The sequence below is a fragment of the Heterodontus francisci genome, chromosome 30 (genome assembly GCF_036365525.1).
Source record: "Heterodontus francisci isolate sHetFra1 chromosome 30, sHetFra1.hap1, whole genome shotgun sequence".
In the NCBI taxonomy this organism is placed as follows: Eukaryota; Metazoa; Chordata; class Chondrichthyes; order Heterodontiformes; family Heterodontidae; genus Heterodontus; species Heterodontus francisci.
In genome coordinates, this window is record NC_090400.1 from 5,599,346 (window position 1) to 5,743,524 (window position 144,179).

The 144,179-nt window shown below is 44.2% G+C and overlaps 1 protein-coding gene across 1 annotated transcript; it reads right to left on the reverse strand.

Moving 5' to 3' along the window:
* Positions 1-21,237: 21,237 nt before the first annotated feature.
* Positions 21,238-98,821, reverse strand: LOC137346461 (multidrug and toxin extrusion protein 1-like). The gene is made up of 17 exons (XM_068009912.1): positions 98,672-98,821; positions 97,949-98,050; positions 78,636-78,704; positions 74,483-74,631; positions 64,697-64,739; positions 61,104-61,148; positions 58,956-59,053; positions 57,169-57,266; positions 56,919-57,032; positions 52,955-53,022; positions 49,738-49,846; positions 45,848-45,923; positions 45,671-45,740; positions 41,540-41,672; positions 28,411-28,505; positions 25,967-26,048; positions 21,238-21,476 (listed from the first exon to the last, which is right to left on the reverse strand). Exons 1-17 carry the CDS (start codon positions 98,816-98,818, stop codon positions 21,238-21,240), a joined length of 1,737 nt encoding a protein of 578 aa, XP_067866013.1. The 5' UTR covers positions 98,819-98,821.
* Between the last annotated feature and the right edge of the window lie 45,358 nt (positions 98,822-144,179).

Here is a 144,179-nt window from a genome sequence, read left to right on the forward strand (position 1 = left end):
AGGTGACTTCTACAAATGTCATTCCATTTCTTTCACAAAGGTTGGACTTGCTGCGGTTTGAGTATTTTTGCTTTGGTTCTATGCAACAAGTTGCAAGAAGCAGCAAGGCTCCTGTGAGCAGGTGAAGAGTGGAGACTGGGACAGGCTGCAAGTGAGGACTGAAGGGGAGTGACAGTTGAAAAGTGGAGACTGGAGGAGGGCTCGGGAAAGAGGGGAGACTTGGAAACCCAGTCTCTCAGCTCTCCAGTCCCTCCTGACTGCACTCCACAAGGTTGTAGCTCCTATTGGTGATTGTTGGGTGACCTCAACAAGCAGGGATTGGGGATGCAACGTGGTGGGAAATTTAAATCACTGATTTCATGGGCTGCTGGAGGGGAAAGAGAATGAAAAAGAGCAAAAAGACTCGCAAATAAAGGTAGTGACAATGTATAGAATAGTGAGCAGCCTCTGCTGAGGAGAAAAGCCTGTTGCACCTGGTATTCTCAGGCAGTCTCCCATCCCAGTACTAAACAGGCCTGACTCTGTTTAGTTCCAGAGATCAGACAGGACGGGGCACTTTCAGAATAGTGTGTCAGTAGGTGATAGCCTGTTTGGATTCTCTTTACTTAAAAAACTTGCGACTTTCGAATTGTGGAATCTTACAACACAGAAAGGACCATTCTGCCCATGTGCCTGTACTGGGTCTTTGAAAGCACTGTCCAATTTAGTCCCACCCCAGCTTTTTTCCGATGAATCCAACAAGTTATTTCTCTTCAAATACATGTCCAATTGCCGAGTGAAAGTTTGTGGCAGATGGAATTTAACACTGATAATTGTGAGGTGATGCATTTTGGCAGAAGGAATAGGGAGAGGCAATATGTACTTAATGGCACAGCTATGAAGTGTGTGCAGAAACAGAGGGACCTGAGGGTGCATGTGCATTGATCTTTGAAAGTGGCAAAACATATTGAGAGAGTGGTTAGTAAAGCATACGAGATCTTGGTCTTCATAAACAGAGGCACTGAGTACAAAAGCAGGGAAATTATGTTGAACCTTAATAAAGATCTGGTTCGGCCACAACTGGAATATTGCATTTAGTTCTGGTCACCACACTTTAGGAAGGTTGTGAGGGTCCTTGAGAGGGTGCAGAGGAGATTTACCAGAATGGTTCCAGGGATGGAGGATTTTAGTTACAATGTTAGGGTGAAAAAGCTGGGGTTGTTTTCCTTCGAACAAAGGAGACTGAGGGGAGAATTAATAGAAGTGTACAAGATTATGACAGGCACAGATAAGTTTGACAAGGAAAAACTGTTCCCATTAGCTAATGGTTCAATGATGAAGGGACACAGATTTAAGGTTTTGGGCAAGAGATGCAGGAGAAATATGAAGAAGCACTTTTTTCCACAGTGAGTGGTAATGACCTGGAACTCGTTGTCCACAAGGGTGGGGGAAACGGAAACAATCAATGACCTGAAAAAGAAATTGAATGGCCACTCAAAGGAAATAAACTGGCAGGGCTATGGGGATTGAGCAGGGGTGTAGAACTGACTGGATCGATCTGTGGAGAGCAGGAATGGAGTCAATGGGCTGAATGGCCTCCTTCTGTGCCATAAATGACTCTATGAGAACAACCCAGCTTCTCCGATCTCTTCATGTAACTGAAGCCCTTTATCTCTGTTGCCATCCTGTTGAACGACCACTGTACCATCTCCAAGGCATTGACATCCTTCTGAAATGTGGTGTCCAGAATTGTGCACAATGCTCCAGCTGAGGTTTAACCAGTGAATTGTAAATGTTCAGCATGACTTCCTTATTTTTTGTATTCAATGTCCCAATTTATAAAACTAAGTATCCCATACACTTTCGAAACTGCCTTATCAACTTGTCCTACCACCTTCAAGGATTTGTGAATATGGACTCCCAGGTTCCTCTGCTCTTCCAACCCCTCCAAACCGTACCATTGTGATTATACAGCCTCTCCATGCTGTTTCTCCCAAAGTGTATCACTGCACACTCATCCAGATTAGTTTCCACATGTGCACTGACAACACCCAGCTCTACCTCATCTCCATCTCTCTCTTCACTCCTCCACCACTGTTAAATTATCAGACTGCTTGTCTGACATCCGGCACTGGATAGGCAGAAATTTGCTCCAATAAAATGTTGGGAAGACCGAAGACATTCTCCCAGATCTTCCTGTCAGCGGCGAAGCTGTGGATTACACCACTAACTGCCAAAACAAAATACAAGGAGCTGCGGGGGGGCGGGAGGGTGGGGGAGGGTGGGTGCATGTGGGGGAGGGGGTGAGGAGGTGCAGAGAAGGGCCGGGGGAGGGGCTATGGAGAAGACCCGGGGAGCCAGAGTGTTTTGACACTCTCATTGGTTTCAAGGGATGTGCTCCTGAGCAGGCTCTGCACCTGCTCGTATCAGCCCTGCTATACGTCTGGGCAATCAGCACAAGTTCCTGAATGTCAAGTACCTGCCCCTTTAGAAACCGGCCCGGTTGAACCATCAGTGTGCGCTCTGCTGGAGCCCATTGAGGTGAAGCACAACGTCCGGTTTTCGGCACAAGTGTGATCACTGGAAGTTGTGGTGCCGTTGTGACCCTCAGTAGTGTCGAACATCTTAGTGTTCACTGCTATTGGGTCCGCAAGATCCAGGTCATTTTGTTCTTTGGTCCTGCCACAAACTCTGTTCCCTCGCTATCAATTCCATTCCTCTCCCTGGCAACTGTCTGAGGATGAATCAGACTGTTTGTGATTTTGGTGCATTATTTGAGCTTCTGACCAGATATCTGCCCATCTCCCTAACGTTGCCTGACTCCACCCCTGCCTCGGCTCATCTGCTGAAACTCTCATCCTGGCTTTTGTTACCTCTAGAGTTGACTGTTGCTATGCACTCCTGGCCTGCCTCCCACTCTCTACCCTCTGTAAACTTGAGGCCATTCAAAACTCTGCCTGTGTCCTGACTCACAGCAAGTCCCATTCACTATTAACCCTGTGCTCACTGACCTACATTGACTCCCGTTCCAGCAATGCCTAACTTTTAAAATTCTCATCATTGTTTTCAAATCCCTCCATGGCCTCACCGCTCCCTATGTCCAATTTCTGTCAGCCCCACAACCCTCCGAGAGATCTGTTTTCATTGGATTCTGTCCTCCTGGGCATCCCTGATTTAATTTTTCCACCACTAATAGCTGTGCTTTCAGTTGCCTGGGCCCTAAGCTCTGGAATTCCCTCCCTAAACCTCTCCACCTCTCCACCTCTTTTTAGAAGTTTCTTCAAACCTATGTCTTTGACCAAGCTTTCGGCCATCTGCCCTCATATCTCCTTGTGTGGCTGGGTGTGAAATTTCACTTTATAATGCTCCTGTGAAGCTGCTTGGGATGTTTAATAATGTTAAAGGTGCTCTCTCAATACAAGATGCTGTGTTGTTGCCATATCCCTGCCCATTTTACCTAATCTCTGTCCTCCTGAAGTCTGCTATTATCCTGCTCACTATTGACAACATCGATAAGTTTTCCATCCTCAGCAAACTTTGATATGACTTTCTGGCCTGGAGTTTCCACTCGGTTGAGCTGCTTCTTCACCACATTCCACCTGAAATTAGCCAAAGCAACATAAAAGATCAAGGAATCTGATGTGCAAATACAGTTCCCTGGTTTAAAAAGGATCTCACTCGGAGCCGAACCCTGCCACAAAACAGGTCACAGCCACAGTTGAATTAATCACCATGGCGATTTTCCGCTAATTGTGCCCATTTGCGGTTGTTGGAGGAGGCTCTTAAACTAAGCATTTTTAAGGTAACATGGACATGAATAGACACATGTGAAATGCTTTTAAATATGACAGTACATTTAAATTACTAAAACTGTCTACTGTTAATCAATGAATAGGTGTAGGTTTTTAAAAAAAATTATTTTCAGCTATTTTAAGTGAGGTTCCTCACAGGTGGGCAAGACATTATTAAAAATGTTTGTTTTTTGTGATTAACACACCTTCAGCTGTATTAATAAGCTGCACCAATAATCAAGGAATATTTTGTAATTGTTCCTCCTTATGGGAATACATGTGATTCGTACCTGAAATATCTGCCATTTCTCATTGACATTTTCCTGGCCAATCTTGGTTTTCACTCCACCTGTGCTAGATTTCTTCTCAAGTCACTGAAATTTTCTCTCTTCCAGTTGGCTATTTTTACCTTTCCAAAACTACTTTAAAGCTAATTATCTTATGATCACTATTCCCCAGATGTTTCCCCTCTGCAACACACTCCACTTGCCCTGTTTCATTCCCCAGAACTAGATCCAGCACTGCTTCCTTCCCCACTGGGCCAGAAACATATTGATTGAAGAAGTTCTCCTTTATGCATTTAAGCAAATCTTCACAGTCTATATTAGGGTAATTGAAGCCTCCTACTATTACTGCTCTTTTTTTTTTTCATTTCTTTGAAATTTGCCTGCAGATTCCCTCCTCTATCTTCTCATTATTTCTGCACCTAAAGTAAACATCCAGCAATATAATAGATCTTTCTGTTTCTTAACTCTAATCAAAAAGATTCAGTCCGAACCTCTGCAACAACATCCCTCTGTAGAACAATATTATCCTTGATCAATACTGCCACTGGCCCCTCACAAACACCCCCCACCCCTCACCCCACCTCTCTGTCTTTCATTCTCCCTATGGAGAGTATAGCACAGAGTGTAATCACAGATTGCAACATTAACTGAGTGCATTTTGAACTGAGTGCAAAGTGTAGAATTTGCTAAGCAGTCAGTAAGTGGGTCAGACATTTAGAATTTAACTTTGAACTTTAATAGCAACAAGACAGTTAGCAGTTAAGCAGTTAACAGTCAATCAGCTAACAGTTCCGATGAAGGGTCACTGACCCGAAACGTTAACTCTGCTTCTCTTTCCACAGATGCTGCCAGACCTGCTGAGTGGTTCCAGCATTTCTTGTTTTTATTTCAGATTTCCAGCATCCGCAGTATTTTGTTTTTATTTAAGTCAATCAGCTGTAAGTGTTTGCCTGAACATGGGGAAATTACTGGGTGCTGCAAGCTGGCTGAGCAATTGTAACATGGCTGTGTCTTCAAAGGTAAATAAAAGTAGAAGATTTCTGCTGCAGTGCAGAGTGCAATGTTAATTCAGTGGGAAGCTGAGAATTTGGTGAGAGGTGGAATTTGGTGCAGAGGGGGAAGGAAGGGTTTCATTTTGACTTGGACAATTGTAGTAGTTTGTGTCAGCTTGAGTCAATATTTAAAATTTTAGTCTCGTGTTTTAGTGCTGAGTGCAAGTTTATGTGTAGAAAAAGAAAAAAGACTTGCAACAAACTAAAGTAGATATAAAGAATATAAATAATGTAGACTGGGATATGTCAGAGCAGATTGTGTGTCTGGACTGCAGACTGTGGGAGTTTGTGGACAGTGAGACTGTCCTGAGTGAACACATCTGCAGTAGATGTCTCCATCTCAGATCTCTCAGGCTCAGAATCATCGAGCTGGACTGTGGGTTGGAGACACTCCAATATATAATGGAGGGGGAGAAGTAACTGGACAGTTTGCTTAAAAAAACCTTAAACAGCCTAAAAGTAATTGCATATCCATAAATATAGACTAAGATAAGGTAAGGAACAAAGATAAAGAATTAAAATACAGAAACCATGTTTCAAAATGCGTGAGATGTTCCAGCAGTGCCCACTTGGCCAGGGTAAATAATTTCTGGACCCTGTGATGTCACATGACAGCAGGTTAGTGATTTGTTTATGATTTATTTTCCTCTCATGTGAGTAAACAGTAAGTGATGTGTTTTTGATAACAAAAGCAGTTTAGCTAGACTACTGGATCAGGCTGTCAATCAACAAATAAATAAAAATGGCTGGAGATGGCAGGGCAGGTTATATGTTGGGACTGTAGAATATGAGTGTTTGTGGACAGTGAGACTGTCCTGGATTGCCACACCTGCAGGAAATGTCTCTGCCTTCAGTCATTCCAGCTTAGAGTCATTGAGCTGGAGTGGGAGTTGGAGACATTCCGAGACATAATCAAAGGTGAGGAATTGCTGACTAGTTTATCCAATACACAAGCACAGGTTCAGGATAGGCAGGATGTGGCTGTCAGGGAGCTGGGGAGCAGGGATTTGGGAGAGGTTGAGAAGGAGGCCCTGCAGACACTGGTTCTGTCCAACAGGTACAATGTACTCACTACCTGTGAGGACAAGGATAAAGAGAGCGGGGAGGGCAGCCACAATGCAGACCAGGGCACCGTGACTCAGAAGGCTGTCCAAGGCGGGTGAAGGGCAGAATAGAAATGTGGTAGTGATAGGGGATTCTATAATTAGGGGGATAGACAGCATCCTCTGCAGCCACGAACGAGACTCTGAAAGGTTATGTGCCTGTCCGGTGACAGGGTAAGGGTTATCTCAATGCAGCTGGAGAGGAATTTGGACAGGGAGGGGGACAATCCATGTTGTGTGATCCACTTTGGAGCAAACGATGTAAGTAGAAACAGGGAGTATCAAGAGTTAGGATCTAAATTAAAAAGCAGGATCTCGAGGGTGGTATTCTTGATTATTACCCAAAGCATAATGAGGAAGTGGAAGGCTGGGTTAGTAAGTTTGCCGATGACACGAAGGTTGCTGGAGTTGTGGATAGTGTGGAAGGCTGTTGTAGGTTGCAACGGGACATTGACAGGATGCAGAGCTGGGCTGAGAAGTGACAGATGGAGTTCAACCTGGAAAAGTGTGAAGTGATTAATTTTGGAAGGTCGAATTTGAATGCGGAATACAGGCTCAAAGACAGGATTCTTGGTAGTGTGGAGGAACAGAGGGATCTTGGGGTCCATGTCCATAGATCGCTCAAAGTTGCCACCCAAATTGATCGAGTTGTTAAGAAGGCGTATGGTGTGTTGGCTTTCATTAACAGGGGGATTGAGTTTCAGAGCCGCGAGGTTATGCTGCAGCTCTGTAAGGCCCTGGTTCGACCACACTTGGAATATTGTGTTCAGTTCTGGTCGCCTCATTATAGGAAGGATGTGGAAGCTTTAGAGAGGGTGCAGAGGAGATTTACCAGGATGCTGCCTGGACTGGAGGGCATGTCTTACGAAGAAAGATTGAGGGAGCTCGGGCTTTTCTCATTGGAGCGAAGAAGGATGAGAGGTGACTTGATAGAGGGGTACAAGATGATGAGAGGCATAGATAGAGTGGATAGTCAGAGACTTTTTCCCAGGGTGGAAAGGGCTATCACCAGGGGGCATAATTTTAAGGTGATTGGAGGAAGGTTTCGGGGAGATGTCAGAGGTAGGTTCTTTACACAGAGAGTGGTGGGTGCGTGGAATGCGCTGCCAGCGGTGGTAGTAGAAGCAGATACATTAGGGGCATTTAAGCGACTCTTGGATAGGTACATGGATGATAGTAGAATGAAGGGTAGGTAGTTAGTTTGATCTTAGAGTAGGTTAAAGGTTCGGCACAACACCGTGGGCCGAAGGGACTGTACTGTACGGTACTGTTCTATGTTCTATGTGAAAATTGACATAGAGATGAGCAGATCAGGAGCATTAACATGTGACAATGTAGCAGATGGATTTTAACTGGATTTGCAAAAGGATAAGGTGCCACATAATAGACTAATGAATAAGGTCAGAGAATGCGAAGTCAGGAGAAGCAGTAGAATGGTTGGCTAACTGGCTGCAAGACAGGAAGCAGAGTAGGGGTTAAAGATAGATATTTAGAGTGGCAGTAGGAAGTGGGGGTCTCACAAAGGATCAGTGCAGAGCCAACTGTCGTTCATAATTTATGTTCATGAATTAAACTTGAATCAAACACAATTTCTAAATTTGTGGATGACACTAAATTGGGGGGTATATTCAATACTGAGGAGGACTGTAACAAATTACAAGAAGATATTAGTAAACTTGCAGTGCGGGTGTATAGTTGGAAAATTAATTTCAAGATAGATAAGTGTGCAGTATTACATTTTCGTAAGAAAATAAGGTAAAATATTACTTGTAAATAAGTAAACAAAAGGGGTAGAGGAGCAAAGGGATCTGGGAGTACAAATGTTGTTACGAGCAAGGCGGGAGTAATGCACTGTTAATTCAGTCCCACTACTCCACAGGTCACAGCATGTTAGTAAAATTTCCCACCTACTGGAAAATAGACAAATTAAACATTATATTTGTCCCCAGAATAAAGCACACCAAACTAGGTTTCTTTAAACAACAACTAGATTAACTATTTATTAATAAACTAAGTCTTAAACAATAATGAAATAACGCTATATGTGAAGGATTCTTTTCAAACTTCTTATTCTTCCTAACCTTCATGCATACACACACACATTTTTTTAATGGTTAACGGGGAGAAAAGGATGTTTTAGTTTACAACTGTTTCTTAGGAATAATAAAATAATTCGGTTGTCATGTTCTGGTAGGATATATCCGGGTTGATGAAGTGTCCTAGAGTTGAGTAGTCGAATACCACTCAAGGTCTCTCCAGGTGAGGTTGATGAACTGTCTGTGATGGGTAGGCATTCATGGCACTTCGTCTTCAGCAGGCATCACACAGATCTTTCAGCAAAGGATGTAGCAACATATCTCTGTGTTTTGAAATAGCAGTCGAACAATAGAAGCTTTCTTGAGCTTTCAGGATCTCCCAAAACATAAGAGGAAACAGGAATCACAGCTGAGGCAGAGATGTTTCAGAAACTGGAGGGTTTCAGAAACCCCAGGGTTTATTTCTAGTGGAATAGAACTGAAGATCGAGATGTTATGGTGAACGTATCGATCCTTGGTGAGACCACACTTGGAGTACCGTGTATCGTTCTGGTCACCACATTGTAAAAAGGATGTACAGGTACTGGAGAGGGTGCAAAAATGATTTACAGACTACATGAAATGCAAAAAGTTATATTCATATGGAAAGGATGAACAGGCTGGAACTGTTTTCTCTTGGAAAACAGGAGGTGAAGGGGTGATCTAATAGAGGTATTTAAAATTATGAAAGGTTTTGATAGACACAGAGAGAGTGTTTCCACTTGTGGAGAAGAGTAAAACTAGAGGCCATCAATATCATACAGTCACCAAGAAATCAAATAGAGAATTCAGGAGAAACTTCTTTGAGAGACTGGTGAGAATGTGGAATTCGATACCACAGGGAGTAGTTGAGTTGAATCGTATAGATGCATTTAAAGGGAAGCTAGATAAGCAGAGGAGAGAGAAGGGAATAGAGGGTTATGCAGATAGTCAGATGAGGAAGGAAGGGAGGAGGCCTGAGTGGGGCATAGCTGCTGGCATGGACTGTTTGGACCAAATGGGCTGTTTCTGTGCTATATATTCTATGTAATTCTATTTCCCCTAAATACATTGTAACCAGGAATTTTCAGTTCCCATTCCTGCCCATGTTTAAGCCGGGTCTCTGTTATAAACATTATATCATAACCCCACGTGGCAACATGTACCTGCAGCTTGTCAATCTTATTAGTAACCCTCCTCACAGTAACACACACACACATTCCAACAGCATGCTAGTCAGCTTTGCTTTCCTCCTCCATCGAATTGCTGCTCTTTCTACACTATTCTTTGTTCTGCTGCTGTTTGTCCCGCCTAGTTTTCTATGCACCTTGTCTCTTCGCTTTGTTGCTGAGTCCTAGTGTCTCTCAGCCAGTGTCTGTTTTTTTGCTATTTTATTTTATCCCCCTCTGTCTCAACACCCCCTTGCTTTACGTTGCAGGAGGAGAATATTCTCCTAAGAAATAATCAAAGGAAAGCAGGAGTATGCATGTCTGTGCAGGTGTGCCTGTGTGTGTCTGCGCAGGAGGGAACAGCAGGAAGAAGTATTTAGATGAGCATTTGAAACGCCATAGCATGCAAGGCTACGGGCCAAGTGCTGGAAAATGGGATTAGAATAGGTAGGTGTTTGATGGCCGGCACAGACACGATGGGCCGAAGGCCCTGTTTCTGTTCTGTATAACTCTATGACTGTGGCTGAACAATGACAGTGAGGAAGGTACAGAGCTGAGAGCAGCCTCTGGTGGCAGCAAAGCCGACTGCACCTCTTATTCCCAGGCAGTGTCCCATCCAAGGACTAACCAGGCCTGAGTCTGCTTAGCTTCCGAGATCAGACAAGATCAGGGATTTTTTAATTGATATTAAAAATATTTACAACATTGTGATCAGTCCATCAGCCGAGTGGAATGTACTTCCTGTGGTATGTGGGAACTCGTGGACTCACCATGTGTTCTTGACAAACACATCTGCAGGAAGTGTCACCAGCTGCAGAAGCTCGAGCACCAGGTTCTGGAACTCGAGCGGTGACTGGAGACACTATGGTGCATCCACGAGACAGAGAACTACGTGGATAGCATGTTTAGGGAGGTAGTCACACTGCAGGTTAGGAGCATGCAGGCAGAGATGGAATGGGTGACCACCAAGCAGTGTAAGAGAACCAGGCGGGTAGTGCAGGAGACCCCTGAGACGATCTCGCTTGCTGACTGGTTTTCCATTTTGGACACTGCTGAGGGTGATGGTTCCTCAGAAGAGTGCAATCAGAGCCAAGTCTGTGGCACCACAGGTGGCTCAGCTGCACAGGAGGGGAGAAAGAATAGTGGAAAGGCAACAGCGATAGGAGATTCGTTATTGAGAGGAACTGACCAGCGTTTCTGTGGCTACAGACATGACACCAGGGTGATATGTTGCCTCCCTGGTGTTAGGGTCAAGAATGTCACAGAGTGTCTGCGGGACATCCTTCTGGGCGAGGGTGAATAACGAGAGGTTGTGGTCCACATTGGTACCAATGACATAGGTAAGAAGAGGGATGAAGTACTGAAAGCAGAGTTTAGTGAGTTAGGAAAGAAATTAAAATGCAGGACCTCAAAAGCAGTAATCTCAGGACTACTCCCAGTGTCATGTGCTAGTGAACATAGGAATAGGAGGATTAAGCGATTGAATACGTGCCTGGAGAATTGGTGGAGAGCATCAGATTTCTGAGGCATTGGGATGTCCTTGGGAAGATCGCTTCTGGGTTCCTGACCTGGAATTGAGGCTGACATTGAGATTGTGACCCAACTGGGAAAATTCAGCCCATTGCCATTGGGGATCAACCGATCTGTATATTTCTATGTAGGAAGCATCCCATTGATTCCGCTTGGCTAACAATGAGGAGCAAAGCCATAGAGACCAGGACGATTCCAAGTTCAATCTGCAGCCTGTATTGAGTTTGTTGAACTCTCCCAAGACACTGATAGTGACAGTACAGTTAGCCTGACTGCCTCTGGTATAAGAAGCATAAAATCAGCAAGGACATGTTCCCCTGGTAATTATCCAGAGACCTCCTATTGAACTGCATGTGTGAGAGCACAGCATTGAGCTGCACTGTGATGTACCAAAAGTCCATTTCCTGCTGATATTCAATGTCTAGGCTGATGCTTGCAAAGTGGATGAGGTACTGGAGGGCAGGCCACGAAGAAATCAAGAATAAAGACAGGGAAGAGTGCTATATTTTTCCCAGTGAGACCGTTCACACTAAATCTACCATAAACAAAGCAGAACAACTATGAATACTGCGGGAGGGTTAATTCTTGTCGAAATCTGAATTTAAATTATTTTGTGACAGTAGGATAAGAAGACACAGATTCAAGCTTGTAAACCGTCAGGTAATTCTTCTTCACACAGTAATCAACGATGAAATATCCTTCCAGGAAGAGTTGTGGAAGTAAACACCCATGGAATCGTTTGGAAACATTGCAAATGCTGTAAAAAGGGGACGAGGTGGAGGGTGGTGTGGAATCCTTCTGGACAGATGTTGAATAGGTAAGTAGTCTGCAATGTCAGTTGAACTATTCCTGGCTCTTTTTCTTGTCCTATCATTTTTTGATGGCTGATAATTACAGTTTACTTTGCAGTAATATCTCCAAAGTACATCTTGATCCTGATAAATATTTCACTGCCTTGACAATGAAAATTATGCTTAGATCAAAAACTCTTCAAACCAGATTAGAAGGCAGGAATATTACAAGCTTTTCACCACAGTCTAGTTAATAATGAATTCCATAATTCATTGTAACACCAAGTGACAGAAAACACCTCATAAAGTCATGTTTTCCCAATAATGATTAGACTTCTACATCTTGCTGCTTTCTCAGACAGCCACAAGATATCAGGGAGGGTCTTTGAACGATCCTAACTCATCCAGCAGAAAGGAGTTACAATCTCCGAACTTTTGCTTGAAGAAATTCAAAGACTTTTTGATGCTGTCACTGTACCCATTTAAAGTATGACAAAACCTCCTGACTTCAATCCTCAGTTTGCCTCTTGACTGATTAAGCCACACTTGCCTTGTATTCCTGGCCATGGTCATGATTAAAGTTCAAATAGGTTCCTGATTCACCTTTCCCACGCCATTTCCTATAAGTTTCTTCTCTGAGGTTGACCCCACTTAGCTGCCTTCTCTTGGAGCCCAAGTTCCTCCAGTCTTTCTGAAAAAAATCTAATTCTCCAACATTCAGTCTCATGGTTCCTCTGGGTGTCAGCTGTGACTCAGCGGGTAGTTGAGGTCCTGTCTGTCCACTCTGAAGGCCACAAAAGATCCCGTGGCACTATTTTAAAGAAGAGCAGGGGAGTTCTTTCTGGTGTCCTGATCAATGTTTATCTCTCAACCAACTTCACTAAAACATTTTTGTTTGTGGGATCTTGCTGTGTGCACATTGGCTGCTGTGTTTCCTACACTGCAATAGTGAGCACACTTCAAAAGGACTTCATGGGCTGTAAACTACATTGGGATGTCCTGAGGTTCTGAAAGGTGTTGCATAAATGCAAGACTTTCTCATCTCAAGGGATTGAAGGTCTTCTATGTGTCTTGATGACTAAAACTGAACACAATGTGTTGTCTGACAATGCACTGCGTAATTCTAGCTTGACAGTCTCTGACTCGCACTCTACTGCTTGAACTCTATTGTTCAGCATCCTATCCACTTTGTTTATTGCTGCTCTGCAGTGATTGAATATATTAAGTAGCAAGTCTATTAATATTCCAGATTACTTTCAACTGACAATTTAGCTATTTCAACACCTTTCATGGAATATTTACTTGCAAGACATGAACTGCAGATTGCTGAATTGTCCACCGCCATTTATGATTGGACATGGCAGAGTTGCAAATCTTTAACCAGAACCCTCACCCATGCCTTTGTGAGCTTAAGATTTGACTGTTCCAACACACACCTGGCCAGACCCAGGTTCCACTGTTCGTAAACTTGAGGTCATCCAAAACTCTACTGCCCGTGACCTAACTCGCACCAAGTCCCATTCACTCATCAACCCTGTGCCAGATGACCTACATTGGCTCCTGATTAAATAAAGCCTCAAAATTAAAATTCTCACCTCTGTTTTCAGACCACTCCACGATCTCGCCTTTCCCTCTCCCTGAAATCTCCTCCAGCCCTACAACTCTGAGATATCTGTGCTCCTCCAATTCTGTCCTCTTCAGCAACACCAGTTTTAATCACTCCACCACTGGCGGCCGTGCCTTCAGATGCCAGAGTCCGAAGATCTGGAATTCACTCCCGAAACCTTTGTGGCTCAACACACTTTCCTCCTTGAAGGCACTGCTCAAAAACTGCACCTTTGACCAAACTTTTGGTCATCATAGAATGATTGGGTTTGATATTATTCCAGCGATGGGGATCCAGGCGGCATGCCAGAAGGTTGGGGACAGCCCGCCTTGCCCCTCAGATGGTGCCCCTTGCAATTTAGTGGTGGGCAGCTGCTGTCGGAGACGCCATCCCTTTAAGGGACGAGCTCCCGCATCCTGAACTGCTGGCCAATCGGAGGGCTGGCAGCACTGCAGTACCAGCAGTGCCATTGGAAGCGGTGGCCACTGCTGGTACTGCAGGAGGTCTGCAGCGGAGAAGATGTCGGAGACCCCGAACAGGTAATTGGGGCCAGTGTCACCGGGGTCAGTCAGGCAGGCACTGGTGACGGGGTTCGGGGGGTGGTGTTGTTAAGGGTGGGGGTGGTGTCCTGACGGGCAGCGGCCATGCAGCCATGGGGCCCTCCAAGGGCCTCAAATTGCCCTCCAAGAACTGGCACGCCCAACAACCCTGCTAGAGGCTGCCAGGTCTTACCTTAATGGCCACTTAAGGGAGTCAATTGGCCTGGGGTGGGAGGACGTCCTCACCATTTCATTTCCTGGACTAAAATTCTGGGGTCTAGGACAACGTCAGGAACAGCAGCCCTTTCCATATTGTTTGACTCCCACCTCCCTTACCTAAAGGACAGGATGGAGTCATAACAGCACAGTCGAGCAATCCAGTCAGTCCCATTCCCCCACTCTATCCTTGTAGCCCTGAAAGTATATTTCCCTCAAGTGCCCATCCAATTTCCTTTTCAAACCATTGATTGTCTTCACTTCCACCACCCTTGTAGGCAGCAAGTTCCAGGTCATTACCACTCGCTGCACAAAAAAGTTCTTCCTCACATTCGCCCTGCATCTCTTGTTCAAAATCTTAAATCTGTGTCCCTTGTCCTTGTGCCATCAGCTAATAGGAACAGCTTTTTTTGTCGACCTTATCTAAACCTGTCATATACCTGTACACTTCTATTATATCTCACCTCAATCTACTTTTCTCCAAGGAGAACAACCCCAGCTTCTCCAATCTAACCTTGTAACTAAAAACCCTCATTCTGTTAAGTCTCCTCTGCACCCTGTCAAGGGCCCTCACATTCTTCCTAAAGTGTAGATACCAGAACTGGATGCAATAGTCTAGTTGTGGCCCAACCAGAGTTTTCAGGGTTTAGCATAACTTCCCCACTTTTGTATTCAACATCTCTATTTATGAAACCCAAGATTCCATATGCTTTTCCAAACTACTCTCTCACTATGTCCTATGGCCTTCAAAAACCTATTGACTGCATCCCCAGGTTCCTCTGCTCTTGCAGACTCCTTAGAACTGTGCGATTAAGTCTATATAGCTTCTCCCTATCCCTTCTGTCAAAGTGCAACATCTTACACTTTTCTGCATTGAATTACATCTTCCACTTGTCTGCACATTCGTCGAGTGTATCAAAATCCTGTTGCAGTCATTGGTATCATCTTCTCTGTTTGCCAAACCTCCAAGTTTGGTATCATCAGCAAATTTTGAAATTTTATTCTGTATTTCAATATCCAATTCATTTGTATATATCAATAAAGCAGTAGTCCAAAAGCTGACCCTTTCGGAACAACACAGTCTACCATCCTCCAGTCTGGAAAAGGGCTGTTTTCTGTCCTTAAGTCAATTTTTTAAATCCAAGTTGACAAAGACTCTCCCATTCAATGAGCCTCAATTTAGTTAACCAGCCTTTTATGTGGTACTTTGTCAAACACGTTCTTAAAATCCACATAGACAACATCCACCACATTCCCCTCATCAACCTTCTTTGTTACTTTATCAAAAAATTCCATTCGATTAGTCAAACATGTTTTGCCCTTTAAAAATCCCTGCTGGCTCTCCTTAATTCAGACAAAACTTTTCAAATGCCTGTTAATTCTTGCCTTGAATGTTGTATCTATAACCTTACCCACCACTGATGTTAAACTGACCGGCCTGGAGTTACATGGAATGTCCTTACACCATTTTTTGAACAAAGGTGTCACATTTTCCACTCTCCAATTCTCTGACACCTCCCCGTATCGAGGGAAGATTGGAAGATTATGGCAAGCCCTTGCACTATCTCCACCCTCAAATTCCCATGGCAACATGCAATGCAAGCCATCCAAACCAGGCGACTTATCCACTCTCAGCATCGCCGGCCTTTCCAGTACATCCTGCCTATCAATTTTCATCCCATCCATAATCTCCACCATCTCGGCTTCTGCCTTAGTAAACACTGATACAAAGTACTCATTAAGTAATCTAGCCTTGCCCTGGCCTTCTAGCCATTTATCACCTTTTTTGTTGCTTATAGGCCCCACCCATCCTCTTTACTACCTCTTTACTATTTACATGCAGGTAGAAGCTTTTTGGGTTCCATTATCAGTTAACTGCCATTCTAGTCTCATATTCGCTTTTTGCCAGTGTTATTTTCCTCTTCACTTACCCTCTCAACTTATTATATTTGGCCAGGTTCTTGCTTGAAGAATTCACCTGAAATGCATGGTATACTCTCGTGTTTTGTTTCATCATATTCTCCATCTACCTTTTCATCCAAGGAGGCCTGGTTTTGGTTCCTCTAACTTTCATCCTTGTTGAAATGTACCGAGCCTGTAGCTGAAGCATCTCCTCCTTAAAGCTTACCCATTGTTTCTTTCCAGTTTTTCCTGTCAGTCTTTGGTTGCATTTTACCTTGACTAAATCCCCTCTCATCTCATTGAAGTTAGCTCTCTTCCCATTTAGAAGTTCTACTTTAGATTGTCCCTTGCTCTTTTTCATTAACAATCTAAACCATGTGCTCCAATGATCACTTTTACCCAAACATTCACCCACAAGCACTTGGTCAACTTGGCCCACCTCATTCCCCAGCACCAGCTCCAGCAATGCCTCCTTCCAAGTGGAACCGAGAAAATATTGGTCAAGGAAGTTCTCCTGAACAGATTTCAGAAATTCCTCCACCTCCTTATCTTTTATTCTAAAATTATCCCTATCAATATTTGGGGAATTAAAGTTCCCAATATCGTCATTCTATAGTTCTTACACATCTCTGCCATTTCCCTGCAGATTTGCTCCTCTATCTCTCTCTCTCTCACCATAAGGAATAGCAAGGGAAAGAAATCATGGGTGGGAGTGTTCTATAGCCCCCGCAGAAGTTGCCTCTCTGTAGGACAAACTATTAATCAGGAAATAATGGAGGCGTGTAAGAAGGGCACTGTAATTATCATGGGTGATTTTAATCTGCATATAGACTGGACAAATCAAATTGGCAAGGGACTCATGGAAGACAAATTTGCATCAGGGATTGTTTCTTCGAACAATATGTTGCAGAACCTGCCTGGGACCTGGCTATTTTATATCTGGTAATGTGTAATGAAGTAGGATTAATAAGAGATCTCGGAGGTAAGCATCCTCTGGGGGGAAGCGATCATAACATGGTAGAATTTCAAATTCAGTTTGAGGGTGAGAAACTCGGGTCTCAAAACAATGTATTCAACTTAAACAAGGGCAATTACAGAAGTATGAAGACAGAGTTGTCTAAAGCGGGCTGGGAAAATAGACTATAGGGAAAGTCAGTAGATGAGCAGTGGCAGACTTTTAAGCAGATAGTTCACAACTCAGCAAACATTTATTCCAGTCAGAAGCAAGGACTCGATGAGAACGATGAACCACCCGTGGATAACAAAGGGTGTTACGGAGAGTATCAAATCAAAAACAAAGGCGTACAAAGCGGCAAAAGCTTTGGCCAGAGGATTGGGAATTTTTTAGAAACCAGCAGCAGATGACTAAAAAACTAATAAAGAGGAAGAAAATTGATTATGAGAGTAAATTAGCAAGGAATATAAAAACAAACATTAAGAGCTTCTACGGGTATATAAAAAGGAAGAGAGTTGCTAAAGTAAGTGTGGGGCCCTTAGAAGATGAGACTGGGGAATTAATAACAGGGAACAGAGAAAAGGCAGATAATTTAAACCAATATTTTGCATTGGTCTTTACAGTGGAGGATACTACAAACATCCCAACAATAATCGATGAGCAAGGTGTAAACGGGAGGGAGGAAATTGTAACAATCTCTATCAAGAGGGAAAAGATGCTTGACAAACTGATGGGACTAAAGGCAGACAAGTTGCCAGGACCTGGTGGCCTGCACCCAGGGTTTTTAAAGAGGTGGCTACAGAGATAGTGGAGGCATTGATCGTAATATACCAAAACTCACCGGATTCCGGTCGGGTACCAGCGGATTGGAAAACAATGTGATGCCCCTGTTCAAGAAAGGAGGGAGACAGAAAGTAGGAAACTATAGACCAGTTAGCTTAACATCTGTTATTGGGAAAATGCTAGAGTCCATTATTACGGAAGAAAGAGCAGGACATTTAGAAAAACATAATGCAATCAAACAGAGTCAATGTGGTTTTATGAAAGGGAAATCATGTTTGACAAATTTGTTAGAGTTCTTTGAGGATATAACAAATAGAGTGGATAAAAGGGAACCGGTAGACGTAGTGTATTTGGATTTTCAGAAGGCTTTCGATAAGGTGCCACATAAAAGGTTATTGCACAAAATAAGAGCTCAGGGTATTGAGGGTAATGTGTTGGCATGGACTGAGGATTGGTTAGTAGAGGGTCAGGATCAATGGGTCATTTTCAGGTTGGAAAGCTGTAACTAGTGGGATGCCACAAGGATCGGTCCTAGGGCCTCAACTATTTACTCTCTCTATTAATGACTTGGAGGAAGGGACAGAGTGTAGTGTATCCAAATTTGCTGACGATACAAAAATAGATGGGAAGGCATGTTATGATGAGGACACAAAGAATCTTCAAAGGGATATCGATAGGTTAAGTGAGTGGGCAAAAACTTGGCAGATGGAGTTCGATGTGGGAAAGTGTGAGGTAATCCACTTTGGTAGGAAGAATAAAAAGGCAAATTATTATTTAGATGGAGAAAGTCTCCAAAATACTGCAGTACAGAGGGATCTGGGTGTTCCTGTACATGAAACACAAAACGTTAGCATGCAGGTGCAGCAAGTAATTGGGAAGGCAAATAGAATTTTGGCCCTTATTGCTAGGGGGTTAGAGTTTAAAAATAGGGAAGTCTTGTTACAACTGTACAGGGTGTTGGTGAGGCCTGGAGTACTGCAAACAGTTTTGGTCCCTGTATTTAAAGAAGGATATACTAGCATTGAAGGCAGTTCAGGAAAGGTTCACGAGGTTGATTCCTGGGATGAAGGGGTTGTCTTATCAAGAATGGCTCAACTGGTTAGGCCTTTATTCATTGGAGTTTAGAAGAATGAGAGGTGATCTTATTGAAACATAAGATTTTAAGGGGGCTTGACAGGTTAGATGTTGAGAATATGTTTCCACTGGTGGGGGGAATCTCGAACTAGGGGACATTGTTACAGAATAAGGGGGCACACATTTAAAACTGAGATGCGACAGAATTTCTTCTCTCACAGGGTGGTGCATCTCTGGAATTCTCTACCTCAGAGAGTTCTGAAGGCTAGATAGATTTTTGAAATCTCAAGGAGTCGAGAGTTATGCGGAGCAGGCCCGAAAGAGGAGTTGAGGCCTGGGACAGATCAGCCATGATCTTATTGAATGGCGGGGCAGGCTCGAGGGGCTGAATGGCCTACTCATGCTCCTATTTCTTATGTGCTTATTTGGAGTCCGATAGAATACCTCCAATAGCGTGATCATAACTTTCTTGCTTCTCAACTCTAACTAAATGGGGGCAGCACAGTGGCGCAGTGGTTAGCACTGCAGCCTCACAACTCCAGCGACCCGGGTTCAATTCCGGGTACTGCCTGTGTGGAGTTTGCAAGTTCTCCCTGTGTCTGCGTGGGTTTCCTCCGGGTGCTCCGGTTTCCTCCCACAAGCCAAAAGACTTGCAGGTTGGTAGGTAAATTGCCGTTATAAATTGCCCCTAGTATAGGTAGGTGATAGGGAAATATAGTGACAGGTGGGGATGTGGTCGGAATATGGGATTAGTGTAGGATTAGTATAAATGGGTGGTTGATGGTCGGCACAGACTCGGTGGGCCGAAGGGCCTGTTTCAGTGCTGTATCTCTAAACATAAATGCATTCTGTCCTTGCCCCCTCAAGGACATCCTCTCTTTCCAACACTACAATGTATTTTCTAATCAGTACTGCCACCCCACGTCCCCTTTTTCCTTCCCTATCTTTTCTGAACACTTTGTATCCTTGTATATTAGGTGCCTAGTCATCACCATTTTTAAGCCACTTTTCCATATTACCACTGCATTATATTCGCAAATGGCTGTTTGTGCTTGTAGCTCACCAATCTCATTCACCATACTTTGCTGTCTTCATCTGCCCTAATATTCCCTTATGTGGCTCGGTGTCAAATTTTGTTTGATAACACTTCTGTTTGTGAAATGCCTTGGGACTTTTACTACATTGAATGTGCTAATTAAATACAAGTTGGTGTTGTTGTTGTTGGATCGCGTAGCTCTACATACAGCGTGCTGCTTTCACTGTTTAGCATCTATGTATTCCTGTGCTGTAGCTTCACCAGGTCAGCACTTCATTTTCAGGTGAGCTTGGTGTTGCTTCTATCATGCAAAGAACAGGGTGGGTCACCTGACTTGTTGGTGATGGAGGAATGAGGAATATACTGAGCCATGAGTGTCCGAATTGTGGTGGCACCCAATTCTGTTTCTGCCGATGGACAAAAGCACCTCATTGATGCCCACTTTTGAGCTTCTAGATGTGTTCTTAATGTATCTCAATTAGCACATTGGCAGTGCCAAAACACTTGATGGAGGGTGTCCTCAGTGTGAAAAGGATTGTGTGATTCTTGGATATATGTAATTACTGAGGATGAGGTCAAGTACACTATTCCCTTGTGTTTGTTCTCTCACTACCTGTCTGCAAGCGATATCCTTCAGAACATGGCTAGTTCGATCAGTGGTGCTACTACCAAGCCGGTCTTGGTGATGGACATTGAAGCCTCCCAACCAAAGTACATTCTGTGCCCTTCCTACCCTCAGTGCTTCCTCCTGGTGTTCAACATGGAGCAAAACTGATTCATCATCTGAGAACGGATGGTCGGTGGTAATCAGTGGGAGGATTCCTTGATTATGTTTAACCTAATGCAATAATACTGCGAGGGGTCTGGGGTCAATGTGATGACTCCCAGAGCCAGTACCCCCCATTGACTGTATACTACTGTATCCCCACCTGTGGAGGGTCTGTGCTGCTGGTGTGATGAAACATATCCAGAGAGAGTCATGTCGGAGTCTGGGACATTGGCTGATGGATATGACTAAGTTAGGCTCTTGCTTGCCTAGTCTAATACATCCACAAACTGATCACAAGAAAGGCAGCTTGTTCACTGGGACTCTGGACAACAATTGAATGGGAAAATGGTCTTTCCAAGTGCTAAATCTTAACACCATCCAACTGAAATATCAACAGTTCATGAGACATTTGGAAATCTGTTCGTAACTGATCATTGTTAATAAATTTTTCTTTATTATATATTTAGAAATAGATTGGAGAATCTGAACAGCCACAATCAGATTTTGTGTGAAATTTGCCCTCTATTGTAATTCAGGCACAGTTTTATGTCTCATGCTACAGAAAATAATCTTGCTTTGTCTTTGCAACATTCACTGGGGTCTACATGTTTTTTGTAAGAATAAAGTGTATCACTAGTCCAATTGCCAGTACCAATGGTCCTGAAAGGAAAGCTAGGCCACGACGAATGATCAGTTGTTTTGTGGACAAGATTTCTCCAACTGTGGTAACTCCAGTGTCCAGAATGGAAGACTCATCTGTAACACGGTCTTTGTCTATGTTTTGTTCCATTTGACAAACATTGGGCATTGGAACCACTGCTCTGTTTCCTGTGTCCACTTCTGTGAAGGAAAGTCACATGGAAAAGTTGTAAGTACATGATGTTACTGGTTGATCCAATTGTTTTTAGGAGGGCTGGTGATCAGAACAATGATCTCTTCCATGACTACCAACCATTGGCAATAACACATTAGCTACAAGCAGGAGATCTGTCTTGCCAAAGCACGGTAAATTCGACTGAGTATTGGCTATGTTGCCATCCTGACAAAGTTTGAGAGACCAGCTCAAAACAGCAATTAACAGGAGATGCACTGGCACAAAAATGTACATTGTCCTTTTTCATATTTTGCATTTCCGCTTACTGATCAGAACTCTCCATGATCCAACTTAGAGTTGGGTCACTAAAAAGCTAGTCTAATGATGGCCATGAAACCATTGTCAATTGTCGTAAAAGCCCAGCTGGTTCATTAATGTCCTTTCGGGAAGGAAATCTGCTGCCCTCACCTGGTCTGGCCGACACGTGACTACAGATCCACAACAATGTGGTTGACTCTTGAATGCCCTCTGAAATGGCCCAGCAAGCCATTCAGTTATATCTAACTGCTGCAAAGTCAATAAGGAATGAAATTGGACAGACCACCTGACATCGACCTCGGCACTGGAATTGACAACAGCAAACCCAGCCCTGTTGACCCTACAAAGTCCTCCTTCCATCTGGGGGCTTGCGCCAAAGTTCGGAGAGCTGTCCCATAGACAAGTGAAGTAGCAGCCTGACACACTCACAGAATCATACCTTACAGACAATATCCCAGACACGACCAATACCACCGGCAGGACAGACACAGCAGAAGTGTCGGCTCAGTGGTATACAGTCGGGAGGGAGTTGTCCTGGGAGTCCTCAAAATCGCGCCAGACCCCATGATGTCTCATGGAATCAGGTCAAATATGGGCAAGGAAACCTCCTGTTGATTCCGACCTACCACCCTTCTTCAGCTGATGAATCAGTACTCCTCCATTTTGAACACCACTAGGAGGATACACTGAGAGTGGCAAGGGAGCAGAATGTACTCTGGATGGGGGACTTCAATGTCCACTACCAAGAGTGGCTCGTTGTACCACTACTGACCGAGCTGGTCGGGGCCTAAAGGACATAGCTGCTACACTGGGTATGTGGCAGGTGGTGAGGGAACCAACAAGAGGGAAAAACATACTTGACCTCATCCTCACCAATCTGCCTGTCGCAGATGCATCTGTCCATGACACTATTGGTAGGAGTGTCCACCGCACAGTCCTTGTGGAGAGGAAGTCCTCTCTTCACATTGAGGATACCCTCCACTGTATTGTATGTTACTATCACTGTGCTAAACGTGATAGATTTTGAACTGATCCAGCAATGCAAAACTGTGGCCAATCAGCAGCAGCAGAATTGCACTCAACCACAATCGGTAACCTCACAGCCTGGCATATCCCCCATCATTACCATCAAGCCAGGGGACCAACCCTGGTTCAATGAAGAGTGCAGGAGGGCATGCCAGGAGCAGCACCAGGCATACCTCAAAATGAGGTGTCAACCCAGGACTGCTTGCATGCTAAACTGCATAGGCAACATGCAATAGACAGAGCTAAGCGATCCCATAACCAACAGATCAGATCCATGCTCTGCAGTCCTGCCACATCCAGTCATGACTGGTGGTCATGACAAGTAACAGGAGGAGGTGGCTCCACAGATATCCACATCCTCAATGATGGGGGAGCACAGCACATAAGTGCAAAAGATAAGGCTGATGCATTTGCAATAATCTTCAGCCAGAAGTGCTGAGTTGATGATCCATCTCGGCCCCCTCCTGAAGTCCTCAGCATCACAGATGCCAGTCTTCAGCCAATTCAATTTACTCCTCATGATATCAAGAAATGACTGAAGGCACCGGATACTGCAAAGACTATGGGCACTGACAACATTCTGGCAATAGTACTGAAGACCTGTGCTCCAGAACTTGCCACGCCTCGAGCCAAGCGGTTCCAGTACAGCTACAACACTTGCATCCAACTGGGAATGTGGAAAATTGCCCAGGTATGTCCTGCACACAATAATCAGGACAAATCCAACCCGGCCAATTACCGCCCCATCAGTCTGCTCTCGATCATCGATAAAGTGTTGGAAGGAGTTGTCAACAGTGCTATCAAGCGGCATTTGCTCAGCAATAACCTGCTCAGTGAGGCTCAGTTTGGGTTCTGCCAGGGCCACTCAGTTCCTGACCTCATTACAGCCTTGTCTGAAACATGGACAAAAGAGCTGAATTCAAGAGGTGAAGTGAGAGTGCCTGTCTTTTACATCAAGGCAGCATTTGACCGAATACCAAGCATCAAGGACCCCCAGCAAATCTGAGGTCAATGGGAATCAGGGGGAAAACTCTCCGCTGGTTGGAGTCATACCTAGCGCAAAGGAAGATGGTTGTGGTTGTTGGAGGTCAATCATCTCAGCTCCTGGGCATCAATGCAGGAGTTCATCAGGGTAGTGTCCGAGGTCCAACCATCTTCAAATGCTTCCTCAATGACCTTCCTTCAATCATAAGGTCAGAAGTGGGGATGTTCTCTGATGATTGCACAATGTTCAGCAGCATTCGCGACTCCTCAGATACTGAAGCAGTCCGTGTAGAAATACAACAAGACCTGGACAATATCCTGGCTTGGGCTGATAAGTGCCAAGTAACATTCATACCACACAAGTGCCAGGCAATGACCATCTCCAACAAGAGGGAATATAACCATCTCCCCTTGACATTCAATGGCATACCATTGCTGAATCCCCCACGATCAATATCCTATGGATTACCATTGACCAGAAACTGAACTGGAGTAGCCAGATAAATACCGTGGCTGCAAGAGCAGGTCAGAGGCTAGGAATCCTGCAGCAAGTAACTCACCTCCTGACTCCCCAAAGCTTGTCCACCATCGACAAGGCACAAGTCAGGAGTGTGATGGAATACTTTCCACTTGCCTGGATGGGTGCAGACCAACAACACTCAAGAAGCTCGACACCATCCAGGGCAAAGCAGCCTGCTTGATTGGCATCCCATCCACAAATATTCACTCCCTTCACCACCGACACACTGTGGCAGCAGTGTGTACCATCTACAAAATACACTGCAGCAATGCACCAAGGCTCCTGAGACAGCACCTTCCAAGCACATGACCTCCAGCACCTCGAAGGACAAGGGCAGCAAATGCACAGGAACACCACAAAATTCCCTTCAAGCCACACACCATCCTGACTTGGGATGTTATTGCCATTCCTTCAATGTCACCTGGTCAAAATGCTGGAACTCCCTTCCTAACAGCACTGTGGGTGGACCTACCCCACATGGACTGCAGCGGTTCAAGAAGGCGGCTCACCACCACCTTCTCAAGGGCAATTAGGGATGGACAATAAATGCTGGCCTGGCCAGCGACACCCACATTCCATGAACGAGTTTAAAGAAAGGGCTGCTAGCTGAGAACCATTCTACAAAGCCATGTAGTCACACTGCCAGCAATATGGCCAAAGACTATCAAAAGTTCATTGACCCCATCATTGGTGGATGTGACCATGAATCACCACAGGTCAGTCTGAATTTCACAGCTCAAGTGTTACTGGTCTATTAAAATATGAATGAAGACTTACTGAACAATCTGGTAATATCTTAGTGTTTTAATTAAAGAGGAACCAAAGTCAAAGTGAACAGATAGGAGGAGACATGTATGAAGTGCACTCCTTTTATCTCAGAGATATTAACAGCCAAGCAGAATGTTTTCTTTATATTTGTTCTCAGGGCAATGCTGGCAAGATAGCATTTATTGCCCATTCCTGGTTGAACTGGGAAGGTGGTGTAGTCCTTGTGGTAACGGTGATCCCACAAGGCTGTTCGGCAGGGATTTCCAGGACATTGACTCAGCAACGGTGAAGAAATGGTAATATATGCATCCAAGGTGTGTGAATGGAAGAGAACTATGGGTAATATCTTCCCAATATATTCACCATCAAAAGGTTTTTATGCATCAGATTGAGAAGTGTGAAAAAACCCAAATTAAACCTCTGTGGAAATTTAATCCCATTGTGTGCTGTCTGCACTGCAGGTTCCTTACATTAGTTGCTCTTGTTTTACGTTGATAAGAAGAAATCTAATAATAAATTGTCCCTGCAATGGTTTCGATTCCTGACAATTATTGGTCTGGAATCTACTTCAACAATATAAGTTAGAATGTTTTGTGCCCCAAAACTCAGAAGCAGCCGATAGTCAATTCTGGGACATCAGTGGTAAAACAGAAACAGACTCTCAATCTCTGATATGATCCGACTTCCAGTTTCCTGTGTGGCACATAATGTTATGTATTTGTATGTATGTGTTAACTACAGAGTTTTGATTTCAAAATTATTGTTGCTTTTGCTGATATCAAGCAGGGGTTGGACTTTGAACTCTAGGTGAATTTTTAAGTTATAGCAGATTCACCAGTATCTCTGCTTTCATTCGTTAATTGATGAGTGATTTAAAATCAGCACAACATTCTTTTTTACCTGTTGACCTATACTGGGTTTGACCACCAGAAGCGCTGTTTGAAGTGTCCATGTCTTTCATCACACCTGCATTAACCAGAGCCTTCAAACAAAACACAAAAACCATCATTAAAGGTGAAGGAAGGACACAACAGAAGCTGCACTTTCTGTACAATGCACAGTCTGTATTATTTTCAAAGTGTTTTAAATATAAAATAGCTGCTAATTGTTAGGATTTAATTCAGGACGAATTGCATATGTTCTCATCCACTTGAGAGACCTGGCATTTCATGTCTTGCTTAAAGACATAGCCCAGTGACAGATTATGCAGAGTTCCATTTATGGGGTGAGGGAACTCCATTCTTTTAATGGGAAATAACAATTCAGACCAGTCTGAGAATCAGTTTTCCTGCTGATTGAGTCCAGAGCATGGAAAGAGGAATTTCTCATCCCATCAGTCTGAGCTGTGTTCAAAAGCAAGTAGCAGAGGTGAACAAGGCAGCAAAATCTTGGTTTCATTTCAGCAGAAAATATAAGGGTCAGACCCTGTCTTAGAGCTCTCTTTCTGGAGAGATGACAGTGTCTCTAGAGATCCTGTGCAATGTGTCACAGAGTGATTTGTATCCGTGGTTCCCCACACTGTGAATTCCTGATCCCAGCTGTGCTATTTGGGGGCAAGGATCACTGAAGGGAGGCCATGAACTTTGCTATTACTGCTCCTGGGCCTGATCAAGGTGGCCAACCACAGATCCAGGCAGCATGCAGTCGAGGTGTCATTCAGGCTGGCTACCTGCCTCTCTTCCACAACAATGTTTCTTCCAGGGTGTAGCTGGAGAGGGAGAGCATGGTGTTCCCCGGTAACATTGAAGCCTTCCAGGGCCAGTGGGTACTGGCAGAACTGGAGTGCATCATTGACACCAGGAACCAAATTTTAATTTAATTTATTGAGTAAGCAGTGTTACGACCAGGTGAGAAAGGTGTGTATGGGTCCCTCTCAGACTTCACCTGGACTTACTGTAACAGTGTTTAATTTTAAACACATCGTGTTTTGAGCTCCGCCTTGGTGAATCCTTGTTCACCTCTTTCCAATAATAAGGCAAAGAAATGAGCACCAACAGGTGTCCTTAGGTTTAAAGAAGAAAAGTGAAATTTATTAAAACTTAAAATAAAAAAACTAATTTGGTTAACGCCTATGGATGCACGAGGTGCCCATGCTAGCATGCATATGTGATACACACATGCAGATAGGGACAGAAAGGAGCAGAAGAAAAAAATAAAGTGGAAAGGTTTGAGTCACTATCTGAAGAGTTGTTACAGTTCTTTGAGCTCATTGTAGAGTCTTTGCTTGTGGGTAATTCTTGCTTTTCTTTGGGGCCCAATATTCTTCTTAAACCGTGTTCACTGTCGGAGACTTTTCTCTCCTGGGGACCATATGTCTTCAATTGGATTTCGAAGCTGGTGAGAAAGAGATGGGAGCAGACAGGAGGAGAGAAGGTCTGCTTCAGTCCAGGAGCCAAGAGCTTTCTGAGTTCAAATTCTCTGTGGAAGTTGAAAAAAAACTGGAACGGCCAGTTTGTCATGTGACCAGCTAGCCCAATGAGTCCTTGCCCTTGTGGATTGTCTTGTCCTAGCAGACCTTGGAATGTCTCCTCTACACACAATACCTGGTGATCAAATGCCCATTGTGGGTTAAATTGGAACAGGGAATAGCCTCTTTATCCTTTCAAGTACTGTCTGTTAATATGCAAAAATGTCTTTCCAGCCAAGTTCTGGCAGTCCTTGTAATCGGCATTCTCTTCTTCCCAGCAACAATTTGAAGTTTTAATGCCCATGTGGCAAAATTAATGTGCCTCATTCTTGGCAGATGGGGTCCTGCATGACAGCAGTATTTTTTTTTATGATTTACAGTTTATTGGTTGTGCCCCTTTTAAAGGTCAGCTTTTAAAGTTGATGACACCAACCATCCAGAATGATAATTTATATAAAAGCGTTTGCAGTTTCCTATTGGGTGGCAAAGTAACCTTCTCTTAACTGCCCCCTGGTAGGTAGAGTAAGAATGATGTTGGCAGATGTGTGAGGATGCACAGACTGCTTATTCTGCCAGCTGGGTACAGTACATGGCACAAGGAGACAAGGAGATGGGGGAAATAGAAAAACTTAAACCAAAAATATTGGTTTAGTCTAAGATACAGCACTGAAACAGGCCCTTCGACCCACCGAGTCTGTGCCGACCATCAACCACCCATTTATACTATCCTACACAAATCCCATATTCCTACCACATCACTGTGGGAGGAAACCGGAGCATCCGGCGAAAACCCACACAGTCACAGGAAGAACTTGCAAAATCCACACAGGCAGTGCCCAGAATTGAACCCTGGTCGCTGGAGCTGTGAGGCTGCGGTGCTAACCACTGCGCCACAGTGCTGCTGGTGTAATAAATAATCTCTGTTATCTGCTCTTACCTCATCAGATGCTTCGCTCCAGTTGATTCTGTAAATCACTATCAACAAGAAAACTAATTGTACAACCATGCCAATAAATATTCCAGACCAGAGCCCTGCAAAATAATAATGGTGCAGTGAGTATGGGGTAAATGTTGTTGTGTTTTCATTCCGCATCTTTTCCTTTATCAGATGGTTGGTGTCAGCCTGCACAACACTACTTGTGCCACATTGGAAAAGGCCTATTTTCAGTGGGATGAGAGGGGATCTTGCCAAGGTAAAATGGAACCAAAGACTGACAGGAAAATCTGTAACAGAACAATGTATTATCTTTAAGGAGGAGATGCTTCATGCACAGGCCAGGGACATTGAGACAAGGGGCGAAAGGTAGGGGAACCAAAGCCAGGCTTCATTGGATGACAAGGGATCGAGAATATGATGACACAAAAAAAGGGTGTCTGATGCATGTGAGGTGAATTCCTCAAGTGAGAAGCAGGAGACATACAAGAGAATCAGAGGGTTAGATAGGGTGGATAGTGAGAGTCTTTTTCCTCGGATGGTGATGGCAAACACGAGGGGACACAGCTTTAAGTTGAGGGGTGATAGATATAGGACAGATGTTAGAGGTAGTATCTTTACTCAGAGAGTAGTAGGGGCGTGGAACGCCCTGCCTGCAACAGTAGTAGAGTCGCCAACTTTAAGGGCATTTAAGTGGTATTGGATAGACATATGGATGAAAATGGAATAGTGTAGATCAGATGGTTTCACAGGTCGGCGCAACATCGAGGGCCGAAAGGCCTGTACTGCGCTGTAATGTTCTAATTCTAATTCTAATTCAGGTCAAATACAATGGGCTGGATTTTATAGCAGCTTCGACATCGGGATCTGTGGCAGGGAGAGAATTAAGATTGCCCCAGATGAGGCCCACCACGGACCTCGACGCTGGCAGGGCCCGTCCCAATCATGCCGGTGGCGGCGAGGCCTCGTTACATCCCCCTCGCCGCTCGGCGGCAGGACTGTAATTTACATAATTGCAAATACAAAAATGCAAATCTCTGAAGTAAACATTTACCCGCTCCTGCCATCCATTCCGGTGCCATATTGAAGCTGACGGCAGCCACTCCCGTGCCGTCGGATCTCCAACCATTGATGTAAGGCAGAACACTGGTGGGGAGGTGGGTGCAGGTAAGTTTCTCAGTGCAGGGGTGGTGGGGAGCAGGGAAAATACTTTGGATTGGTCGGTGGATGGTGGGAAGGGGTGGAGGATTAAAGTTATTAAAGGTCGGTTGACAGGTTGCGATCTGAATCAAGGTTTTCTTGGGGGAGAATGGGCTATTAATGACTCGATTATTCCTTGTGGGTGTGGGCGAAGGGAGTGCAGATGTTATGTAATGTGTAACTTAAATTTTAACACTTCATTCCCTTTAAAAATTAAAATTTCTTCCAAGGGCTTGAAGCACATTAAAAATGGCACTGGCGCCTGTGCAGTGGCGCTGACGCCGTTACCAGGGACGGACTGCCCGCCGCCTCCATGTCATCGGGGGGTGGGGGGAGGATGGCGGTGCACCCTGGCCATGTTAATGAGCCAGCACATATAGTATCACAGTGGCTCCACAGAGCAAAACCCACGCGTGCGGGTCACCATCTTGTACGGTCACCGCTGTACTCGGCAGCAGCAACATAAAATCCATCCTAATATGTTGAAAGGGAAAGAGAAGCAGAAAATAACAAAATGAGAAATGATAAAGGCAAGAAGTCACTCGTGGAAGTGGTATACAGGGCCCCTAACAGGAACCATATGTTTCAACAGAGTATAAAGGAAGAAATAAAGGGAGCTTGTCAGAAAGGTACGGCGATAATCATGCAGGATTTTAATCAACACATAGACTAGAAAAATCAGATGGGCAAAGGTAGGAGAGATGAGGAGTTCATAGAATGTATTCCGGATAGTTTCTTAGAACAGCACGTTCTGGAGCCAACCAGAAAGCAGGCTATACTAGACCTGATATTGTGCATCGGGACAGGATTAATTGATGACCTCATAGTGAAGCCTCCCTAGGTAGCAGCAATCATAATATGATTGAACTTTACATCTAGCTTGAGGGAGAGAAGAATGGGTGCAAGACAAGTATTTTAAACATAAATAAGGGCAATTATGAGGGCATGAAAGGTAAGGTAGCTAAAGTGAACTGGCAAATTAGGTTAATGGATAGGTCAAGAGAGATGTAGTGGCAGACATTTAAGAGGATATTTCCGAATACACAGAATAGATTCATTCCACGAGAAAGAAAAAATCCAAGGGGAGGACCCACTATCCGTGCTTAATTTAAAAAGTTAAAGAAAGTATCAAACTTAAAGAAAAAGTATATAATTGCACAAAGATGGGTGGCAGGTCAGAAGGTTGGACAGAATATGTCAGGAAACAACCCCCCCCACCCCACAACCTGGCAAGAATGAGGAAAATTAATTTTGCCACATGAACATTTATTTTATAAAGTTGTTGGTGAAGAAAGAACTTGCTTTAAAAAAAATTTAAAAATTTGGCTAAACAGAGATATTAGCATATCCACAGAACAAAGGGGCTATTCCCTGCTCCAATTTAATCCACAATGACTTTTGATAACCAAACGTTGAAGGTGGAAAGGCTAGCATTCCAGGTTAACCGCTAAGATGGCCAAATACCCAAACAGATGTGGTCGGACCAGTTTGTTCACATGGCGGGCTGACTGTTGGAGTTTTTTGAAATTGAACTCCCAACAAGGAATTTGAAATCAGAAGGCTGTTTGCTCCTGGACTGAGAACACCTCTCTCCTGTCTGCTCCCATCTCTTTCTCACGGAACTGAAGAACCATTGAAGACACGTAAACTCAAAAGAGAGAAAAGTCTCCTATGTGAACAAGATTTAAGAAGAATACTGGGCCCCAAAAAAAAGTAAGAACTGTCTACAATCAAAGACTCTATGGTGAGTTGGAAACACAGAAACAGTTACAAGAAAGCCGCTTCTGATATTGTCTCAAACCTCTCCATTTATTTTTTATTCTACTCTTTTCTGTCCTTATTTGTATGTGCGTATCATGTATGCATGCTAGCATAGGGCGCGGTATGTATCTGTAGGCGTAAACAGAATAAAAGTTTAAGTTTCAGTTTTAATAAAACTTCACTTTTCTTCTGTAAACCGAAAGAAAACCTGGTGTGCTCATTTCTTTGCCTGATAATTGGAAAGCTGTGAACAAGGATTCACAATGAGGGAGCTCAAAACACAATGTGTTTAAATTAAACCCTGTTACAATGAGACCAGGTGAAGACAGTAAAAGACCCCTAGACACCTTTCTCACCAGGTCATAATAGAAATTTGGGTGCTAGCGTCCAGAATTTTACCCACAGACAAATGAGTAAAATTGGAAGTGGGAAGCCAAATTGTTCCCAATCAAAAAGAGCAAGGTTTTAATACAGGTTCTCTTGTGGTTGTGTGTGCTTGAAAACTAACATGTCTAAAACTGAAGCGAGTAGCTCTCCAAGTCAGGGTGAAGTAACTTGGGATATGTTAGAAGCATTGTCTATGGAGGAGTTGAGGAAAATGGCTGAGCAGTGTGGGATCACTGAACGTGGCAAGGCTAGGCAGTCTGAACCAAATTTACAGATGAGACAAAACTGGGTGGGAGGGTGAGTTCTGAGGAGGATGCAGAGAGGCTTCCGGGTGATTTGGACAAGTTAGGCGAGTGGGCAAATGCATGGCAGATGCAGTATAATTTGGATAAATGTGAGGTTATCCACTTTGGTAGCAAAAACAGGAAGGCAGATTATTATCTGAATGGCTATAAACTGAGAGAGGGGAATATGCAGCGAGACCTGGGTGTTCTCATACACCAGTCACTGAAGGTAAGCATGCAGGTGCAACAGGCGGTAAAAGAGGCAAATGGTATGTTGGCCTTCATAGCGAGAGGATTCAAGTACAGGAGCAGGGATGTCTTGCTACAATTATACAGGGCCTTGGTGAGGCCACACCTGGAATATTGTGTGCAGTTTTGGTCTCCTTATCTGAGGAAGGATGTTCTTGCTATAGAGGGAGTGCAGCGAAGGTTTACCAGACTGATTCCTGGGATGGTGGAACTGACGTATGAGGAGAGATTGAGTCGGTTAGGATTATATTCACTGGAGTTCACAAGAGTGAGGGGGGATCTCATAGAAACCTATAAAATTCTCACAGGACTTGACAGGGTAGATGCAGGAAGGATGTTCCTGATGGTGGGGGAGAACCAGGGGTCATAGTCTAAGGATACAGGGAAAACCTTTCAGGACTGAGATGAGGAGAAGTTTCTTCAACCAGACATGTTTTCAAGAAGGAGTTAGATATAGCTCTTGGGTCTACGGGATCAAAGGGTATGGGGCGTAAGTGGGAACAGGTTACTGAGTTGGATGATCAGCCATGATCATAATGAATGGCGGAGTTGACTCGAAGGGCCGAATGGCCTACTCCTGCCCCTATTTTCTATGTTACTATGTTTCTGAGGTTAGTGGCCCACCATTTTTGCCCTGAATCTGAAGAAGTAGAAACAGGGTTAGAAGTAGACTCTGACAGGGTATTGCTAGCAAAGATACAATTGGAACAAAGGAATCTTGAATTATGGGAGAGAAAAAGAGAGAGAGAGGCAGGAGAGGGAGAAAGAGAGAGACTTCCAGAATGAACGGGAAGAAAATGAAAGGCAGGAGAGAGAGAGAGACACAAAGAATATTCCAGGAAGAATGCGAAGAAAGCGAGTTGAAGCTGCTTGAGTTAACTAGGGGGCTACAGAGTAACCATAGTGAAAGCATGACCAATATGGAGGAGCAGAATTCAAGAGTGGGTACAAGATTGCTAAAACTCGCTCAATTAATTCCAAAATTCAATGAGGAAGATGTGGAAGTGTTTTTTGTGTCTTTCAAGAAACTGGCAAGGCAGCGAAAATGGCCAGTTGAGACCTGGCCTCTTTTACTGCAAAGCAACCTAACTGAAAAAGCCCATTAGGTTTATTCCTTGTTGCCAGATGAGAGTTCATCAAATTATGAACTGACCACAAATGCTATCCTTGGGGCATATGAATTAGTACCCGAATCCTACTGCCAAAAATTTAGAACCCTCAAAAAGCAAGCGAATCAAACTTATCTGGAGTTTGAAAGCAAGCAAGCAGCTGGCTTTTGACCAGTGGCTGAGGGCTTTAAAAATACAACTCAGCTATGAGACTCTCAGAGAAGTAATTCTGTTAGAGGAATTTAAAAACTCTCCCATTCTCAATAAAGACCCATGTAGAGGAGCAGCGGGTTCAGGGAGCCCGGCAAGCAGCCGTTCTAGCCGATGAGTTTGCTTTAATTTACAACTCGGTTTCCCAGGGAGAACCTTTCTTAATCACCCCCACAAATACAAAAAGGAGAAAGGAAAGCAGGAGACACAGGGGGCCCTCTTCCAGCCAAAAACAAAGGTGCTTTGAGCAACAGTGAGACCCAGAGACCTGTGTGTTTCTATTGTAATAAAGCAGGGCATTTAAAAGCTAACTGATGGAAACTAAAGAGGAAACCAGTCGGGTTAATCAGGGCACACCCGCTCAGTGACAAGGGCCTGATGCAAAGCACAGCAGAACCATCTATGGCTTTAACTGCAGGAAGAGTGCAACCCAGGAAGCTTGCGAGGGCCAGTGCAGGAAAAGTTAATAGGATTCCTGAAGGCTATCTGGGCTTTGTGTCTGAAGGGAAGTTAACCCCATGCCCCTCGTGTGGGGCAAACAAGCCCATAGTGATTCTCAGGGACACAGGGGCCACTAGATCCCTTTTACTGGGAAAAGATTAGATTAGATTAGAGATACAGCACTGAAACAGGCCCTTCGGCCCACCGAGTCTGTGCCGACCATCAACCACCCATTTTTATACTAATCCTACACTAATCCCATATTCCTACCAAACATCCCCACCTGTCCCTATATTTCCCTACCACCTACCTATACTAGTGACAATTTATAATGGCCAATTTACCTAACAACCTGCAAGTCTTTTGGCTTGTGGGAGGAAACCGGAGCACCCGGAGAAAACCCACGCAGACACAGGGAGAACTTGCAAACTCCCTGTGAAAAGGTCTGACCTTTCCCCTAGAGAGTGCAGTGAACACCAAAATGGTGGTGAATGGTATTGGAGAGCAGTGTATGCTTGTACCTGTACATCACGTGCTCCTGGAGTGTGACCTAGTTTCGGTACCAGTGACCATAGGGATTGTCCCTAGTTTGCCTGTGGATGGGGTTGACCTGCTCCTAGGTAATGATCTGGCGGGGGTGCAGGTGGTAGCCCCCCCAGTAGTGATAGAAAGACTGCAGGAGGTCAGAGAGACAGGGCAGTGGCGGGAGAAGGACCCCTTGCAGTGTCACTGAATGTGTAGTGGATCAGGCCATGACCAAACTCGCTCCCCCAGAGGAGACTGCATTGGCACTGCAGGCAGATGACCATGAGGTCTGCCTGTCCAAGACTTTCTTTGGAAAGATCGGAGGCCCAGGGAATGAATTAATGGATTTTCCCTAGGTGAGGCTCAGTGAGCTGACCCAGTATTGCGAGAGTTAGCTTCGGTTGCCCAGTCTGAAAGTGAAACAGAGGGAGTCCCTGATTAGTACGATTTAAAGAATGAGGTACTGATGAGGAAATGGAGTTCTCCTCACAGACCTAATGGCAAGGAGTGGACAGTAGTTCACCAGTTAGTGGTGCCACAGAGGTACCAGAGAGAAATATTAAGAAGGGCCCATGAGACTACAGAGGCTCGACATGTCGTGATACGAAAGAATAAAGCCCGCATAAGACAGCAGTTTGACTGGCCAAAACTCTACAAAGATGTGGTGGAGTACTGCAGGAGTTGTCACATGTGCCAGGTTGAGGGGAACCCTAACCTACAGTGAAACTTGCACCCCTAAGTCCTGTACCGGTGTTAGGAGGACCCTCCATCCGAGGGATGGTGAATGATAAGGGACCCCTGCCGAGTACAAAAGGGGACAGGCAGGCACATGGCTGGAAATAGTTTCAAAAGAGAAGGGGAAAAAGTGAGCAAGAGGACAGGTTAAAGGAAGTACAGGAAAAATCCTTGATGAAAACCTCGACTGTCCAGTCAACCGACACCGAAAAATGTGCAAAATTAGAGCCCCCCCCCCATCCTCCCATGTAAATGCAGACTCTAGAAGCACCCCACCAGAGTTGCTGACAGCATTTACAGGAACTTACAGAGGCAAAGAGAGACCTTTCGGGGGCACAGAAACAATGGAGGGTGATGCCTCACCTACTCGAAGTGTCACAGGAGGTGCAGTTAAGTCTGCACAAATACCTGCAAGTAGGGATGTCCCAAAGAACAAAAAGGAGAGTAACAAAGACTCCTCTCCCACAGTCAGAGAAAAAGGGAACCACCCATCCCCTGAAATCAAAAGTCTTTGCATGACTCAGAGAGTTCAGTATACACCCGCCCACTACTAACTCTCCTGAGGAAAAAAAGTGTGAAATTAAAACAGCCGTAGCACCCAGAAAAGACCATTTCGAATAGGCTTTAAAATTGGTGAATGAATGGCAATGAATGAGAGAAATGCATGTTTTTTCTTTCTGTATCTTATATTTCTCTCAAACCCTGTAATGAAATAAGCAGTTTTTCTTCAAATCGCATTTCATTCACCTGGATGTGGGGGTGTCAGGCAAGCCCCCCACCTGCCAATGTTCACCACATGAACATTGATTTTAAACAGTTGCTGGCGAAGAAAGAACTTGCTTCAAAAAAAACTATTGGAAACTTTGGCTGGAGAAAGATATTCGCATATCCACAGACAGTACTTCAAAGAATAAAGGGGCTATTCCCTGCTCCAATTTAATCCACAATGGACTTTTGATTACCAGATAATGAAGATGGAAAGGCTAACATACTAGGTTAACTGACATGGTCGGACCCGTTTGGTCACATGGCTGGCTGACTGTTGGAGTTTTTTGAATTTGCATTTCCAACAAAGAATTTGAAATCAGAAGGCTGTTCGCTCCTGGACTGAGAACACCTCTCTCCTGTCTGCTCCCATCTCTTTCTCACAGAACTGAAGAACCATTGAAGACACGTAAACTCAAAGAATGAAAAGTCTACAATGTGAACAAGGTTTAAGAAAAATATTGGGCCCCAACGAAAAGTAAGAGCTCTCTACAGTCAAAGACTCTATGGTGAGCTGGAAACACAGAAACAGTAACAAGAAACCCACTTCTGATATTGCCTCAAACCTCTCCATTTATTTTTTCTTCTGCTCTTTTCTGTCCTTATTTGCATGTGTATCGCGTATGCATGCTAGCATGGGGTGTGGCGTGTATCCGTAGCCGTTAACCGAAATAGAGTTTAAGTTTTAATAAAATTTCACTTTTCTTCTTTAGAGTACGAGAGAAAACTTGCCAGAAAAATAGAAGCAAACAGTAAGAGTTTTTATAGATATTTTTCAAAAAAGAGTTAACAAAGTGAGCGTTTGTCCTATAGAAAGTCAGTCTGGGGAATTAATAAGAGATAATAAAGAGATGGCAGATGAATTGAACAGGTATTTTGCACCGGTCTTCACTATAGAAGAAACAAGTAACATCCCAGAAATAGCTGTAAATCAGGAAATGGAAGGGAGGGAGGAACTCAAGAAAATTACAATCACCAGGGAAGTAGTACTGAGAAAATTGTTGGAGCTGCGGGCTGACAAGTCCCTAGGTCCAGATGGACTTCATCCTAGGATCCGAAAAGAAGTGGCTGGTGAGATAGTTGATGTGTTGGCTTTAATTTTCCAAAATTCCCTAGATTCACGGAAGGTTCCATTTGGTTGGAAAATAGCAAATGTAATTTTTTTATTAAAAAAGGGAGGGCGACAGAAAGCAGGAAACTACAGGCCAGTTCGCTTAACATCTGTCATAGGGAAAATGTTAGAAACTGTTGTTAAATACGTTATTGCAGGGCATTTAGAAAAATACAAGGTAATCAGGCAGAGTCAACATGGTTTTGTGAAAGGGAAATCATGTTTAACAAATTTATTAGAGTTCTTTGAAGAAGTAACATGTGCTATGGATAAACTGAACCGATGGATGTACTGTACTTAGGTTTCCAGATGGCATTTGATAAGGTGCCACATCAAAGGTTATTGTTGAAAATAAAAGCTCATGGTGTAAGAGGTAACATATTGACATGGATAGAAGATTGGTTAGCTAACAAGAAACAGAGAGTAGGCATAAATGGGTCATTTTCTGGTTGGCAAAGTGTAATGAGTGGTGTGCCACAGGGATCAGTGCTGGGGTCTCAACTATTTACAGTTTATATAAATGACTTGGATGAAGGCACAGACGGCATACTTGCTAAATTTGCTGATGACACAAAGATAGATAGGAAAATAAGTTGTAAAGCAGACATAAGGAGGCTACAAAGGGATTAGGTTAAGTCAGTGGGCAAAGATAGATAGAAAAATAAGTTGTAAAGAGGACATAAGGAGGCTACAAAGGGATAGGTTAAGTCAGTGGGCAAAGATCTGGCAAATGGAGTATAATGTGGGAAGAATAAAAAAGAAGCATATTATTTAAATGGTGAGAGATTGCAGAGCTCTGAGAGACAGAGGGATCTGGGTGTCCTAGTGCAGGAATCGCAAAAGGTTCGTCTGCAGGTTCAGCAAGTAATTAGGAAAGCGAATAGAATGGTATCGTTTATCATGAGGGGAATTGAATACAAAAGTGGGGAGGTTATTCTTCAGTTATACATGGCATTGGTGAGACCACATCTGGAAGGATGTCAATGCGTTGGAAGCAGTTCAGAGAAGGTTTACTAGACTAATACCTGGAATGAGTGGGTTGTCTTATGAGGAAAGATTGGACAGGCTCATTGTATCGGCTGGAGTTTAGAAGAGTAAGAGGTGACTTGATTGAAGCACATAAGATCCTGAGGGGTTTTAACAGGGTGGATGTGGAAAGTATGTTTCCCCTTGTTGAAGAATCTAGAACTAGGGGTCATTATTTAAAAAGAAGGGGTCACCCATTTAAGACAGAGATGAGGAGACATTTTTTTCTCTCAGATGATCGTGAGTCTTTAGAATTCTCTTCCTCAAAAGGCAGTGGAAGCAGAGTCCTTGAATATTTTTAAGGCAGAGGTAGATAGATTCTTGACAAGCAAGTGGGTGAAAGGTTATTGGGGGTAGGTGGGAATGTGGAGTCGGGGTTACAATAAGATCAGCCATGATTTTATTGAATGGTGAAGCAGGCTCGAGGGGCTGAGTGGCCTACTCCTGCTCCTAATTCGTATGTTCGTATGTAAGACTGACAAAGAGTGAATGAGAACAGAATGGCAGTTAACAGTAAAGGGAATATAAAAATCTTCTACTGGTTTGGAAATAGTAGTGGGTAGTATGAGGCAGGTTTCGGCCTATGCGGGACAAAGAGGGTGATCTATACTTAGATGCTCAAGGTAAGGCGAGAATACTTAATGAGTACTGCATATCGGTGTTTACTAAGGTAGAGGATGCTGACAAAATATTGATAAAAGCGGAGATGGTAGAAGGAATGGATGGGGTGAAAAATGAGAATCAGGAGATACTGGAAAGTTTGGCAATGCTTAGAATGGCTCAGTCACCTATTCTAGAATTCTTGCATCCAAGGTTGCTAAAGGAAGTGGGTATGGAGATAGTGGAAGGGCTTTCCATAATCTTGCAATCTTCTCTAGATAAGGGGGAGGTGCTAGACGATCGAAGAGAGGCAAATGTGACACCCTTATTCAAGAAAAGGTGTAAGGACAGTACTAGCAACTACAGGCCAGTCAGTTTAACATCAGTGGTGGGTCAGGTATTTATAATCAGGGATAAAATCAACAGGCACTTGGAGAGGTTTCAGTTAATTAAGAAGAGCCAGCACAGATTTGTGAAAGGGAGATCATGCTTGACAAATCTAATTGAATTCTTTGATGAAGTAACAGAGAAGGTTAATGATGGAAATGCAATGATGTTGTGCATTTAGATTTCAAGAAAGGGTTTGACAAAGTACCACCCAAATAGCTAGTTAACATAATTAAGGCTTACGGAATAGCAGGATATCAGCTTTAATAAAAAAAATTGGTTTAAGGACGGAAAACAGATAGTCATCATAAATGGCTGTTTTTCAGACTGGAGGTTGTAGATAGTGGTGTTCCCCAAGGGTCAGTGCTTGGACCACTGCTTTTTTGATATGTATAAATGAATTGGATATTGGAATAGAGAATAAAGTTCTCAAAACTTGCTGATGATGCCAAACTTGGAGGTGTGGCAAACAGTAACAATGAAACAAATCTTCTGCAACGGGACATAGACAGACTAGCAGAATGGGCAGCCAAGTGGCAAATGGAATTTAATACAGCAAAGTGTGAGGTGATGCATTTTGGCAGAAGGGATAGGGAGAGACAAATAGACTGTATGGTACAGTTCTAAAGAGTGTTCAGGGACAGACAGACCAAGGGATTCATGTGCATTGATCTTTGAAGATGGCAGGATATATTGAGAGAGGAATTAGCAAAGCAGATGGGATCTTGGGCTTCATAAGTATTGAGTGTAAAAGAGGGAAAGTTATGCTGAACCTTCATAAAGCTCTGGTTAGGCCTCAGTTCTCTAGTTGTGGCCAGTACTGGTCACCACACTTCAGGGAGGATGTAAATGTCCTTGAGAAGGTGCAGAGGAGATTTACCAGAATGGTTCCAGGGACGAGGAATTTTTGCTGCAAAGTTAGGTTGGAGAAGCTGAGTTGTTTTCTCTGGAGCAAAGAAGATTGAGGGGAGATTTCAAAGAGTTGTACAAGATTATGATAGGTTTAGATAAGGTAGACAAAGAAAAACTGTTCTCATTAGCAGATGGCATAAGGACCAGGGGACACAGATTTAAGGTTTGAGGCAAGAGATGCAGAGGGAATGTGAGGAAGAACGTTTTTTACACAGCGAGTGGTAATGAGGGTGGTGGAAACAGAGACAATCAATGGCCGTGATTTTATATGGGCTATGGGGGTTTCGACCACCGGCAAAAGTGCCAGTGAGAGCTCAACGTCGCCTCCTCTGGAGAAGGCATGCTCTTCCTTGGGATCAAGGACCCCGGTGGCAGAAGTTCCAGCTGCTGAGAGCTGTTGGCCAATCAGAGGCTGGCAGCTGTGTAACTGAGCAGTGTCACTGCAGAGGTGATGGCTGCTGCCGGTATTGGAACTACTGGTAGCCATGGCTGGCCGAGGGACGCAGACCACAGGTAAGTCAGGACGGAAGGGGTTTTGTGGCTTGGGATCATGGGGGAGGGGGGGTTTAGGGGGGTCAGCAGCCAGGGCGGGGTGGGGGGTGGGGGTCGTTCTTGGCCTTCCCCCCTTCACAATGCCAGGTCCCTCATTCAAGAACAAAGTGCCTTTTAACGAGAGCCCCACCCACCCCCGGAGTTAGCAAGCAACCTGCACGGGTTTGCTTGACAGGCTCCCCGTGTGGTGAGAGGCCCACCTGCTGCTGGGATGAGGCCATTCATTGGGCATTAACTGCCCTCTTAAGGGCCTCAATTAGCGGTATGGTGGGAAGGCTGTTCACAAGGCTTCCTACCCCAGACTTAATTTGGGTGGAAGCAGGGAGGTGGCGGGGTCCCCCCACCACCCTGCCACCATCCCGCCCGATTATATGCTCACCCGTCTCCAAACCTGACACAGGGGAGAGCATAAAACTCCCCCCAATAATTTCAAAAGGAAATGGGCCCTTCAAGGGAAATAACTTTGCAGGACTACGGAGTAGAGCAGGGGAATGGGATTGACTGGATTGATTGAAATAAAGCCGGAGTAGATTCGATGGCCAAATTGCTTCCTTCTATGCCATAAATGACTCTATGGAACTAAGACACTATGACTCACCTCCTGCCAATATTCCAGTGACTATGGTTACACATGAAAAATGGCCATGTGAGCAAGGTGCCGGATATAATAGTACAGTGTGAGGACGGAGAGACATTAGCCCCTGAATTCCACAGTGTTGGTTACACTCATGTTGCATCCCAGAGGCAGACCTTTCACCCAACTACACTCTCCAGCACTGATCTCGAAGTGGAACAATATCCTCAGTACTTTAAAGAGAGCGGGTGAAGGGTAACAATTGACGGTAAAGAACAAAAAGAAAAAATATTTAAATTCCTACCAATGACACCAAGTTTTGCATCAAACATCAGTGAGATTCCAATGGGAAGCGCAATTAGACAGAATCCAATGAATTGAATGATAGCTCCCAATTTTTGCTTCCCAATTCCTCTTAACACTCCACCACTTACAGCCTGTAGAACAGATAAACAGAATATATTCGTGATTACATAACATTCTGCTGTAGTTTGTACAGGAATGAAACCAAACCTAATGAATAAACATGTCCTCAAATCATTCATAACCAATGGTTTACATTTCAAACACAGTCATTGATATTATGTAGCAACAGCCTGACATAGTCAAACTCATGGAATCATACCTTACAGACAACGTCCCAGACATTGCCATCACCATCCCTGGCTATATCCTGTCTCACCGGCAGGACAGACCCAGCAGAGGTGGCGGCACAGTGGTATACAGTCGGGAGGGAGGTGCACTGGGAGTCCTCAACAGCGATTCCGGACCCCATGAAGTCTCATGGCATCAGGTCAAACATGGGCAAGGAAACCTCCTTCTGATTACCACCTACTGTCCTCCCTCAGCTGATGAGTCAGTACTACTCCATGTTGAACTCTACTTGGAGGAAGCACTGAGGGTAGCAAGGGCACAGAATGTACTCTGGGTAGGGGACTTCAATGTCCATCAGCAAGAGTGGCTCGGTAGCACCGCTACTGACCGAGCTGGCCAATTCCTAAAGGACATAGTTGCTAGACTGGGTCCGCAGCAGGTGGTGAGAGAACCAACAAGACAGAAAAACTGACTTGACTTTGTCCTCGCTAATCTGCCTGCCGCAGATGCATCTGTCCATGACAGTATTGGTAGGAGTGACCACTGCACAGTCCTTGTGGGGACAAAGTCCCGCCGTCAAATTGAGGATGCCCTCCATCGTGTTATGTGACACTACCACTGTGCTAAATGGGAAAAATTTCGAACAGATCTAGCAATGCAAAACTGGGCATCCATGAGACGCTGTCAACCATCAGCAGCAGCAGAATCGTACTCAAGTAAAATCTGTCACCTCATGAGCCGGCATATCCCCCACTCTATCATTACCATCAAGCCAGGAGACCAACCCTGGTTCAATGAAGAGTACAGGAGGGCATGCCAGGTGCAGCACCAGGCATACCTCAAAATGAGGTGTCAACCTGGTGAAACTACAACACAGGACTACTTGCATGTCAAACTGTGTAAGCAGCACGCAATAGACAGAGCTAAGCGATCACATAACCAACGGATCAGATCTAAGCTCTGCAGTCCTGCCACATCCAGCCGTGAATGGTGGTGGACAATTAAACAATGAACTGGAGAAGGTGGCTGCACAAATATCCCCATCCTCAATGATGGGGGAGCCCAGCACATCAGTGCGAAAGATAAGGCTGAAGCATTTGCAACAATCTTCAGCCAGAAGTGCCAAGTTGATGATCCAAATCAGCCTCCTCCTGAAGTCCCCAGCATCACAGATGCCAGACTTCAGCCAATTCAATTCCTTCTGCGTGATATCAAGAAATGACTGAATGCACTGGATACTGCAAAGGCTGTGGGCCCTGACAATGTTCCGGCAATAGTGCAGAAGATCTGTGCTCCAGAACTTGCCGCACCCCCAGCCAAGCTGTTCCAGTACATCTACAAAACTGGCATCTACCCTGCAATGTGGAAAATTGCCCAAGTATGTCCTGCACACAAAAAGCAGGACAAGTCCAACCCGGCCAATTACCACCCAATCAGTCTCCTCTCAATCATCAGTAAAGTGATGGACGGTGTCATCAACAGGGCCATCAAGTGTCACTTGCTGAGCAATAATGTGCTCAATGACGCTCAGTTTGAGTTCCACCGGGGCTACTCAGCTCCTGACCTCATTGGTTCAAACATGGACAAAACAGCTGAACTCAAGAGGTGAGGTGAGAGTGACTGCCCTCAACATCAAGGCAGCCATTTGACCGAGTATGGCATCAAGGAGCCCCAGCAAAACTGAAGTCAATGGGAATCAGGGTGAAAGCTCTCTGCTGGTTGGAGTCATACCAAGCACAAAGAAAGATGGTTGTGATTGTTAGAGGTCTATCATCTCAGCTCTAGCACATCACTGCAGGAATTCCTCAGGGCAGTGTCCTAGTTCCAACCATCTTCAGCTGCTTCATCAATGACCTTCCTTCAATCATAAGGTCAGAAGTGGGGATGTTCGCTGATGATTGCACAATGTTCAGCACCATTCGCGATGACTCAGATACTGAAGCAGTCCGCAGAGACATGCAGCAAGAACTGGACAATATCCAGGCTTGGACTGATAAGTGGCAAGTAACATTCGCACCACACAAGTGCCAGGCAATGACCATCTCCAACAAGAGAGAATCTAATCATCTCCCCTTGACATTCAATAGCATTACCATCGCTGAATCCCCCACTATCAACATCCTAGGGGTTACCATTGAGCATAAACTGAACTGGAATAGCCATATAAATACTGTGGCTACAAGAGCAGGTCAGAGGTTAGGTATCTTGCGGCAAGTAACTCACCTCCTGACTCCGCAAAGCCTGTCCACCAACTACAAGGCACAAGTCAGGAGTGTGATGGAATACTTTCCACTTTCCTGGATGACTGCAGCACCAACAACACTCAAGAAGCTCAACACCGTCCAGGACAAAGCAGCCTGCTTGATTGGCTGCCCTCCACCACCGAAGCACAGTGGCAGCAGGGTGTACCGTCTACAAGATGCACTGCAGGAGCTCACCAACGCTCCTTCGACAGCACCTTGCAAACCTGCGACTTCTAGTAACCAAAAGGACAAGGGGAGCAAATGCATGGGAACACCACCACCTGCAAATTCCCCTCCAAGTCACACACCATCCTGACTTGGAACAATATTGCCATTCTTTCACTGTTGCTGGGTCAAAATCCCGGAACTCCCTTCCTAACAGCACTGTAGGTGTACCTATCTCACATGGACTGCAGCGGTTCTAGAAGGCAGCTCACCACCACTTTCTCAAGGGCCATTAGGGATGGGCAAGAAATGGTGGCCGAGCCAGCGATGCCCACTTCCCATGAATGAATGAATAAAAAAAACTGCTCTCACCACTTTCAGTCAAACTTCAGCTTAATACAAATAAATTTAAATTAAAAGTGCAGTGATCCCAGAACAGAAACACTTCAAACCATTCAGAGATAGCAGGCATTGGGGATGAATTCCCTTTTGCTTCTCCCCTTTCAGCTTCAGTGGTAGTTCAGGCGGAGACTCCTTTTATGGAGGTAATTACTGTGTGGACGATCCCACATAAACCACATTTAGACGTCTTTCACTATCAACACTGTCGATATCATTTTGAATTACTTCACTCCTCCTGATATTAAGAAGCAGCTGACTGCAATGGATACAGTAAAGACAAGGGGGCTCAGATAGTCCTGAAGGCCTGTGTACCACAGCGAGCTGCTGTCATACCCAGTTGTTTCAGTACAGCTATGAGACTGGCACAGACCAGTTGGGCTGAATATCCTATTTCTCTGCTGTAAAATTCTCTGGAAGATTGGATTGTATCGGTAACTGAGTAGGAAATGCAGTATAACACTATGAAGTGTGACATGCAGAATCTAACAGCAATGTGCTTTGGGGTTATTGTAAAATATTGGTTATGTTACTGGATCAGTAATTCTGACACCTGCACTAATGATCTTAGCATCATGAGTTCAAATCTCTACCATGGCAGCTGGGGAGGTTGAAGTCAATTCATTGAATAAAAATCAGGAATAAAAAGCTAGCGTCAGTAATGGTGACTGTGGAATAACCAGATTGGCAAAGGAACCCATCTGGTTCATTGACATCCTTCGGGGGAGGAAATCTGCCGTCCTTACCAAGTCAAGCCTATATGTGACTTGAGACCCACAGCAATGTGGTTGTCTCTTCACTGCCTCTGAGATGGCCCAGCAAGTCACTCAGTTGTTCTCAAGGGTAATTGGGGATGGACAACAAAAGTTGGTCATGGCAGCAATGCCCACGCCCCATGACCTAATTAAAAAAGTTAAAACTACACTGATATAATACAATAAATTTAAAATAAAGGAGTTAACAATTAAAAGTAACAAACAAAAGAAATGTCACATGATAACCTGTACAAAAATCACAGATACTGAAATACTCACAGCCATGGAAGTAACCCAATGAAGAGCAGCACAGAGTGGAATTACTTCTGCAACTAAATGAACAATTTCTCTGGAAAATGAGAAGAGGAATATCAGAGAGCTTTCAGCTGACTCTGAATCCATTTTGAAAATGCATGTTGATGAGTTTTTATACTTGTAGAATTTGTTTTTACTAACTTGTCATTGGTGAATATATAGCCCACCACATCCTTTATCGCTCCAATTATCACTGCATTAACTAAGGTAATGCACCCTGTGAAAATAAAAGTAAAATATGAAGAATTCTCATCAAATAATCTATTTGAAGATCTAGATAAACTTTTTATAGACATTGCAGTTCACTGTTTATTTTTTCCCTCCCTTTTTCCAACACATGAACCCCCTCCTCCCCCTGTTCTGTTTGACTGGGTGTCGACTCCTTGTCTGGGAGTTTGATGGAACCTCTTCCCCCTCCTGTAACTTGCTCCAGGGACCTTCTTCCTGTATAAGCCTAGACAGTGAATGTGAATCTATTGACTGCGGTGTCATCACCATTGGACCTGATCCTGTCCTCACCCATTGTCCAGACCCACACACTGAATAATGAACAGGAGCTGAAACCAGGGCTGATTTTCCCCTCCCTAATCCAGAATGTTGAGACCAATTGTACAAATCTCGCTGGAACCCAACTGAGATTAGTTAACTCAGCACAGATCAGGAATCAAACATGGCATCTTCCTAAAGATAAAATAAAAACAGAAAATGCTGGAAATACTCAGTTTGGATTAGTACAGCTCCAACACTCAAGAAGCCAAACACCATTCAGGACAGAACAGCCTGCTTGATCGGCACCCCATCCACCATCTCAAACATCGACTTCTTCCACCACCGATGCACAGTGGCTGCAGTGTGTACCACCAACAAGATGCACTGCGGCAACTCACCAAGTCTCCTTCGGCAACACCTTCCAAACCCACAACTTCTACCAGCTGGAAGAACAAGGGTAGCAGGCGCCTGGGAACACCACCACCTGCAAGTTCCCCTTCAAGTCACACACCGTCCTGACTTGGAAATATATCACTGCTCCTTCACTGTCACTGGGACAGAATCCTGGGACTCTGAATAAAAGGGCCCGCCAGCAGTTGGATTGCTGAATCTGCAGCGACCACAGAAATGGAGAGGAGACCTGGGAAGGCTGCTCCCTGGGTCTCACTCTTACCTGGAGGTCCTGCTGTGGGATTTGAGGGGCTGCAGTGAAGTGAACTCACTCAAGGACAGGAGGAAGACGACACCCTCTCCAACCAAGCAGGTGTGGATGGAAGTGGCTGAGGAAGTCAGCAGCAGGAGTGTGGACAGTGTGCCAAGAGGATCCAGTACCTCAGGAGGGCAGGAAAGGTGGGTGGTAAAACACTATCAGGTGCCCAGCCCCACACTCTGACTTGCCCAGTGTTCTCCTGCACAGCACTCCTCAGGACAACACACCTTGCAGCTCCACTCATTCTTCTCCCTGCAGGCACCTCACATCCCCATCCAAACAGCCAACACTCACACTCACCCTCAGCCTATTGCGCTTCCACACCCATGCCTCACTCACAGTCCTCAAATGTTATCCTTCCCTCCTCTCTGCCCAAGCCATTACCGCCACTCACATCTCTCTGCTTTCTTTCCTTGCAGGAAAAGAGAGCACACAACTTGGCGAGAGGAAGAGGCTGGGGGTTGGACAGGTAGGTGTGGCCCTCCAGTCACAGACACCTTGTCAACCACTGGAAATGTGTGCCCACCTGCTCCATTGGGACGGAGATCTTGTTCCAGGAGGCTGCAGATTTCAGCAGTGATCTGCCATGAGAGCCTGAGCCTCCTGAGGCACTGGTGCTCAGACATGTCGAGAGAGCTGATCCTCTGCCTGTAGACTCTGTGTTGGGAGTCTTGCCTCCTCCCAGCTGATCTCGGTGTCCATCCCCTCTACTGAGTGGAGGGGCATGTGGTTGAGGAGAAGGCTGCTGGTGCTGCTGCTGGTGATGCTCCTGCTGCTGCTGGAGCCGTGGGCCATGGAGTGGCTTCTGCTCTTGACCCTCAGAAGAGGTGGAAGGTGGAGCTGCATAAGCTGCTCCCATGCCATGGTGAAGACTGGCAGCAGAGAAGTGCAGCTGAAGATTAGTGAAGTGCTGAACAGGTGAAGCATCTTCAAAGCAGTTGCCATCACCTGTCAAACAGTGAAAGCACTCTCTGAGAGAAGAAGTGCTTTGAACAGCAGACTCTCAATGGCCATGGCTGGAGCTCTTCAGTGTAACTGATCATCGTCTTTGCAGCCTGTCAGTTTTGGTGAAGGAGATATTCCCGCTGTGCACTCACCTTGGTGACCCTGGTGAGTTGCTGACACAGTGTGGAAGACATGTGCTGTTGGCAAAGAAGCAATTCATATATAAAAAGGCTCCTAATTGCCATTTTAATCACCTCCTGCCAGAACCACGGGGTGTCCACACAGAACTCAGAACCTATCCCTGAGAATGTCGGAAGAGGTGGGATAATATCGGGATTGCAATCCTACATCAGTTTCTGGGGCATTCCCACTCTGCATGCTCCGGAACCCGCTTCCACCAAGCTGGGAAAGTTCTCCGCAATGTTTTTGTTCATTGACCTTACATCAGAACTGGCAAAAACTCGAGATGGAACAGGTTTTAAAGCAAGGACAGAGGCAGGGAAAGAGAGGCGGGGGAGGAAAGAAGAGAAAGGAAGGTCTATGAAGGGCTGGAAGACAGGAGTGATTAAATGACAAAAGAGATAACAGTGCAAGGGAAAAGGGGTCATTTTAGGACAGTAAAGAGACAAAAGATTGGTTTCAAGGAGCTGTAAATGGCAACAGTAGCAATATTACCAGAATATTATCTGAAAAAGTGGGCGCAGTAGTTATGATTGGAATTGTTGAACTCAGTGTTGAGTTAGGAAGGCTGTAAAATGCGTAATGGAAAGATGAGGTATTGTTTCTTGAGCTTATGTTTAGCTTCATAAAGGTGTCTGATGCTCAAAGGGATTTCCTAATTAATGTACAGGACACAGCTCGATGTATATTGACAATTCTGACATGAGGAAGCAGGATTTACACAGCTATCCAGCATTAACAATAATTGCCTTCAGCTTCCCTGGTAAAGGCAATGAGTTTGTGTGTTGGACACTTGGGGAATGGCCCAGCTTTAATCCCCAATCTGTTCTGAATTAGCTGAGCTGAGCAGGGTGGAGGGGGTAGATGGTATTGATAGGAATGGTGGTAAAAGTTATACATTGGCCTCAGTCCCCCTGGTTTAGGGAGGTGGAAAATCACCTTTTCTTTTGTCTCCTGATTTCGATACAGTTTTGATCCAGATATCTTTGGCTGCTTCATCAATAACCTTCCCTCTCTCACAAGGTCGGAAGGGGAACTGTTTTCTGATGAATTTTGCAGTACACAACTCCATTTATAACTCCTCCAATAATGAAACAGCCAACAGAAGGATCTGGATAACACCCAGGCTTGAACTGATAAATGACAGGTAACATTTGCACCATCTAAGTACAGGTTAATTACCAACTCAAACAAGAGAAAGCCCAGCCATCTCTGCTTAAACTTCAACTACACCCCCATTGCTGAGCGTCCCATCACCAACCTCCTGGGGGTCAGGGGGTCACCATTGCCCAGAAACGTAACCAGATCAGCCATACTGACACCTTGACTCCAATAGCGAAGCACAGACTGAGAGATCTGGTCACTCAAAGCCTCTTTCCCATCTGAAAGGCTCGAATTGGGGGTGTGATGGAAGACTCACCATTTACCTGGGACAGCCAGAGCAACACTGAACACTCCTCAGTGCTTGATTGGTTCCCCTGTCACTGGACCCAATCTCCAACCCCTTCATCCTGGCACATTCTGACAATATCTATTTCTTCGACAGCACCTTCCAAACCCACAACCTCTCCTGCCAAGAACAACAAGGACAGCAGGTGCATGGGAACATCACCACTTGCAAGTTCCTTCCAGGTCACACACCATTCGGACTTGGATATCACTTGAATAAATAGAATTTTAGTCAATGAGTTTAAACTATTGGACTCACCAATGCAGCACAAAGCAACTTTGACAGAGTTTACAGCCTGCTCTGGATTTCTGGCACCCAGCGCATTACCCACATGAACAGTTACAGCCAGACTGTATCCTAAAGCAATCTGCAGGAGAAAGAACATAAACAGTTACTTGTACATTATTCTCTCTCTATCCCCCATTCAATTAGTTGCTGAAAGTAACTGCTCCATCAATGGATCTGTGGGTGGATGTAACAAGCAATTAGTAAGTTAAATGGCATGTTGTCCAGCACCATTCGTGATGACTGAAGCAGTCCGTGTAGAAATGCAGCAAGACCTGGACAATATTCAGGCTTGGGCTGATAGGGGGCAAGAAACATTTGCGTCACACAAATGCCAGGCAATGAACATCTCCAACAAGAGAGAATCTAATCATCTCCCTTGACTTTCAATGGCATAACCATCACTGAATCCCCCACTATCAACATCCCGGGGAGACCATTGAGCAGAAACTGAACTGGAGTAGCCAAAGAAATACTGTGGCTACAAGAGCAAGTCAAAGGTGAGGAATCCTGCAGCAAGTAACTCACCTCCTGACTCCCCAAAGCTTGTCCACCATCTGCAAGGCACTAATCAGAAGTGTGATGGAATACTCTCCACTTGCCTGGATGAGTGCAGCTCCAACAACACTCATGAAGCTCGACACCATCCAGGACAAAGCAGCCTGCTCAATTTGCACCCCATCCACAAACATTCATTCCCTCCACCACCGATGAACAGTTGCAGCAGTGTGTGTCATCAATAAGATGCACTGCAGCAACGCACCAAGGCTCCGAAGACAGCACCTTCCAAACCCGCAACCTCTACCACTTAGAAAGACAAGGGCAGCAGATGCATGGGAACACTACCACCCACAAGTTCCCCTCCAAACCACACACCATCCTGACTTGGTACGATATCGCCGTTCCTTCTCTGTTGCTGGGTCAGATCCTGGAAATCCCTTCCCAACAGCACTGTGGGTGTACCTACCCCACATGGACTGCAGCAGTTGAAGAAGGCAGTTCCCCACCTTCTCAAGAGCAATTAGGGATGGACAATAAATGCTGGCCAAGCCGGCGATGCCCACATCCCAGGAATGAATAAAAAAAATTGTTGGCCTTTATTGCAAGGGGGTTGTGTAGTATAGAGGTCTGAAAGGGTTAATGTTTGAAAGAGTGATAGTAAGTCCTCCCAGTGTAGTGATGATGTAATAGTCACATGGGTATTAGGCTCGGAAGCTGCTAGAAACATCATGAGAGGTGCTAGCTGGGCATGCTTAATGACAGTGTAAATAGTTATACATATAAATAAACAAGTTACTATTTAGCCACACAAAGACTCTGAGACATCTATAAACAACACTCGAACTACGCTCGCAATAATATACAACAGGTTGGAATATAAGAATAAGGCAGTCTTGCTGCAATTACACAGGGCTTTGATGGGACCACATCACAAGTATCATGGAGGGTTTTTGTCTCTATCTGAGGAAAGGTATAGTTTCTTTGGAAGTAGTGCAACAAGTGTTCACTGGATTGATTCCTGGAATGAGACAGTTGTCCTATGAAGAGAGATTGAATAGAGTGGGCCTATACTGTCTGGAGTTTAGAAGAATGAGAGGTAATCTGACTGTAATCTTTATGATTCTGAGGGGGGTTGACAGAGTATATGCTGAGTGGCTGTTTCCATGGGCTGGAGAGTCGAGATCTAGGGAACTAAGTCTCAGCAAATGATAATAGGTCAATCATTTAAGACTGAGATGAGGAGGAATTTCTTCACTCACAGGGTTACGAATCTTTGGAATTGTCTACCCCAAAGGGCTGTAGATGCTCATTTGGTGAGTATATTCCAGATTGAGATAGATAGACTTTTGGTCTATGGGGGAATCAAGGGATATGGAGTTCAGTTGGGAAAGTGGAATTCAGGTCCAAGATCAGCCATGGCCTTATTGAATGGTGGAACAGACTCCAGAGACTATATGGCCGACTCCTGCTCCTGTTCCTTATTGTCCTTATGTCATAGCAACAAACAACAGCTTGAAAAAATGGAGCCTCCATCAGGGAACAGGAAAGGTTGAAGGAGAATCTGATCAAGGATTCCAAAAATACAAAAGGTTTTGAGAAGTTAAATGGTGAAAATTGCTTTCACTCAGTAACAAGGAGGCATGGCTCAGAATTATCATTAGAAAAACAAAGGGGAGGAGTAACACGAAATGTGTACACAGAGAGAGAGTTATTAGAACATGGCATACTATAGCACAAGGAGCTACTGAGGCAGAGACCATAACATCACTGAGAAGGGAATTAGGTAAATATTTGAAAAGGAAGAATAAAAAATAATGTGATTAAAGGACAGGAAATGGGATGTAGATGCTTTGGAGAGGGTGCAGAGGAGGTTCACCAGGATGTTGCCTGGTATGGTGGGCGCTAGCTATGAAGAGAGGTTGAGCAGATTACGATTATTTTCATTTGAAAGACGGAGGTTGAGGGGGGACCTGATTGAGATGTACAAAATCATGAGAGGTATAGACAGGGTGGATAGCAAGAAGCTTTTTCCCAGAGTGGGGGATTCAATTACTAGGGGTCACGAGTTCAAAGTGAGAGGGAAAAAGTTTAGGGGTGATATGCGTGGAAAGTTCTTTACGCAGAGGGTGGTGGGTGCCTGGAACGCGTTGCCAGAGGAGGTGGTAGACGCGGGCACGATAGCGTCTCTTAAGATGTATCTAGACAGATACATGAATGGGCAGGAAGCAAAGAGATACAGACCCTTAGAAAATAGGCGACATGTTTAGATAGAGGATCTGGATCGGCGCAGGCTTGGAGGGCCGAAGGGCCTGTTCCTGTGCTGTAATTTTCTTTGTTCTTTGTTCTTGGGATTATAGTTGAAGAGCTAGCACCATTGCAGGCAAAACTGGGCTGAATGGCCTCATTCATAACTTTAATTTTTGTGACTCTCTGAGTGGCTGGTTAGCAATTTTACAAATGTACTTGTACTGTTGTTGAAGATGCATTGTGTTTCTCTCTTCAGTTGAGTCAAGATTGAGTTCTACTGGTCCTGGTTACAGAGAGTGGAATAGTCCCATATTGCAAATGTCGTAAAAAGAGAAGATGGTTTAACCTTCATTTAATGCATTCTCCAAGCAGTAAGAAGGATTTTGTTTCCCTGTTGTGTTGAACATACATTATGCCTGTAAGTACAGAATCTTCAACTTACGGTGTGCACTGCGCTCATAACCTGAAAGATAATGGTCTGGGCTCCAAGTTGAACTCCATTAATTAACCCTGTGAACAGGAAGAGAACAAAGAGTAAGTTAAACTTTATTCAAGTAAACCAATATTAGGTGAGATAAATAAATGATGTAATAATAGCCTTTCAACAGAACGGAAACAAATCTCTTGTGCTTCTATTTTGGGGGTAGGGAGTCAGTGCCCCTTCTAATTACCCTGCCCTCATCTTCCTCCCTCCCTGGGAGCTCCATCAGAGAGGGTGGGGGGTGGTGGGGCGGGGGGGTGGGGGGTGACAGGATTCCAGGATTCTGCCGATGCTGCTCAGAAGCCGCTGCCAGGATGTAATAAGAATGATCTGATAATGGCTTCCCCTCTGATTGTCTCCTCCTCTGAAGAGCAGTGCCTGGCCTTCAAGTTGCTACTCCCCATGACAGCCCATGTGAGATCAGTAACTCAGCAGAGTACTGAATTGACCCTCAATCTCTGGTGCCATGTGCTAAAACATTCATTTATTTAAGATTTGTTTGATTTAATATGATAAGCACAGTCTGTACAGAGCAGTAATATGTTGAGGAATTGAGACAATGTAGAATTATAGAATCTTCCAGCACAGAAGGAGACCATTCAGTCTGTTGTGCCTGTGCTGGCCATTTGAAAGAGCTGTCCAATTTAATCCCATCATAAACTGCAAGAGTGAAATGGATACAAGACAACGATGTCACCTTCGAAATAATACAATTAATATTCACACTGATAGACCAATGCCAATATAGACAGGATACTCTCCTGAATTACCTGTAAAAGAAAAACTTGGATTGTTTTCACTGGAACGACGGAGGTGGAGGGGCGACCTGATAGAGGTTGGAAGAGTCAGTTACTAGGGGACATAGGTTTAAGGTGCGAGGGGCAAAGTTTCGAGGGGATGTGCGAGGCAAGTTCTTTACACAGAGGGTGGTGAGTGCCTGGAACTTGCTGCCGGGGGAGGTGGTGGAAGCAGGTTCGTTAGCGACGTTTAAGAGGCATCTTGACAACTACATGAATAGAATGGGAATAGAGGGATACGGTCCCCGGAAGTGCAGAAGGTTTTAGTTTAGACAGGCATCAAGATCGGCGCAGGCTTGGAGGGCCGAATGGCCTGTTCCTGTGCTGTACTGTTCTTTGTTCTTTTTGTCTGACTGTCCCTTTGGCTTGGTTTGCAAAACATTCCCTGCTGTCTTCCAACTCCCCAACTCTACCCTTCACTCTCTTTTCATTTTATTTAATGTAAAAATTAGTAAAGTGGTCAACAATAAAACAATAGAATTGGAAATGTAAAACCACACAAAAACAATTCTTCACAACAGATGTTAAAGCTCAACTCCTTCCCCTCTTCAACACATTCTGTAGATGAATAGAACTGATCAAGACACTGGGCTGAATTTGAAGAGTGTGCTGCAGTTCACGATGGCGTATTCTAAGAACGGCCTGCATCCTGTGCAGATACGCCGTCCCTGAGCCCCCGTGATATTACATGTGGGGACTCATTTAAATAGAAGGAGCGGACCGCCGCCCCCAATGATGTAGAGGGGGTGGTCTCCACGTCCCTGGCAACAGCCTTTACAAATAAGTTTAATTTTTAAAAGGTACAGATGTATGATTTTTAATACATCTAAAAATAAGTGATGGAGGCCCTTCCCCAAACCCCCAATGGTCATTTCAGGCAATGAAATGATCATCAGTTGATTATTCAAATACCCGAACTTTGCCCCTCAACCTTCAATCTCGCCCTTCAACCCCACCATTGCCACATCCAATAAAAATTGATTCTCCCGCTCCCCCACCCCACCTGCACTGAAAATTTTATTCCTCCCCCCTCCCCACCAGGTTCTCGCCCGGAACTCCGTACAGAGATCCGAAGGGGCGCGGAGCACGAATGGTGGCCCTAATATCGGAGTGGGACAGCCGCCACCTGTAGGGATGTTTATTTAAATATTTTAAATGTTCATCTACACATGCTGATGAAGGTCCCGCCACCAGGCGATGGGGGGCGGGGGCCGCACCGACTTCCCGCCACCGCCGGTATTATGGGGCGGGCCCTTCTCAATGTCGCAGGTCGAGGCGGGACTCTCCCTGCAGCATTTTAACAGCCCCCACGCCACGACCTGCGGCTTCGAGGGGCCAGTAAAATTCAGCCCTCTCAGTACCAAATATCCACTGTATATAATCTGTCCCTTCACTGGCTGACTCCAGGGACCCTCGTTTTTCACTCAAAGTCCTTCGATTTCTCAAATAGGTTTTTCAAAATAGGCCAACTTTCGGCCAATGATTCATGAAACTCCTTTCCCGTGTTTCCAACATTACAACAGTGACTTCACTTCAAAAAGTATTTCATTGGAAGTAAAATGTTTTCCGACATCATGAGGTTGTGAAAGGAGCTATATAAATGAAAGTCTTTCTTTGTGTCTGACATACACTCAGGGCACAGAGTGGAACTAAGTGTATCCTCTAATCAGCTACAGAAACTAAATAGAGAAGGTTATGAAGCAGTAAATGCTGTGAATCTCTGGTTAAGTTTTTGGATGATTTTGAGGAACGGCTTCACCTGGAATGTTGTTCGGTCTCAGACAAACATTCCAAGTGCTATTGCTTCTGAAAAGTTTCTTAATTCTGATTCTTAGGACAACCTAGAGGTTAGTATTTGATGGAAAATGATTGCTCCTCTTCAGGAAAACATTAACATGAACTGAATTTGGGTGATTAAACTTGGCATCGCTCTTTGCCTTTAGACAGCTAAGCTTGATGTTCTTATCTGTCAAGATTTCATCTCCTCAATACTCTGTTGGGGGCGGGGGGAGAAATAAAGGATGAGTCATTTTTGGCAAAACAAGTTAACCAGGCACCAAACATTGGTAAAGGAAACCAGTCAGGTCTCCGAACAGCAAGAATACATGAATTATTGGATCATATTGTCAACTTACATCAAACATAGATTTTAATGTCTGATGCAGGTCCAGAATTTAGAACATGATGGTACAAAATGAATCTTGATTTGACAAATAGACTCTTGGTGTTTTGGCTTTCCTAATGTGTTTCGTGGGATAAAAACTGCTTCCAGATTTTATGGTAACATGGGCCACTTCCTGTCTCCATCACTTATTTGTTCATGGGATGCAAGCATCTCTGGCAAGGCCGGTATTTGATTGCTATCGCAAATTGACCTTAAGATGGTGGTGGTGAGACACCCTCTTGAACTGCCGCAGTCCATGTGATGTCAGTACATCCACAGTGCTGTTAGTGAGAGAGTTCCAGGATTTTGACTCAGCAACAGGGATGTGAAATAGTTCCAAGTCAGGATGTTATGTTGCTTGGAGGGGAACTTGGAGAAGGTGAGAATGTCACTTGCCACTTATCAGCCTGAATGTGTTCCTGGTCATGCTACATGCAGGCACAGACTGCTTCAGTACTCTTGCTTTAATGATACATTTGTGTGATTTCATAGTTGCTTTTCAATCTTCCGTTTCCTTGCCTTCTACTGATTTTGCTATCTTATAATATTACTCTTAAACTATCCCTCAGTGTTTGCTTTGTCTATTGTATGGGGAATTGTGTATTGTGATTTGACTGGAGGGAAGACAATGGGGTAGAAATTAATCTTGTGATTATTGGGGTGAAGGGAGTGATAGTGAATTGGAGCTCATTTCACACTGCACGGAAAAAGACAAACACGTGGATTGACTCTCACACATTTACACAAGCAGCCAAGATGAATTTCTCCCTCAATATTTTCATATTGTGTAAGTTTGTGAACCTTTGTAAACCTCATGACCATAGGGCAAAGAGTGGCCTTGCTTATTTGCTTTGAGGGTATCTATTTGGACTACATTTCATTGACTGATCTCTGTCTCCTTCAGCCCCAGTTAACAACAGTGAAAAGGTGTGTGTATATTTTAGTAGTGGGGTAGCTTATTTACCTACTAGGAAAGTTCCAATATAATATGTCCACCATCCAATACAGAGCATAAACATGCTAGGAATTGCCAGGCGTATAAAGAGGCCCCACTCCTGCAGACTGTCAGTAGACCATCCTACACAAAAGAAAAGAGTTACTGGCACAGTATAGAAAGTGTCTGAAAAGCACAGAAGGGGAAAGGAAAGTAGGGCTATTTGGATATTGGCCATTTTATACCAATCTGAAAAGTTGAAATTGCCCCTGGACTCTACCTGCCCAGGTCCCAACGTATAGTTTTTTCCATCGAATGTATGCAAGCAGGAGTAAAGCTTGACAGTACCAGGAAATGACACTGGCAACAGCTGAGCCTCTGAAAAACACCAAGTTCACATTTTAAAGGCAACTTCAAACAATTGATTTTTTTTACAGCATAGAAGGTGGCCATTCAAGTCCATGCCAGCTCTCCGTGGAGCAGTCCAGTCATTCCCACACCTGCTTGATCCCCGTAGCTCTGCAATTTTATTTCCTTCAAGGGCCCATCCAATTTCCTTTTGAAATCATTGATTGTCTCTGCTTCCACCACCCTCGTGGGCCATGTGTTCCAGGTCAACGGGAGGATATTGAAAGGTGTGAAAGAAATGAGAGACCTTGGAGTGCACATCCGCAGGTCCCTGAAGGTTGCAGGACAGGTTGACAGAGTGATGAAGAAGGTATATGGAATGTTTTCCTTTATTGGCCGAGGTATAGAATACAAAAGCAGGGATGTAAAGCTGGAACTGCATAAAACACTGGTGAGGCAACATCTGGATTATTGCATACAGTTCTGGTCACCACATTACAGGAAGGACATAATTGCTCTGGAGAGAGCACAGAGGAGATTTACAAGAATGTTGCCGGGGCTTGAAAGTTGCATCAATGAGGAAAGATTGGATCGGCAAGGGTTGTTTTCCTTAGAACAGAGGAGGCTGAGGGATGACTTAATAAAGATGGACAAAATTATGAGGAGCCTAGATAGAGTCGACAGGAAGGACCTGTTTCCCCTAACGGAGAGGTTAATTACCAGGGGGCACAGATTTAAGGTGATTGGTAGAAGGATTAGAGGGGACATGAGGAAAACCTTTTACAACCAGAGGGTGGTGGGTGTCTGGAATTCACTGCCAGGAATGGTGGTGGAGGCAGAAACCCTCAATTCTTTTAAAAGGCACCTGAAGTGCAGTAACCAGCAAGGCTATGGACCAGGTACTGGAAGGTGGGACTAGATTGGGCAGCTAGTTTTTTTCGGCTGACATGGACATGATGGGCTGAATGGTCTCCTTCTGTGCCATAATTTTTCTATGGTTCTGTGGTTCATTTCTTCTGCACATTCCTCCTGCATTTCCTGCCCAAAACCTGCAATCTGTGTCCCCTTGTCCTTGTACCATCAGTTAATGGCAACAGTTTTTCCTTGTCTAACTTATCTATGCCTGTCATAATCTTGTACACCTCTATCAAATCTCCCCTCAATCTCCTTTGCTCCAGGGAGAACAACCCCAGCTTTCCCAACCTAACCTTGTAAGTAAAATCCCCCAGCTCTGGAGCCATTCTGGTAAATCTCTTCTGCACCCTCTCAAGGTGCCTCATATCCTTCCTAAAATGTGGTGAACCGAACTAGACGCAATATTCTAGTTGAGGCCTAACCAGAGCTTTATAAAGGTTCAGCATAACTTCCCTGCTTTTGTATTCAGTGTCTCTATTTATGAAGCCCAATATCCCATATGCTTTGCTAATCACTCTCTCAGTATGTCCTGCCACCTTCAAAGATCTATGCACTTGCACCCACGGTCACTGTTCCTGCATACTCTTTGGAACTGCACCATTAAGTCTATATTACCTCTCCCTAACCCTTCTGCCAAAATGCATCACCTCACAATTCTCTGCATTAAAATCCATTTGCAACTTATCTGCCCATTCTGCTAGCCTATCTATGTCCTGTTGCAGGTTGTTGTTTGGGTTGTTGGTTTTCTGTGAACGTTTCATTAATAGATATTTTATCATTTTTTGAAATTTGTTTGCTACTTACGGCACTCCCAGCATCAGCACAAAGAGGAAGAGATAATTGATGACTGCATTCAAGATGTTGGCTATGAAACCAGTGAAAAGCTGAGGCAAGATGATCCCCTGAAGTGGGAACAAAACAATAAAGTAGGGATTGCCATTCAATAAACCAACAGTGTGTGTGGCATGGTGCCAGTATGGCGGGAAGGTCGGGTACAACTGTTCTCCCAATGGCCATGTTTAGGGTACAATGTACCCCTGATCTAAGAGGATCCCTTTTCCTTCACTTTGATCAGGCTCATTGCTGGAACTTGCCTGTTTCTAGGTGCCCACGACTCACATACATTTGCAAATTTAAATTCCCTGTGTTCCAGGGAACGACCCTATCTACCATTGAGTTTCCCCAGAGTGCAGGAGATTTGAATTGACTGGTTTCAGTCAATAGCCTCTGACCACTTAACCATTCCCCCGATGCTGTCATTCCACCCACTCTAAGTTGAATTCACCAATCAAACAATCTATAAATATGGGAAGCTAGGGGTTCCTTCTTTGAGATCTTGCTTCCTAATGAATATGTGCATGTTTGTGAGTGTTTGCAATAGCATTACCAACTGGGAGTATATCAGCAATATCTTAGAAGTAACCAGTAACCAGGAGCTGAGTCTAAGCCAGCCATATCAAGACCATGATTACAAGGCAGGATGGATACTGAGTACTCTACAATGAGTGGCTCACCTCCCGATCCCTCATAGCCTCTCTACAATCTCGAAGTCATGAAACTGCTGGAATATAGAAACTGATGAAGTTTGACTTGCTGTATTGGTGCCCCTAGACTCAGTATCCACTCCCTCTGCCACTGGCGCACTGTGACTGTGGCTGCACTATCTACTATCTACAGGACGCACTGCAGATTCACACCCAGTTTCCCTTTGACAGGATATCACCCACCGATGGTCATAACTCTACCGTTAAAACAAAACAAAAGCAACAATGTCATGGGAACGCCATCATGTGCAGCTTCTCTCCTGTCCCAAACCATCCCAACTTGGACATTTGTTGCTGCTTCTCCATTGTCCTGGGTCATTATCCTGGAATTTCCTAACTCCCATCAGGGAAGCACTAGGACTACACGAACTGCAGTTGTTCAGGAAGAAGACGCGCCATCACCTTCTCACGGCAAATATGGATGAACAATAAATGTGGCCTTTGCAGCACTGTACACATTCTGAGAACAAACTGAAAGGGTGGACATCACTCCACTGGGGTAAGTGAGAATCTAAGTGCCAGCGTGAAGGTGCTGTCTCTCAGCATTTTGCTGGGGAGCAATATACTGTCAGTAATAAAAACTGACATGATGGTAATTTTCACATTCACAGACTGGGTGATAATCTGGTAAAGCAGCTCGCCTGCCCATTGTCAAAGCCACACGATTTTATCCCTGTGATTTTAATGGCATGAAAATTAGACGGATTCTACATTCAGCGATTGTCTCCACCAGATTACAGTCCAGGCAATGAAGGTAGATATTACCCTCACTTGATCCCTTTGGTCTGAGAAACCAGTTTCATTTATTTAGCTACAAGGAGTAGTTGAGGTGAATGGTAAAGATGTATTTAAGGAGAAACTGGATAATCACATGAGGGAAAAAGGAATAGAAGGATATGTGTTGTGGTTAGCTGAAGGCGGCTGGGAGGAGGTTGGTGTAGAGCACAAGACCAGTGTGGATCTGTTGGGCTAAATGGCCTGTTTCTGTGCTGTAAAGGCTTTGTAATTGTAGCCGCTTTTTCCAAATATTATGAATCTTCTGCCTGATTGCATTGCCCTTTCATATAAAGGAAATGAAACCAAAGACTTCTAAATATATCTTAACGCAATAATTATTAAAGTAATTTAACGCTCACTCCAAAACTCAGTGTCCGCCGTTGGTGGCCGTGCCTTCAGCTGCCGAGGCCCTAAGCTCTGGAATCACCTTTATAAACATCTCTGCCTCTACCTCACCTTCCTTCATTAAGATCCTCTAACCTCTTTGACCTGATCTTTTGGTCCTCTGCTTTAATATGTTTTTATGTGGCTCGGTGTCATATTTTGTTTTATAATGCCTTGTGAAGTGCCATGGGACATTCTAGTACAGTAAAGCAGCCATATAAATGCAAGTTATTGTTGTTAACTATACCTGATTCTGAAGGTATTTGACCTCTACAATATAGAGAAATGTTGCCTGAGAAAGAATACAGAAAATAGTTAGCAGCAGATAATGGATTAAGAAAATTACATTAATAATTCTGACATGCTCAGTAAAGACATCTCATATTCCTAACTTTTACGATACAAGTTTTATTCCATGTGGACTTCTTGAAATTGTCCACTTTTTTTTTTAAAAGGATAGGTCAATGTGCTGCAAAGATGGCCACTGAAAGTCAGATGACCTGGCCTGTGTATTCAAACTCTGCCTCACTGTCTTGAAATGTCACAAGGTTACCTTCCAGACGAACATTCTGAAACCATCAAGAGACATTCCTAATTGAATGGGTTATTCTGAAGCAAAGAAGGTCTGAAGTAGCTATACTTATCCAGACATCAATAGATAACCATGGATTCCACATCCTGGTCCATTGTCTGGTCATTCCAGGGGAGAAGGTCATGTGTCAACTAACAGAAATGCTAATGTTATGGATTTTGACCTGAAAAGGTAGCCCGTTGGAGAAAGCATTATAGAAAGCAGTCCAGCGAGAGGCTGTGGCAAGAGATCCAGCCTGTACAAGGAAGAAGCCATGCTGATAATTCTACACTTCATCTTGAGTGTCTTGAGTTACAGGAAGACATAGACAGGATGGTCAAATGGGCAGAAAAGTGGCAGATGGAATTTAACCCTGAAAAGTGTGAGGTGATACACTTTGGAAGGAGTAATGTGACATGGGAGTATTCAATGAATGGCCTGACACTGGGAAGTTCCGAGGAACAAAGGGACCTTGGCGTGTTTGTCCATAGATCTCTGAAGGCAGAAGGGCAGGTTAATAGGGTTGTGATAAGGCATATGGGACACTTGTCTTTATCAATCGAGGCATAGATTACAAAAGCAAGGAGGTCATGTTGGAGTTGTATAGAAATTTGGTAAGGCCACAGCTGGAGTACTGTGTGCAATTCTGGTTGCCACATTATAGGAAGGATGTGATTGTACTAGAGGGGGTGCAGAGGCGATTCACCAGGATGGTGCCTGGGATGAAACATTTAAGCTAGGAAGAGAGGTTGGATCGGCTTGGGTTGTTTTCGCTGGAGCAGAGAAGACAGAGAGGTGACCTGATCGAGGTGTACCAGATTATGAGGGGCATGGACAGGGTGGATAGGGAGCAACTGTTCCCCTTAGTTGAAGGGTCAGTTACGAGGGGACACAAGTTTATGGTGAGGGGCAGTAGGTTTAAGGGGGATTTGAGGAAGAACTTTTTTACCCAGAGGATGGTGACGGTCTGGAATGCCCTGCCTGGGAGGGTGATAGAGGCGGGTTGCCTCCCATCCTTTAAAAAGTACCTGGATGAGCACTTGGCACGTCATAACATTCAAGGCTATGGGCCAAGTGCTGGCAAATGAGATTAGGTAGACAGGTCACGTGTCTTTAATGCATCGATGCAGACTCGATTGCCCGAAGGGCCTCTTCTGCACTGTATTATTCCGTGATTCTGTGATCTTGCTGCAGCAAAGAACTTAAAGTGACCACCACCTCCAGCCTGAAGTCTTAATCACCAGAATTCTAGAACACCTCAACAAGTTTAAGACTACAAACACCCAGGCCTGCACCTTTAAAGACTGTCCTACTTTGACGATTCAACAAGTTTTCCATGAACCACGAATATCTACCTCACTTTAAACCATTTACCCTTCTCCTCTCCATCTATCTATTCTCGTGTATGCGTGTGTGAATGAATGGACTGAATTTTCTTCTCCCACCACCGGGAGCGGCAGTTCGCATGTGAAAGCTGCGTACCGCCATGCCATGTGACCTACCACGTGGCAGCCCAACATAATATGCATGTTGGGCCGTCCCGTTTCCCCTCCCCCAGCCTAATCAAGTGGTGGGGTGGGCTCTGCGATGCGAGCAATGGCATTTTTCAAGGTCAGCCAGCACTGCTGCTACATTAAAATTTTTAAAGCCCGACACCTGCAATACACCGCCAAATAAACTATCGCCCCTTCCCCCCAATAACACTTCCATCTAATAGTTGCCTTCTGCCCCCACCCCCCACTGACCAAGAAGAATTGACCAGAATAATTAAACAAAATACAATTGTGGGCAGTTGGGAGGTAAACAGTGGGAACTACCGACACCCTTTTAATAATTGTCTGTAACAATTCCCTCAAAGGTTTGACCCAGACCTGCATTGGGATTAAGTTCAACCTGACTGCAGACCATTTACACAGGTCCTCTATGACCCAAGCTATAGCTACATAGAAGTTTAAAAATCTGAGCACTGGATAACCATATCAGCTGTGGCTCAATTTGTAGTAAACTCTCTTTTGACTCAGAAGGTTGTGCATTCAAATCCCTCAAAAATCTACGCCGACAGTTATTGTGCAGGGAGTGCTGCACTGTTTGAGGTGTTGTTTTTCAGATGACTCGCTAAAATGTGACCCTGTAGTTCTGTCATGTGAACATCAAAGATTTTGAAATGCAGTGGAGTTGTACCTGATGTCCTGACTAATATTTATCTCTCAATCAAAATCACATAAAAAACAGATTATCCGGTTATGTGTCGCATTGCTGTTTCTGGGGGTTTGTTGTTGCAAATTGACTCCTGTGTTTCCTACATTACAACAGTGACTACAATTCACTACTTAACTGCCTGCAAAGTGCTTTGGGATGTCCTGAGGTCATGAAAGGTATATAAATGCAAGTCTTTCTTTTGAGATTTAAGGGTACCAAGTGTTGGATGATTGACTGAAGAGTGATATCTCCTTAAGATCTCAGTATGCTAATGAGCTGAGTACCAGGATGCAGTCATGTTGCTATAAGCCAGAGCCATTCTGCAACTGTAACACCCAGAAGAAGGTTCTGTAAATAGTTTGCTCTGTACTGTATATAATAGTTAAGAAACCTGTTCGAGATCTTCAGCAGGAAGACTCCACACATCTCATTTATGTTGCATCAGACAACATAAAGAACTCATTACACCAAGGACCTCCCCCATTGACTAAGTAGGTAAATGCACCAGCCAATCTGTAAGTGAGTCAATTCAGATAGCTGAGCATTGAGCAGGAACAAAGAAGCACCTGAGAACACTGTTATTGGCCTCAACAATCCTGGGCAATGAGGTTACGGAATGAGCCATTCTTGATAAACTGTTAGTAATCATGGAAAATTTGTGTGGTCTGCGTGTTTGTGTCAGATTGTATTTGTTAGATTCACCTGTGATGCTCTTTATGTTCAGACAGTTTCCAATTATCACTCTTCAGCTCTCATCTAGGGAACAGTAACTAGGTTAAGGTATTGGAACTCTGCTGGCACCTGCCTTTGGATTGTTCAAGACTTCTTCCAGTATCTAAATATGGGGCACTGAGTCCTTATGGTTCCCCAGTTGAGATCAGCATCAGCACAGACTGGGGATCATCCTGATCGGTATAGCTTGATGGATGGTACATTAACCCAGTTAGTCACAGGGAGCTCCAGTGTGATCTTTTGGATTCTTTTGGTCTGTTCATACTTGAGGTAACTATGGACTTCAGTTTTTGAACAAACTATGTGTGTGTGTGTGCAATCTATAATAATTTACTTACAGGAAGACCAGGAATAAATATCTTCACGTAGAGTTGTGTTAACCTGCAAGAAAAATAGAACATGCAGATTAGGAGCAGGAGTAGGCCACTCGGCCCTTCGAGCCTGCTCCGCCATTCAATAAGTACATGGCTGAACATTTCCACCTGGCCCTGATAACCTTCCACCCTCTTACTTATCAAGAATCTATCTACCTCTGCCTTAAAAATATTCAAAGACTCTGCTTCCACTGCCTTTTGAGGAAGAGAATTCCAAAGACTCACGACCCTCTGAGAGAAAAAGATTCTCCTCATCTCTGTCTTAAATGGACTCACACTTATTTTTAAACAGTGACCCTTAGTTCTCGATTCTTCAAGAAGGGGAAACATCCTCTCCACGTCCACCCTGTCAAGACCCCTCAGGATCTTATATGTTTCAATCAAGTCTTCTTACTCTTCTAAATTCCAGCAGATACAAGCCTAGCCTGTCCAATCTTTCCTTGTAAGACAGCCTGACCATTCCAGGTGTTAGTCTAGTAAACCTTCTCTGAATTGCCTCCAACACATTTACATCATTCCTTAAATAAGGAGACTAGTACTGTGCACAGGACTCCAGATGTGGTCTCACCAATTCCCTGTATGACTGAAGCATAACCTCCCTACTTGTATATTCAATTCCCCTCGCAATAAATGATGACATTCTATTAGCTTTCCTAATTACATGCTGTACTGGCATAGTAACCTTTTGTGATTCACGCACTAGGACAACCAGATCCCTCTGCATCTCAGAGCTCTGGAATCTCTCACCATTTAGATAATATGCTTCTTTTTTATTCTTCCTGCCAAAGTGGACAATTTCACACTTCCCCTCATTATGCTCCATTTGCCAGGTCTTTGCCCACTAACTTTACCCTTTTGTCCTCTTCACAAGTTACTTTCCTACCTATCTTTGTGTCATCAGCAAACTTAGCAACCATTCCTTCGGTCCCTTCATCTAAGTCATTTATGTAAATTGTAAAACGTTAAGGCCCCAGCACAGATCCCATGGCACACCACTCATTACATCTTGCCAACCAGAAAATGACCCATTTATGCCTACTCCTGTTTCCTGTTAGCTAACTGATCTTCAATCCATGCCAATATGTTACTCCCTACACCATGAGCTTTTATTTTCTGCAATAACCTTTGATGTGGCACCTTATCAACTGCCTTCTGGAAGTCTGAGTACAATACATCCACCGATTCCCCTTTATCCACAGCACATGTAACTCCCTCAAAGAACTCCAATAAATTGGTAAAACATGATTTCCCTTTCATAAAACCTTGTTGACTCTGCCTGATTACCTTGAATTTTTCTAAATGCCCTGCTATAATGTCTTTGATAATAGCTTCTAATATTTTCCCTAAAACAGATGTTAAGCTAACTAGCCTGTAGGTTCCTACTTTCTGTCTCCCTCCATTTTTGAATAAAGGAATTACATTCGCTATTTTCCAATCTGACGGAACCTTCCCCAAATCTAGGGAATTTTGGAAAATTAAAACTAATGCATCAACTATCTCACTAGCCACTTCTTTTTAACCCTAGGATGAAGTCCATCAGGACCTAGGGACTTGTCAGCCTGCAGGTCCAACAATTTGTTCAGTACCACTTCCCTGGTGATTGTAATTTTCTGGAGTTCCTCCCTCCCTCCATTTCCTGACTTACAGCTAACACTGGGATGTTACTTGTATCCTCAATAGTGAAGACCGATGCAAAATATCTGTTCAATTCATCTCCTTAATATCCATTATTAATTCCCCAGACTCACTTTCTTTAGGACCAATGCTCACTTTGTTAACCCTTTTCTTTTTTCAGTATCTATAGAAACTCTTACTATCCGTCTTTATATTTCCAGCCAGCTTTCTCTCATACTCTAATTTTACCTACCTTATCAATCTTTTAGTCATTCTTTGCTTTTTTAATATATTCTGTCCAATCCTCTGACCTGCCGCCTGTCTTTGTGCAATTATAGGTTTTCTCTTTACGTTTGATGCTATCTTTAACAGTTTTAGTTAACGACGGATGGCAGGTCCCACACTTGGAATTTTTCTTTTTCTTATTGAAATGTATCCATTCTGTGTATTCTGAAGTATCCCCTTAAATGTTTGCCATTGCATCTCTATTGACCTATCCCTTAACCTGATTTGCAAGTTCACTTTAGCTAGCTCTGCTTTCATGCCCTCATAATTGTCCTTATTTAAGTTTAAAATACTCATCTTGGACCCACTCTCCTCTCCCTCAAAGTGAATGTAAAATTCAATCATATTATGATTGCTGCTACCTTTTGGCGCCTTAACTATGAGGTCATTAATTAATTCTATCTCGTTGCACAATACCAGGTCTAGTGTCGCCTGCTCTCTGGTTGGCTCCAGAACATATTGTTCCAAGAATTTATCCTGAAAATATTCTATCTGCTCCTCATGTTGGCTACCTCTGCCCATCTGATTTTTCCAGTCTATATGTAGATTAATTATCGCTTTACCTTTTATGACAAGCTGCCATTATTTCTTCCTTTATACCCCGTCCTAAAGTCTGGTTAATGTTAGGTGCCTGTACACCATTCCCACAATCTTCTTGCCTCTATGATTTCTCATCTCTACCCAAACTGCTTCTACATTCTGGTCTCCTGAACTTAGGTCATCCCTCTCTATTGCGCTAATACCATCATTAATAACAGAGCTACCCCTCCACCTTTTCTGAGCTTCCTGTCCTTCCTAAATATCATGTATCCTTCAATATTCAGGTTCCAATCTATGTCGTTCTGCAGCCATGTCTCTGTAAAGAAGATGCTGGTAACAGATGTGGATGCAGTGAAACAGCAACAAAGTAAGGCACACCAGAGAGCGAGAAAGATATGCAAGAGATGAGGATGACGACATGAGTTCGCAGACAGAGAGAAATGTCCCGCACACAGATCAAACTGCAGAGCTTTTGGAAAGCCCAATCACTGGAAGAAAATGTGCAGGATGGTACAAATTCCTACATCTACCTTTTGGCCTTAAAGTGAGCCAGGATGTGTTTAGCAGAAAATAGAAAAGCCATACCGGAGATACAAAGCAGCAATCGGTTTAGTTGATGATATAGAGATCTATGGTGTAGATGATAAATGCCATAACTATCACCTACATGAAGCCATGGAGAATGAAGTGTTTTATGACTTTAACCCCTTATAGGGACTAAACCAATTTGGGAGTACATCCCTATGAATCTCCTTTAATTAAGTTCAAACCAGACAAATTCTTATAGACACTTATTTGGGTCCAAATAATTGTACTAGCTTTCCCTCAAAGAAAGAAAACTAACAGAATATTACCTTCTTTCGGACAGCCTATATTTAACAATTATGGCCAAGTCACAAATATCCCAGATATTTTAAGGGTCTGGGAAACTCTCTTCAATATGTATCTCCCCACCTAAAGAGACACAGAGAGGAGGTTCTTGTACTTGTGTGCAGAATGCTACATGAGACAAATTATGAAATTTTATATATTTATTAAAGAATTTAGTTTAGTTATACAGCACTGAAACAGGCCCTTCGGCCCACCGAGTCTGTGCCGACCATCAACCACCCATTTATACTAATCCTATATTCCTACTACATCCCCAACTGTCTCTATATTTCCCTACCACCTCCCTATACTAGGGACAATTTATGATGGTCAATTTACCTACCACCCTGCAAGTCTTTTGGCTGTGGGAGGAAACCGGAGTAGCCGAAGAAAACCCACGCAGACACAGGGAGAACTTGCAAACTCCACACAGGCAGTACTCTAAATTGAACCTGGGTCGCAGGAGCTGTGAGGCTGCGGTGCTAACCACTGCACCACTGTGCCGCCCACATGCAATACACTTTTAAGTATATCACAATATTAAATATTACGAAGATGTAACACATAGAATCCAAAAGTTTAACTTTGCTAATGTTACAGCAACATATCTTAGAATATCCATCAAAATTTAAAGTAAACTTTAACCTTAAATTCCCCGAGTAAGCCATGGTGTGAGAAGTATTGTTTGAGGAATTCAACACTTCTAATATTTGCCTGAAATACCCTCATGTTTAAGCTGTTTCTAAGGTATCAGCTGACCTTTTATAGGTGTTAACTTTCTGTGTGTGTTTTTCTTGCTTTCAAGATCCATATTTAGTAGTATTAACTAACATCTCCACTAAGTGGTTAGTGCAGTGGTTAGCACCGCAGCCTCATGGCTCCAGTGACCCGGGTTCAATTCTGGGTACTGCCTGTGCAGAGTTTGCAATTTCTCCCTGTGTCTGTGTGGGTTTTCGCCGGGTGCTCTGGTTTCCTCCCACAGTCAAAAAAAAACTTGCTGGTTGACAGGTAATTTGACCATTATAAATTGCCCCTAGTATAGGTTGGTGGCAGGGGAATATAGGAAAGGTGGGGATGTGGTAGGAATATGGGATTAGTGCAGGATTAGAATAAATGGGTGGTTGATGGTCAGCACAGACTTGCTGGGCCGAAAGGCCTGTTTCAGTGCTGTATCTCTAAATAAATAATGTTTCACTGGAAACCCCTGCTCTTGAATTTGTGAGTATTTATCTGGTCAAAATATTTATAATTGTTTTTACTTGACCTCTTGTTCCTGTAAGCACTATTCCATTTTATTGTTTTTATTATCTATAATTGTGTTTTATGGTGGGTTGAACCCTCTTTGTGAGTCAATCTGCCAACATTTACCAACACCATCAATTAATTACATTTATGGCTACCTTTTACTGATGTCACACAGGATATTTCAATGTGTGTGTTTATCCTCCAAGTCCGTGGCAACAGAGACTCTGAAATTAATTTCCTAATTGAAGAATTGTTTCTGGTTCATATTCTATTGTAACAGGGACCTTGAATATTTTTACTCTACCTTCTTAAGGGGGAATATCAGCAAGTCATGAAAACTGACCATTTATTCAATCTTTAATTCTGAAAGGTATAATATATTAGCTATATCTAAATTCTACCCAATTAAGCCTATTATACCTATATTCCATCACAAGAGAACCAGAAAATCTGGGATCAAGCTAAACGCAGGCAAATGCATTGTAAAGGTGACAAAATGCCAGTTCTTTGGAATGGTTTACACACCTGATGGAGTCAAGTCAATTCCTGAAAAAGTCACAGCTATCTCTGAGATGAAAGCTCCAAGAGACAAGAAAGAGCTGAGAAGTTTCCTTGGCTTGATCCAGTACATGAGCTCTTTCATACCTCACATGTCAGAGCACACAGAAAACCTATGAGAGCTGATGAGAGAAGGTGGTCAGAGACACATGAGAGGAGTTTCAGTGAACTCAAAGTAGTAACGTGCAAGGAGACAAGTCTGTCATATTACAACAGGGCGAAACCTGTCACTCAACAAGTAGATGCTTCTACAAAAGGACTGGGAGGGGCCCAGGTACAAGAAGGAAAGCCAATAACATTCACAGCCAAAACTCTGACATCAGCTGAAATCAGATATGCCAACATCGAAAGAGACCTTTTGGCAGTGGTGTATGGATGTGAGAAAGTCCATGCATATCTCTATGGGAGAAAATACAGTGGAGAGTGATCATCATCCACTAGAATAGATTGTTATAACTGAGGCAGGAGCAATGCACTATCAATTCAGTCCCATCACTCCACAGATCGCAGCATATTAGTAAAGTTTTCCCACCCAACCAGAAGACAGCCAAATTAAACAATCCAGTAACCCCCAGAATAAAACAGACCAAACCAGGTATCTTTAGACAACAACAAATTAACTATTTATTAAATGCTAAATCTTAAACATTGTTCAGATAAACCTATATCTAAAGACCTTTTAACTTCTATTTTAACCTAACTCCACATTCAACACATGCACTCAAAAGTCATGGTTAACTGGTTTCCTTTTTGAAAAAAAGTTTAAAAAATGCGCTGTTTCTTAAGAATAAATAAATAACTGGCATTTAAGTCTTTGTGGGTTGCGTTCCTGATGGGTAAGATCTTATCATGTGAAAACAATCAAATGCCACTCAAATTCTCCCTGCGGATTTGATGATACAGTCTCTCAGTAGATAGGCATTCAAAACACTTTGGATGCAGCAGATATCAAACAGTTCTTTCAACGATGAGCACAGCAATAGGCCTACTTGAATTTCAAAACCAACAGTCTTCCAGTTGAAACTTTACTTCAGCAATACAAATGGTCTCTTCAAAAAGTTATTTCCTCCTTACGCAATTAACTTGGCCTGTAGCTCCTTGTAGAAATTTTGCTGAGAGAAATAGACATCTCTTTTCTTCAGTAGCACGCTTCACCAGTGAGTCTGTCAAAACTGGTTTTAGCTGTTTTTTACACACAATTAAATTGTTATAGTCCACCATGTGACTTCTCTCTCCTGCCGTTGGCTAGGTAACAAGTGCAGCTGGCACACTGTGCCTCAGAAATCCAAAAGCTTCTCTCTCTCTCTTAAAGGTGCACTGTTTTTAAGAGTCTTAAAGGAAGACTGCTTCAAACAGAGGAGAAAATAAATACAACAAAAATATGTGTGGAGCACCAGCAAGGTAACAAAGGCTACTTTTGAGGCTTCAGAGTTACAATCTCACTGGGAGCTGACTTATTCACGCACAACCAATAATGGTATCTTATAGAAGCGAACTATTATTCAAAGTTCTCATTCATCAGAAAGGTAAAAGATTTGAGAGCTACAACAATCACCATAGCAGTAAAAGTCCTGTTTACTGAGCAAGGGATTCCAGACAGGATGTTAGATGATAATGGAACCTAATTCACCTCCAGAAAGTTTAAGGAGTTTGCAGAACAATATGGATTCAGCATCATAATGTCATCACCACATTACCCAAGAGGACAAGGTTTTAAGGAAAGATACGTCCAGACAGTCAAGAAGACCCCCCTAAAATGCCGATAGACAAAGAAAGACCCATACCTTGCCTTATTGTCACTCTGAGCTACATCTCTCAAGACCAACATGAAATCCTGTAGAGCTACTGAATGGTGGAAAATGCAAGACAACTCTACCAAGCAAGATGCATCCTCCAAATGACCATGAGGAAGTAAGACGATAAATCACTGAGGCACAGGTAGAAGGATGTCAGCACTTCAGCAAACATGCCAATTCATTGCCTGAGCTGTTGAGGGGACAAATTGTGCACATACAAGATCTGATCCTGAAAACCTGGAACCCAGCAAAAGTTGTTGGTCAAGCTGAGACTCCAAGATTATCGATCATCGAGACTGAAACCAGTAAGCAGATGAGAAGGAATTGAATTCATATTTGGCCGACACCAGAACTGGTAAAGCAGAAAAGGTCATCGGCAACATGACCAACTAGTGACACAACATCAACAACATCACCAACATGAAGCATAACTTCGAAAACACCAGGAACAATACACACAACACTGCCAGGACAGAGGTCAACTAATTGCAGATAGGGATGACGACAACCAAAACCACGAGATGGAGGCACAACATCTTACCACCAGAACAATATCGCAAATAATGCTTTGAAAGAAAATGAGCCATGGAAGAGTTTCAATGTGTTCAGAATTACACATTTAATTGTAATAGTTGATTGTAAAGTTTCTATTGTAGCCAAAAGAAGAATCATGTTTGGAAAAATTGTGCTGATTAAAAAAGCTTGCAATGCCTTTTACTGAGAAAGAAGGATGTTGTATTCTTCAATTATCCCGAAATGATGCAGGATCTCCATTATTCATGTGTATGCCGACATGTATATCCATAATACCACATCAAGCACCACTGCACTACACTCTGTGTACCAAATACACATTGTATCATGAGTCTTGTTGCTATTCCCTATCAATGCTGCTCTGAATGTTGTTACCAGGTGGGATCCACTGCAAGATGGTCAACTCAGTATTTCATTGGCCCACTCTCTATTGAGGAAATAATTTGGCCTCTGCATGACACTGATCCAGCTGAGATTAGCCCCACATTATGGGCTAGATTTTACCAAGCCCACTACGTCAAATTCCTTGGTGGTAGTGGTGGCGGGGGCTGGAAAATTGTTCCGGCAGCGGTCCGCCATGGAGGGCCCAGCCTGACCCTCACGGTGGCAGCAGGCTCAATGACGGCTCCTCCCCCACACCTCCGCTGCTGGGTGAGGGGAACAGCATTTAAATATTTAAATGAATGACATGAATAAATGTTGAAAAAAACTTACCCGAAATCTTCCAGGTCCACTATAATCTTTGGTACCGCAGCTGGCACTCCCACGTCTTCAATTCTCTGCCTGGGGAAAGTCAGTTTGACACTGGTGGGGAGGGGGAAGGTGTTAAGAATTTCAGTGCAGGGGGGTGGGGTGAATGACGGGGTCAAATAAAAGCAATGGGTGTAGGGAATGGTGAGAAGAGGTGAACTTTAAACTTTGTGCAGTCTGGGAAGGGGAAGGTCAGATTTGTTTTTGGTGGGGAAAGGCAAATAGTTAATTTAATTGTTATTGGGGTGGGAAAGGGGTGTTAGTATTTATTTCATTAATTTTGCGGGTATAATGCTTCAAAATTTTTAATTGACCTGCAGAGCGTCTGCCCTTTAAAACCGGTGCCAGTGCCTACACACAGGCAGCTGTCGCCATTGCCGGGCACGGACAGCCCGTCCCCTCCATGTGATTGGGGGAGGGGTGGGCGGCAGGCCAACCCACCTATTTAAATGAGCCACTGCACGGGAGATCGCGGTAGCTCTTTGGCGTACGGCCCACAAAGGTGGGCTCGCATTTTTTGAGCTCGTCACCGACATCTGCGGCAGTCTCTTAAGATCCAGCATATGGGTTGGATTTTATCAAGCCCACGACATGGGGCTCCAGGGCAGGGGGCGGGGGGGTCAGAATATGGGTCCGGCAGCGGTCCGCCACAGAGGCCGACACCAGGAGGGCTCGGCCCAATCCTCCTGGCGGTGGCAGGCTCCGTGGCAGTTCCTCCCTCCTGCCACTGGGTGACGGGAGCAGCATTTCAAAATTTAAATGAATGACATCAATAAATTTTAAAAAACTTACCTGAAATGTTCCAAGCCCGCCACAATCTTCAGCACAGTAGCTGGCATTCCCACGTCTTCAATTCCCCATCCGGGGAAAGCCAATTTGACACTGGTTGTGGGAGCGGGTGCGATGTTAAGATTTCAGTGTGGTGGGGGTTGGTGCTGACAGGGTCAAATTAACGTAATGAGTGTAGGGATTGGTGGGAAGGGGTGAACTTTAAACTTTGTGCAGTTTGGGGTGGCTAGGTCACAGTTAAAAGTTAAGTTTATTGGGGGGGCGGGGGGAAGGGCAAATGGTTAATGTAATTGTTATTGGGGGATGTGAAAGAGGCTTTAGCAATTTATTTCATACATTTTGTGGGGAATACTGCTTTAAAAATTCAAATTGATCGGCAGGGCTGTCTGCCCTTTAAAAATGGTGTCAGCACCTGTGCACAGGCAGCTAACGCCATTGGCAGGGACGGACAGTCCGTCCAATCCACATGATTGGGGGCGGGGCAGGGCCACTCCAGCTATTTAAATGAGTCACTACACGGGTGATCGTGGCAGCCCCTTGGCATGCGGCCCTTTTTGAGCTCGCCACCGAGATCGGCGGCAGGCTCTTAAAATCCAGCCCTATATGTAAATATGCAAGTTGGAACCTCAGTCCTAACACTCTTTGACCAAAATTTCTATGTTCATGAACACACTCTGTCTTTGGGCCAGAAACTCGGGATGGCTTCTTTCTTTTACACTAATGCCGTCATTTTATTCTCTTTGTCATAAAAAATAGATAAGACTCTCACTTGGCTACTGCAGGAGATTGTTTGATAGCCAATAAAATATGCTCAATGTTTATGAAGATGGCCCAGCAGGGAAAACAGGTTATCATGAGAATGAGAATCCCTCTTTGGAGAATCACTCCAATTCGCTCCAAGTTCTTACTGCCAAACGTCTAAAAATCAGAACAAAAGTTTAGTTAAAGTGAGTTCTATCGATATTGGTCATTAACATTCTGATCGATGCCATTGATTCGACACGGACCGACTGCAACAAACTGTAAAAAATTAGAAGATTAAAATATTTCTCTCACTTAACCAAAACACTTTTTCTGTTTGTGGGAGCTTGCTGTGTACAAATGAGCTGCTGTGTTTCCAACATTACAACCTTGATTACACTTCAAAGACTGTAAACACTTTAGAATGTTCTGTGGCCATGAAAGATGCTAGATAAAGGTAAGTTTTTCTTTTAGCACAAGTTTCTTTAAGGCAATAGTAAATGCAGAAATCGCCTCTTCGTAATTCACTGCTGTCTCAGTAATATAATCTTCTCTTTAATTTTCCCATTGTTGCAGATTAGAGCAAGCCAAATTCATATGCAGTATACAATGCATTTATTTGTTGTACTATTTACAGCTTCAATATTCATCACTTTCTGACTGAGCAAGAATGCTCAATTGTTAATCAATCTCCAATTGTTGTCCAATCTGTCTGATGATTATACTTCAATGCAGCAGTTGACCTCTGCAAGCTTTCATTTGAAGGGCAGTGCTGCATTTTTAAAATGTTTTGACTTTTTTGATTCTTTTATGGGATGTGGGCGTTATTGACAAGTCCAGCATTTATTGTAAAGCAAAATACTGCGGATGCTGGAAATCCAAAACAAAAACAAGAAATGCTGGAACCACTCAGTAGGTCTGGCAGCATCTGTGGAAAGAGAAGCAGAGTTAACGTTTCGGGTCAGTGACCCTTCATCGGAACATGTGCATTTATTGCACATCCTTAATTGGCCTTCAGAAAGTGCTCCTGAGCTGCCTTCTTGAACTGATGAGGTCCATGTGGTGTAGGTACACCCACAGTTAGGGAGGAAGTTCTAGGATTTTGACACTGCAATAGTGAAGGAACAATGATAAATTCCCAGTCAGGATGGTGTGTGATTGGAGGGGTTAGGGTGAGGGTTAATCATTAGTGATGGAGATGGACAGGATGGCACACACCATTGTTCTGTAGAGGGTCAGGAGATCCTCAAGGACAACCCTCAAAGGAGTGAGAGCAGGTGTCCAGGGAGGTTCAGCTTCCGGACTCTGGCCCCGAGGATCTGGCAGCAGTTCCACAGGAAATCCAATGACCTCACACAAGTGGTCATGGTCATTGACTGCAGCTTAACATTAACATCTCCTACCCACCACACCATCAGTATCTGTTCAATACACCACACCCCCATCACTCACCCAGCAGCAGTCCCCAGCACTGAGGGAACACACCGAACATCCAGATAATCCACCTCACCCTCACACACCTAACAATGCTGCCAGCCTCACACTCACCACTTGCTGCCTCCACATACCTAAAGCTATTCAGCTATGGCAGGCAGATCACCCAAACATAGTGCTACACAATCACTGATATTCTCTCTCTCTCGCAGGACAAGTGGAAAACAATAGAAATGAGCAGAGCAGAACTGGTGGGAGCCAAGATGCCTCCATTTCCTGAACCCTACGGTGCAGATAATTCTCTGCATTATGGGATTGGCTGCACTAGAGCCCGTGTCATCCAGTGTCGCCAAGAGCATTCAGGATGACGGTATGTTACTGCCTATATGGACTTCAGTAAAGCCTTTGACAAGGTCCCTCATGGCAGACTGGTACAGAAAGTGAAGTCACACGGGATCAGAGGGGAGCTGGCAAGATGGATATAGAACTGGCTCGGTCATAGAAGACAGAGGGTGGCAGTGGAAGGGTGCTTTTCTGAATGGAGGGATGTGACTAGTGGTGTTCCGCAGGGATCAGCGCTGGGACCTTTGCTGTTTGTTGTATATAGAAATGATTTGGAGGAAAATGTAGCTGGTCTGATTAGTAAGTTGGTGGAGCTACGGATAGTGATGAGGATTGTCAGAGGATACAGCAGGATATCGATCGGTTGGAGTCTTGGGCGGAGAAATGGCACATGGAGTTTAATCCGGGCAAATGTGAGGTAACGCATTTTGGAAGGTCTAATGCAGGTGGGAAGTATACAGTAAATGGCAAAACCCTTAGGAGTATTGACAGGCAGAGAGATCTGAGCGTACAGGTCCACAGGTCACTGAAAGTGGCAATGCAGGTGGATAAGGTAGTCAAGAAGGCATACGGCATGCTTGTCTTCATCGGTCGGGGCATAAAGTATAAAAATTGGCAAGTCATGCTGCAGCTGTACAGAATCTTAGTTCGGCCACACTTCGAATATTGCGTGCAATTCTGGTCGCCACACTACCAGAAGGGCTTGGAGGCTTTGGAGAGAGGGTACAGAAGAGGTTTACCAGGATGTTGCCTGGTCTGGAGGGCATTAGCTATGAGGAGAGGTTGAATAAACTCGGATTGTTTTCACTGGAACGACGGAGGTGGAGGGGCGACATGATAGAGGTTTACAAAGTTATGAGCGGCATGGACAGAGTGGATAGTCAGAAGCTTTTTCCCAGGGTGGAAAAGTTACTAGGGGACATAGGTTTAAGATGCGAGGGGCAAAGTTTAGAGGGATGTGCGAGGCACGTTTTTTTACACAGAGGGTGGTGAGTGCCTGGAACTTGCTGCTGGGGGAGGTGGTGGAAGCAGGTACGATAGCAATGTTGAAGAGGCATCTTGACAAATACATGAATAGGATGGGAATAGAGGGATACGGTCCCTGAAAGTGCAGAAGGTTTGAGTTTAGACAGGCATCAAGATCGGTGCAGGCTTGGAGGGCCAAATCGCCTGTTCCTGTGCTGCACTGTTCTTTGTTGCTACCATGCCCCTTCTCAACTGCCACTCACCCTCATCCTGGGATCTCCCATGAAGAGCAAGCTGCTGTTGGTGTCCATGGACCTCTTTCTTCCCACTCCACACCCCTTCCCTCGCACCAACCTTCCCCTTCTGAGTTTCTGCTTTTCGACGGGCAAAACTGCCACCTGCCCAGCCACAGCAGCTGAAGGAGGAAGAGGGAGAGCAACACCATACCACTGATAAAGAGACCCTGTCAATTGATCAGACACTCGCAGCCACCAGCTCGGATACTGGATCTGCACGTACCTTGGAGGCTATCATAGAGTTGGGGTCAGCATGTGGTGAGTCATCTTTGCACAAGTGGGCTGCAGCCAGGCCGGGGTTCATTTGCCAGCTCCCTGAAGGGCACAGTCACAGAGGAGTTCTGCTACAGAAGATTCAGATGAGGACCTGGATGGGATGACATTCAGGTGAGCGCTGATGGGAATGCACACCGAGGTTCTGGGTGCATTATTGGCCTGCCTGTCACTGTCAAGGGGCATGGAGAAGTCTGTCTCCAAGTTGGTAGAGGGCATTGAGCAGAGCTTGACCTCTCACAGTCTCTGCTTCATTCTGACATGCTGAAGACTGCCACTGCTATGCCCATACCTGTTGTAGCCTTTCTGTGGACAGGTCACCTAATCCTCTACCCTTCCTGGGAGGATATAGCAATACTCTCCAGGAACTCACCACAGCACCTCCAGAGCATTTTCAGACACTTTACAATGGCAGAAGTTCTTCAAAATTACCTCACCTGCAAGTTGGGTGCCTGGCCCTTTAAATAACACTGGTGTCAGACCTGTCTTACAGCTCAATGCTTGCTGTTTGCAGAGTGACAAGAAAACTTGTTCCCTGGACCTGCTTGGTCCAAATTAGGAAGTCTGACATCACAACAGCTGGTAGGGTGTGTGTTGTCAGGATAGTGTTACTTCACTATCTTCTGGCACACACAGGGACGCCCGCATGGGCACCCTTCTCAACACAGCCTGCCATGCGGGCCATGTTGGAAGAAGCTGATGGCACAGCCTGTATCTCCAGGAGGGCACAAGGCTTACATATCACCACTTCCAGCAGCGCTATGGAAACCAAATTCACACCCCTATTGTTCTCTGATATAATGAATTCATTTTTGCTGCACAAGAGGTTCATCACTGCCCACTGTACAGCCTGGAGTTAACGGCACCTACCTGGGATATGAGTGTGTCACATGCTGTAGACAATCCCAGACCTATAGTGATCCCTGATACAGATATTACCTGTACAAATAAATAAAGAATAGAAAAGGAACCATTTAGCACCATCATAGATGCCACCAACATGCCACAAAATACAAAATAGGATTTTTCTTTGCTCCTCATTCTTTCCCTTTTCTTTCCTCCTTTCCATCAGGTGCCAACTTTTAATACACTTTTCTTACCTCCAGACTCGACTATTTCAATACTCAACTGACCAACCTCCAATTTTCCACCCTCCCTAAACTTGAGGTCATCTAAAACTGACAGCTTTTCCTGCCCAAACTTCCTCAGAATTCCATATACCATGATCCCTGTGTTCTATTCCAGAAAGCCAGTTGGTGAAGGCGGGAACTGGAGCCAATCTTTGTAGACATTTATCTTAACATACACTTCCGAAACCACCAACCGTAGTTCTAGTCTGTGTCTACTTTAAAAGGCTCAAATGAATTCCTAGTTATTGCCCAACCACTGCAGACGATTAAACAGAATTATGTAATGACCAGGTGATGTGATATGGGTGGTTCCCAATGTTCAACTCCCCACCTGACTGCAGCAAGTGTATTTGTATTAGAGTTGAGCCCTTTGGTGGTTTATTTTCAAATAACCAGATAGCGATAGATTTTCTTGTCGGTTTTCAAGAACATAAAATAATTTGTTTGTTGATTAACGTTCCTGATCCCAAAAGTGTTGCAACCGGATCCACTCATGCATTCTCTCATGCACACACACACACACACAAGAATAAACAGATAGAGAAGTGAAAAAGGAAGATGGCTTTCAGTGGGAGGAAAGGTTATGATAAACCTGTTCTCTTGAGAACCAAGTTCTCGATGGATGCAGGCCTGAGATGTTTGTAGAATTCTCTCTTGACTGAAGGTTCTGTTATAAAACGGTAGATTACTTCTCATCCTCATTGCTGTATAATGTAGATGTCATATTTTTTCAGCAGAGCATGTGCTTTCTGACTTTCTGGAATGTCGGTTGTTAGATTTGTTTCTCACCATTGTCGGTCTCTCTCTCTGACTTTCTCTCTCTCTCTGACTGTCTCTTTTTTTAATGATAAGCTATTATCTCTCACCTCCTGTTCGGACACACTCTGGTTTCTTCCCCCATGGTGATCGCACAATGGCCCAGGACATGGCTACTTCATACCTCAATTGTTTCAGAAGAAGACATTCAATTCTGGAATGTTTTAGGATAGGTGTAGGATTGGTTCCATTCACACCTTTTAGCTTTGAAGGTTCGTCCTTTGTCTTTGTCAGACTGTTTGAATACTCAAAAGGCCAATCCTCTTTTTCTTCAGTGGCCATTTTGGACAATTGGTCACTTTTTAAAACAGATGTTCATTTTTTTTAAAGACAAAGTTCATTTTTCACAACTCTTCAGAGTTAGACCATGATTGTTGTGTCATCAAACATCCGGTGTACATTACAATTAATACAGAATTAAAGGATTCCCTTCTCTCTCTTTAAATTAAAATTACCGTTTCTACGTATAACTGAATTTTCAAACAAAATTAAATCAGGAAACTCCATATTCTGTACAAAGCGTTACATTGTGAGACGGCCTTCTTCTCGGACACCTGAAATGTCTTTGTACATGCATTTCTTTTTGTAAAACAGTTGATGACTTGCATCCACACATTTAAATTTCAGAGATGTCCTTTCCCACCAGGATTTGTTTCAACCAGTGAGAACAAACTGTAAACTTTTCTCATCCACACTTTTTGTCAGGTTTTCATTATCCCTGGACAATATCCAGGCTTGGGCTGATAAGTGGCAAGTAACATTCACGCCACACAAATGCCAGGCAATGATCATCTCCAACAAGAGAGGATCTAACCATCTCCCCTTAACAGTCAATGGCATTACGATTGCTGAATCCCCCACTATCAACATCCTGGGGGCTACCATTGACCAGAAACTGAACTGGAGTAGCCATATAAATACTGTGGCTACAAGAGCTGGTCAGAGGCTAGGAATCCTGAGGCGAGTAACTCACCTCCTGACTCCCCAACGCCTGTCCATCGTCTACAAGGCACAAGTCAGGAGTGTGATGGAATACTCTCCACTTGCCTGGATGAGTGAAGCTCCAACAACACTCAAGAAGCTCAACACCATCCAGGACAAAGCAGTTGCTTGATTGGCACCCCATCTACAAACATTCACTCCCTCCACCACTGATGCACAGTGGCAGCACTGTGTTCCGTCAACAAGATGCACTGCAGCAATGCACCAAGATTCCTTCAACAGCACCTTCCAAACCCGCCACCTCTGTCACCTAGAAGGACAAGGGGAGCAGATGCATGGGAGCACCACCACCTGCAAGTTCCCCTCCAAGCCACACACCACCCTGACTTGGAACCAGATCGCCGTTTCTTCACTGTCGCTGGATCAAAATCTGGGAACTCCCTTCCTAACAGCACTGTGGGTGTACCTACCCCACATGGACTGTAGCGATTCATGAAGGCAGCTCACCACCACCTTCTCAAGGGCAATTAGGGATGGGCAACAAATGCTGGCCTAGCTAGCGTCACCCACATCCCATGAGCGAATAAAAAAATCCCACAATGAACGATTATGTATCTAACATTCAATGGGTATACTATCTTCAGTATGGCCATTGTACAGATTTTCAGTTAAAATATTTGAGAAATAGAATCCCATATCCACTCTGTTTCAGCTGTCAAAGTACTTTTAACAACCATTTTTATTTTCTTAGCTTCCCAAGCTAAAGGACAACATTTCCCATTTTCACTCATAAAAAATATTATGAAACCAGGTGCACTAGAATACCTATCAGGAAGACTGGCATGTGAAGCTTCACTAAAAATGACTGGTTTCATGTTCTTTGGGTCATCTAAGGATAGTGATGTAAGTACACATATCTCCAGACTTAATTTTTTAATTTTTTTTTGCCCTTAAAACATTCTGTACTTTCACTTTTTGTCTGTTTGGACTATGAAAGTGACATCGCCCTGTTGCACTATTGGAGGGTCTTCTCTGGGACATGCTCACTTTCTGACATGAAAGTCACTTCTGAACTCACTATCAGTACTTGCCTTCTTACTCTCCACTCTTTCACCCCATTCTGCTAGTGCATGGATCTCACTTCTTAGCCATAATCCTGAACGTTCAAGCAATATTTAAACTTGCTAATAGTTTTTCCTGCATGTCCCACAATTTTCGAATCCCTCCATTCACTAATCCCTCTGGAACATATGTCACCTGAGTACCCACTCTGGGCAATTGGCCTTTGGATGTGTTAGCTCTGTCCTGTGTGTCATGATCACTCACATTATTCTGTCCCACAGGATCTTAGTTACAAAGTACATGAGTATTTGAGATACAAGGTGCCTAATTTACTTCTATCAGCTGCTTAGAGTCCAAGAATTTATAAGTCATTCTGATTAATCCTTGCCATGTTTGGTAAGTACTGTCTTACCATCACAATCTATTACCTCACCAGGGCCTTTTCATTCCCTATGACTCTCGTTTATCATATACCAAATCTTCTGAATTATATTCTGTCTCAGATGCTGCAGAGCTCTCCAAATTGTTTCTGAAACCTCAACCTTGATGAAAATCAATCTCCCTGCATGTAAAGCATTCAAATGTGCACAATAAATGGAAGTAATTGTAATACCTACTGGAGTAAGAGGACCATCGCACAGCACAGAAATTAACTTGGTATTTGTCCATAGACTAATTGTTAGGGACTATATCCTCCAACCATCAGGAGTCAATTCTATGCATAAACTGCCCATTGTGGTTGTCAATTTGCAGTCTAGTCGATCAGGTAAAATTTTATGCAGCATTTCATTGATCACCGCATGATTCCTTTCACACAGTCCAATGTTGAAAGAATTTTCAGCTGCAGTATTCATGACCATGATGTTCATGTGAAACCAACTCATGCACGTCAAGTGCAACGATTTCATAATCTGCAGACTGTTCCTCCGAAAGGCTTGAAAAACATCCAGGCTTTTCCCATTAAGACAATTTGCAAAAGAATGGTCCATGTTTCTTGTAACCAAGGTAACCTTGTAGCATTTTTCTCAAATGAGGCAAAATACCTTCCAGCGCCTTACTTATTGAAATTAGGCACTCGGCAAATATTTCTTGTTAAATCAAAACCCGAGTTTAACTCAAATCATATCCAAACTACCAGTTATTTCCTGTCCATGTGAACAAAGCCATTCTCTTTTCACTTCAACTTGTCTCATTTCCCTTTCTCTTTAAACCTGTAATTCGAGTTTCCACATTGCTCTTTCTTTTTCCTCTCCTTCGACTTCAAGTTTTTTCATTTCCATTTCTTTTGCTCCTTTGAGTTCAACATTTTTCTTCGTGGATGCTTCTTCTCCATTTTGGGCAGTCTCAGGCAAGAGATTTCCATGAATCAATGGAGAGGTCACATTTTTTTCAGGGAGGCTTTAAGGACAATTTTTGTAGAGTTTCCTGTGCCCTCCTGGTAGCCTCTTGCCACGATGGAGTTCGGAGTAGAAAGCTTGTTTTGGGAGTCTTGTGTCAGGCGTGCAGATGATGTGGCCCACCCAACGTAACTGACTAGCCATATTTAAAGTGCTTTTTTTTTCAATTTAATTTGCTTCATTTCCAGCTGTATCTCAGGTAACTCAGTCTATTTTATCTGGATCAACCTTTTCCTCTTAAAATTCCAAATGCTGTGCTAAAGTTTCCATATTTCTGTTTTTATAGCTCTTCCTTTTAACTCTATCTTCAACTTTTCTGCTAATGCCATCAATCTAACCTTTGTTGATTGTTCCAAAACACTCAGGGATTAATGTCCCCAGCCCAGAAAAGTCTTAGCAGTTGACAAAGCCATCCTGCTTTTCAATAAATACAGTAAAAGTCGCCATGAAATCTTGCTTGCTTAAACGTTAGCAAATCTCAGCATACCCATCTCAGTCTGTGGATTCAAAATCCTGCCAACAGCTCTCAATTTGTTACGATCCTGTTAGGGACCGTTAACCTTTAGAAAGAGAAAATCGAGTTCCCAGTTATTATTGAAAGAATTACGCCACAAAATTTCACATTTTAAACAAAAGCTTTGCTGTACAAGAGTTCAACAAAATGATACACTACTAACTTAACATAACAATTTGGAAACACTTATAGTTAAAACTTAAAATCGGAACAGAACTTGATGAAGAATAATACAAGAACACAAGACATAAGCAATCGGAGCAGAAGTAGACCATATGACCCATCGAGACTGCTCTGCCATTCAATACGATCATGGCTGATCTTGGGCTTCAATTCCACTTTCCTGCCCATTCCTCATATCCCTTGATTCCCTGCGAGACCAAATATCTGTCTATCCCAGCCTTAAATGTATTCAATGATGGAGCATCCACAACCCTCTGGGCAGAGAATTCCAAAGATTCACAACCCTTTGAGTGAAGTAATTTCTCCTCATCTCAGTCCTGAATGATTGACCCCTTATCCTGAGACTGTGTCCCCACATTCTAGATTCCCTGACCAGTGGAAACAATCACTCAGCTTCTACCCTATCAAGCCCTTTCAGAATCTTGTATGTCTCAATTAGATCGCTTCTTATTCTTCGAAACTGCAGAGAAGATAGGTCCAATTTACTCAGCCTGTCATCTTACGACAACCCCCTCCCAGGGACCAATTTAGTAAATCTTCGCTGCATTGCCTCCAGTGCAAGTATATCCTTTCTTAAATGTGGAGACCAAAATTGCACACAGTATTGCAGGTGCAGTCTCACCAAAGCCCTATACAATTTTACTCATACTTCTTTATTCCTGTACTCCAATCCCCTTGCAATAGAGGCCAAATGCCATTTGCCTTCCTAATAGCCTGCTGCACCTGCATGTTAACTTGTGCGTTCCTTGTACGAGTGCCCCCAAGTCCATCTGAACATCAACACTTACAAGTTTCACACCTTTTAAAAAATTCTGCTTTTCTATTTTTACGACCAAAGTGAACAACTTCACACTTCCCTACATTATACTCCATTTGCCATCGTGTTGCCCACTCAAATAGCCTGTCTGTATCTCTTTGCAGCCTCTCTATATCCACCCCGCAGCTTACCTTTCCACCAAGCTTTGTAACACCAGCAAACTTAGATACATTACTCTCTGTCTCTTTATCCAAGTCATTAATATAGAATGTAAATAGCTGAGGCCCAGCACTGATCCTCGCGGCACGCCACTATTCACTGCCTACCAGCTTGAAAATGCCCCATTTATTCCCACTCTCTGCTTCCTGTCTGTTAACAAATCCTCTATCCATGCTAATTTATTTTATTTAGAGATACAGCACTGAAACAGGCCCTTTGGCCCACCAAGTCTGTGCTGAACAACAACCACCCATTTATACTAATTCTACATTAACCCCATATTATCTACCACATCCCCATCATTCTCCTACCACATGAGGGGCAATTTACAATGGCCAATTTACCTATCAACCTGCAAGTCTTTGGCTGTGGGAGGAAACCGGAGCACCCGGTGGAAACCCACGCAGACACAGGGAGAACTTGCAAACTCCACACAGGCAGTACCCAGAACTGAACCCGGGTCGCTGGAGCTGTGAGGCTGCTAACCACTGCGCCACTGTGCCGCCCGCACCATATATTACCCCAACACCATGAGTCCTTATCTTGCCTATTAATCTTTTATATGGCACCTTACCAAATGCCTTTTGAACATCCAGGTGTACTATATCCATGGTTGCCCTTTATCTATACTTTAAACTCTAACTATCAACAGAACACTCCAGTTTGACTATTACTTTTACCCGAAGAGTTCCCCTATACGTTACAGGATCTGGGCAGTTTGTTCACTTCTCCTGGGACTAATCCAAAGTGTATCACAGTTCTCAGAAATTCACTTTGATTTCCTTAATTTCTCAGCTGTCCTGAGTTTTCGGATCTCCCAAACCTGGACCTCCCAGCTTGAGCATGGGCCTTACTCAAAACAAAAACATCCCTGGTTCTCAATTGCCTCTTTGCTCCTGACTCCAGAAGCTTTCAAAGCCAACTGCTTTTCCAAAAGCCAACTATTAGCTTGTCAGCAAGCACACAGATCGAAACACCAAAAGGTACCTCTTGCATCATCTGTCTCCAAAAAGGGTGCACATGGGGTGTCCCAGATAGCAATTTAAACAAATTATTTCCAACTCCAAACCTTCTCTTTGTTCTGGGAAATCATATAAATAATTTAAACCCCTAATTGAGACAGCTGCTGACACAGAGTCTCCATCAAGAGGTTCAAAGAGGTTCCCTTGTTTTGGATCTTCACACTTCCCATTATGACCTTACTAAATAAATAAACTTCTCTTCACAAAAAAAGGATAAAGGAATAATGGGTGGAATATGTCAGTGACCTATATGATGATGAAGACAGAAGTGAATTGGTACCACTGGAGGGAAGAGGAAGACCAGTGAAAAAGAGGAAGAAGTCAGTGCAGCGATCAAAAAGATGAAAAAAAAGAAAGCACCTGGAATCAATGAGATACCAACAGAATGCCTGAAAGCCCTGAATGATGATAACATTGGGAAATTGACAGACCTCTGCAACAAAATGTACAAAACAGGATTCACACCTGTGGATCTGTCAGTGTTGTTACAACCCAGTGAGAAAGAGATCTACAGTTTCCTTTCAGCCTTCACCTGGTCTTACTGTAACAGGATTTAATTTTAAGCACACCGTGTTTTTTGCTCCCCCTTGGTGAATCCTTGTTCACTGCTTTCCAATTATAAGGCAAAGAAACCAGCACAAACAGGCTTTCTTAGGTTTAAAGAAGAAAAGTTGAAATTTATTCAACCTAAACTTAAACTCTTATTCAGTTGATGCCTACAGATACAAGACATGCCCACACTAGCATCTATACACGATACACACATGCAAATAGAGACAGAAAAGAGCAGAAGAAAAATAAAGTGGAAAGGTTTGAGGCAATATCTGAAGAGTTTTTGCTATGGTTCTTTGAGTGCACTGTAGAGTCCTTGATTGGAGATAGATCTTGCTTTTTGTTGGGGCCCAGTATTCTTCTTAAATCTTGTTCGCTGTAGGAGACAGTTCTCTCTTGGGGTTCATGTGTCTTCAGTGGATTCAGAGGCTTGTGAGAATGAGATGGGAGCAGATAGATAGGAGGGGCTGTGGTGAGCCAGCCAGGAGAGATCTTCTCAGTTCAGGAACATTCTGCTGTCTGCCGGCTCTCAGTGCAAACTGTACAATTCAGAAACCTCCCAGGTTGCCAAACAAATTAGTCATGTGACTTACTGGTTTGACCACGTCTTTGCTCTGTGTATTGTATCATCTTAGCAGGGAATGGAATGCGCTTCCCTGCCTTCAATGTCTGTAAATGTTTTTTTCCAGCCAAGGTCTGGCAGTCCTTGTCACAGGCCTTCTCTTCTTCCCAGCAGCAATTTGAAATTTAATGTCCATGTGGTGAAATTAATATGCCTCATTCTTGGTAGGTGGAGGCTTGCATGACACCTCCACACCCAGGGGAATGAAATGCGATTTGAGAAAAACATTAAAAGGGTTGCGAGAAAAAATGATGCAGAAAAAAACGCATTTCTCTCATTCATTTCCATTCATTCATAAATCCTAAAGCTTATTAAAATTGCCTGTCTTTTAGGAACTTAGGAACATAGGAAGATAGGAACAGGAGTAGGCCATTCAGCCCCTCAGGCCTGTTCCGCCATTCAATGAGATCACGGCTGATCCATGGCCTAACTCCATATACCTGCCTTTGGCCCATATCCCTTAATATCTTTGCAAAAATCTATCTATCTCAGATTTAAAATTAACAACTGTTCTAGCTTCAACTGCTGTTTGTGGGAGAGAGTGCCAAACCTGTAACACTCTTTGCGTGATGAAATGCTTCCTAAAATCTCTCCTGAACAGTCTGGTCCTAATTGTTAGACTATGCCCCCTAGTCTTAGAATCTCCAATCAGTGGAAAAAGTTTATCTTTATCTAGCCTGTCTTTTACTGTTAACATCTTGAAGACTTCGATCAGATCACCCCTTAATCTTCTAAATTCTGGCGAAAACAGGCCTAATTTGTGTAATCTCTCCTCGTAACTTAAGCCCTGTAGTCCAGATATCATTCTTGTAAACCTACGTTGCACTCCCTCCAAGGCCAATATATCCTTCCGAAGGTGTGGTGCCCAGAACTGCTCACAGGACTCCAAGTGGGATCTAACCAGGGTTTTGTACAGCTGCAGCATAACATCTGTGTCTTTATACTCCAATCCTCTGGATATAAAGGCTAGCATTCCATTAGCCTTTTTGATTATTTTCTGCACTTGCTTGTGGCATTTTAAAGATCTATGCACCTGAACCCCCAAGTCTCTTTGGACATCCACTGTACTTAACCTCTTCCCATTTAGAAAGTACCCTGCTCTATCACTTTTTGGTCCAAAATGGATAATCTCACACTTGCCCACATTGAAATCCATCTGCCACAGTTTTGCCCATTCACCTCGTCTGTCAATATCTCTTTGCAATTTTATGCTATCACCGAGACTGTCTACAATGCCGCCTAACTTTGTATCATCAGCAAATTTGGATATATGATTTACTATGCCATCATCCAAGTCGTTAATGAATACTGTGAATAATTAAGGCCCCAACACAGATCCCTGCGGGCCACTAATAGTTACATCCTGCCAATCGGAGTACTTACCCATTATCCCCACTCTCTGTCACCTACCACTCAATCAACTTCTTAACCATGTCAATAATTTGCCCTCAACTCCATGGGCTTCTACCTTAATTAACAGTCTCTTATGTGGGACTTTATCAAATGCCTTCTGGAAGTCCATATAAATAACATCTATAGATACTCCCCTGTCCACTACCTTAGTCCCTCTTCAAAAAATTCAATGAGATTTGTCAGGCATGACCTTCCCGTCATGAATCCAAGTTGGCTGTCCCTGATTAACTGAAATTTTTCGAGGTGTTCAGTCACCCTATCCTTGATTATAGACTCCAGCAACTTGCCCACCACAGATGTCAGGCTAACTGGTCTGTAATTTCCTTGATTCCCCCTTTCACCCTTCTTAAAAAGTGGAGTGACATGTGCAACTTTCCAATCCAGAGGGACCACTCCTGAATCTAGGGAACTCTGAAAGACTATAGTTAGGGCATCTACAATGTGCTCCCCTACTTCCTTTAACACCCTCGGATGGAAACCGTCAGGTCCTGGGGATTTCTCACTCTTTAGTTCCATTAATTTCTTTGTTACTGATGTTTTACTTACGTTAATTCTATTAAGTCCCTGTCCCCGATCGGCTATTAGATTTTTTCGGGACTTCCAGCAAGTTATCCTCCTTTTCAACTGTAAATACTGAGACAATATCTGCCATTTCCCCATTATCAATGACAATATCTCCATTTTCAGCTTTTAGTGGGCCTACATTGCTCTAGACCACCCGCTTTCCCTTTATGTAACTAGAAAATTTCTTCTTATTGATTTTGATGTCCCTTGCAAGTTTCCTTTCATAATCTCTTTTAGTAGCTCTTATTAAGCTGCTTTGTGACCCTTTGCTGGTCTTTGTATCGATCCCCTTCGGCCGGATCTGTGCTGCGTTTTGCATTTTTGTAAGCCCTTTCTTTTTGTTTTATGCTATCCCTAATCTCTTTAGTTGTCCATGGCTGTTTTTTCTGTGAAGTGGAGCTTTTTCCTCTCAGGGGTATATACTGGCTCTGTATTTCATTAAATGTTTCTTTAAATATTTTCCACTGTTCTTCAGTCATTTGACCCATTAACAGATCTACCCTGTTTACCATAGACAGTCTTTGTCTCATCCCGTTAAAGTCAGCCTTACCCAAGTCTAAAATTCTCGGAGCTGCTTCGTGCTTTTCACTTTCAAACGCTACCTTGAATTCAATCATGTTGTGATCACTATTTGATAAATGTCCATGCACAGTTAGGCTACCAATTAAATTTGGCTCATTACTCATAACTAAATCTAATATTGCCTGTCCCCTTGTTACATCTAGGACATATTGCTGTCGGAAACTATCCCGGACACATTCCAGAAATTCACTATCTTTCTGACAGGTGCTAGTCTGCCTTTCCCAATCTATGTGTAAGTTAAAATCCCCCATTAATACTACTCTGCCTTTGTTACACACTTGCCTAATTTGTGCATTTATACAATCTAATACCTCAGAAATGCTACCAGGGGGTCTGTACACAACACCTATTACAGTTTTAGATCCTTTTCTGTTCCTCAATTCCACCCATAAGGTCTCCACTGGGTGCTTTCCCCTCATTATATCCTCCCTCACCCATGAGGTGATATTATTTCTAATCAGTAAGGCTACTCCACCCCCTCTGCCATTTTCCCTGTCCCTCCTGTAAACTTTATAACCAGTTATATTTAGTTGCCAGTCCCGACCATCCTGCAGCCACGTCTCCGCAATGGCCACCACATCATAATCTTCTATTTGAATTTGCGCCTGCAGCTCATCTATTTATTCCTTACACTCCGTGCTTTTGTATATAGAACTCTTATTTGGGCTATACCCCATAACCTGTCCCTCAGCACTGATGCTTCATTCGCCTATTTATTATTTCTCTCTTCTGGTTTAACCAGTATACTTCTTACAGTTTGGTAACAATCAGCCTCACCACTAACCTGCACTTCTACCTCCTCCTTTAACTTCCTGTTTTTCCAAGCAACTGAACCTTCCCCCCACCCCCCCACTATTTAGTTTAAAGCTCTATCTACAACCCTAGTTATGCAATTGTCAGGACTCTCATTCCACCATGATTCAGGTGGAACCTGTCCCATCGGAACAGCTCCTTCCTTCCCCAGTCCTGGTACCAATGTCCCATGAATTTGAATTCATTTCTCCCACACCGATCTTTGAGCCACGCATTTACCTCTTTAATCTTATTAACCCTTTGCCAATTTGCTCGTGGCTCCGGTAGTAATCCGGAGATTATTACCTTTTTGGTTCTGCTTTTTAATTTAGCCCTAGCTGATCATATTCCCTCAACAGAACCTCTAACCTCGTTCTACCTATATTCTTGCGACCAGTGCTGCTTTAATTGCCCCCTTTTTGGCATCCCAGGAAACATGTGGTTCTTTGGGGAGGTTTTTCTTCAGTTCGCCCATTGCCATGACAGCCTAGGGCTTTTGTTCCTGCCGAGGTCTGCCAAGGGGATGGGGGGGAGGGGTAGTTAGATTTAATAAGCCCTAAGTTGGAGGTTTTTTTCCCAAGAGAGTCAGTCGTGGGCGGGTCTATCCTGAACTCTTTTTCAGTGCTTTGCTGAATCATGCAAAGGCTTTTGACTTTAGGGGGATGGGTGGTTTTCTTTTCTCTGACTGCAGGGAGGGATTATTTGCTAATCTCCCCTTTGTCCTCTGGGACACTCCTGCCTGCAGGTATCTGTGCAGTCTCTACTGCATTCGCCTGTGGCAATTTGACTCGGTGAGGCATCACCCTCACGGTTTCTGTGCCCTCTAGAGGTCTTTCTTTATCTCTGCAGGTTCTTGTAAATGCTATTAGCAACTCTGCTGGGGTGCTTCTAGTGTCTGCATTTGCAGAGGAGGATGTGGGATCTAACTTTTCACATTTCTCGGGGTTGGCTGACTGGACAGTAGGGGTTTTTATCTGGGATTCCACCCGGACTTCCTTTAACCTGCCCTCTTGGTCACTTTTTCCCCTTCCCTGTCTAACCTTTTGCCAGCCTCGTGCCTGTCTGTCCTTTTTTGTTCTCGGCGGGGGTTCCTTACAGTTCATCAGCCGTCTGCTGGAGGGTCCTCCCAACACCGGTACAGGACTTAGGGGTACAGGTTTCACTGTAGGTTGGGGTTTCTCCTCAACCTGGCACATGTGGCAACTCTTGCAGTACTCCACCACATCTTTATGGAGTTTTGGCCAATCAAACTGCTGTCTTATGCAGGCTTTGATCTTTCGTATACCGGCATGTACAGCCACTGCAGTCTCTCTCCAGTACCTCTGCGGCTCCACTAACTGGTGAACTACTGTCCACTCCTTGCTCTCAGGTCTGTGAGGAGGATACCATTTCCTCATCAGTACCTCATTCTTGAAGTGGTAGTAATCAGGGACTCCCTGTGCTTCACTTTCAGACTGGGCAGCCTGTGCTAACTCTCACAATACTGGGTTGGCTCGCTGAGCCTCACCTAGGGAAAATACATTAATTCATTCCCTTGGTCTCCTAACTTTCCAAAGAAAGTCTCAGGCAGGCAGACCTCATGGTCATTTGTCTGCAAGGCTAATTCAGTCTCCTCCGGGGGAGCTGATTTGATCATGGCCCCTGATCCATTACACATTCAGGGAAACTACAGGGGTCCGTCTCCTGCCACCGCCCTGTCTCTCTGACCTCCTGCGGTCTTTCTTTCACTACTGGGGGGGTCAGCTTTTAAATTCCCTGCTTTATTACAACGGAAGCACACAGGTCTCTCGGACTCACTCTTGCTCACAGCACCTTTCTTTTTGGCTAGAGGAGGGCCCCCTGTGTCTCCTACTTTCCTTTCTCTTCCAGGACTGCCTGGGCAGATATCACCTTCCCACCCTTTGTCATTTTCGGATTTGTGGGGGTGTCTCGGAAAGGTTCTTCCCTGGAAAACTGACTTATAAATTAAAGCAAACTCATCGGCCAGAACGGCCTCTCTGAACCCGCTGCTCCTCCACATGGGTCTTTATGGAGAGTGGGAGAGAGTTTTTAAATTCCTCTAACAGAATTACTTCTCTGACATTCTCATAGCTGAGCTGTACTTTAAGAACCCTCAGCCACTGGTCAAAAGCCAGCTGCCAATTTCTTTCAAACTCCAGATAAGTTTGATTAGCTTGCTTCTTGAGGGTTCTAAGCTTTTGGCAATAGGCTTCGGGTACTAATACAAATGCCCGAGGATAGCATTTTTGGCCAGTTCGTAATTTGATGAACTCTCATCTGGCAACAGGGAATTAACCTCACGGGGTTTTCCAGTTAGTTTGCTTTGTAGTAAAAGAGACCAGGTCTCAGATGGCCATTTAAGCTGCTTTGCCACTTTCTCAAAGGACAGAAAAATCTTCTACATTTTCCTCATTGAATTTTGGAATTAATTGAGCTAGTTTTAACAATTCTGTACCCAACCCTGAATTACGCTCCTCCATTTCGGCCATGCTTTCACTAGGGTTCTCTGTTGCCCCCTAGTTAACTCAAGCCGCTACAGTTCTCTTTCTTCGTGTTCCTTCCAGAATGTTCTTTCTCTCTTTCTCTCTCTCATTCCTTCGCCTGTCTTTCTTTTTCTTCACGCTCCTTCTGGAAGTCTCTTCCTTTCTCCCTCTCCTACTTCTCTATCTTTTTTTCCTGTCCCTCTCGTTCTCTTTTCTGTCTTCTAATTCAAGTTTCCTCTGTTCCAATTGTATCTTTGCTAGCAGTACCCTGTCTGGGTCTACTTCTAACACTGCTTCTGCCCCGTCAGATTCAAGGAAAAATGGTTGGCCACCAGCCTTAGGAGTTCAGATTTTGTAAGTCTTGCCACATACACTGATCCCACACTGCTCAGCCATTTTCCTCAACTCCTCCATAGACAGTGCTTTTAACTTATCCCAAGTTACTTCACCCTGGCTTGGAGAGCTACTCGCTTTAGTTGCAGACATGTTAGTTTTCAAGCACACACAACCACAAGAAAACCTATATTGAAATCTTGCACTTTTTGATTGGGAACAATTTGGCTTCCCACTTCCAATTTCTCTCATTTGTCTGTGAGTCAATTCCGGACACGAGCACCCAAATCTCTGTTACGACCTGGTGAGAAAGAGGTCAAGGGTTCCCTTTCAGCCTTCACCTGGTCTTTTTTAAACACACTGAGCTGGATTTTACATCAGGCTGACAGGAGCTGGGCACCCACGTAAAAGTTGGTGGCAAACCTGCTTCCACCTAGCCTGGGGAACCGTTCCGCATTTTACAGTCCCCGAGGCTTTAATTGGTCCATGGCGTGGCTTCCACCCGCTTTAAGGAGGAAGTCCCGCCTCATTGAGCTGTGGACAAACATCGGGTCGGCAGCTCTTCGTCCCAGCAGTGCTACCGGCAGCGGTGGCCACTGCTGGGACGGCATCCCAGCCGACGACATGGAGCCAGGAGTGCAGGTAAGTTTGGGTTGTCTTGCCAGGGGTAATTGGTCAGGCCCTGGCAAGGCAAGGGTGGTCCTTTGTGTGGGGAAGGGGGCGTCTTGGGTCCTGGGGTTTGTTGGGGAAGCGGGGTTGACCCTCAATCGGGCACCCTGTGCCTGTTTGTCAGGGCTCACCCTCGGGGTGCTGAGAGGCCGCCTTCTTTTATTAGAGGGCCTTTTACGGCTCCAGGACACCCGCTTGCCACGGGTAAAATCAGCGTGGAGGCAAGAGAAGACCCTTGCAGCCATTAATTGGCAACTTAAGGGCCTTGATTGGCCTGGGGAGGGTGACACATTTCTTGCCCCCACCCCAGCCCTACTTAAAGTGGGCGGGGGCAGGAGAGGGTGGAGAAGGCCTCCCGGAGCCTCCCGCACCATTTTACGCCACCCATCTCCGGCCACCATCCATCTCACTGGGGTGGCATAAAATTCTGGCCACGATGTTTTTACCTCCCGCTTGGTGAATCCTTGTTCACCATTTTCCAATTATAAGGCAAAGGAACCAACACAAACAGGCTTTCTTAGGTTTAAAGAAGAAAAGTTGAAATTTATTCAACTTAAACTTCAACTCTAATTGGGTTGACGCCTACAGATACACGATGCACCCAAGCTAGCATGCATATATGATACACACATGCAAATAGAGACAGAAAAGAGCAGAGGAAAATAAAATGGAAACATTTGAGGCAATATCGGAAGAGTTTTTGTTTTGGTTCTTCGAGCTCACTGTAGCGTCCTTGATTGTAGGTAGATCTTGCTTTTCGTTGGGGCCCAGTATTCTTCTTAAACCTTGTTCACTGTAGGAGACTTTTCTCTCTTGGGGTTCATGTGTCTTCAGTGGATTCAGAGGCTTATGAGAAAGAGTTGAGAGCAGGCACATGGGAGAGGCTGTTGCAAGCCAGCCAGGAGAGATCTTCTCAGTCCAGGAGCATTCTGCTTTCTGCCGGCTCTCAATTCAAACTGTACAATTCAGAAACCCCCCCAGATTGCCATGCAGGCTAGTCATGTGACTACTGGTCTGACTACGTCTTGGCTCTGTGTATTGTATCATCTTAGCAGGGAATGGAATGCTCTTCCCTGCCTTCAATGTCTGTTAGTATGCAAATGTTTTTTTGCCAGCCAAGCAACAGGCCTTGTAACAGGCCTTCTCTTCTTCCCAGCAACAATTTGAAATTTAATGTCCATGTGGCAAAATTAATTTGCCTCATTCTTGGCAGGTGGTGGCCTGCAAGACAGTCTTCAGTAAGCTCCCAAAGAAACCAAAAGCCCGAGAGTTTTCCGACACAGGACAATAAGCCCCATAAACCATGTGATGAAAATGATTTTAATAATCATTTTGGAAAGAAATGACCAGTCTGTAGAAGCAGAGATAGATGACAGTCAGTCAGGATAAATATCAAAGAAAGGAACGAGAGAGGTCATCTTTAAGTTGAGAGTATAATCGAAAGATATCTGGAAGTATAAAAACGTGTGTATGTATACTTTATAGACTATGAGAAGGCACTTGATAGACTCTACCATCAGACAATAATGGAGTACTTAAACAAATCAGAAATTGACAACAGTGATAAAAGGATAATTCAGAATCTGTATTGAAAGCAATCAGCAGTGATGAGACTTGATAGTGGCTTGCCAGACAGTTTCCCAATCAAGAAAGGAGTGTGTCAGTGATGTGTTATGTCTCCAAAACTGTTCAACCTGTCCACTGAAGTGATCGTCAGAGACATAGAACATCTACCAGGTTGCAACATTGGTAGGTTGACCATTAACAACTTGAGATATGCAGATGACACTGCACTGATTGCAGATTCAGAAAAGGCACCACAAGAAATAGTGAACAAAGTGAATGTAAGGAGTGTGGAATATGGATTAAGAATGACTGTGAAGAAAACCAAGACAATAGTGACAAGCAGAGACCGAACCCCAGAAGTGAAAATTGAAATAAATGGACAAGTCCTGGAACAAGTGTAAAAGTCTATATACCTTGGACAGGTTATCACAGATGATGGGAAATGTGATTGTGAGATCCAAAGGAGCATTGAGATAGCCAAGACCAGCTTTGTCAGAATGAAGGACTTGTTAACATCAAAGAAACTGACCTTGAATCTGAGGAGAAGAATGCTGAGGTGATATATTTTGTCTTCTATGTTTATTGCCTCTGAGACACGGACAACAAACAAAGAGACTATTGGTAAGCTGGAAGCATCTGAGATGTGGACATATCGGAGGATGTTCTGCATATCTTACACAGACAGAAAGATGAATGAGGAAGTGCAAGAATTGGCTGGAGAAAAGAGGAAATTAGTGCATAACATCAAAGAGAGAATGATACAATACTTCAGTTACATCATTAGAGCAGAAGGTAGACAGAGACAATTATTGGAAGGAAAGATCGATGGAAAATGTCGGAGAGGGAAGCAGAGAAGAAAATAGATGACAGATATAATCGACTGGATGCAGCTGACCTATGCAGAATGTGTAAGGACAGGACAGGACAGAGGTGGAGATTCATAACAGTCAACCTTCTGGGAAGGGAATGACACCAACGAATGAATGAACAAATTAAACAGGGGCTACATTTTGATTTGTAACCACCCTAGGTTTGTTTGCCAGCTTATCAAACTAGGTGTTTCATTTGTCTTCTGTCATGCTAGGCCCCCACCTGCCAAGAATGAGGCACATTAAAATCAATGTTCATGACAAAATTAAACTGTGACTGGAGTGAAGAAAGGACTTGTTGAACAGATCAGCCGTGGCTGGAAAAGACATTTGTATATTAACATGTGGAAGGATAAAGCAGCCATTCCCTGACACATTCAACGCACAATAGACTTTTGATCACCAGACATTGAAGGTGGGGGAGCTCGCATTCCATGTTGACTGCTAAGATGGCCGAATACAGAAACGGACATGGTCAAACCAGTAGTTACATGACTAACCTGCTGGGCAACCTGTGTTTTATGAATTTGTACAAACAGTTTGGACAGAAAGCAGAATGCTCCTGGACTGAGAAGATCTCTCCTGGCTGGCTCACCACAGCCCCTCCTGTCTGCCTGCTCCCATCTCTTTCTCACAAGCCTCAAAAGACACAAGAACCCCAAGAGAGAAAAGTCTCCTACATCAAACAAGGTTTAAGAAGAATACTGGACCCCAACGAAAAGCAAGATCTCCCTACAGTCAAGGACTCTACAGTGAGCTTGAAAAACCGTCACAAAAACTCTTCCGATATTGCCTCAAACTTTTCCACTTTAGTTTTCTTCTGTTCTTTTCTGTCTCTATTTGCATGTGTGTACCGCATATGCATGCTAGCATGGGTGTGTTGTGTATCTGTAGACATCAACCGAATTAGAGTTTAAGTTTAAATTGAGTAAATGTCAATTTTTTTTCTTTAAGCCTAAGAAAGCCTGTTTGTGCTGGTTTCTTTACCTTATAATTGGAAAGTGGTGAACAAGGATTCACCAAGTGGGAGCTAAAAACAATGGGTTTAAGATTAAACCCTGTTTCAGTAAGACCAGGTGAAGGCTGAGAGGGAACCCGAGACCACTTTCCATCCTGGTCGTAACCCGTTCCTTAAAAAAATTCAATTTCTAAATTAAAAGTTACCTCCATAAAAATCATACAAACCATGAACCAGGTGATTATAACGCTATGTTAAAGTGGCTATATAAATGTAAGCTGTTGTTGTTCCTGATACAGTTCCATGGGCCACAGAAACCATTGAAAGCTTTGCATAAGTGAGCAGTCTTCATGTGTGAGTCAAGTGACAGGCAGAAGATTAGCTGCACATGAACAGCATGACGACTGAGTCCATTCTCATTCTCACCCTAACATCCACCCATTTCAGACTCCAGGATGGGTCACTGACAATGGTAATGAGCTGGAATTCTGAGCTGATTTTTCTGTTCTTAAATCTAGGGCCACTGAAGCCATTTGCTACACTCTCGTTTCTCTTCCATTGAGACCAGCAGGTAAATCCCAGGCTTTATTACAAGGAGCTGATTTCATCATCTATCAGTAATAAACAGCTGATAAAGGCACTGAACCTGAAACTGACAGAAGCAATGCAATTCCATCACAATTTTATAGAGGATACATTATGATGAAATAAATGTGCTCATTCTGAACGTAAACTTACCGCTGAGGCAAGACTAACAGCGTCCAATTCAACCTTTCCTAAATGTCCACAGAATGCGGAGCTGACAACATTTATCAGACGCATCATCAGCTGTGTTAAAAACTGTAAAAGGAAAATGAATTATAAATAGTATACACAGGTTAGTTAATTTAGATAATACTCTTTTACACTTACAAATAAAATTATAATCGAATTAAACCAATCATATTTCTTACTGAAAACAATTGTTTCTTTTCAAAAAGGAGATGCAATTTTGAGGTGATTTCACTGAGGTTTTCTGGATTCTGAATGGAAATGGCAAAGTTGATCCAGGGAAATCATTCACTGTGATGAAAGGTTCAAATATCAGGGACCAAATTAGCAATTATGGTCTTTGAAGTTAAAAAAAACAAGGTCAAGCGGAGCATTATCACTTTTTAAGTAGGGAGTTGTGGAATAAGTCAGCAGATGAGGTCATTGAAGTGTTTTTTTATATGGGTTCATTAGAATGGATTGTGTAAATAGAATCAGTGAAGGGAATTTTATAAATAGGCTCAGTGATGACGATTGTGTAAATGGATTAATTGAAGAGGATTATATAAATGGGCACGGTGAGCTGAATTATATAAATGTGTTAATTGAAGGAGATTGATTATGTAATGGGTTTGGTGGAGAATTAGATACGTTTCTGGAAAGAGCAGAGTATGAAGGATATGACGAGATGTTCAGTGGGTGTAAACTCACTATTGGCACAGCCAGTCTGGAAACACATTTCACTTCCTGCCAGAAGTTGATGGGTATCAATCTCCTTATTTTCCTCAATAACAGGTTACAACAGGTTCCACGTGTCTGGGTAGCATTGTCAGAGCTAAGTTGCATTGAATTCTCCATTTTACCAATCCTTCCTTGCAAAATGAAAATAAAGCAGTTATTATATTTCTCTCATTTAGAAACTACTTTTGAAGTGTAGACATTATTACAATGTTGGAAATGTGGCAGAGAATTTACTCTTAACAAGCTCCCACAAACAGCAATGTAATAATGACCAGAGAATCTGCTTGAGTGATTTTGATTGAATGATAAATATTGACCAGGACAGTGGGGAGAGCTCCCCTGCTCTTCTTTCAAATAGTGCCATGGGATCTTTTACATCCACCTGAGGGAGTAGACAGGCTCGATTAACATCACATCCAAAAGACGGCACCTCTGACAATGCAGCTCTCCCTCAGTTCTGTGTTGGAGTGTCAGCCTAGATTTTTGTCCTCGAGTTCCATTGTGAGACTTGAACCCACAACCTTCTGGCTCGGAAATAGCAAGAACCCAAAGCATCGCGGCCTGCTGACGTTATTAGCAGTCGAATAGTAGGTCACCTGATACGTCTCTTTAACTGGTAAATGGTCTGTAGATTGGAGAACAATCAATAAAAAGGTCTATTAAAGAGATCCTGCTGATCCAGGGGTAAATGTATTGTCTGGCCTGTTACTAATCTGTACAGATTGGGCAAATGCCATCCTAATCTCTGTGGTATTAGCATTGTCAAAGTGGGGCTGTTGGTGGGGCTGCTACAATTGATCTGATAGCCCTGGGTTAAGGAGGAGGTGGAAAAATCAGCCAAGGCTCCCACTCCAGGTCATTATCCAGTGACCCATGGACATTGAGCACAGGCTCAAGTGCAACTGTGATGCACTCACACAACCAAACAATCTATCAACAGGATTGGCACTTGCCCAATCTGTACAGATTAGTAACAGTGCAGACAATGCATTTACCCCTGGATCAACAGGATATTGATTGTTCTCCAATCTACAGACTATTTACCAGTAAAAGAGACATATCAGGTGACCTAATATCAGACTGCTAATAACATCAGCAGCCTGCGATACAATTGGTTCCTGCTACTTCCAAGCCAGGTTTTTAATTGGTGACCCAATGTCAACAACAGACAACCATAATTTCAATGTCCCATTGGTACAATGCAGTATATGTAACTGTCCATGTCATTTACAAGAGTGGAGATCATGAGCTGCACTGAGATTTCCACAGCTCTGGATAATTATAAAACAAAGACAGCGACAGAGAGCCAAAACACACCGTGAATTGTCTGGAGTGTTCCTTTTTAAATTTTGGAAACTATTCCCAGCAACATGTTAATGAGTACTAAAAGCACATAATAGGAGCAAGTTTTCCAAATATTATTCCTTGTAATCTTTCCTGTTGTGACATGCATTTCTGTATGTGCAAACTAAAGTTCACATTTTGTCTGCAATGGTTCTCTGCTTCTTATGGGTTGGGGGAGTTGGGGGGGGTGGTGACAGACGGGTGAATTGAGGGAAGGGAACGATGTTCACTTTAGAACTTTATCTGGTTTATTGACCTCACAACACAGCACAGACCAACAGCTCAGACTGCATTGCGTTAGCATGTAAAAGAAGGTTTTGCATTTTTACAGCATTTGTCACAACCTCATGCCAGCCCAAAGTGTTTTCAAGTCAAATATGTCCTTGATGTTCCTAAGTAGTATGATGTCATTTAAGATGACACAAAAAGTAACACAAAAAACTTTTTAAAATTTAAAATATTATGTTTTAAGGCTCTGTACTAAGAAGGAAAAATGGCAGGAAATTAATCAGTTCTAATTAATGCTGATCTTCCACCTCAACTCTACATTCCTGCACCATCCCCGTTTCCCTTAATTGTCTTATTGCCCAAAAACCTCTCACTCTCTGCCTGAATATACTCAATGTCTGAGCATTCACAGCTCTCTGGGTTAGAGAATTCCAATGGTTCACAATCCTTAGAAGGAAGAAGTTTCTCCTCATTTCAGTTCTAAACGGCCGACCCCTTATTCTGAGACTGTGACCCCGTGTTCTAGATTCCTGAGCCAGGGCTAAACATCCTCCCAGCATGCACCCTGTCAAATCCCTTAACAATTTGATGGATGAAAAATTGTTTTGCGTAACGCCGCTACCGAGGCCTTGAGCTGCTTACTGAGTGTGAGTCGCAATGCTTGCTGCTTCCTGCACGGCCCACACAGTTTTAGTACAGAGGAAGGGCACACACAGGTACGTCCCCTGTGTGCTCTGTAATGCTGTGGTTGGACATTATCCTCATGTTACACTGCCTAACTGAGTGATGCGATGCCAGGGTTGCAAACTTGGACCACACAGGTCCTGTCTACACATGTGTTAATCAGTCATGAATAAACAAGTGCAGAAAGGCAAGATGGGCCCTGAACTAGGCCTATTTAAAGGATCAGTCAGCATGTTGCAGGTGAGGTATTTTTCACTTCCATGTGTTCAGCCAGAGTTGGTGGAAGCTGTGTGGAGTGTTGTTTTTGGAGGTGTTTTGTGGCAGTTGGTGATTACAGTCAGGGAGGAGAGAGGAGGACTGGACCCAGGAATGAGGGCACTTGTTGCTGTCCCTCTTAGTCTGCAACATGACCATCAGGTGGAACAGGGGAGGCAGAGGGAGCTGGAGGAGGGTTCTCCATCAAAGGCCCAACCCATCACTGGTCTTCCAGGAGAAAACTGCTACATTCCTCTGAGCCAATACCTGAGGAGGCTCAGATTTCCCAAGAAGGTGGTCACAGAGCTGTGATACCTCCTTCAGCCCAACCTGGAATCTCACCCCAGGGTGAGGACAACCCTCCCAGTGGCTGTGAAGCTCACCGTCGCCCTCACATTTTACACCTCTGGATCTGTCCAGATGGCAGTGGAAGATGTGATGAATATTTCACAATATGGAGTGCATCACAGTATCCGGCAGGTGATGGAGGCTAAATACACAATGCGAGGGGACTTTATCCTCTTTTCCCTCAGAAGGGAGTGCAGGGTGAAGGGGCACGTGGCTTCACTAGGATATCAGGATTCCTGATCATGCAGGGCACCACTGACTGAAAGCACGTGGCTCTGTGAGCCTCCCGTGTCAATGGGGAGAAGTATAGGAACAGCAAGGACTACAACTCCATAATCGTGAAGTTGGTGTGTGATCCACCAAGAAGTTCATCTCGGTGAATGCCTGGCAGCAGCCACGATGTTGTCATCCTATGACACCCTTCCCTATCCACCATTTTCAGGTCTCTGAGAAGATCCAGAGTTTGCTGCTGAGGGACGAGGGCCACCCCTCTGCAAATGGCTGATGAGCCCCTTCCGCAAACCCACCATGTAAACCGTGTGGGTGTTTACCTAAAGCCAGGGAGCCACACATAACATCATGGAGCAGGCAATCGGCCTTCAGAACAACACTTCCCCTGCCTGGCCTGCTCGGCAGGAATCTCTGCAGTACGAGACAGAGAGGGTCTCCCAGTTTGTGGTGGTGTGCTGTGTTCTCCACTGTCTGAACATTATGGGGGCACAGCCGCAACCTACAGCAATCCAGAGGCCACCTCAGGGAAAGAGGAGGTGGAGCAGGAGGAGGGGAAGGAAGAGGTGGAAGAAATGGAACAGGAGAAGGAGGAAGAGAAGGATGAGGAAGGGAAAGATAAGCAGAAGGAGAACAATGAAGAGGTGAAGGTTGAGAAAGAAGAGGCAAAGCAGGAAGAGGAAGAGAAGAGAGTGAGGAGGCATCATTGACCCTATGCAACTGGACACGGTGAGAGACAGCAGACAGTGCGCCTCTGAAATTGAAACTAACTTCCCCATCCCAACATGGACCCACTATTCCCCACCGTCACATCCATTTCAAACTCCCCAACACAAAGTCCCCTTGGCCAACATTCAACATCAAAATCTACCAACAAAGATCTTCATAAAACATCTTTATCCAACAACACATCCAATTACATTGCTACGGTCAAGTGAGGAGGGGCCAAAAAGCTTCTCTCTTTTCCCTCTCCTTGTTTGACCACAACAGGTTTAATTCTTTCTTAAAGTGGGTGTTCTGGCCAATTCAGTAGGTGTTTGATTACTTACTTGTTATGATCAAAACCAGAACCAATCGGTCAGGTTTTCAAAGTAAGAAGTTAACTTTATTGTTGTTAAATAAATAATAAAGTATGCGCCAACTTTCACGCACACACACATACACTCACACTAGGGGCTGGATTTTAAGAGCATGTCACCGATCTCGGTGGCAAGCTGAAAAAATGGTGGGCCGCACACATGGTCCGCACACCAAAGAGCCACTGCAATCATCTGTACAGCAGCTCATTAGCTTGCCCGGGGTGGCCCACCACCAACCCCCCAATCACATGGAAGGGGCAGTCTGTTCGACATTGGCAGCTGACAAGTCAGCAGGTGCTGGAACCATATTTAAATGGCAGCCAGCCCTGCAACCTCTTGTACATGTAAACCTTTGCTGTTGGAGCTGACCAGCCAGCAGTGACGTCTGAAGAGCCCAGTCTGCCAAGTAACTACACCTGCAAGGCACCGGAGATGGCAGAGGTGTGAGGAAGGATGGTCACAGGTTCAACGATGCCTCCGTGCTCACTCTCCTCCTGGCTGCAAGGGAAAGGCAGGAGGTCCTTTACCCCAGCAATGGTAAGAAGAGGTCCTCTTGCCTGACCAAGCAAGCCTGGAAAGAGATCGCAGAGGAAGTCAGCAACCATGGGGTCATCCGCCAAGACTGAGTGCAATGCGCAAGAAGGCGAACGACCTCATGTGCTTGGCAAAGGTAAGTGGCACTTTGTTGTCTGGCTCTGTTTGACCTGGGTGTCCCCATACAGAGTGGCACATGGATGCCATTGCAATGTCAAAGACAGGGAGGTGGGGCAGGGAGGATTGATGCCATGAGTGGCTGCATCTGTGAAAGAGCTCACCCTCGCTTGCTGCTCGGAGCATGGCACCTACATGACAGGCTGAGTCTGCATTACAGACTGAGCTTTCCCCACCTTTGGTTTTAGTGCTCCTGTTGTGACTTGCATCAGGGGCGGCACAGTGGCGCAGTGGTTAGCACCGCAGCCTCACAGCTCCAGGGACCCGGGTTCGATTCCGGGTACTGCCTGTGTGGAGTTTGCAAGTCCTCCCTGTGTCTGCGTGGGTTTTCTCCGGGTGCTCCGGTTTCCTCCCACAAGCCAAAAGACTTGCAGGTTGATAGGTAAATTGGCCATTATAAATTGTCACCAGTATAGGTAGGTGGTAGGGAAATATAGGGACAGGTGGGAATGTTTGTTGGGAATATGGGATTAGTGTAGGATTAGTATAAATGGGTGGTTGATGTTCGGCACAGACTCGATGGGCCGAAGGGCCTGTTTCAGTGCTGTATCTCTAATCTAAATCTAATGTTGTTGTTTGGCAATGTTCAATATCTGCATCCTTGCTCTTCCCGGAGAAGGGGGCCCACAATGCGAGGGAGGAGTCCAGGACCGGTGGACGGGTGCCAGAGATTAGACTGCTGACACAGTCTGAGAAGGAGGCCCTCGAGCTAGCTGGCAGCCAGGGAGGATCTGCCGTTTCAGACGTGGAGCTTGTGGTCCCGGGTGAACATACAGCTCTTTGATAAACACAATGATTACTCATAACGTTTTATTTTTGGGGACAATGAAGTCACAATTATGACACCATAAAAAACTAAAACTGCGCCCTTAACGTCGTACCTTGCAGGGCGACGCTCCAAGTCAGCATTGGAGGCCCTGGAGACTGACACCACCTCTGAGGAAGAGACAACCTCAGAGGACACAGCGTCCCATGACACACCTGCACCTTCCATCGGCAAAGATACACTCATCTGGGTGGGAATTCGTTCGGCTTTAGAGTCTGGATCACAAGCTGGTGAGAGCACTGCACAGGCCCGACCAGCTGGCAGAGGCTGAGAAAGGCAACATCTCTGACAGTGGGAGAACTGTGGGTGTCCAGGCCCATGCTGAGCCCCAGGTTGATGATGGTCCTCTGGTGTCGACAGCACAGGGCATTCTGGAGTTGCAGGGAGAGTTAAGGCAACACATCTGGTGGAGATGCCACAGGCCATGCGCAGCCTAGAGCGGACAGTGGGGGAGTCCATCCAGGCCATGATAGCTGCTATGTCCCAGGCATTTGAGCACATAGCTTCCTCCATCGCGATGTTGGCGACTCTCATGGAGAGCCAGATTCCAATGATCCGCGCTGTCCTGCAAACCCTCGCCTCGGCCATGAGCTGGACACAGCAGTGGGAAGGTGAGAGAGAGACCGGGGCCTGGAGAGTATCTCTGCTCCTTGTCCTTTGGGGGAGAGCAGCAAAGTTCATACAAGCCCTGAGATGGAGGAGGTGAACCTCCTCGCCACATCAGGGTGATACTAATGTGGACACTGGCCCCTCAACTTCTGATGAAAGGTCACTGACCTGAAACATTAACTTTGCTTCTCTCTCCACAGATACTGCAAGACCTGCTGAGTATTTCCAGCACTTTATGGTTTTATTATTATTTTTTTAAAAATCACATGGTTTGAAATGTTGAATTCTTTCACATTACTTAAAAAGCTGAGCAGTAAATTCCATTTAAGGGCTTCAGTAGATTTCCCAGTGTGGTACTGAACTGTACAGACCAGGGAGGTCCCTGCGTTCTGCTCAGTCTTTCCATCTCACTCACGGTGACAGTCGGGATTTTACAATTGTCCTCAGTGTCTCTGTGCTGGGGGAGGATGAGGATGTGGAATAAACCAGCTGTCAAGGCCACTTGTTCATGCTTACCCTCTGTGCCTCTCTCAACATTTTCCGATGGACATATTGCTGCCTCCTGAATAGCAGTAATCTCAACTGCTCCATCTGGATTCGAACAGTAAATACAGTCGCTGCATTTCTCTGCAATTCTCCCAGAACAGCTGCTCACTCACACCCTCCATAAACTTGAGCTCATCCAAAGCTCTGCATCCCGTAACTTAACTTGCACCAAATCCCGTTCACCCATCACCCTATGCCCACTGACCTACACTGTGGGCCAGTTTTTATTTGATCATGTTCCTGTGAAACCTTCAGATGTTTCAATACATTCAAGGTGCTATGCAAATACAAGTTGTTGTTGTACATTGCCACTCAGTACTGACAGTCTCGGTCAGTCTTTCTACAATAACTTTGTGCTGCTTGTACTGTTAATGCTTCCTGTTGCAGGATGGTTTGATTTGTGTCACTGAGTTACATTATAATATAAACTCTTCCAAATGTTTCTAAATAGTTGTTTGTTAGAACCTTACCTGAAGCTCTTTGATCCACGATTGTCACGGAAAAGGAGTTCGGAAGATACGCTGTGGTTTGATGGATAAAACACACTGAGAATGTTGAAACAATGATTGTCAGGTGAACATGACTTAATTTCAACAAACCCTCAGGACTGCTGCTTTTGCAAATTACATTTGCACAGTGCTTTACATAACGACAGCTCCCCTTTTTAAAATTGTTCTTTTTAAGTGTTTTTATTAAAAGACATTGTCTAACCTGTGTGTGCCTTCTGATGGATTGGTGAGAATTGGCTTGTCTGTCATAGAGTCATGGAGTTATTTACAGCACAGAAGGAGCCCATTCAGTCCATCGAGTTAATGCTGGCGCTCTGTCGTGTACTAGTCAGTCCCATTCCCCTGCTCGATCCTCCATTGCAATATAAGTCTATTTCCTTTAAGTGCCCATCCAATATCCTTTTGAAATCATTGATTGTTTCTGCTTCCACCACCCTCTTTCCAGGTCATTACCACTCGCTGCATAAAAATGTTCTTCTGCAATTTTCCCCTTTCATCTCTTTCCCAAAATCTTCAATCTGTGTCCCATAGTCTTTGACCATCAGTTAATGGGTACAGTTTTTTCTTGTCTACCTTATCTAATCCTGCCATGATCTTGTAGATCTCTATCACATTTCCCCTCAATCTCCTTTGCTCCAAGGAGAACAACCCCAGCTTCTCCAAACTAACCTTGGACCAAAATCTCCCAACCCTGGAACCATTCTGGTAAATCTCTGCACCCTCTGAAGGATCCTCACATCCTTCCTAAAATGCGGCGAACAGAAGTGGACACAAAACTCTAGTTGGGGCCTAACCAGAGCTTTATAAAGGTTCAGCATAACTTCCCTGCTTTTGTACTCTGTTAGAGTGGAATGACTAAGACAAATCTCTCAACACTCAGGGTCCATTGCAATCGTCAAATGGTTTATTGAATTTTACTCCAGTGGGGAGTAAGACGCTGGGCTTACCATGCACTTCTCCACTGAACAAAGGAGAATCCACAACGGATATACAGTTACTCAGCCCATCCTGGCTGGACACAATCCAATCATAACAGTTATTGATTACATACATTACATTCATTACCAATAAAATTACTGATTAGGTATCATGTGGTTGTGGGGATCGTTTGTGGTCGCCCCTGACCATCTCAGGATGTTTACCAGGCCCCCTTATCAACTATCCTTGAGTCTTCACAATGAATCTTTCTACCTCTGTCAGGCCTGCTTTCCCAGCTACTTTGTGCAGTCTGCAATTAAACAGAGCAGCGGCCTTATGCACTGATATGAGGGGCCCTCATGGGTCAGCCTATTTGCCTGTGCTAAGCAGTACCATGCTCAAGGCTGCAAGGTAACTAACATGTCCCACAATGCCTTGGGTAAATACTCCATTTTGTATCAATATGTGGCTACACTTTCATCTTGTATCTATGTGTATATTTATTTAGCTACATCGGCCACAATTTTCCCCCAACAATCCCTCCTTTCAGTAAAGGACTGCCCCGAGTCCTATTAACTGACATACCAGCTTTGTCATTCCCGTTTTAACCCTGTCCGGTATTCCCTGACTCTACGTGCTGGTCAATCACGTGATTTCAGGAATCCCGGTAACTTAAATCAAGTCAATATGTCCCAAATTATCGTGACCCTTTGAGGTTAACCTCCTGTGTTGTTCCTTTACCAAAGCCTTTGCTTTCTTTCACATAGTATATCGTCTGCATGATCTACAAGCTAATACTCAGGTGAGAGCCAGTATCAATTGCACCGTCACCAACACATGTGTTATTATCCTAATCCAAGGGTGGATGTTGACATTCATCCCCCAATCCCATACTTTTTCCCACCAGCTTGGGCTTTGAAATTCCCATTCAGTATCTTCTTTGAGAACCTTTATTTTACTCCGTAGCTGGTGGTCGAGCTTCACTGACTGACCTACTCTGTCCCTTAACTCACTCAGCTCATCCACTAGCTGTGGGATTGGGGCCTGCTCCAGCTCTTTATCGACTTGAAGATGATCATGGAGCTGATCGATTGCATTAATGGTTTCCAGCCCCCGCTGTTGGATATAAACTATCTGGGCTTGTCCTATAGTAACGGTCGTTAAGGGGTAAAACAGAAGTCTGGGTATGGGATGGGGCAGCGTAACGTCTGTAGTGGTGTGATGTTTCAGTCGTGGACACGCAGTACTTTCCTTTTCCCTGGTAACCCGACCTTGCAAAGTGTTGGGGAGTGGAGTGGCGGGCACAATTTCCAGGGCGCACCCTTCCTCACAATTAAATCCACATTCATCTAATTCCCCCTGCCCCACTGGATGAGGGCACATGGTGAGGCCACCTTGGTGCTTATACCCGGTGACAGAGACTCCATACAGAGTCTGGTTTTTCCGTACTGCATGAGTCTCTGTCAGATAATATCGGAGAGAGGTATTGCCCTGTATGAGTGGAGGTATGTCCCGGTATCATTGGGGATGACTTGATATACCCTGGTCAAACCTTTTAGGGTACCGTTGTCCAGTATTTCCTTGAGTGCAGCTCACCAGGCCAACCATGTGCTATTGATCCAATCTGGTATCTCCCTACTTTGGATCTGATCAAGGTTGTGTCTCATTTGTTCAACCATCCACAACCCATAAGCGTGGCACAGTTGTCCCTGCTGGAGCTTTCCTGCATCCTCTCGTTCTCTGTCGATTAGGCAATTAATGGTCTAGGCATGTACCTCGAGCACTGCTATCCCATCTAACTGAATTTCCATTGTTCTCTGCCCCAGACCTGTTTGATCCAATTGGGCCCCCTCAGCTTGAATTATGAGCTCCCTTATAACCCTCCTGAGTTGTTCCACATTCTCGTTTACCCTTTGTATATCTAAAGAATTGATTCAAGAAGTCCCAGTATTGATCCCTGTGATTACATCATTTCATATTTTTCTCTTGTATCTATGAAATGGGTTCTGCCCCCTTATCCTTGTGGCCCCTGTGGCATCAGCAGCTTGACTTATCACAACATCAGTTAACATATTATACATATTCTCGGCCTGCTCTGAGCACTGCTCCAGCATCCGGATGCCTGAGACATTGATCAGCGCTGGCACATTTTCATGCTTTACATTATCGTCCCCCATTCAACAGGACTATTCCATTGTTGGGTCCTTTTGCTATTAGACATTGAAGTTCTTTAGGGGTTATGAACATTGTTAAAGAGCGAGGTGTTGTCGGAGATCAGGGGCAAACATATGTACACTTCCCATCCGACATGTTGTACAATGCTCCATAGTTCATATAGTCCACATTAATACTCCTTTCATTAAAGCGTTGTGCATCCGTCACCAGGTCTTTGTTCTTCCTCTCCGGTCGTTGTCCCAAGCCTCCAGATATTAGCATCAGGTCCCACGGCCACTGTATTCCGTTCCTTCCCATTCTCCACTAGTGGTTATATCTGTAATTTAAACACACTGCCCTGGTGGTCACCAGGTGTTAGTACTTGTCCATGTTGTGAGTATCCCCTGATGAGGGAAACATATCTATCTGTGGGGACTGAATACGTCCTGGGGAATCAAGCAGTTAATTTATATTCTTATCGTCTCTACTCTTTCGAAATTATCTATATGGGCCCATTGTGCTCGGGCTTCGTTCCCCACAATCCTTGCCCAGTTAGTAGCCCATCTAATAATAATCCAAATGCCTATCAATAATACCATTATTCCCAGCCCCCTGAGTAGTCCATTCTCAAGTGTTTTCTTCCATTCCCGGTATCTCTTTGCTTACCAGGTGGTGTTTATTTCAGGGTCTGTCATTTGCTGTTGGCTTTATATACCTTCAGGTGGGACCAATGTTTCCATCGGCCCTTCCCTTTACCATTACTTTATCTCCCACAACAGGCACCTTTGTCTGTTCCTCTTTCATGTCTGTTTCTATAGAACCTCCTGCCTCCACTCATACAGTTGTCTGCATAACCCCTTCAAAAATCTTTTAACCCTTTCTCTTGCAGTTCCTATTTCCTCACTACCTGCTACGATGTCCCCTAGCAACCTCATCACCCTTCCTGTCATTATTAAGGTGTTTAATTTATCCTGATTATTATAAAGTCATTTTCTCTATGTGAGCTGTCTCACTGTACTGGCTGCATTAATCATTTCATGCCATGCTGTCAGGAAACATGTTTGACACCCGTTCGTCAGTGCATTTCACCATGCATTTTGCATGTTAGTGGCTCTGCATGTAACAAATCACATCTGCACACCTGCACTGGTATCCCAGTGTCATGCCACATGTTCTCAACTCTCAGCTGATCTTATCAAAAGATCAAAAATGGCCAGACTTTCAAATGTAGATCTCTTAAAAACTCATATCTCCAACAGAAAACTATCAATTGCCAGTCTAATCTACACTTTCCTGACTTTCACTGGAAAATTCTAGGCTTCTTGAAAATTTCACACTATATTAATTTAGCTGTTTGAATTCTAATTTCACCATTGTTTATCCCCAGAATTCCTTTATTAGCTCTTGCATCAGCCAGACCTAATTGCCAATTCCGATTAATTATAATTCTATTTCATTTTGAGCCCTGGAGAACCTTTACAATCAATACTTATAATTCCTGAAAACAGAAATCAAACATTTCCGTTTGATTCCAGGCATTACTATATGTTGTTTGTTTGTTTTTTTACCTTAGATGACATTTTAATTCCTTAAATAACTTGCTAAATTAAACTGGATTTTCAACATCTCAGATTATTCCACATTCAAATAACAGTAAATTTCCCTTTGAGTGCTTTAAATAACCACTCATATCAATTTAAATGTTGTTTATCGGTTGCAATTTCTTATGCCCAGACTTGGAATTGCATTTTTTTACACGAAAGACAGAAGTGCTTGCAACTATCTCTCCTTCTCAAGACTTTTCTCTCATTGATAAAGATAGCTGCAGCAAGGTTAATTTCTTTGCTTGTTTCCAAGGGGGCGGAGCAAAGCATTCTCGGCTGCTCGCTTTAAGTAACCCTTTTCGTTCCCTTATCGAAAAGAACTAAATTCCATTTTAAACTCTTTTTTTGGTATCCTTAGGGTTTTAAAGCAACAAAATCATTAGGAACATAATCAACTTCAAAGGAAACCATCTCCATCAGAAAAGAGGGCATTTTAGATTAAACTCCAATTGTTTCCAAACTTTTAGCATCTTTTGTAAGAGATTTCTAGTCCAAGGATTTTTTTATATGACCAAGATGATTCCAAATTCCGGTTCATGTCAATAAACATTTAAAAGTTTTCCTCAACTTAACAGGTTAGTTAACCTTAACAGTATAAATTTAATTCAGACTTATTAACTGAAAATACTTATTAACTACACACAGAACAGGCGCTTTTTCAAATGACTATTGAAACCAAAAACTAAAGAAAAAGTTATTTAACATTCTTACAACAAAAGACTTAACACCAGCTTCTTCCACAAACTTTAATCTTTCCTATAACTCCTTTGGTTATCCTTCTCTCCCTTAAGACAATATTCAATCTTTTGACATTTGCTACTTAAAAACAGTCAGTAAAACATGTCTTCAAGTTTAGACTGCAAAATAAAGCAATAGCAGAGTTTCCAATTAAAGCAGTGTTTTAAACTTCAAATTGGATTTCTGCCAGACATCTTCAGACCTTCAAGGCTGAAGCTTATCTCTTAGAAAATTGTTCATTGCCTTTTCACAGTTGCAAAACCAAACTTAAAATAAAACATTAACAAAGTATAATTCAAGTTTATATCCCATTCCTGGGTGCACAATCTTAAATTGAAATGAACATACTCAACAATCACTTTTCACACTCATTCAATTCCAGACAACTTAACAGACCTCATGCTTTCAACATTAAAGCCAGACAACAAAGAGTTAACGACAGTCAGTTCTGCAGAACACCAAGTTCGACAGAACACAAGCAGCACATCCCAAGGGCATTCATTTCATTCGTGGAAGCTTCCAGCATTCACACATTCGAATCAAAAGACACAGTAACTTGTTTTTACTCGAAAACGTAGTCTTTTATGTCACTCTGCCATAAACTTAGTGAATGCTTTTCTTCTTTTTGTCACCACTCCCTTTGTTTTGCAGGAGGGTCATGGGGATTCCAATTAGACCGAATCATTTTGCTTATAAGCTTCTTATTATTGGTTGCGAAATAATGGTTCAGGGACCCCTTGGGTCCTCACTCGAGCTCCATTTTGTCACTGGCTATATTTAGGTAAGTTGTGTCGTCAATTAGCTTTAATCTCTGAGGTTGGCTCTGCTATTCCATGTGACTTGTAGTTCCTTGCCTACTCTCAGAGGTTCGCCTTATTACCCAGCGCAACTTGTAGTAAACTACCTGCTCTCAAAGGTCCACGTGACTGCCTGGCGCAACTTGTAATAAAACTATCTTTTCTCAGAGGTCCACTCCCTTCCAGCACAACTTGTAATAGACCATAGACCGTCCCGTCTCTTTGCCGTCTGTCGGGTCGCAATATATTATTCTAACAATACTGCCCGACAACACTTCTAGACGAACAACCTACCATTGTTTGATGGCTGATTGGACTCCTTTTACATGCTCAGATATCTCAGGCACACAATACCAACTGGTCCCAGGATTGTGAGTAAATATACTCACCCAGTCCTCCGTCGATGGTGGGCGATCCTCGATATCCTGCCGAATACGCCAATTGTTAGAGTGGAATGACGAAGTCAAATCACTCGATACTCAGGGTCCGTTCCAATCGTCAAATGGTTTATTGAATTTTACACCAGTGGGGAGCAAGACGCTGGGCTTACCATGGGCTCCTCCACGGATCAAAGGAAAATCCACAACGGATATACAGCGATTTACTTGTACTTCTTTCAATGTAGTATAGTGTATTCGCTGCTCACAGTGTGGTCTCCTCTACATTGGGGAGACCAAGCGCAGACTGGGTGACCGCTTTACGGAACATCTCCGCTCAGTCCGCAAGCAGGACTCTCAGCTTCCGGTTGCTTGCCATTTCAACACTCCCCCCTGCTCTCATGCTCACATCTCTGTCCTGGGATTGCTGCAGTGTTCCAGTGAACATCAACGCAAGCTCGAAGAACAGCATCTCATCTACCGATTAGGCACACTACAGCCTGCCGGACTGAACATTGAGTTCAATAATTTCAGAGCATGACAGTCCCCCATTTTACTTTCATTTTTAGTTATTTTTTTCTTCCTTTTTTTTACATTCTATTTTACATTTTTTACAATTTTTTTTTGCATTTAGTTCATTTCATCTCAGTTTGTTCAGTTTGCTTACCCACTGTTTTTTTTCAGGTTTGCACTTGCTGCTGTTCAATATTCAGTGTATTAACAGCTAATCAGTACTAATGCTTTCTCTTTCAACACACCATTAACATATTCTTTGCCTTTGCTCTGTGACCTTTTGGTTAGCTATGTGGCCTGGTCCAATCTAGACCTCCTTTGTTATCTCTTGCCCCACCCCCACCTCACTTGCTTATAACCTGTGACTTTTCTAATATTTGTCAGTTCCGATGAAGGGTCACTGACCCGAAACGTTAACTCTGCTTCTCTTTCCACAGATGCTGCCAGACCTGCTGTGTGGTTCCAGCATTTCTTGCTTTTATTACGGATATACAGTTACTCAGCCCATCCTGGCTGGACACAATCCAATCATAACGGTTATTGATTACATACATTACATTCATTACCAATAAAATTACTGATTAGGTATCATGTGGTTGTGGGGATAGTTTGTGGTCGCCCCTGACCATCTCAGGATGTTTACCAGGCCCCCTTATCAACTATCCTTGAGTCTTCACAATGAATCTTTCTACCTCTGTCAGGCCTGTTTTCCTAGCTGCTTTGTGCAGTCTGTAATTAGACAGAGCAGCTGTCTTATGCACTGATATGAGGGGCCCTCTTTGGTCAGCCTAATTGCCTGTGCTAAGCAGTACCATGCTCAAGGCTGCAAGCTAACTAACTTGTCCCACAATGCCTTGGGTAAATACTCCATTTTTTAACAAAATGTGGCTACACTTTCATCTTGTATATATGTCTATATTTATTTCGCTACATCGGCCACAATTATCCCCCAACAATCCCTCCTTTCAGTAAAGGACTGCCCCTAGTCCTATTAACTGACATACCTACTTTATCATTCCCGTTTTAACCCTGTCCGGTATTCCCTGACTCTACGTGCTGGTCAATCACGTGATTTCAGGAATCCTGGTCACTTAACTCAAATCAATATGTCCCAAATTATCGTGACCCTTTGAAGTTAACCTCCTGTGTTGTTCTTTTACCAAGGCCTTTGCTTTCTTTCTCATAGTATATCGTCTGCATGATCTACAAGCCAATACACCCCAGGCGAGAGCCAGTATCAATTCTACCCTCCCCAACACATGTGTTATTATCCTAATCCAAGGGTGGATGTTGACATTCATCCCCCAATCCCATACTTTCTCCCACCAGCTTGGGCTTTGAAATTCCCATTCAGTATCTTCTTTGAGAACCTTTATTTTACTCCGTAGCTGGTGGTCGAGCTTCACTGACTGACCTACTCTGTCCCTTAACTCACTCAGCTCATCCACTAGCTGTGGGATTGGGGCCTGCTCCAGCTCTTTATAGACTTGAAGATGATCATGGAGATGATCAGTTGCATTCATGGTTTCCAGCCCCCGCTGTTGGATATAAACTATCCAATGGGTAAATACCCCATTTTGTAACAATATGTGGCTACACTTTCATCTTGTATATATGTATATATTTATTTAGCTGCATCAGCCACAATTTTCCCCCAACATACTCAAGGCCTCTATTAAACTTTATTAAACACAAGATCGCGTATGCTTTGTTAACCACTCTCTCAATATGTCCTGCTAACTACAAAGCTGAAATGCTCCAGCCCAGGCAACATCCTGGTGAATCTCCTCTGCCTTAACCCTGGGTGCTCCACTTTTGATCCATGTCCTGGGAAACATTTGTCAGAGGATTCTGCTTCTGCTCAGCGTTATACAAAATGAATCAAATTAGACATTTAATAAAATTCAGACCTGATAAGAAAGTTTAAGAGATCCAACGGTGAAGCAATAACTTAATCTAACAAACAAAAGTAAACATGGTGGATGTTGTTTAGTCTACTCTCGCACAATTTTACATGTCACATTGAAACTGGAGTGAAATATGTTTCTGCTCATTATACCGGAACACGTTAATTGCAGGCAGAATTCAGAAGATTGCACTGTGACAAAATGTTTCGTCTGTCAAAAGCCACTGTGTAAGCATTCTAAAGTTACACTGAATAATTTCATACGTATTTGTGTCACCAAACCACAGGCTTTTTAAGAGTGCCTGCAAGAGCTTCGGAAACACATGTGCAGACACTAAATCCAATTGAATAAAACAATGTCTATTTAATGCTGAGATTGTCATTTAATTAAGCTTTCCTTGACATTGTGTTCGAATTTGTTTGGCTGTGAGACAAAGGGCTGTAAAATGCAGTTCCGTCGCACTCATATTGTCAGTGCTACAGATGCCATTTTGAGTGCAAAATGGTGCCAGCAAAATGACACCAGTGCTGCACACACACACACACTTCTAGTGCGGCCCACTGCTGGATACCATTTTGACCAAGACATTAGGGTGGGTCAGGAATTGTACAGCAGAAGCTTGCAGAGTAGGCAGATTGCCAAGTCAGCCAACATGTAACACTGATTTGACTACAGCGGTGCCATTTTCAAACTCAACACCAGCTAATACTCTCATATAACCTTGCACAGCTGAACATGCGCTCAGCAGCAGGAGAAACACCCCACCCCCACCGCCACCTTATTTAAAAAGATCATCAACTACTTTCAGTTAAGTTGCTGATTGATTTCTACTGACTTTTGCTGGGTTAGTAGAAGTGTTTGGTGGCTGGAGCCAGGATCCAGGCTAAGTGAGGTGGGGTCACCAGGGCCAGACCAGCAGGTCCAGGCGAAGGGAATGGGGAAGAGGGGGATGTTCAGTGCGAGTGGGGGAGCGCGGGTTACAGAGATAAAGTTTTTCCCAGTGGGGCCCTCCATGGGCCACAGATTGCAAAAGGAGGAGGCCCTCCCAAGCACAGAGAGAGGGTGCCTCGTTTTATTGGGCAACCTCCCCTTGTGCTGGAGGCCTCCCCGCCATTGGTTAAATCCTCACAGTGGCAGGAAGGGGCCCTTAATAGACCACGTAAGGGCCTCAATTGGCCTCTGGGCAGGAAGGCCGTGATCAGCCTATCCCAACTGCATTGTGACGAGGAGATGACAGGCCCTCCACCCCCTGCCTCCTGACGCAATTCTCTGGTCCCCGCCACCTCCAAACCCGTTTTGCGGACCCATAAAATTCCGCCCTGAGAGTCAGCAACCATAATCGTTGTTAGGCCAGAATTTTTCAAATGAAATTCTTCTGACTCAAAGTATCATGTTTACGTTCCTATCGTCGCACCTGTGTATAGGACCATTTTTCATAGATTAAGTGAACTTTCAAAAAGTAAATATTAATCAACTCAGTGACTCTTTGCATATTTTATTTCTCTCACTTCCTGATAAAATGATGATGAGAGAGACTGGATATTTCAGCAGTGACTGCTTGCTTGCCTTTTCTTCAATGTATCGGGGATGAGACCCAAGTCTGGTAATCTCCTTTTGTCAAGTGCAAAACTGGATCAGAGTTGGTGATTGGGGGGGCGTGGGCTTACTAACTGTATTTTTATACATAAAACTGTGTAAAATAAGGTTGTTATAATAAGCTGACTTGTGGGGATAAAGCTCTGCAACTTAAATGAAAGTCATTTGAAAATTGCTGCTTTTAAGGGGAAGGGAATACAACCTTACACTGACAAAGTTAGATAAGAAAGAGGAGGCTCGAGTAGAACAGAACACTGGCATGGATGGGTTGGGCCGAATGGCCTGTTTGTGTGTTGTATATTTCATGTAATTCTATGTAAATCCACAATTAAGTCCTAACGCAATTCCGTTTTAAATATTCTTATTATCTTTGTCTCAACAGCAACCTGTAGTCGAGCAGAATGTGGGCAGAATCAGAGATGGGGCCACGATGGGACTCAGGAACAGGAGTAGGTTATTCAGCTCCTGCAGCCGATTTCACCATTCCATTAGATCATGGCTGATCTGTACCTCAACATCATTTACCTGTCTTTCTCCACATCCTTTGATACCATTACCTAACAAAAATCTATTGATTTCAGTCATGCAACTTCCAGTTGACCCAGCATTCATAACCTGTTGAAGGAAAGAGTTTCAGATTTCCAATACTCTTTGTGTGAAAAACTGGGGGGAGTTTTATGGGCCCTACAGAAATGGCTTTGGTGGCGGGCGGGGTGACTTAATTAGGCGTGATTTGATCTTTCGATTTTCTAACGGTAGGTTTTTTATTTTGCAATTAAGTCAGCGGCGTATTTGTGGTGATCTGGGGTTCAGCCTGCAGGGTGGCGGGTTGCAGCTTTCCATATCGTGAATACTCATTACCCTACAATTATTTCAGATTAAGTCCTACCTGCCAGATTAAGTTAGCAGCAAATGGTATTCCCGTGACACCCGGTTCACATTTATTTAAACGTGGCATAAACAAGTCAGCTTTGTGCAGTTGTGTCTGATGTTAGTGGTTTCATGTCTGGAACTCATCAGCACAAGGAAGACCAACATCGGAATCAATGTTTGTCTCCGGACTCGGCACCAACAAGGGCGAATCTTCTCAGGGATGGTGGGGAAGACATGGGGGCGGGGGGTGAAGGACAGGGTGGGGTCTCGGTTGGGTTGAGGAACAGAGGACGAAGGGGTGCAACGTCCAAGGTGTGAAGTCATTGTTATTGAAGCTGACGCTGGCTGAGGACAGGGGGCTGTGGAGGGATGAGGTGGAGGGAGGGGTGGTGGTGGGGGTAGATCTGAACAGAGCAGTAAACTATAGTCTTGAGGGCCCTGAAGGGAGGGATGAGTGCTGTTCATGTCGAGGTCCCATGGAGCGAAATCAGGATTTTGGCTGGCAGAGAGATTGGTCACAGTCGGAGGGGCAATTGGATTTCGTAGGGGGGATGGTCGAGACTTAGAGCTGGGTATTCAATTATATCACAGGGAGGGAAATGGGACTCGGCAATGACATCAAGTTGGATTTGAGGAGGATCAAGCGTGAGAGTCAGCTGTTGGATGGTGATGGAGCAGGAGCACGAGGGAGGGATGGCATGAATAAATTGATAATGATCTGGTCCAAGGTAATGGGATCACAGCAGGAAGGTGTAGGGTAATGTTGGGTGGGTCAAGGGTGATGGGTACAGGCTGGAATGTGGCAGGAGGAGGTTAGAAGGTGGGGAAACCCGCCTAGCTTGACACACGCACCATTTTTTCGAAAGATAGCACAAACCAAGTGTTCAGACAAGGATCGAAACATAGAAACATAGAAAATGGGAGCAGGAGTAGGCCATTTGTCCCTTTGAGCCTGCTCTGCTAATCATAGCTGATCATCCAACTCGGTAACCTGTTCCCAATTTCACCCCATACCCTTTCATCCCTTTAGACCCAAGAGCTATATCGAACTCCTTCTTGAAAACATTCAATGTTTTGGCCTCAACTGCTTTCTGTGGTAGTGAATTCCACATGCTCACCAGTCTCTGGGTGAAGAAATCCCTCCTCATCTCAGCCCTGAAAGGTTTATCCCGTATCCTTAAACTATGCCCCCTGGTTCTGGACTCCCCCACCATCGGGAATGTCCTTCCTGCATTGACCCTGTCAAGTCCTGTTAGAATTTTAAAGGTTTCTATGAGATCCCCCCTCACTCTTCCGAACTCCAGCGAGTATAATCCTAACCGACTCAATCTCTCCTCATACGTCAGTCCTGCCATCCCAGGAATCAGTCTGGTAAACCTTTGTTGCACTCCCTCTATAGCAAGAACACCCTTCCTCAGATAAGGAGACCAAAACTGCACACAATATTCCAGGTGTGGCCTCACCAAGGCCCTGTATAATTGCAGCAAGACATCCCTGCTCCTGTGCTCAAATCCTCTCGCTGTGAAGACCAACATACCATTTACCTGTTGCACCTGCATGCTTACCTTCAGCGACTGGTGTACAAAAACACCCAAGTCTCGCTACATATTCCCCTCTCTCAGTTTATAGCCATTCAGATAATAATGATGCCTTCCTGTTTTTGCTACCGAAGTGCATAACCTCACATTTATCCACATTATACTGCATCTGCCATATATTTGCCCACTCACTCAGCTTGTCCAAATCACCCTGAATCCTTTCTGCATCCTCCTCACAACTCACCCTCCCACCCAGTTTTGTGTCAACTGCAAATTTGGAGATATTACATTTTGTTCCCTCATCTAAATCATGAATGTATATTGTGAATAGCTGAGGTCCTAGCACCGATCCTTGCGGTACCCCACTAGTCACTGCCTGCTATTCGGAAAAAGACCCATTTATCCCTACTCATTTCCCATCCCTGGTCACCTTGCAGCCATGTCTCCGTAATCCCGACTATATCACACCCGTTTACATCTATTTGCGCGATTAATTCATCCACTTTATTGCGAATGCTATAGTTGCACATCAATTGGCAGGAGACCAGTGATGGTGAGTGCGATCTCCTGCTGGGTGCAGTGTTTGCTACATAAAAGCTACCTGCCCATTACTTCCATGGTCTAGTTGACTGGCAAAAGAAGCCTTCTCATTTCAACATTTGAAAAGTTGCAAAGACATGGATCTCATACACTCAATTTGTCTCCTATCGAGGGAAGGATAGCAGAGGAAGAGACTGAGGAGGGATCTCGGCGATAATGGATGATGCCTCAACAGGAGCAGCAGGCAGCACAAGAGGGTGAGGCTGCTCAGAATGAAGCCATCCAGGAAAGGCATTATCGAAGACAGGCACTGGTGTGTCATCAAATCCTCAGGACATGGACAATTCCCTTCAAATGTCAGAGAGGCAGTGGCAGAGATACTTGAGGATGTTATGTGAAATGGTCACAGATATTTGTAGGATCCTTCAGCATTACCTGGGTTTTGGTCAGAATCCAATGCCAGTTGCCCTCAAGGTTTTTGCTGCATTCAATTTCTTGGTGCTTTCCAGGGTTCAATGGGAAACATATGTGTCATATCACAGTCTGCAACCCATAGCTGCATCAAAGAGGTGACCAATGCCTATTTCATCGTGCAAATAATTGCATCCATTTGCCCATCGATGAGGATGACCAGGCAGCAAGGTCAAGGGCCTTCGGTGCCATCGGTCATTCCCTAGAGTGTAAGGGGTGATCAACTGCACTCATGTGGCCATTAGAGTCCCCTAGGACCAGACTGTTGTATTTTTCAATCGCAAAGGCTTCCACTCATTGAGTGTACAACTAGCTTGTGACCGGAAGAGAAAAATCATGCCGGTGTGTGCTCCTTTCCCAGGGAGATGTCACAAATCATACATTTTGTAGATATCACAGCTGCCAAAATTTGTTGAAGTCCAGCCCAAGTTGATGGCTGGATTCTGGGTGACATGGATTATCCCCTTTGGACATGGGTAATTACACCAGTGTTTCTCAATGGAAATAGTATCCTCCATCCAGGCATTACCCCAGTGCGGCACCCCCACAGTGCAGCTGAAGAGAGGTACAATGCTTCTCACACCCATCCAACAGAGCCCTCATCAAACACACCATTGGCAATGCTCAAAATGTGCTTCCGCTGCCTGGACTGGTCTGGAGGGGGTCTTCAATAGGCGCCACGTAGGGTCTCATGAATAATCATTGTCTGCTGTGCATTGCACAACCTGGCAAATTGTGCAGATACATTTTGCATGTGGACGAACAGGAGGAACAGCATTCCTCCTCAGATAAGGCTGACAATGAGGAGTATGAGGTGGAAGACAGCAATGCAAATGAGATTGAGATGGATGTAAGAGTCATGGAGAGAGGTGCAAGGGACATCAGAGAGAACCTCATTTTTGCGCGTTTCAGCTAAGATTGGGGCATTTGATAAATTAAAGCTACAAGGGAAAAGAGAAAACCTCAAACAATGTTCACATATCCCTGTGAGCTGATTCAATGCTGGAATCTAGAAGTAGGCCTCTTTTAACAGCAACACTTGAACCTGTAGTGGAGTTGTGTTTAACGCCCTGTCTGCTATCACCTTCACTGAAAACAACTTGCGTCTCAATGGAAATAGTGTCCTCCATCCAGCCATTGCCCCTCAAACAGAGGAGACTGCAACATTGCAGCACTTTGTTGTGATCAGCACATGAAATTGGATCTGCGTTATAAGGGAGTCGGAACATGTCCCATTGCAAAGTATGTAAGTGAGGGGCCACATATCATACATAGAAAGGCGTGTTGCTGAGGAATAAACTGCAAATTCTTCAAGTGACAAACAGCCGTCACTCAAGACTGAAAATTCAAATGTCAAGGAGAAAAACAGACTGGACAGTTTCAAAAAAGCTTTGCAAGCATTAATGTATGTCAGCCAGGGAACTCCAAGAATCATTTCCCTTTTCAGCTGAGACATGTTGAATGATGTAAGAGAGTGTATCAAAAATGGAAGTCAGTAGATGTGTTCGGAAAGATTATACATCTATTTACATTATTTATCAGCCGTGCCACCTTTGTGCTCATAACTGCTTAATTTTTTGTTTTCTACAACTACAACATGGTGCTACTCCGACATTAGCAGCTGAAGTGGAGACAGTCTGCTCAGTGCGCTGCCCCATTGCTGTGGATGACCGTGGCGGGCGTCCTCTGGCTCCATCCTACTGCGGGTCTGCAGCATTGGTACTTGAGCATCTCCCTTGTGCTCACCTCCTGGAGGTAAGGGGGTCAACGTTGGGGGCGGGGAGAGGACAAGATGCTGCTACCATAGGAGTGTCCTGAGAGGAAGTCACCTGTCAGCTGGCAGGCACTCCTCCTCCATATGTGTGCACAATGGCACCTGCCTGTCTCCCTGAGGGGAAGGAGCACCTGGAGGGAGGTCCAGGTTCCCTGTCCTCTCGCTTAGACTCTACTGCATGGAGCCCATGGCAACAGCGATGGAGAGCAGGTCAGATTGCATATGGCTCGAGTGATCAACCAAACTCACCACGGAGCTCACCAGACTCTCAACTGGAGAAGCCACACACTCAAATGCTTGGGACATGGCAGACATCATGGCTTGCATGGACTCCTCCACGGAACGAGTGAAGCCAGGCATGACCTCAGGCATCTCTGACATATTTTCCACATGGCTTTGCTGCACATCCAGCAGACGTTTCACAGCAACAAACAGAGGATCATCATGAGTGTGGGGCTGAGCAGGGGCCTGGTCCCCAGCAGCCATCCGATTGTCAGGTGACCTGGCTGGCACATGCTCCCTCAGCTGCTGGGACGTGTCTGTATTGTACACACCAGCTGGTGACCCAGATTCTAATCTTAAACCCCCATGGGCCATGTGGATGTGTCTGCACTGGCGAAGGTGGAAGAAGAGGCAGGTGACAGTGCACCCTCTGGGGCGTTGGCTTCATTTTCCTCCCCAGGGATGGAGTCTTGGGCTTTGCGATGTTCTGAGACTCGAGTGTCACCACATTATGCTCCTGTGTTGCTCCTTGGGATGTTTAATAATGTTAAAGGTGCTCTCTCAATACAAGATGCTGTGTTGTTGCCATTATCCCTGCCCATTTTACCAATCTCTGTCCTCCTGAAGTCTGCTATTATCCTGCTCACTATTGACAACATCGATAAGTTTTCTATCATCAGAAAACTTTGATATGACTTTCTGGCCTGGAGTTTCCGCTCGGTTGAGCTGCTTCTTCACCACATTCCGCCTAAAATGAGCCAAAGCAGCATAAAAGATCAAGGAATCTGATGTGCAAATACAGTTCCCTGGTTTAAAAAGGATCGCATTCGGAGCCGGCCCTGCCACAAAACAGGTCACGACCACGGTTGAATTAATCACCATGGCGAATTTCCGCTAATTGTGCCCATTTGCAGTTGTTGGAGGAGGCTCTTAAACTAAGCTTTTTTAAGGTAACATGGACATGAATAGACACATTTGAAACGCTTTTAAACGTCTCTATCTCTTTCCCACTATTTCGGGGTCTACAGTAAACATCCAGCAATTTTACAGCTCTTTCTGTTTCTTAAGTCTAACCAAAAAGATTCAGTCTGAACCTCTGCCAAATCATCCCTCTCTGGATCTGTAATATTATCCTTGATCAATACTGCTGCCTCCCCGTCCCCCACCTTCCTGTCTTTCATCCTCCTTATGGAGAACTGTAGCACACAGCGTAACCACAGATTGCAACATTAACTGAATGCATAGAGTCTTAGAGTTATGCAGGACAGAAACAGGCCTTTCAGCCCATCGTGTCCGCGCTGGCCATCAAGTACGTATCTATTCTAATCCCATTTCCCAGCATTTGTCCCGCAGCCTTGTATGCTATGGCATTTCAAGTGCTCATCTAAATACTACTTAAATGTAGTGAGGGTTGCTGCCTCTACCACCCCTTCAAGCAGTGCGTTCCAGATCCCAACCAACCTCTGGGTGAAAGAATTTTTCCTCAAATCCCCTCCTGCCCCCTTACCTTATATCTATGCCCCCACATTATTGACACCTCTGCTGAGGGAAAAAGTTTCTTCCTATCTACCCTATCTATGCCCCTCATAAATTTGTATACCTCAATCAGGTGCCCCCTCAGCCTCCTCTGCTCGAAGGAAAACAGCCCTAGCCTATCCAGTCTCTCTTCATAGCTGAAATGCTCCAGCCCAGGCAACATCCTGGTGAATCTCTTCGACACCCTCTCCAGTGCAATCACATCCTTCCTATAGTGTGGTGACCAGAACTGTACACAGTACTCCAGCTGTGGCCGAACTATCATTTTACACAGCTCCATCGCAACACATTGTGAACGGAGTGAAAAGTTTATAATTTACGAAGCAGTCGGTGAGTGGGTCAGACTGAAATTGAGTCTCAACATTTAGAATTTAACATTGAAATTTAATAGCAACAAGGCAGTTAGCAGTTAAACAGCTACCAGTCGATCAGTTGTAAGTGTTTGCCTGAACATGGGGTAATTACTGGGTGCTGCAAGCTGGCTGAGCAATTGTAACATGGGTGTGTCTTCAAAGGTAAATAAAAGTAGAAGATTTCTGCTGTAGTGCAGAGTGCAATGTTAATTCAGTGGGAAGCTGGGAATGTGGTGCAGAGGGGGAAGGAGGGGCTTCATTTTGACTTGAACAATTGCGGTAGTTTATAAAAGCAAAATACTGCGGATGCTGGAAATCTGAAACAAAAACAAGAAATGCTGGATTCACTCAGCAGGTCTGGCAGCATCTGTGGAAAGAGAAGCAGAGTTAACGTTTCGGGTCACTGACCCGAAACGTTAACTCTGCTTCTCTTTCCACAGATGCTGCCAGACTTGCGGTAGTTTATGTCAACTTGAGGCAGTAAGTAAGTCTCGTGTTTTAGTGCTTAGTGCAGGTTAGTGTAGAAAAAGAAAAAAAACTTACAACAAACCAAATTAGATACAAATAATGCCGACTAGGATATGTCAGAGCAGATTGTGCGTCTGGACTGCAGAATGTGGGAGTTCGTGGCCAGTGAGACAGTCCTGAGCAAACACATCTGCAGTAGATGTCTCCATCTCAAATCTCTACGGCTCAGAATCATTGAACAGGACTGGGGGTTGGAGACATTCCAATATATAATGGAGGGGGAGAGGGAACTGGACAGTTCACTTAAAAAAACCTTAAACAGACAAAAGGTAATTACATATCCATAAATATAGACTAAAATAAGGTATGGACCAAAGAAAAAGAACTAAGATACAGGAACCATGGCTGAGTCCCGTGGCATTCCCGATGGCAGGACCGGATGTTGGTGGAACTTCTGCTTCTGCTGTTTTACCCGTTTTGCACGCAATTTTACATGCAAATCAATGGAGCTACGACGGGCACAGGACACACGTGTGATCATGCGGCAGGGACAGACTTTCATTGGTGGAACGCACCGTCACTCAATCTAGCACCATGAACACCATGGCTATAAATCTTTCTGTGTTCCAAGCCTCAAGGATTAGCAGACTTCGTGTTATGTAAGTGTCTTCAAATTTACCGCCATTTAATCTTTTACTTCGTTTTAATTGCTTTTTCCATTGTTAATTTTTTAAACACAGCACCAACTCCCCATATTTTTTTTTGACGACAGCAAGAGCGAAAAGTAAGTCAGCCAGCAGGCAACGCCCTACCCCATGGTTCAGTGATGCCTCCCTGCGGGTTCTCCTGCAGGCTGTCAGGGAAAGGCAGGAGGTCCTCTTCCCTGTAGATGGAGTCAGAAGACCCTCCCACCTGACCAAGGCAGCCTAGATGGAGATAGCGAAGGAGGTCTCAAGGAGGTTACTCAACAAACCTGGGTTCAATGTCGGAAACGTATCAATGACTTGCACAAATTGGCAAGGTTAAGTGGTCTTGCCGATGCTGTTCCATTGTTTTTTCTCCTTGGCTCCGTATGTTTAAAGACAGAGGGCAGACAAGGAATGCAGTGGAATGCATGAGCATCCTTGGTGTCAAGCACTAAATGATTGCTGAAAGTTGAAGATTGGCACTTTTTATGTGCTTGGATCTGTCGTGTCAAAGCCAGTCCTGAATGAGTGACGTTGATGCATTTATACAATGGGTGTGATGCATCTCTTGAGATGTCATTAAGTCTGGACTGTTCCCTGCAGGATAAATGCACCACCAACCAGCGGGAGCAGGAAAAGACAGGTGAAGGTGTCCCAGACATCAGAGTACTGACACTGGCTGAAGAGGAGGTTGTAGAAATAGCAAGAGAGGAGGGAGGCAGAGCCATCACAGATAGTGAGGCTGGATCCTCAAGGCGTAAGAATGGAGTGTCATCTTCAGTCTGGCAGCCATATGTGCAAACCAAAGGAAAGGGTGTGAACTCATTTTCTCTGTGCCTCTGTTTGTGTCTCCACTGCAGGTGCCCACACTGGAGTCTCAGAACATCGCAAAGCCCAAGACTCCATCCCTGGGGAGGAAGATGAAGCCAACGCCCCAGAGGGTGCACTGTCACCTGCCTCTTCTTCCACCTTCGCCAGTGCAGACACATCCACACGGTCCACAGGGGGTTTAAGATTAGAATCTGGGTCACCAGCTGATGTGTACAACACAGACACATCCCAGCAGCTGAGGGAGCATGTGCCAGCCAGGTCACCTGACAATCGGATGACTGCTGGGGACCAGGCCCCTGCTCAGCCCCACACTCATGATGATCCTCTGTTTGTTGCTGTGAAACGTCTGCTGGATGTGCAGCAAAGCCATGTGGAAAATATGTCAGAGATGCCTGAGGTCATGCCTGGCTTCACTCGTTCCGTGGAGGAGTCCATGCAAGCCATGATGTCTGCCATGTCCCAAGCATTTGAGTGTGTGGCTTCTCCAGTTGAGAGTCTGGTGAGCTCCGTGGTGAGTCTGGTTGACCACTCGAGCCATATGCAATCTGACCTGCTCTCCATCGCTGTTGCCATGGGCTCCATGCAGCAGAGTCTAAGCGAGAGGACAGGGAACCTGGACCTCCCTCCAGGTGCTCCTTCCCCTCAGGGAGACAGGCAGGTGCCATTGTGCACACATATGGAGGAGGAGTGCCTGCCAGCTGACAGGTGACTTCCTCTCAGGACACTCCTATGGTAGCAGCATCTTGTCCTCTCCCCGCCCCCAACGTTGACCCCCTTACCTCCAGGAGGTGAGCACAAGGGAGATGCTCAAGTACCAATGCTGCAGACCCGCAGTAGGATGGAGCCAGAGGACGCCCGCCACGGTCATCCACAGCAATGGGGCAGCGCACTGAGCAGACTGTCTCCACTTCAGCTGCTAATGTCGGAGTAGCACCATGTTGTAGTTGTAGAAAACAAAAAATTAAGCAGTTATGAGCACAAAGGTGGCACGGCTGATAAATAATGTAAATAGATGTATAATCTTTCCGAACACATCTACTGACTTCCATTTTTGATACACTCTCTTACATCATTCAACATGTCTCAGCTGAAAAGGGAAATGATTCTTGGAGTTCCCTGGCTGACATACATTAATGCTTGCAAAGCTTTTTTGAAACTGTCCAGTCTGTTTTTCTCCTTGACATTTGAATTTTCAGTCTTGAGTGACGGCTGTTTGTCACTTGAAGAATTTGCAGTTTATTCCTCAGCAACACGCCTTTCTATGTATGATATGTGGCCCCTCACTTACATACTTTGCAATGGGACATGTTCCGACTCCCTTATAACGCAGATCCAATTTCATGTGCTGATCACAACAAAGTGCTGCAATGTTGCAGTCTCCTCTGTTTGAGGGGCAATGGCTGGATGGAGGACACTATTTCCATTGAGACGCAAGTTGTTTTCAGTGAAGGTGATAGCAGACAGGGCGTTAAACACAACTCCACTACAGGTTCAAGTGTTGCTGTTAAAAGAGGCCTACTTCTAGATTCCAGCATTGAATCAGCTCACAGGGATATGTGAACATTGTTTGAGGTTTTCTCTTTTCCCTTGTAGCTTTAATTTATCAAATGCCCCAATCTTAGCTGAAACGCGCAAAAATGAGGTTCTCTCTGATGTCCCTTGCACCTCTCTCCATGACTCTTACATCCATCTCAATCTCATTTGCATTGCTGTCTTCCACCTCATACTCCTCATTGTCAGCCTTATCTGAGGAGGAATGCTGTTCCTCCTGTTCGTCCACATGCAAAATGTATCTGCACAATTTGCCAGGTTGTGCAATGCACAGCAGACAATGATTATTCATGAGACCCTACGTGGCGCCTATTGAAGACCCCCTCCAGACCAGTCCAGGCAGCGGAAGCACATTTTGAGCATTGCCAATGGTGTGTTTGATGAGGGCTCTGTTGGATGGGTGTGAGAAGCATTGTACCTCTCTTCAGCTGCACTGTGGGGGTGCCGCACTGGGGTAATGCCTGGATGGAGGATACTATTTCCATTGAGAAACACTGGTGTAATTACCCATGTCCAAAGGGGATAATCCATGTCACCCAGAATCCAGCCATCAACTTGGGCTGGACTTCAACAAATTTTGGCAGCTGTGATATCTACAAAATGTATGATTTGTGACATCTCCCTGGGAAAGGAGCACACACCGGCATGATTTTTCTCTTCCGGTCACAAGCTAGTTGTACACTCAATGAGTGGAAGCCTTTGCGATTGAAAAATACAACAGTCTGGTCCTAGGGGACTCTAATGGCCACATGAGTGCAGTTGATCACCCCTTACACTCTAGGGAATGACCGATGGCACCGAAGGCCCTTGACCTTGCTGCCTGGTCATCCTCATCGATGGGCAAATGGATGCAATTATTTGCACGATGAAATAGGCATTGGTCACCTCTTTGATGCAGCTATGGGTTGCAGACTGTGATATGACACATATGTTTCCCATTGAACCCTGGAAAGCACCAAGAAATTGAATGCAGCAAAAACCTTGAGGGCAACTGGCATTGGATTCTGACCAAAACCCAGGTAATGCTGAAGGATCCTACAAATATCTGTGACCATTTCACATAACATCCTCAAGTATCTCTGCCACTGCCTCTCTGACATTTGAAGGGAATTGTCCATGTCCTGAGGATTTGATGACACACCAGTGCCTGTCTTCGATAATGCCTTTCCTGGATGGCTTCATTCTGAGCAGCCTCACCCTCTTGTGCTGCCTGCTGCTCCTGTTGAGGCATCATCCATTATCGCCGAGATCCCTCCTCAGTCTCTTCCTCTGCTATCCTTCCCTCGATAGGAGACAAATTGAGTGTATGAGATCCATGTCTTTGCAACTTTTCAAATGTTGAAATGAGAAGGCTTCTTTTGCCAGTCAACTAGACCATGGAAGTAATGGGCAGGTAGCTTTTATGTAGCAAACACTGCACCCAGCAGGAGATCGCACTCACCATCACTGGTCTCCTGCCAATTGATGTGCAACTATAGCATTCGCAATAAAGTGGATGAATTAATCGCGCAAATAGATGTAAACGGGTGTGATATAGTCGGGATTACGGAGACATGGCTGCAAGGTGACCAGGGATGGGAAATGAGTAGGGATAAATGGGTCTTTTTCCGAATAGCAGGCAGTGACTAGTGGGGTACCGCAAGGATCGGTGCTAGGACCTCAGCTATTCACAATATACATTCATGATTTAGATGAGGGAACAAAATGTAATATCTCCAAATTTGCAGTTGACACAAAACTGGGTGGGAGGGTGAGTTGTGAGGAGGATGCAGAAAGGATTCAGGGTGATTTGGACAAGCTGAGTGAGTGGGCAAATATATGGCAGATGCAGTATAATGTGGATAAATGTGAGGTTATGCACTTCGGTAGCAAAAACAGGAAGGCATCATTATTATCTGAATGGCTATAAACTGAGAGAGGGGAATATGTAGCGAGACTTGGGTGTTTTTGTACACCAGTCGCTGAAGGTAAGCATGCAGGTGCAACAGGTAAATGGTATGTTGGTCTTCACAGCGAGAGGATTTGAGCACAGGAGCAGGGATGTCTTGCTGCAATTATACAGGGCCTTGGTGAGGCCACACCTGGAATATTGTGTGCAGTTTTGGTCTCCTTATCTGAGGAAGGGTGTTCTTGCTATAGAGGGAGTGCAACAAAGGTTTACCAGACTGATTCCTGGGATGGCAGGACTGACGTATGAGGAGAGATTGAGTCGGTTAGGATTATACTCGCTGGAGTTCGGAAGAGTGAGGGGGGATCTCATAGAAACCTTTAAAATTCTAACAGGACTTGACAGGGTCAATGCAGGAAGGACATTCCCGATGGTGGGGGAGTCCAGAACCAGGGGGCATAGTTTAAGGATACGGGATAAACCTTTCAGGGCTGAGATGAGGAGGGATTTCTTCACCCAGAGACTGGTGAGCATGTGGAATTCACTACCACAGAAAGCAGTTGAGGCCAAAACATTGAATGTTTTCAAGAAGGAGTTCGATATAGCTCTTGGGTCTAAAGGGATGAAAGGGTATGGGGTGAAATTGGGAACAGGTTACCGAGTTGGATGATCAGCTATGATTAGCAGAGCAGGCTCAAAGGGACAAATGGCCTACTCCTGCTCCCATTTTCTATGTTTCTATGTTTCGATCCTTGTCTGAACACTTGGTTTGTGCTATCTTTCGAAAAAATGGTGCGTGTGTCAAGCTAGGCGGGTTTCCCCACCTTCTAACCTCCTCCTGCCACATTCCAGCCTGTACCCATCACCCTTGACCCACCCAACATTACCCTACACCTTCCTGCTGTGATCCCATTACCTTGGACCAGATCATTATCAATTTATTCATGCCATCCCTCCCTCGTGCTCCTGCTCCATCACCATCCAACAGCTGACTCTCACGCTTGATCCTCCTCAAATCCAACTTGATGTCATTGCCGAGTCCCATTTCCCTCCCTGTGATATAATTGAATACCCAGCTCTAAGTCTCGACAATCCCCCCTACGAAATCCAATTGCCCCTGCGACTGTGACCATTCTCTCTGCCAGCCAAAATCCTGATTTCGCTCCATGGGACCTCGACATGAACAGCACTCATCCCTCCCTTCAGGGCCCTCAAGACTATAGTTTACTGCTCTGTTCAGATCTACCCCCACCACCACCCCTCCCTCCACCTCATCCCTCCACAGCCCCCTGTCCTCAGCCAGCGTCAGCTTCAATAACAATGACTTCACACCTTGGACGTTGCACCCCTTCGTCCTCTGTTCCTCAACCCAACCGAGACCCCACCCTGTCCTTCACCCCCCGCCCCCATGTCTTCCCCACCATCCCTGAGAAGATTCGCCCTTGTTGGTGCCGAGTCCGGAGACAAACATTGATTCCGATGTTGGTCTTCCTTGTGCTGATGAGTTCCAGACATGAAACCACTAACATCAGACACAACTGCACAAAGCTGACTTGTTTATGCCACGTTTAAATAAATGTGAACCGGGTGTCACGGGAATACCATTTGCTGCTAACTTAATCTGGCAGGTAGGACTTAATCTGAAATAATTGTAGGGTAATGAGTATTCACGATATGGAAAGCTGCAACCCGCCACCCTGCAGGCTGAACCCCAGATCACCACAAATACGCCGCTGACTTAATTGCAAAATAAAAAACCTACCGTTAGAAAATCGAAAGATCAAATCACGCCTAATTAAGTCACCCCGCCCGCCACCAAAGCCATTTCTGTAGGGCCCATAAAACTCCCCCCAGTTTTTCACACAAAGAGTATTGGAAATCTGAAACTCTTTCCTTCAACAGGTTATGAATGCTGGGTCAACTGGAAGTTGCATGACTGAAATCAATAGATTTTTGTTAGGTAATGGTATCAAAGGATGTGGAGAAAGACAGGTAAATGATGTTGAGGTACAGATCAGCCATGATCTAATGGAATGGTGAAATCGGCTGCAGGAGCTGAATAACCTACTCCTGTTCCTGAGTCCCATCGTGGCCCCATCTCTGATTCTGCCCACATTCTGCTCGACTACAGGTTGCTGTTGAGACAAAGATAATAAGAATATTTAAAACGGAATTGCGTTAGGACTTAATTGTGGATTTACATAGAATTACATGAAATATACAACACACAAACAGGCCATTCGGCCCAACCCATCCATGCCAGTGTTCTGTTCTACTCGAGCCTCCTCTTTCTTATCTAACTTTGTCAGTGTAAGGTTGTATTCCCTTCCCCTTAAAAGCAGCAATTTTCAAATGACTTTCATTTAAGTTGCAGAGCTTTATCCCCACAAGTCAGCTTATTATAACAACCTTATTTTACACAGTTTTATGTATAAAAATACAGTAAGTAAGCCTATGCCCCCCCAATCACCAACTCTGATCCAGTTTTGCACTTGACAAAAGGAGATTACCAGACTTGGGTCTCATCCCCGATACATTGAAGAAAAGGCAAGCAAGCAGTCACTGCTGAAATATCCAGTCTCTCTCATCATCATTTTATCAGGAAGTGAGAGAAATAAAATATGCAAAGAGTCACTGAGTTGATTAATATTTACTTTTTGAAAGTTCACTTAATCTATGAAAAATGGTCCTATACACAGGTGCGACGATAGGAACGTAAACATGATACTTTGAGTCAGAAGAATTTCATTTGAAAAATTCTGGCCTAACAACGATTATGGTTGCTGACTCTCAGGGCGGAATTTTATGGGTCCGCAAAACGGGTTTGGAGGTGGCGGGGACCAGAGAATTGCGTCAGGAGGCAGGGGGTGGAGGGCCTGTCATCTCCTCGTCACAATGCAGTTGGGATAGGCTGATCACGGCCTTCCTGCCCAGAGGCCAATTGAGGCCCTTACGTGGTCTATTAAGGGCCCCTTCCTGCCACTGTGAGGATTTAACCAATGGCGGGGAGGCCTCCAGCACAAGGGGAGGTTGCCCAATAAAACGAGGCACCCTCTCTCTGTGCTTGGGAGGGCCTCCTCCTTTTGCAATCTGTGGCCCATGGAGGGCCCCACTGGGAAAAACTTTATCTCTGTAACCCGCGCTCCCCCACTCGCACTGAACATCCCCCTCTTCCCCATTCCCCTCGCCTGGACCTGCTGGTCTGGCCCTGGTGACCCCACCTCACTTAGCCTGGATCCTGGCTCCAGCCACCAAACACTTCTACTAACCCAGCAAAAGTCAGTAGAAATCAATCAGCAACTTAACTGAAAGTAGTTGATGATCTTTTTAAATAAGGTGGTGGTGGGGGTGGGGTGTTTCTCCTGCTGCTGAGCGCATGTTCAGCTGTGCAAGGTTATATGAGAGTATTAGCTGGTGTTGAGTTTGAAAATGGCACCGCTGTAGTCAAATCAGTGTTACATGTTGGCTGACTTGGCAATCTGCCTACTCTGCAAGCTTCTGCTGTACAATTCCTGACCCACCCTAATGTCTTGGTCAAAATGGTATCCAGCAGTGGGCCGCACTAGAAGTGTGTGTGTGTGTGCAGCACTGGTGTCATTTTGCTGGCACCATTTTGCACTCAAAATGGCATCTGTAGCACTGACAATATGAGTGCGACGGAACTGCATTTTACAGCCCTTTGTCTCACAGCCAAACAAATTCGAACACAATGTCAAGGAAAGCTTAATTAAATGACAATCTCAGCATTAAATAGACATTGTTTTATTCAATTGGATTTAGTGTCTGCACATGTGTTTCCGAAGCTCTTGCAGGCACTCTTAAAAAGCCTGTGGTTTGGTGACACAAATACGTATGAAATTATTCAGTGTAACTTTAGAATGCTTACACAGTGGCTTTTGACAGACGAAACATTTTGTCACAGTGCAATCTTCTGAATTCTGCCTGCAATTAACGTGTTCCGGTATAATGAGCAGAAACATATTTCACTCCAGTTTCAATGTGACATGTAAAATTGTGCGAGAGTAGACTAAACAACATCCACCATGTTTACTTTTGTTTGTTAGATTAAGTTATTGCTTCACCGTTGGATCTCTTAAACTTTCTTATCAGGTCTGAATTTTATTAAATGTCTAATTTGATTCATTTTGTATAACGCTGAGCAGAAGCAGAATCCTCTGACAAATGTTTCCCAGGACATGGATCAAAAGTGGAGCACCCAGGGTTAAGGCAGAGGAGATTCACCAGGATGTTGCCTGGGCTGGAGCATTTCAGCTTTGTAGTTAGCAGGACATATTGAGAGAGTGGTTAACAAAGCATACGCGATCTTGTGTTTAATAAAGTTTAATAGAGGCCTTGAGTATGTTGGGGGAAAATTGTGGCTGATGCAGCTAAATAAATATATACATATATACAAGATGAAAGTGTAGCCACATATTGTTACAAAATGGGGTATTTACCCATTGGATAGTTTATATCCAACAGCGGGGGCTGGAAACCATGAATGCAACTGATCATCTCCATGATCATCTTCAAGTCTATAAAGAGCTGGAGCAGGCCCCAATCCCACAGCTAGTGGATGAGCTGAGTGAGTTAAGGGACAGAGTAGGTCAGTCAGTGAAGCTCGACCACCAGCTACGGAGTAAAATAAAGGTTCTCAAAGAAGATACTGAATGGGAATTTCAAAGCCCAAGCTGGTGGGAGAAAGTATGGGATTGGGGGATGAATGTCAACATCCACCCTTGGATTAGGATAATAACACATGTGTTGGGGAGGGTAGAATTGATACTGGCTCTCGCCTGGGGTGTATTGGCTTGTAGATCATGCAGACGATATACTATGAGAAAGAAAGCAAAGGCCTTGGTAAAAGAACAACACAGGAGGTTAACTTCAAAGGGTCACGATAATTTGGGACATATTGATTTGAGTTAAGTGACCAGGATTCCTGAAATCACGTGATTGACCAGCACGTAGAGTCAGGGAATACCGGACAGGGTTAAAACGGGAATGATAAAGTAGGTATGTCAGTTAATAGGACTAGGGGCAGTCCTTTACTGAAAGGAGGGATTGTTGGGGGATAATTGTGGCCGATGTAGCGAAATAAATATAGACATATATACAAGATGAAAGTGTAGCCACATTTTGTTAAAAAATGGAGTATTTACCCAAGGCATTGTGGGACAAGTTAGTTAGCTTGCAGCCTTGAGCATGGTACTGCTTAGCACAGGCAATTAGGCTGACCAAAGAGGGCCCCTCATATCAGTGCATAAGACAGCTGCTCTGTCTAATTACAGACTGCACAAAGCAGCTAGGAAAACAGGCCTGACAGAGGTAGAAAGATTCATTGTGAAGACTCAAGGATAGTTGATAAGGGGGCCTGGTAAACATCCTGAGATGGTCAGGGGCGACCACAAACTATCCCCACAACCACATGATACCTAATCAGTAATTTTATTGGTAATGAATGTAATGTATGTAATCAATAACCGTTATGATTGGATTGTGTCCAGCCAGGATGGGCTGAGTAACTGTATATCCGTAATAAAAGCAAGAAATGCTGGAACCACACAGCAGGTCTGGCAGCATCTGTGGAAAGAGAAGCAGAGTTAACGTTTCGGGTCAGTGACCCTTCATCGGAACTGACAAATATTAGAAAAGTCACAGGTTATAAGCAAGTGAGGTGGGGGTGGGGCAAGAGATAACAAAGGAGGTCTAGATTGGACCAGGCCACATAGCTAACCAAAAGGTCACAGAGCAAAGGCAAAGAATATGTTAATGGTGTGTTGAAAGAGAAAGCATTAGTACTGATTAGCTGTTAATACACTGAATATTGAACAGCAGCAAGTGCAAACCTGAAAAAAAACAGTGGGTAAGCAAACTGAACAAACTGAGATGAAATGAACTAAATGCAAAAAAAAATTGTAAAAAATGTAAAATAGAATGTAAAAAAAAGGAAGAAAAAAATAACTAAAAATGAAAGTAAAATGGGGGACTGTCATGCTCTGAAATTATTGAACTCAATGTTCAGTCCGGCAGGCTGTAGTGTGCCTAATCGGTAGATGAGATGCTGTTCTTCGAGCTTGCGTTGATGTTCACTGGAACACTGCAGCAATCCCAGGACAGAGATGTGAGCATGAGAGCAGGGGGGAGTGTTGAAATGGCAAGCAACCGGAAGCTGAGAGTCCTGCTTGCGGACTGAGCGGAGATGTTCCGTAAAGCGGTCACCCAGTCTGCGCTTGGTCTCCACAATGTAGAGGAGACCACACTGTGAGCAGCGAATACACTATACTACATTGAAAGAAGTACAAGTAAATCGCTGTATATCCGTTGTGGATTTTCCTTTGATCCGTGGAGGAGCCCATGGTAAGCCCAGCGTCTTGCTCCCCACTGGTGTAAAATTCAATAAACCATTTGACGATTGGAACGGACCCTGAGTATCGAGTGATTTGACTTCGTCATTCCACTCTAACAATTGGCGTATTCGGCAGGATATCGAGGATCGCCCACCATCGACGGAGGACTGGGTGAGTATATTTACTCACAATCCTGGGACCAGGTGGTATTGTGTGCCTGAGATATCTGAGCATGTAAAAGGAGTCCAATCAGCCATCAAACAGTGGTAGGTTGTTCGTCTAGAAGTGTTGTCGGGCAGTATTGTTAGAATAATATATTGCGACCCGACAGACGGCAAAGAGACGGGACGGTCTATGGTCTATTACAAGTTGTGCTGGAAGGGAGTGGACCTCTGAGAATAGATAGTTTTATTACAAGTTGCGCCAGGCAGTCATGTGAACCTTTGAGAGCAGGTAGTTTACTACAAGTTGCGCTGGGTAATAAGGCGAACCTCTGAGAGTAGGCAAGGAACTACAAGTCACATGGAATAGCAGAGCCAACCTCAGAGATTAAAGCTAATTGACGACACAACTTACCTAAATATAGCCAGTGACAAAATGGAGCTCGAGTGAGGACCCAAGGGGTCCCTGAACCATTATTTCGCAACCAATAATAAGAAGCTTATAAGCAAAATGATTCGGTCTAATTGGAATCCCCATGACCCTCCTGCAAAACAAAGGGAGTGGTGACAAAAAGAAGAAAAGCATTCACTAAGTTTATGGCAGAGTGACATAAAAGACTACGTTTTCGAGTAAAAACAAGTTACTGTGTCTTTTGATTCGAATGTGTGAATGCTGGAAGCTTCCACGAATGAAATGAATGCCCTTGGGATGTGCTGCTTGTGTTCTGTCGAACTTGGTGTTCTGCAGAACTGACTATCGTTAACTCTTTGTTGTCTGGCTTTAATGTTGAAAGCATGAGGTCTGTTAAGTTGTCTGGAATTGAATGAGTGTGAAAAGTGATTGTTGAGTATGTTCATTTCAATTTAAGATTGTGCACCCAGGAATGGGATATAAACTTGAATTATACTTTGTTAATGTTTTATTTTAAGTTTGGTTTTGCAACTGTGAAAAGGCAATGAACAATTTTCTAAGAGATAAGCTTCAGCCTTGAAGGTCTGAAGATGTCTGGCAGAAATCCAATTTGAAGTTTAAAACACTGCTTTAATTGGAAACTCTGCTATTGCTTTATTTTGCAGTCTAAACTTGAAGACATGTTTTACTGACTGTTTTTAAGTAGCAAATGTCAAAAGATTGAATATTGTCTTAAGGGAGAGAAGGATAACCAAAGGAGTTATGGGAAAGATTAAAGTTTGTGGAAGAAGCTGGTGTTAAGTCTTTTGTTGTAAGAATGTTAAATAACTTTTTCTTTAGTTTTTGGTTTTAATAGTCATTTGAAAAAGCGCCTGTTCTGTGTGTAGTTAATAAGTATTTTCAGTTAATAAGTCTGAATTAAATTTATACTGTTAAGGTTAACTAACCTGTTAAGTTGAGGAAAACTTTTAAATGTTTATTGACATGAACTGGAATTTGGAATCATCTTGGTCATATAAAAAAATCCTTGGACTAGAAATCTCTTACAAAAGATGCTAAAAGTTTGGAAACAATTGGAGTTTAATCTAAAATGCCCTCTTTTCTGATGGAGATGGTTTCCTTTGAAGTTGATTATGTTCCTAATGATTTTGTTGCTTTAAAACCCTAAGGATACCAAAAAAAGAGTTTAAAATGGAATTTAGTTCTTTTCGATAAGGGAACAAAAAGGGTTACTTAAAGCGAGCAGCCGAGAATGCTTTGCTCCGCCCCCTTGGAAACAAGCAAAGAAATTAACCTTGCTGCAGCTATCTTTATCAATGAGAGAAAAGTCTTGAGAAGGAGAGATAGTTGCAAGCACTTCTGTCTTTCGTGTAAAAAAATGCAATTCCAAGTCTGGGCATAAGAAATTGCAACCGATAAACAACATTTAAATTGATATGAGTGGTTATTTAAAGCACTCAAAGGGAAATTTACTGTTATTTGAATGTGGAATAATCTGAGATGTTGAAAATCCAGTTTAATTTAGCAAGTTATTTAAGGAATTAAAATGTCATCTAAGGTAAAAAAACAAACAAACAATATATAGTAATGCCTGGAATCAAACGGAAATGTTTGATTTCTGTTTTCAGGAATTATAAGTATTGATTGTAAAGGTTCTCCAGGGCTCAAAATGAAATAGAATTATAATTAATCGGAATTGGCAATTAGATCTGGCTGATGCAAGAGCTAATAAAGGAATTCTGGGGATAAACAATGGTGAAATTAGAATTCAAACAGCTAAATTAATATAGTGTGAAATTTTCAAGAAGCCTAGAATTTTCCAGTGAAAGTCAGGAAAGTGTAGATTAGACTGGCAATTGATAGTTTTCTGTTGGAGATATGAGTTTTTAAGAGATCTACATTTGAAAGTCTGGCCATTTTTGATCTTTTGATAAGATCAGCTGAGAGTTGAGAACATGCGGCATGACACTGGGATACCAGTGCAGGTGTGCAGATGTGATTTGTTACATGCAGAGCCACTAACATGCAAAATGCATGGTGAAATGCACTGACGAACGGGTGTCAAACATGTTTACTGACAGCATGGCATGAAATGGTTAATGCAGCCAGTACAGTGAGACAGCTCACATAGAGAAAATGACTTTATAATAATCAGGATAAATTAAACACCTTAATAATGACAGGAAGGGTGATGAGGTTGCTAGGGGACATTGTAGCAGGTAGTGAGGAAATAGGAACTGCAAGAGAAAGGGTTAAAAGATTTTTGAAGGGGTTATGCAGACAACTGTATGAGTGGAGGCAGGAGGTTCTATAGAAACAGACATGAAAGAGGAACAGACAAAGGTGCCTGTTGTGGGAGATAAAGTAATGGTAAAGGGAAGGGCCGATGGAAACATTGGTCCCACCTGAAGGTATATAAAGACAACAGCAAATGACAGACCCTGAAATAAACACCACCTGGTAAGCAAAGAGATACCGGGAATGGAAGAAAACACTTGAGAATGGACTACTCAGGGGGCTGGGAATAATGGTATTATTGATAGGCATTTGGATTATTATTAGATGGGCTACTAACTGGGCAAGGATTGTGGGGAACGAAGCCCGAGCACAATGGGCCCATATAGATAATTTCGAAAGAGTAGAGACGATAAGAATATAAATTAACTGCTTGATTCCCCAGGACGTATTCAGTCCCCACAGATAGATATGTATCCCTCATCAGGGGATACTCACAACATGGACAAGTACTAACACCTGGTGACCACCAGGGCAGTGTGTTTAAATTACAGATATAACCACTAGTGGAGAATGGGAAGGAACGGAATACAGTGGCCGTGGGACCTGATGCTAATATCTGGAGGCTTGGGACAACGACCGGAGAGGAAGAACAAAGACCTGGTGACGGATGCACAACGCTTTAATGAAAGGAGTATTAATGTGGACTATATGAACTATGGGGCATTGTACAACATGTCGGATGGGAAGTGTACATATGTTTGCCCCTGATCTCCGACAACACCTCGCTCTTTAACAATGTTCATAACCCCTAAAGAACTTCAATGTCTAATAGCAAAAGGACCCAACAATGGAATAGTCCTGTTGAATGGGGGACGATAATGTAAAGCATGAAAATGTGCCAGCGCTGATCAATGTCTCAGGCATCCGGATGCTGGAGCAGTGCTCAGAGCAGGCCGAGAATATGTATAATATGTTAACTGATGTTGTGATAAGTCAAGCTGCTGATGCCACAGGGGCCACAAGGATAAGGGGGCAGAACCCATTTCATAGATACAAGAGAAAAATATGAAATGATGTAATCACAGGGATCAATACTGGGACTTCTTGAATCAATTCTTTAGATATACAAAGGGTAAACGAGAATGTGGAACAACTCAGGAGGGTTATAAGGGAGCTCATAATTCAAGCTGAGGGGGCCCAATTGGATCAAACAGGTCTGGGGCAGAGAACAATGGAAATTCAGTTAGATGGGATAGCAGTGCTCGAGGTACATGCCTAGACCATTAATTGCCTAATCGACAGAGAACGAGAGGATGCAGGAAAGCTCCAGCAGGGACAACTGTGCCACGCTTATGGGTTGTGGATGGTGGAACAAATGAGACACAACCTTGATCAGATCCAAAGTAGGGAGATACCAGATTGGATCAATAGCACATGGTTGGCCTGGTGAGCTGCACTCAAGGAAATACTGGACAACGGTACCCTAAAAGGTTTGACCAGGGTATATCAAGTCATCCCCAATGATACCGGGACATACCTCCACTCATACAGGGCAATACCTCTCTCCGATATTATCTGACAGAGACTCATGCAGTACGGAAAAACCAGACTCTGTATGGAGTCTCTGTCACCGGGTATAAGCACCAAGGTGGCCTCACCATGTGCCCTCATCCAGTGGGGCAGGGGGAATTAGATGAATGTGGATTTAATTGTGAGGAAGGGTGCGCCCTGGAAATTGTGCCCACCACTCCACTCCCCAACACTTTGCAAGGTCGGGTTACCAGGGAAAAGGAAAGTACTGCGTGTCCACGACTGAAACATCACACCACTACAGACGTTACGCTGCCCCATCCCATACCCAGACTTCTGTTTTACCCCTTAACGACCGTTACTATAGGACAAGCCCAGATAGTTTATATCCAACAGCGGGGGCTGGAAACCATTAATGCAATCGATCAGCTCCATGATCATCTTCAAGTCGATAAAGAGCTGGAGCAGGCCCCAATCCCACAGCTAGTGGATGAGCTGAGTGAGTTAAGGGACAGAGTAGGTCAGTCAGTGAAGCTCGACCACCAGCTACGGAGTAAAATAAAGGTTCTCAAAGAAGATACTGAATGGGAATTTCAAAGCCCAAGCTGGTGGGAAAAAGTATGGGATTGGGGGATGAATGTCAACATCCACCCTTGGATTAGGATAATATCACATGTGTTGGTGACGGTGCAATTGATACTGGCTCTCACCTGAGTATTAGCTTGTAGATCATGCAGACGATATACTATGTGAAAGAAAGCAAAGGCTTTGGTAAAGGAACAACACAGGAGGTTAACCTCAAAGGGTCACGATAATTTGGGACATATTGACTTGATTTAAGTTACCGGGATTCCTGAAATCACGTGATTGACCAGCACGTAGAGTCAGGGAATACCGGACAGGGTTAAAACGGGAATGACAAAGCTGGTATGTCAGTTAATAGGACTCGGGGCAGTCCTTTACTGAAAGGAGGGATTGTTGGGGGAAAATTGTGGCCGATGTAGCTAAATAAATATACACATAGATACAAGATGAAAGTGTAGCCACATATTGATACAAAATGGAGTATTTACCCAAGGCATTGTGGGACATGTTAGTTACCTTGCAGCCTTGAGCATGGTACTGCTTAGCACAGGCAAATAGGCTGACCCATGAGGGCCCCTCATATCAGTGCATAAGGCCGCTGCTCTGTTTAATTGCAGACTGCACAAAGTAGCTGGGAAAGCAGGCCTGACAGAGGTAGAAAGATTCATTGTGAAGACTCAAGGATAGTTGATAAGGGGGCCTGGTAAACATCCTGAGATGGTCAGGGGCGACCACAAACGATCCCCACAACCACATGATACCTAATCAGTAATTTTATTGGTAATGAATGTAATGTATGTAATCAATAACTGTTATGATTGGATTGTGTCCAGCCAGGATGGGCTGAGTAACTGTATATCCGCTGTGGATTCTCCTTTGTTCAGTGGAGAAGTGCATGGTAAGCCCAGCGTCTTACTCCCCACTGGAGTAAAATTCAATAAACCATTTGACGATTGCAATGGACCCTGAGTGTTGAGAGATTTGTCTTAGTCATTCCACTCTAACAGAGTACAAAAGCAGGGAAGTTATGCTGAACCTTTATAAAGCTCTGGTTAGGCCCCAACTAGAGTTTTGTGTCCACTTCTGTTCGCCGCATTTTAGGAAGGATGTGAGGACCCTTCAGAGGGTGCAGAGATTTACCAGAATGGTTCCAGGGTTTGGGAGATTTTGGTCCAAGGTTAGTTTGGAGAAGCTGGGGTTGTTCTCCTTGGAGCAAAGGAGATTGAGGGGAAATGTGATAGAGATCTACAAGATCATGGCAGGATTAGATAAGGTAGACAAGAAAAAACTGTACCCATTAACTGATGGTCAAAGATTATGGGACACAGATTGAAGATTTTGGGAAAGAGATGAAAGGGGAAAATTGCAGAAGAACATTTTTATGCAGCGAGTGGTAATGACCTGGAAAGAGGGTGGTGGAAGCAGAAACAATCAATGATTTCAAAAGGATATTGGATGGGCACTTAAAGGAAATAGACTTATATTGCAATGGAGGATCGAGCAGGGGAATGGGACTGACTAGTACACGACAGAGCGCCAGCATTAACTCGATGGACTGAATGGGCTCCTTCTGTGCTGTAAATAACTCCATGACTCTATGACAGACAAGCCAATTCTCACCAATCCATCAGAAGGCACACACAGGTTAGACAATGTCTTTTAATAAAAACACTTAAAAAGAACAATTTTAAAAAGGGGAGCTGTCGTTATGTAAAGCACTGTGCAAATGTAATTTGCAAAAGCAGCAGTCCTGAGGGTTTGTTGAAATTAAGTCATGTTCACCTGACAATCATTGTTTCAACATTCTCAGTGTGTTTTATCCATCAAACCACAGCGTATCTTCCGAACTCCTTTTCCGTGACAATCGTGGATCAAAGAGCTTCAGGTAAGGTTCTAACAAACAACTATTTAGAAACATTTGGAAGAGTTTATGTTATAATGTAACTCAGTGACACAAATCAAACCATCCTGCAACAGGAAGCATTAACAGTACAAGCAGCACAAAGTTATTGTAGAAAGACTGACCGAGACTGTCAGTACTGAGTGGCAATGTACAACAACAACTTGTATTTGCATAGCACCTTGAATGTATTGAAACATCTGAAGGTTTCACAGGAACATGATCAAATAAAAACTGGCCCACAGTGTAGGTCAGTGGGCATAGGGTGATGGGTGAACGGGATTTGGTGCAAGTTAAGTTACGGGATGCAGAGCTTTGGATGAGCTCAAGTTTATGGAGGGTGTGAGTGAGCAGCTGTTCTGGGAGAATTGCAGAGAAATGCAGCGACTGTATTTACTGTTCGAATCCAGATGGAGCAGTTGAGATTACTGCTATTCAGGAGGCAGCAATATGTCCATCGGAAAATGTTGAGAGAGGCACAGAGGGTAAGCATGAACAAGTGGCCTTGACAGCTGGTTTATTCCACATCCTCATCCTCCCCCAGCACAGAGACACTGAGGACAATTGTAAAATCCCGACTGTCACCGTGAGTGAGATGGAAAGACTGAGCAGAACGCAGGGACCTCCCTGGTCTGTACAGTTCAGTACCACACTGGGAAATCTACTGAAGCCCTTAAATGGAATTTACTGCTCAGCTTTTTAAGTAATGTGAAAGAATTCAACATTACAGGAAGGACATAATTGCTCTGGAGAGAGTACAGAGGAGATTTACAAGAATGTTGCTGGGGCTTGAAAGTCGCAGCTCTGAGGAAAGATTGGATCAGCTAGGGTTATTTTCCTTAGAACAGAGGAAACTGAGGGGTGGCTTAATTGAGGTGTACAAAACTATGAGGGGCCTAGATAGAGTAGACAGGAATGACCTGTTTCCCCGAGCGGAGAGGTCAATTACCTGGGGGCACAGATTTAAGGTGATTGGTAGAAGGATTAGAGGGGACATGAGGAAAAACATTTTCACCCAGAGGGTGGTGAATGTCTGGAATTCACTGCCTGATGGAGGCAGAAACCCTCAATTCTTTTAAAAGGTACCTGGACATGCACCTGAAGTGCTGTAACCTGTAAGGCTGTGGACCAGGTGCTGGAAGGTGGGATTAGATTGGGCAGCTAATTTTTTCATCCGGCACAGACACGACAGGCTGAATGGCCTCCTTCTGTGCCGTAATTCTTCTATGGTTCTATGGTTCTAACAGATCTCTTGGAGGGTTGTGCGGCTGAAGGAGATTGGATGTAGGGAGGGGTGAGGCCATGGAGGGATTTGAAAACAAGAATGAGAATTTTAAAAGTTGAGTCATTGCTGAAGTAGGTGTCAATGTAAGTTGGCGAGCATAGAGCTGATAGGTGAATGGAACTTGGTGTAAGTCAGCACACAGCCAGAGCTTTGGAGGACCTCAGGTTTACAGAGGGCAGTGAGTGGGAGGCAGGCCACGAGTGTATTGGAATAGTCAAGTCCAGAAGTAACAAAAGCCAGGATGAGGGTTTCAGCAGAAGAGCTGAGGCAGGAGTGGAGTCAGGCAACGTTAGGGAGGTGGAAATAAGCGGTCTT

Coding starts and splice junctions, on each gene's coding strand:
- LOC137346461 (XM_068009912.1), bottom strand. CDS start 98,818: ATGGAGAATTCAATGCAACTTAGCTCTGACAATGCTACCCAGACACGT. Junction 53,023..56,918: donor TATTGGAACTTTCCTAGTAG/GTAAATAAGCTA, acceptor TCCTGTTCACAG/GGTTAATTAATGGAGTTCAA. Junction 49,847..52,954: donor TTATGAGCGCAGTGCACACC/GTAAGTTGAAGA, acceptor TTTCTCCTGCAG/ATTGCTTTAGGATACAGTCT.